General features: G+C 58.0%; 2 protein-coding genes across 5 annotated transcripts; both read right to left on the bottom strand.

The window, feature by feature from the left end:
• Positions 1–22,108: 22,108 nt before the first annotated feature.
• Positions 22,109–64,232, bottom strand: EXOG (exo/endonuclease G). The gene is given in 8 exon segments (XM_070073054.1): positions 22,109–23,834; positions 23,837–23,999; positions 24,001–24,036; positions 52,341–52,455; positions 56,295–56,371; positions 57,721–57,860; positions 63,068–63,217; positions 64,016–64,232. Coding segments are annotated over 8 exon segments (1,104 nt in total). The 5' UTR covers positions 64,179–64,232; the 3' UTR covers positions 22,109–23,574.
• Positions 64,233–74,106: 9,874 nt separating this feature from the next.
• On the bottom strand, positions 74,107–118,904 carry ACVR2B (activin A receptor type 2B). Of its 4 annotated transcripts, none has more exons than XM_051839742.2 (11): positions 118,718–118,904; positions 85,907–86,114; positions 85,642–85,751; positions 85,351–85,502; positions 85,125–85,268; positions 84,283–84,426; positions 83,951–84,099; positions 76,942–77,056; positions 75,007–75,145; positions 74,792–74,922; positions 74,107–74,450 (listed from the first exon to the last, which is right to left on the bottom strand). In XM_051839742.2, exons 1-11 carry the CDS (start codon positions 118,767–118,769, stop codon positions 74,256–74,258), a joined length of 1,539 nt encoding a protein of 512 aa, XP_051695702.2. In that variant the 5' UTR covers positions 118,770–118,904; the 3' UTR covers positions 74,107–74,255. The 4 variants fall into 4 exon arrangements, with proteins under 4 accessions (XP_051695702.2, XP_069929328.1, XP_069929329.1 ...); XM_070073227.1 differs by lacking the exon at positions 118,718–118,904 and adding an exon at positions 104,497–104,926; XM_070073228.1 differs by lacking the exon at positions 118,718–118,904 and adding an exon at positions 104,497–104,746 and having other exon boundaries at positions 85,351–85,478.
• Between the last annotated feature and the right edge of the window lie 6,183 nt (positions 118,905–125,087).

Raw genomic sequence — 125,087 nt, 5'->3', positions numbered from 1 at the left:
GACCTCAGCAGGCTTTCACTTCTCCCTGCTTTGCCTTCCTCCCCCGCCCCCACACAGTTTTTATTTGTCGTAAAATAGAGGTAGCATACAACTTACCATTTTAGCCATTTCTTAACTTTTCATTTTCTTATGTGGAAGGTAGAGACAGACGGACCTCTTACCCACTGGTTCACTCCCCCAGAGTCCACAGAGGCCAGGCCAAAGTCAAGAGCCAGGGGTTAGGCCGGCGCCGCGGCTCACTAGGCTAATCCTCCGCCTAGCGGCGCCGGCACACCAGGTTCTAGTCCCGGTCGGGGCGCCGGATTCTGTCCCGGTAGCCCCTCTTCCAGGCCAGCTCTCTGCTGTGGCCAGGGAGTGCAGTGGAGGATGGCCCAGGTGCTTGGGCCCTGCACCCCATGGGAGACCAGGAAAAGCACCTGGCTCCTGGCTCCTGCCATCGGATCAGCGCAGTGCGCCGGCCGCAGCGTGCCGGCCGCGGCGGCCATTGGAGGGTGAACCAACGGCAAAAGGAAGACCTTTCTCTCTCTCTCTCTCACTGTCCACTCTGCCTGTCAAAAAAAAAAAAAAAAAGCCAGGGGTTCAACCCAGGTCTCCCACGCGGGCGCAGGGCCCAGCACCTGGGCCATCGTCCACTGCCCTCCCAGGTGCAGTAGCAGGGAGCTGGATCGGAAGCGGAGCAGCCGGGACCCGAACTGGCGCAGAACCGTCATGGCGGTGTCCCAGGCCGCGGTTTTACCCGCTACACCACAACACCAGCCCCAAGTAAACATTTTGAAAAGGAAGGAAAGTCAGCTACAACTCGAACTATGAACACGTTATGCTACATGAAATAAAGCAGTCACAAAAGATGATCGCTGTAGGGATGGTGAATGCCAGAGAGACCTCCAATCCTGGCTCACCCCCAGATGACCGCAGGGCTGGACGCCAGCAGCCAGCAACTGCACCAGGTCTGCCACGTGGGCGACAGCGGCCCAAGCACCTGGGCCACCTGCTGCCTCCCAGGCTGACCGCTGACAGGAAGCTGGCTGGAACTGGGTGATCAGGTCTGGGCGCCCGTGCCCCAAGTGGTAACCGAAGGCCTGAGAAGTGCCCATCTCGCGTAGCTGGACCAGCGCCTCCCTGATGCCCGGTGCTGCTGAGCGCCTGTCCACCTGCTTACTGGACACTGACTCGTCCTCTCTGCCACCCCTGGGGCACCTCCCCCAGGAAGCAGGAGGACACGGCACCCCTCCTGCGCTCTGAAGGCGGGTCCTGTGTCTTCACAGGCCTCAGCACACCCACCCAGCTGCCTGCTTCCCAGTCCACGCCATGCCCACCAGGAAGGCCCACTCGTGCCCTCATCACCACCCTGCTGCCTCGCCTCTCAGCATCTTCACCTCCCACTCAGTTCCACCAGGAGACCCCCAGGACCATCCCTCTCTACCTTTACCCACACCAAGCTCTTAACTCATGGACTGATTTTTTAATTCAAAATTATTTATTTGAAAGGCAGAGTTATACACACACACACACAGAGAAGAGAAGAGAGAGATTGTCCATCCACTGGTTCACTCCTCAAACAGCTGGCCAGGCCAAAACCAGGAGCCAGGAGCCAGGGCTCCATCTGGGTCTCCCACGTGGGTGCAGGAGCCCAAGGACTCAGGCCGTCCTCTGCTGCTTTCCCAGGCACATTAGCAGGGAGCTGGATCAGAGTGGAGCAGCTGAGACACGCACGGGTGCCCATGCGGACGGCCACACCCAGCAGCAGCCCCTAGACTGAAACCACAGTCCAAGATCGTCACCCCAGACCAGCCTCTCAGTACTTCTGGTGCCTTGGCCTCCAGCCCTGCCAGCCACAGTCACTGCATCTCCCAGCCCTCAAGGGCCGCAGCTCTTCCCGCCCCTCGGCCAGCAGGCCTGCCCGGGCACGCCCTCCCCACTGCGCCCCAGCCGGGCAGGGGCCGCGCCACAGCCCGAAGCACCGCTCCTGGACGTGCCCGTGGAGCCGGCATCTGGGCAGACAGGGTGTGGCCACCACAGCATCAGCAGTGCTGGGCCCCGCCGGTCCCCTGCAGCCTTCCTGGGTGGGGACCACCTTCCCTGGCCCCAGACGAAATCAAGCAGATGCTGGTAGACGGTCTCGGGGGCTTGCGGCACTGGTCCATGGCCAGTCGGTCAGCGGACACCCTCACGTGGCCTTCCCAGGGCTCTCCAGAGAGCCCTGCTGGGGCTGCCTGCACTTGTGCAGCCCAGGAAACACACACTCCCCTCTGGGCGCCCCTCGTGCACTCTCCCCGAGCCCATGAGCACCCAGAGGTGCAGCCCGGCCTCTTCCCACCAAAGCCCCTTGCCCCTCCAGGTGGCCCAGCCCCTCCACCTGCCAACCTCTGGCCCATAGAAAATGCTCAGAGCACTGGCCGCTGGCAGGGGGCACAGCCCCGCCCTCCGCCCCAGATTTCCAGCCCCGGCTCTCCAGGCCCTCTGAGAAGCCCTGTCAGCCGCCTCGCAGGCCTGGGTTCAGAAGGGGGCAATCGGCCCCCACAGGGAAGGCCGTCGGGTCCTGGAAGCAGCACAGCCGTCTCCACTCTCAGCCCCCTCTTCAGATCCCTGACCCAGGGGCACCATTTCCCGCCTGTGTGAAAGCTAAGACCCATGCTGGCCACAAGAGGTTGGGAAGCGTGGGGGAGGGGACAGGGTGCAGGGCTGGAGGAGGGGCACCCAAACACAGGGTGGGTTGATGGGTACACCTGCACCCAGGTGCGCAGTTACGCACACACACGCACACTTCTGTGTCTATTTATTTAAAATGAAAAAAGCGTAGGAGAGCCGTGTGGCTTAGTTCCCTGGCGCCCTCAGTGTCGGTCCCTGGATCAGCCCAGGGTAACCGGCCACAGCCGGCCATTTCAGACATACATGTAACCCTCGGCTCCGTGCCTGTGCCTGATCCAGAGTGAGGACAGGTGCGAAGACAAGGGGCAAGCCACACGAGGCGGGGCCAGGCACCCGGGGCAGTGGCATGCATGACCTGCGCGGGGGGTCAAGGCTCTGAACCCACTACTGCCCATGAGGGTGAAGGGTCAGGCCTCCTTGTTCAGAGCCCTGGGGACAGAAATGACTGCTTGGGACTGGACCGGCGAGGCGGCTCCCCCAACGGCTCCCCAGCCTGCAGACAGGTCACAGAGGCGGCCTGTGCCTACTGCAATGCTGCAGCTGTCACCCGGCCACGCCAGGGTGAGGCTGGGGTCCCGCAGCCGATGACGGAGTGACGGATGCCGGCTCCTGTGTCAGAGGGAAGGCACGCGGCCCAGAGGGCTCGGCCCTTGGCAGAGAATGAAACGCTGCTGGACAGACGTCAGCACTCACCCTGTGGCCGCGGTGTTGGCAGCCCTGGCAGCCGCAAGACTCCGTGCCCAGGTCAGGAGGGGTCAGGCAGATGAGGTTCCGGCGCCCCCTCGAGCAGAGGCAGCCCCGGGGGCAACAGCCCAGAGCAAGGCCAGGTGTGGCCTGGAGGACCTTCCCCCGCCCGATGGCGTCTCAGGCTGCGTGTGGGGCACAGCGCCCCAACCCGGCCCGCCACCCTGCGCACACCTTCCCCAGGAAGCTGAACACGTTCCCGACCGGGTCCCGCGTTCCACGCTCAGACACGGGCCTCCGGAGATGCCACACAGGACACACAGGCACAGAGCTGGCCACCAGGAGGGCGAGGGGCCGCAGGCGATGCCTACGGTCCAGGAGCAAATCCCAGGCTCCCCGCAGCAGCCTCAGGCCATTCCCCGGGCCAGGGGCAGGGGACTCGGGAACTCGGTTCAGAAATGACCCCAAGACTGGCGGCTGCCAGGCTCTGGGGGGCTCCCTCCAGAAGGAACCTGGGCACCCCGCGGGAGGTGCCAGCCTCTTGGCCAGGCTGGCGGGGTGGGAGCCAGGCCAGCCTGAGCCCAGCACGTGGAATCACCACCCCGCCAAGCACTTCCTCCCATGCCAGCTCATGGGGCTGGCATCCCGGCAGCTGCCAGGCACCTGCTGCCGGAGAAAAGCCCTGTCATCCCAGCCTTCACAGAGACGGCAGCTCAGGTTCCAGAAGGCGTGCACGGCCCGGATGCAGGTCGCCCGGCCAGCCGCACGTCCTGTCCGCCTGGCTCCCTGCTCTGGGAGTGTGTGGCCGCTGGGGCTGAGCTTGTGCCCAGTGTATGTCCCCGCAGCCATCTTGCCGGGAAGGCCAGGGCCAGGCTGCCTCCGCAGCACAGGGCAGGCAGGGCTGCCCGGGGGAGAGGCCGGTTGCACAGAGATAATGGCCTCCTGCATTCGGCATCAATTTGTCACATTTATAGCCTTCGCTCCAAAAGCCAATTAGGCCGATTCGTAGTGGAACAGAGTAACCATGTAGACAGCCCACGCCCAGAGCCCCGGAGCCCCTCCTCTGACTCCACCCTGCCTTCACCCACAGACCCCAGAGAGTTACAAGAACAGAGCCCCGCGGGGCAACCGCATGTGGCTGCTCAGGCCCCAGTGCCTGACATCCGGCCTGCCTCCTCTCTCTCTCACACCCCCCCACATCCATTCAGGAAACAGGTCCGAATCCAACCAGTCCTCAGCGGCTCCATGGCCACCCTACTGTTCCCAGCCCAGCAGCCAAAGGGGCCCCCCTGAGTCAGACAGCGCCCCCCAGCAGACCCCTCTGGTCTCGCAGGCAAAGCCTCCCACCCCCGCCACTCACCTAAGCCCTGCTAACCCCAACGTATCCAGCTGCCCACCTCCCCACTGGCCCTGCCCACGGCCTGGGCCCCGCTCCCCTCCCTCCTCTTCCAAGGCTTGTTCACAGGTCACTTTGCGGTGAAGCCGACCATGACACCCACCTCTGCCCGCTCCCAGTCACTGCTATTTTTTAGAGGATTTTTTTAAAAAAAGATTTACTTACTTGAAAGGCAGAGTTAGAGAAAGATACTCAGGTATCTCCCATCCACTGGTTCACCCTCCATATGGCTGCCAACAGCCAGGGCCGGGCAGGCTGAAGCCATCTGGTCTCCTGTGGGTGGCAGGGGCCGTCCTCCACTGCTTTCCCAGGTGCATCAGCAGGGAGCAGCGGGACTTGAACCACTGCCCATGTGGGATGCTGGCGCTGCAGGTGGTGGCTTAGCCCGCTGTGCCAGAGTGCCGCACACCTTAGATTTGCTTGAAAGGCAGAGTCACAGAGAGGGAGCGACAGAGACCGAAAGGTCTTCCGTCGTCTGCCTTCCCGCATGGCAATGGCCGGGGCTCTGCCAGGCTGAAGCCAGGATCCTATACGCCATGCTGGTCTCCCACGTGTATGCCTGGGGCCCAAGTACTCAAGCCATCGTCCACATCAGCAGGGAGCTGGATCAGAAGGGAAGCAGCCAGAATGCGAACTGGAGTTTGTATGGGATGCTCACGGCACAGGCAGCAGCCTAACCAGCTGTGCCACAACTGAGTCAGTTGTATCATTACTAAGTTTCATTTATTTGAGAAGCAGAAAAGAGGAGAGAGCTCCCATCTGACGGGGCACGCCCCGAACAGCTGGAACCAGGCCAGTCCGGAGCCTGGCGCTGGGAGTCAAACCGAGGTACTCAGAGACGGGCTGCGGCTGTCGCAAATGCTAGGGTAAACGCGCGGCCGCCTTCATGTTTAACTCAGGCTTTGTGAGGTGTGATTTATGTACGAAATGCACCCTTCTTAAAAAGTCTGGTGAGTTTTGACAACTGTGTAAGCAGCACAGCCAACAGCATAACCAAACGGCTGCACACCTCCGTCACACCGAGCTGCTCCACGGCTGCACACCTCCGTCACGCCGAGCTGCTCTCGGTCCCCGCGCCCACAGACCTGCCTTTTCTGGAGTTCACACGGGAGCAGCTCCGCACACAGCCCCTCGTGCCTGCTGCTCCCCCGGGCGCGTGCCTGCGGTGCAGCCATGCTGTCGCCCTAGGCTGCTGCCCGCTCGGCAGCCGCTGGGCACGGGGGTCCTCGCCCACGGCCCACACGTTTGCCGTCCGTCACGTGTGCACAGCGCTCTGCGGCCACGTCTTTCTCCTGGGAGAATACCTAGCCTAGCCACCGAATTTCAGGGTTTTACAGAGGCCCACGTTGACCCTCGTAGGAACTTGTCAAGGTGGCGCCCAGGGCTTGCCAGCTCCCACCTGGCACGAGACGCCGGCTGCCCCGCGTCCACGCCAACACTCACCCCTCTTGGTCTTTCTGCCGAGAGTGTGTCTCGCGATTTTGACCCATGCTCCATGACGACCACGATGCCGAGCCTCCCGTGCCCCCCGTCTCTGAAAGGAGCCTGACCAATGCTCCCTGCCATGGCCACACCCCCTGCTCGGCCTGGCCTGCCGTGGGTCCCGGGAAGCGGACCTCACGCTTCCTCGACTGTGTGACACAGGTGCCCTAAGCGAGTCACGTCAAGCACCCAACAGCATCTCCGCTACGGCGCTCAGTAAGTGCCCAGCAGGAAGTGCCCCATGTGACCGGTCCGCGTCCCCCCCTTCCCACCTTGCAGCCCTGTGTTTCTCCTGCAATGGCCGACCACTGTGCCCCGTCCACACCTGCAGCCGCCAAGCTCGGAGCTCCTGCTGGCTGACACCTTCGTGGCCTCCCCCACTGCTGCCCCCAGGCCAGACACACCCACCAGGCAGCTCCTCCCCCACTGCTGCCCACAGGCACCAGACACACCCACCAGGCAGCTCCTCCCCCACTGCTGCCCCCAGCACCTGGAAAGATGCAAAGACAAAGGGAGAGCTGGGGAGGGCAGTGACCCCAGGCAAGACCCGGAGAGGCCGGGAGCCCACCTCCTGCCCCCCCCCTCCCCCTCCACCCCTGCAACCTCACCCTGCCCTAAGGGCAGCACCGCTGGTCCCTGAGCCCCTCCCTGGGGGCAGTGGGGTGGGCAGGAGGCCAGCAGTGTTAGGAAGAAATCAGTGCACATGATCTGGGGCTGGTGCCACAGGAGGTGAGGAGGAGGTGGTGAGAGCAGGCACAGCGGCTCAGCAGGGCGCAGGCCACTGGGAGAGCAGGAGGAACTGAGAAGTGACAGGGCTGCAGGCCAGGGAGTGCCGCAGGCGAGCACCAGGGGGCTGGAGCTCTGCAGGGGGAGGAAGACCCAGGCAAGGGGCGGGGGACCACTGGCCTCCCCACCCTCCCAGTAAGCACGGTCTTCACACTCATTGTCGCCTCCCGACTGCGGGCAGCCCTGCCCGGGCACCACCTCAGTGCCACCTCACCACCCACGTGCCACCAGGTGACGGCGCTCCTGGCGGGAGACCACCACGAAGCCGTGTGTCTGCCCTGGGCCAGCGCTGCCACCTGACCCAGCGCCCCGTCTCCCCTGTGGGGACACAGACATGTGAAGCAAACTGAGCACTAGTAGGCTGACCCCAGGCCCCCCCGGGAATGAGGCACAGGGCGCCCCACAGGCAAGGGGTCCCCCTCCTCCTTCACTGACTCCAAGAGCAGCACCCACATGGGCCAGCCAGGAGACGGAGGCGTCTGTCCACTCTTCACTTAGCAAACACACACGGAGCCCCTTGCAGATCCTGGAGCTGTAACAATGGGAACAGCCAGACGAAGTCCCCGTCCTCATGTCAAGACAGACGGGAATGTGAAATCCACCCAAAACGGGGCTACTGGCAGTGACAAACCGCGGGGGGCAGGGGGTACAGGGTGCAAAGTGCAGCGAGTAAGGACTTCCGGGGCAGAGCTCGGCTGAAGGCTCACATGGAGCCGACCTGCGTGGCCATTCCCAGGCAGCGGGGAGAGAGGTAGAAATCCTGGTGTGGAAGGGCCGTGGCCCACGGCCACGTGGCCGGCACAGTGAGAGGTGGAGATCCCGGTGTGGAAGGGCCGTGCCCACGGCCATGTGGCCGGCACAGTGAGAGGTGGAGATCCCGGTGTGGAAGGGCCGTGGCCCACGGCCACGTGGCCGGCACAGTGAGAGGTGGAGATCCCGGTGTGGAAGGGCTGTGGCCCACAGCCACGTGGCCGGCCCAGTGAGAGGTGGAGATCCCGGTGTGGAAGGGCTGTGGCACGGCCACGTGGCCGGCACAGTGAGAGGTGGAGATCCCGGTGTGGAAGGGCCGTGCCCACGGCCACGTGGCTGGCCCAGTGAGAGGTGGAGATCCCGGTGTGGAAGGGCCGTGCCCACGGCCACGTGGCCGGCACAGTGAGAGGTGGAGATCCCGGTGTGGAAGGGCCGTGCCCACGGCCACGTGGCCGGCCCAGTGAGAGGTGGAGATCCCGGTGTGGAAGGGCCGTGCCCACGGCCACGTGGCCGGCCCAGTGAGGCCCCGGGAAGCAGTCAGGAAGGAGCTACTGCAGAGGCTCCTTTCCGTCGCCTGGGTTGGCTCGGGAGCTGCGCGGGATGCTCGCGGGGAGCTGCTCTGCCTCTGACCGCCCTGGGCAGGCTCTCAGGCCTCCGACGTCACACGGAGCTCCTGGCCGGCAGAACAGCTGACCCACGGGAGGCCTCTGCACCGGAGGCTTCACTCAAGACCCGTCCACCCCGACCACGGGCAGCTCGGCTCCACAAGCACTCGCCCGGGGCGGCACATGCCTGTCACTGCGGGGCCACGTGACCTGTCCCCCGGCACAGGGCCGAGATGGCCTCAGTCCACGCTTCAACCTTCTCTGTGCACCAGGGATGCACACGACATGCCCAGTGCCCTCCCGGGGACTTGCTCCTTCTGCTTGAATTGCTGAAGAAAAACAAGAAAGCCGGGCTGCGGCACCCAGCGGCGAGCGCTCCCAGCCGCCAGGAGGAGGTGGGCGCCTCTGGCTCCAAGGAGCTCTGGCACGGGTGACACGGGAGGGCTAGGCCAGGCCACGGAGCTGGAGGCCACGGGCCCCACCCCGCCCCACGTGTGGTACCAGCTGCCTGCTCTTCAGAACTGCTCCCCTCCTCGTAGGCTCCTTTGCCCGCGACCTGGAAGGAGGAGACCGGCCCGCTGGAGAGAGCCAGACGGCGACTTCAGCAAACCCCGACAGCACCGGGCCACCTCCACCAGGGCAGGACCGGAGCGCCGCCAGGCCACCCTGCAGACGCTGCGCTCCCAGCTAACATGCGGGACGGCAACCGTGTCCTGCCTTCTCTAGTGTAAACCGCACTCGCGCTAGCAGTGAACAAGCCCTGAGAATTATAAGTCACTAAGTGACAAGTAGCTGACTGATGCTAACTTTAAAACGAGGAGCCAGGAGCCGGGGTCACTGCTGTCGCTCACAGGGTCAGGCCCCGGCTACCCGGGCAGTCTCATTCGTCCAGGCCGAAGGGCGCACTGCCCTGGGCAGCCAGGGTCCCCAGCCACAAGCACACCCACAAGCTCAGCGCGCAGGGGCTCCCCGGCTCCCGACTCCAGGTCGGCCTCACCTCCGACCAGGAAACAGGCCCTGACGCAGACGGTCATCACCCGAGACCACTTCATTCCAGCAGGGCCTGAGACCTTCACTGTGGCCACCCCACCTCATCCCAACTTCCCTCCCAGGGCTTCTGGGCTCCTCATAGGAATGGCTGTCACTGGCTCTGCATCCCGCCACCTCCAAGGCAGGGGGGCCCAGTCCCCAGTGCACCGGGAAAGGGGCCGGTCCTGGCACTCAGGCCTCGTGGCTGGTCCTCCCGGGAGGGCAGCCTCCATACACGCTCGGGCCTGCATGCTTTCGACGGGCAGAGCCGGAGCCCCTCCAGGTGGAAGGCTTCCAAATGTGTCTTCCCCACTCAGCCTGTCACCAGGCCTGCTCGACCTTATCTGTGCACTGGCTGTTCACACACAAAGGTCACACGGAGCTGGGAGAACGGCTTCAGGGCACCCTGGCTGGGGTCTCCAGAGGAATTCTGACCACGAGCGCAGAGGTGAGGGCAGGCGAAGAGAGGAGGGGGCACAGGGAGGCCATGCAGGAGAGCAAGCCCTCCCCGGCTCCCCCAGAAGGCACACCCCAGCAGTGCCGCTGAGCACACCCAGGACCCAGGTGCTGCTTTCCTGGTGTCCAACAAAAGCGACCAGGGCTCGCAGGTGAAGCGGCCGATTCAGGGCTGGGGCAGGGAGCAGAGCCGTGAACCGGGATTGCCCTGCTGTGTCAGGAAACAGGGACGCATCAAAGACTGCTGGAGGAGCGTCCTAGGGCACAGGGACGAGAGCAGACATCAGCACTAGGGGGCACCAGTGAGTCCGAGCTCCATGAGCAGCAGCCTCCAACAGCCCCCACAACCACAGACTAGTGGCAAAGGGAAAGCAGACGCCACTGTAAGCCGAGGGAACAAATGGGAACAGCGACACCGTGCGCCTGCCGACGTGGCCTCACCACGAACACACAACAGGAACCACGGGGGGAGTCAACCAGCATCATCCTAGAGTAACCAGCCTGGCCGCTTCGAGGCCAAGCTGGACAAACACAAGGAGAGGCCGAGAAGCGATCCAGGTTAGAGAAGGCGGACGGGACCCAACAACCCCGTGCAGCGGTGACTCTGGAGTGAGACAGAACCAGACATGCACGGGTGACAGACGTGACAGAGACACCCGGGAGGTCGCGGCGCAGACGGGGCACCCGGTAACCTCAGGGGACACCACGCTGCAGCTGCTGACGTGGACAACTGTGCTGTGGCTTAGGAATGGAAGGTCCCTCTCCAGACCACACACACTGAAGTACTGAGATAAGAAGGCACAGTGGTTTAGGGCCGGCGCTGTGGCGTAGCGGGCAAAGCCACTGCCTGCGGTGCCAGCATCCCATATGGGCGCCAGTTTGAGTCCCGGCTGCTCCACTTCAGATCCAGCTCTCTGCTGTGGCCTGGGAAAGCAGTAGAAGATGGCCAAGTCCTTGGGCCCCTGCACCCACATGGGAGACCAAGAAGCAGCTCCTGGCGCCTGGCTTTGGATCAGCGCAGCTCTGGCCGTTGCAGCCAGTTGGGGAGTGAACCAGTGAATGGAAGACCTCTCTCTGCCTCTCCTTCTCTCTCTGTGTAACTCTTTCAAATAAATTTACATCTTAAAAAAAAAGAAGCACAATGGCTTCAACTTACTCTCAAATGATTCATACAACAAGTGTGGCCATGGCTGTGTGTCTACTATATACGTGCACATAATACAAAGCACATTACACACCTACATCGAAGAGCAAACATATATAGAACATGACCAAGTAAACAATTGGGGAATCCAACAAGTGTGGATTACATACGCATATCTGAAATAACATTGAAAATTTAACAAAAACAGTCCTAACTGCAGCAGTTGCTGGGAGCACATGCAGTGCCAGGCGCCATTGAAACGCTGCGCACATCTGGGCTCGGAGTCCTGCCCAATGCCACAGGCACGGTGCTGCTGGGAAGGTGGCCACCGGCTCTGCGGCGGAGACTGAGGCAGAGGAGCTGGAGCTACTGGCCCAGTTCCCACGGCAGGAGACGCACAGCGCAGGTGAACCTGCCAGCGCCTGCATCTGTGCTGAACACAGGCTGAGCCCAGGCCAGGGAGGGGGCTCAAGTGCAGCCCACAGGACACGCCCTCCTCACACACACAGTGAGACAGAGGACACACTCCTTACACACACAGTGTGATAGAGGACACGCACTCCTCACACACACAGTGAGGACACACTCCTTACACACACAGTGTGATAGAGGACACGCCCTCCTCACACACACAGAGGACTCACTCCTTACACACACAGTGTGATAGAGGACACGCCCTCCTCACACAGTGAGACACAGAGGACACACTCCTTACACACACAGTGTGATAGAGGACACGCCCTCCTCACACACACAGTGAGACAGAGGACACACTCCTTACACACACAGTGTGATAGAGGACACGCACTCCTCACACACACAGTGAGGACACACTCCTCACACACACAGTGTGATAGAGGACACGCCCTCCTCACACACACAGAGGACACACTCCTTATACACACAGTGTGATAGAGGACACGCACTCCTCACACACACAGTGAGGACACACTCCTTACACACACAGTGTGATAGAGGACACGCACTCCTCACACACACAGAGGACACACTCCTTACACACACAGTGAGATAGAGGACACGCCCTCCTCACACACACAGTGAGACACAGAGGACACACTCCTTACACACACAGTGTGATAGAGGACACGCCCTCCTCACACACACAGTGAGACAGAGGACACACTCCTTACACACACAGTGTGATAGAGGACACGCCCTCCTCACACACACAGTGAGACAGAGGACACACTCCTTACACACACAGTGTGATAGAGGACACGCACTCCTCACACACACAGTGAGACAGAGGACACACTCCTTACACACACAGTGTGATAGAGGACACGCACTCCTCACACACACAGTGAGACAGAGGACACACTCCTTACACATACAGTGTGATAGAGGACACGCACTCCTCACACACACAGTGAGATAGAGGACACGCACTCCTCACACACACAGTGACACACAGAGGACACGCACTCCTCACACACAGTGACACAGAGGACACACTCCTTACACACACAGTGTGATAGAGGACACGCACTCCTCACACACACAGTGAGACAGAGGACACACTCCTTACACACACAGTGTGATAGAGGACACGCACTCCTCACACACACAGTGAGACAGAGGACACACTGCTTACACACACAGTGTGATAGAGGACACGCACTCCTCACACACACAGTGAGACAGAGGACACACTCCTTACACACACAGTGAGATAGAGGACACGCACTCCTCACACACACAGTGAGACAGAGGACACACTCCTTACACACACAGTGTGATAGAGGACACACCCTCCTCACACACACAGTGAGACAGAGGACACACTCCTTACACACACAGTGTGATAGAGGACACGCACTCCTCACACACACAGAGGACACACTCCTTACACACACAGTGAGACACAGAGGACACGCCCTCCTTACACACACAGTGAGACAGAGGACACACACTCCTTACACACACAGTGAGACACAGAGGACACGCACTCCTCACACACAGTGAGACACAGAGGACACACTCCTTACACACACAGTGAGGACACACTCCTTACACACACAGTGTGATAGAGGACACACACTCCTCACACACACAGTGAGACAGAGGACACGCACTCCTCACACAGTGTGACAGAGGACACGCCCTCCTCACACAGAGGACACACTCCTTACACACACAGTGAGACACAGAGGACACACTCCTTACACACACAGTGTGATAGAGGACACGCACTCCTCACACACACAGTGAGACACAGAGGACACGCACTCCTGACACACAGTGACACACAGAGGACACACTCCTTACACACACAGTGTGATAGAGGACACGCACTCCTCACACACACAGTGACACACAGAGGACACGCACTCCTGACACACAGTGACACACAGAGGACACGCACTCCTCACACACAGTGACACAGAGGACACACTCCTTACACACACAGTGTGATAGAGGACACGCACTCCTGACACACAGTGAGACACAGAGGACACGCCCTCCTTACACAGTGTGATAGAGGACACACACTCCTTACACACACAGTGAGACACAGAGGACACACCCTCCTCACACACAGTGAGACACAGAGGACACGCCCTCCTTATACACACAGTGACAGAGGACACACACTCCTTACAGTGTGACAGAGGACACGCCCTCCTCACACACAGAGGACACACTCCTTACACACACAGTGAGACACAGAGGACACGCCCTCCTTACACACACAGTGAGACACAGAGAACACACTCCTTATACACACAGTGAGATAGAGGACACACACTCCTCACACACACAGAAACACAGAGGACATGCACTCCTCACACACAGTGACACACAGAGGACAGGCACTCCTTACAGTGTGACAGAGGACACACACTCCTTACACACACACAGTGGGGCCTTCCTGTGCACAACTCTCAGGGCCCCCACCCAGTATCACCTCAGATCTGGACACAGAAGGCAGCTTTCAGGGATGGAGAAGGTCAGGGGTCAGTGCCTTAGGGTTAAGGATCTTGCGAGGACCCCCTCCCCTCTCAGCTCCATGCTGTGTTTCTACAAAACTCTCTTCTCTGCCCACAAACCCAGAATAAGGGGTTTGTGGTCCTGGCCTGATGAGAGGGGCAGGTGTCTTAGTGGAGTGTGGGCCCAAGGACAGACCTGGGGAGGCGGGCTGGAAGCCGGTGGCCCCAGGGCCAGAGGAAGGGGGAGGAGGGCCACCGGTGCACCTGGTGATCAGGAGCGTGGGAGCCAGGCCCAGCCACAGCAGTCCCTGCAGGAGCAGGCCTGGGGGAGGGGCTGAGGGGCCCGTTCCCCACCTCATGCAGCAGGATCAGAGCCAGGGGCTGAGCACCAGGGAGGAGTCCGGGGGCTGGGCCTGTCTAGTTTGGCAAGGAAAGGGGCGTGAGGAGAGGAGACGCTGACGTCAGGATTCAGAACAGAGTGGACCCGGCCATCAGTCCCTGCCAAGGCCTGTCACAAGGCAGCTGTGGCTCACACCTGCTTATCAGCAGCGGGGTGTGGAGAGGGTGTCTCGGATGGGAGATAGGGCCGAGACAGGGCTGTCCACACGGCCCTGCTCTGCCTCCCTCATTCACACCTCCTCAGAGGCCCTCGGCCACCCTGCCCCTGCAGCCTCCGGCCCACCCCACCGTGCCTCTCCCCAAGGATCACTTGGCCTGGACAGTCAGAAGACACCAGCCAGGGAGGGCCTGAGACTGCCCGGGAGTAAGGAGATGCCACTACCCAGAGTTGCATAAGGACACAGGAGCCAGGGCCAGAACACTCGGGGTCCAAGTCGCAGTCTGGGCAGGAGAGCAGGGTCCCAGAGGCCAGAGCACGCAGGGGGCGGGGTGGGGGGCAGGGTCCCAGAGGCCAGAGCACGCAGGGGGCGGGGTGGGGGGCAGGGTCCCGGAGACCAGAGCACGCAGGGGGCGGGGTGGGGGGCAGGGTCCCGGAGACCAGAGCACGAGGGGGCAGGGTGGGGGGCAGTGCCAGTCAACTCGCGTTTGAGCCTTGTGCAGGAGAGGGTGCAGCCGCCTCACTGTGCCAGGCTCCACACCCCCTGGACAAGCCCCCAGGCCAAGCCTCTCCATTTCTGCCCCCACAGGGGTCTCCCCACTTGTGTCTGAATGGCAGTGGCAGTAGGCTGTGGACAGGGAGGGGACACAATGGGGGGTCAGGGCCTCCCTGTCTGTAAAGCAGATAGGCCTCAGCTTGTCTCCGAAGTGCTGGGGAGCCTGAGCGCAATCCAGGTCACTGACAGCCAGTGTCCCCGCCCACAGGGGACACCTGGGCAGTCCTCACAGGCAGGACATGTCATGTCGTGCCTACAGAGTAACAGGCTGGAGGGGAAGAGAGATGACCCCGATGACCTGGCAGGGGAGGGGGGCGAGGCCGGGCCTTCACCCCGCATCCACAGGAGGCCCTCACCTTAGCTCTGGCGCCTCGGGGCCAAACACGCGAAGGCCCCCGCCCCACACTCCACCAGGACGGGCTGCCCGCCCTCCCAGCACAGGCCAGGCGCACGGACACCAGCGCTTGACACTGGGTGTCATGGGAGACGTTGGCTGCCGTCAGAGCCAGGCCCTGTCCCACAGGTGCCGCTGACTCGCGGGCTAACTCCAGCACCCCGTGGGCCCCTCAAGAGGAGACGGCTCTGCGTGTCTGCCTCTAGGAAGCCGGCAGGCCACTGCAGCGACGCGTAAGGCAGTAATAGTCACCATAAGACGAGTCGTAAGGCAAGTGAGCCTGCCCACAGCCACCCGCGACGCGGCAGGCTGCCGCAGTCAGGTCTCCTCCGCGAGCGGAACCTACCGGAGTGACGGGCTCCAGGAGCTGGGCTGAGAGTGCCCTGCACTCCACGAAACAAGACGAGGTCGAAGGGCTGGCACACACAGCTTGCAGAGCCTGAGGGCGGGGGAAGAGGCCGAACTGCTGCTCACCAGCTCCAGGGCTCAGCACCGCACTGAGCCCAGGCCCAGGCCGTGACCTTCATTAATCACCAACAAGCATTCTCAGGAGTTCACGGGACCTGGCCTCCATGTCCCAGGAGCTTACCAAACCACACACATTTTTTTAATAGACATATGACTTTAAAAAAAAAAAAAAAAGATTTGTTTTCTTGAGAGGCAGTTACAGAGAGGGAGAGAGACAGAGACAGAGACAGAGACAGAGAGGTCTCCCAACTGCTGGTTCATCCCCAGATGGCCACAGTGTCCAGAGCGGGGCTGGCTTTCCAGATGGCCACAGTGTCCAGAGCGGGGCTGACTCAAAGCCAGGAGGCAGGAGCTCCTTTCGGGTCTCCCATGTGGGCAACCCTCGCTGCTTTCCCAGGCCACAGCAGAGAGCTGGATAGGAGACGCAGCAGCCGGGACTTGAGCCGACGCCCATAAGCTTCGCAGGAGGAGGCTTAACCTCCTGCCACAGAGCCGGGCCAGCCCTGCACACATTCTTAATCAGCCCTCAGCCAAGTCCTTCCGGTCCTCCTCCGAAGGAGAAACCTGACTCAGAAGGCTGCACTGGGAGCCGGCGCTGTGGCACCGCCTGCAGTGCCAGCATCCCATGTGGGTGCTGGTTTGAGTCCAGGCTGCTCCACTTCTGATCTGGCTCCCTGCTAATACTCCTGGGAAGTCAGCTGAAGATGGTCCAGGTCCTTGGGCCCCTGCACCCACATGGGAGACAGGGGAGAAGCTCCTGGCTTCAGCCTGGCCCAGCCCCAGCCATGTGGCCGTTTGGGGAGTGAACCAGAGGATGGAAGATTTTGATCCCTCTCTGCCACTCCCCAAGTCTGACTTTCAAATAAGTGAATAAATCTTTAAAAATCAAAGGCTGCAGCCAGCTGACGAAGGCTGCCCTGCTGGCAGGTGGCAGACAAGACAGGGACCACGCACACCTCCCACCCTGCCAGAGTCTGCAGCGTCACCCAGCCATGCCAAGGGGACCCCAGGTGGCAGACAAGACGGGGACCACGCACGCCTCCCACCCTGCCAGTGTCTGCAGCGTCACCCAGCCATGCCAAGGGGACCCCAGGTGGCAGAGCACTCACAGGCACTGTGATGGAGACCCATTTCTGCACTGTGCAACCGATTAAGTGCCTTCTCTCCCAAGAACCAGATGAACTTCTTAGGAAACACCAGAACACAGCAGCCATGGAACTTACAGGCGAAGCGGGCTGCCACATAACTCGCTGTGTCCCCAGAGGGATCTTCACCAGCTCTGTCTCCGTAAGCAGTCTTCACACACACTCTGAAAAGCTTGCTTACCCAATCTGTAACCTCACAGCTGGGAGGCATGGCCATCGTGCCAGCTGGCCAAATCAGGATCACCAAGAGTGTGAACACACCTGAAGACGGGGACACTACACTGATGGTATCCTTGCAGTTGGGCACACGTAAAAGCCCAAATTCGTGTGCCCAAAATTGACCATGTAAGTACACCACAGGGAACTGGCCTGTGAAACACCTGGAGCCGTTAGCCGGAGTTGAGCTGCACATGGATCAATGGTGTGGTGAGAAGAGTGGAGGGTCCCTAAGAAACGTGGCCCGGCCCCCGCCTCAGTTCAGCACCACATCCACATGCTGCACCCCGAGAGCACGCGGAACCACAACAGCGGAGGGCCTAGGACCCAAGGCTCCCCGTGTGACGGGACAGCCCCGACGCTGCTACGAGCTTCCTATCCAAGCAGGGAAGCTCTGCACGGCCTGGGCCGGCTCTTGGGGCCTCCAGTGATGGGCAGCTTTCAGCTCATCTGCCTGAGGCTCCGCTCCCCAGGAAGCTAGGGCCCCAGGGCCCCAGAGGGATGGGAGAAAGCTCTCCTTCACAGGTGCTCAGCTCAGACCACCTACCTGACACTGTCTAGGGAAAGTGCGGCACGAGACGGCAGAGGCACCGAGGGACAGCCCGCTCCAAATCTCGGCTAACACAATCACCAGTTACCTGCCTAAAAAACAGGTCCAGGCCAGCGCCACAGCTCACTAGGCTAATCCTCCACCTTGCGGCGCCGGCACACCGGGTTCTAGTCCCGGTCGGGGCGCCGGATTCTGTCCCGGTTGCCCCTCTTCCAGGCCAGCCCTCTGCTGTGGCCAGGGAGTGCAGTGGAGGATGGCCCAGGTGCTTGGGCCCTGCACCCCATGGGAGACCAGGAAAAGCACCTGGCTCCTGGCTCCTGCCATCGGATCAGCGCGGTGCGCCGGCCGCAGCGCGCCGGCCGCGGCAGCCATTGGAGGGTGAACCAATGGCAAAGGAAGACCTTTCTCTCTGTCTCTCTCACTGTCCACTCTGCCTGTCAAAAAAATAAATAAATAAAAAATAAATAAATAAATAAAAATAAAAAATAAAAATAAAAATTAAAAAAACAGGTCCAAGGGTGTGGCTGGAGAACCTGCGTTTAGTGGTTCCCGACTAGATACGACGTGATCTCGACTGAAAGCTACATTAAGAGAGATTTCGGTGTACCGTGGCAAATTTTAACAGGGACTGTCAACTAGATGATAGTGAATTCTTGGCAATATTCTTAGATTTAAGATTTTAGAAATATAGGGGATGTCCTTCTTTTAGGAAGCACAAGCCCAAGTATTAAAAAGTGAAGTGCCAGCCAGCGCCGCGGCTCACTAGGCTAATCCTCCACCTTGCGGTGCCGGCACACCGGGTTCTAGTCCCGGTCGGGGCGCCGGATTCTGTCCCGGTTGCCCCTCTTCCAGGCCAGCTCTCTGCTGTGGCTAGGGAGTGCAGTGGAGGATGGCCCAAGTACTTGGGCCCTGCACCCCATGGGAGACCAGGAGAAGCACCTGGCTCCTGGCTTCAGATCAGTGCGGTGCACCGGCCACAGCGCGCCGGCCGCAGCGGCCATTGGAGGGTGAACCAACAGCAAAGGAAGACTTTTCTCTCTTTCTCTCACTGTCCACTCTGCCTGTCCAAAAAAAAAAAAAAAAAGTGAAGTGCCATCCCTGGAACTTTATTAACAAAAATCATTTTTAAGAATAAAAATAAAACAACAAATGAGACGGTCAGTATACTGGGTGAGGGGCACTCACTCTCCTCCTCAGCTTCCGGTAGGCCGGAAATCACTCTCCTCAACAAGGCTGGAGGGAGCCTGGCTGCCAGCCTGTTCTGAGCTGAGCCCAGCGCCAGGCCCCTGCAGGAGCTCACTTCTGTGCTCCCCCCAGCCCGGGGGGGGGGGGGGGGGGGGGGTTGGCAGGCTGGCTGAAGGCCACCCTGGGCGGGGGACGTGAGGACACAGCGCCCCCTAGAGGCACTATGTGCACACACACACCCTGGCAAGCTGCCTGGAAAGGAACCAGTGCCCCACAACTCCACTGCCCCAAATTACCGGGGGCCCCTGTCAGATCCTGCCCGGCCCACTCTGAGGACTGGTCTCTGAAGGCAGAGTGGACTAGGAAATGGAACACCGGATTTCAGATGGCCAGTCTCCAAGATGGCTGACATCAGAGGCTGGGCAACGAGGCAGACAGGGGCAGACCCCACGTCCAAGGAGAGGCAGCCCTCCGCAGGACCGTGCAGGTGGCACCCAGCATGAAGGTGTGAGGGTGTGCAGGGAGCAGAGCAGACCCCGGGCACAGACAGGTTCAAGGATGGGCCCCTAACCAGAGTCTGTGACCCAAGACGCCAGTGTCCCAAGAATGAGTGACGTGACAAGCGCAGGGCCGCAGGACAGACACACTGGGCGCTAATCAAATTCCTGGGGGACGCAGGTTTTCAGTCCTCTGAAGGCCCAGATGGAGGTCACACCCCACCCTCTGACCTTCGAACACACGGCACTGGCCCACATCCTCAATGCGGGAACTGCAGGGCTAGTCTCACAACAAAGACGTCCCCGGGGTGACGTCCTCCCCCATGGCCCAGCCCACCCACACCGGCAGCTCCCCCAGTGCTGCCCGTCCCTGGACCAGGACTCTGAGAACCTGCCTGGGCCCAGGGAAGGGCGTGGCCTGGTCGGGTCTGGGTGGTGATGAGGCGCTTCTCTGAGGCTCCGGGCTCTGCTGCAAAGGGGCCCACCGCCTAATGCCCGGGAACTGCACGCAGAGGCCATCACTGCGGTCCTCCCGCCCTGCACTGCAGCCACCCCCATACCACCACCACCACCACCGGAGCTCGCCCTCGGCTCCCCACGACCACTGCCAGTGCCACAGGGGGAGGTGCTGGGGCCTGGGGGAAGCCACCCTCGCCCCTGGGGTGTCCCCCAACCCAACTGGGGCCACTGGTCGGCCAGCTTCTGAAAAGTCCACTCGCCCGTCCCCAGAGCTCCAGAAGGCACAGGAAGCCGCCTGGCAGGGCTGGGGCTGGGCCCACCCTGACCGAGCACACAGTGCCAGCCAGGCTCCCGGGGCTGCCAGGCCAGCAGAGCCCGCCTTCCGCCAGCCCCCTGGGCTACACTGTGCAGCTCAGAGGCTGGGCTCTTCTGCACCACGCAGCAGACACCAGCAACGAAGCACACAGCACCTCGCTCTTTCCGAGCCGAGTGGGGCAGCAGGTGAAACTGCCACTGGCATCCCGTATCAGAGTGCAGGGCCAAGTCCCGGGGCTCCGCTTCCCACCCAGCTCCCTGCTAACGCACCTGGGAAAGCAGCAGAGGGCGGCCCACGTGCTCGGGCCCCTGCCCCCATGTGGGGGACCTGGAAGAAGCTCCTGGCTCCTGGCTTTGGCCTGGCCCAGCCCTGGCTGTTGCAGCCGTCTGGGGAGTGAACGAGCTGATGGAAGATCCCTCCCTCCAACCCCCCATCCCGGGGCTCTGCCTTTCAAATGAAGAAATATGGTCCAGGCCGCATGTGAACATTCCTGATGCCCGTAAGTGTCTGCCCTGCACCACGCAGAAAATAAAACTCCCAATGGCAAGCAAAGTAACAGCAACAGTAAACGATGGCCCTGTTCTGCCTCTCTGAACAAACAGCAGTTGGGGGTGGTCAGAACAGTCAGTAGCCACCCTCTGGGGGTGGCTCTAATGCAGAGGGAAATCCAAGCTCCACGGAACGATTACACTGATCTGGGGGCCCCTAAAGGGCTGCGGCATCACCACTGAGCAGCCCCCTCTCCGTATCACCAGCTCTTAACTCCGTTTCCCCACGACCAAGCAGCTTTCACTGGAGATAAAAACCCAAGGCACTTAACTGACTCGAAACCAAGACTGCCCAGCCCCCAGGGGAGAAGCACGGGAACCCCCCCAGGCTGCGGGGACAGGGAAGAGACCCGGGCTCACCTCACAGCTGGTGCCCACGACCTGCCAGTCCTCTACGCTCCTACAGAAGCACCTCTCCGCTGAGCAGAGAGTATCAGATTTTTTTGGTCACAGTGACATTTTGGCTCCACACCCTGGGAAGAGAAGGACTGGTACCAGCAAACGGGGAACAGTGCTACAGCAGCCACGGTGTGCTGCCCCACCCCCAACTGTTCTTCACCCAAGAACAGAACAGGGCCATCATTATCCTCTGTATCCCAAAGGCTTGGACTTTGTTAGAAAGGAACGTGCAAACATTGCAAACACTGTCCCTATAACACTGTGAAGACATCAGTGGTACAAGCGATTTAGACAGGCTCTCATGCCCCAAAGCCATCTTACTGCCCAGACTGCTACAGAACAAGAAAGAACTCTGGTAAACCCAAATTCAGAGACCGGGCTCAGAAGAACGGCCACCCCTCCCCACAGGCAGGTTAACTGGCCCTGGCCCTCTGCCCAAAGCCCACCTGTCCTATGCTACAGGTAGAAGCAGGCACAGCAGGAAGCAAGGCACGAGCTGGGCGTCTGGGCACAGACCCTTTGCAGGTGTCCTGATCTTGAGAACAACAAGCTCACCTGGAAAGCAAAGAACACAGATGTGCCACCACGTGGCGACCAGAGGAACCGCATCCCCGAGGCAAGCAGGGCCCTCAAAGCCCTCAAAGCACTCCCCCAGTTTCAAAGGCCTGCTCTGCTTCCAGAGAGCTAGGGAGAGTTCACGTCGGACACCCGAGAGGAGACACAGCCCCTTCTCGCCACGGGGACCCAGAGGCATCGGTGAGGGGCTGTGCCGCTGAGTCCGCCCCAGTGGGCCCTCCCCTGGCCCCGTGCGCCTCACACTTCGCGGGCGACTTCTCTGGAAAGGAAACCTCGGACCCCACACAAAACTCAGTCTCGGTTTACTCAGCTCAAGTGAGGACAGGGATTTATCTCTGTGCGATAATGTGAGATAATTATGTGAGATAATGTGAGATAACACATGGAAGCACCGACAGGGTGCCGAGAACGCACTAAGTAGAAACTGCCGCCGCCGCCTGCTTCCGTAGAGAGAGGAGGAACAGCAGGTTCATGAGAGGAAAAGCAAGAGACCCAGACACAGTACGCGTGGGCAGGATACCGCACGGGGCACCGCGCAAGCCGTCCAGACACAGTACGCGTGGGCAGGATACCGCACGGGGCACCGCGAGGGGCAAGCCGTCCATAGTACGTGTGGGCAGGATACCGCACGGGGCACCGCGCAAGCCGTCCAGACACAGTACGCGCGGGCAGGATACCGCACGGGGCACCCGCGCAAGCCGTCCAGAGACAGTACGCGCGGGCAGGATACCGCACGGGGCACCGCGCAAGCCATCCAGACACAGTACGTGCGGGCAGGATACCGCACGGGGCACCGCGCAAGCCGTCCAGACACAGTACGTGTGGGCAGGATACCGCACGGGGCACCGCGCAAGCCGTCCAGACACAGTATGTGTGGGCAGGATACCGCACGGGGCACCGCGCAAGCCGTCCAGACACAGTACGCGCGGGCAGGATACCGCACAGGGCACCCGCGCAAGCCGTCCAGAGACAGTATGCGCGGGCAGGATACCGCACGGGGCACCGCGCAAGCCATCCAGACAGAGTACGCGTGGGCAGGATACCGCACGAGGCACCCGCGCAAGCCGTCCAGACACAGTATGTGTGGGCAGGATACCGCACGGGGCACCGCGCAAGCCGTCCAGACAGAGTACGCGTGGGCAGGATACCGCACGGGGCACCGCGCAAGCCGTCCAGACAGAGTACGCGTGGGCAGGATACCGCACGAGGCACCCGCGCAAGCCGTCCAGACACAGTATGTGTGGGCAGGATACCGCACGGGGCACCGCGCAAGCCGTCCAGACAGAGTACGCGTGGGCAGGATACCGCACGGGGCACCGCGCAAGCCGTCCAGACAGAGTACGCGTGGGCAGGATACCGCACGGGGCACCCGCGCAAGCCGTCCCTAAGGCCCACTCAGGTCCCAGGACAAGAACAGCAGCACATGCTGACTTCCAAGGCTGAGCAGACACACCAAAGACGACGTCTGATTCGGAGGCAGAAACACTGTAGACAGCGCCTTCACACCCGAGGTGCCCGGGAGACACAGCCACAGGCGTCAGGGGACACAGCTCTCGGGTTACCACGGCGTGAAATCAGCCTCCATCCTGCAGGCCTAAGGGCTTTCCTCGATACTTAGCTGCCAGGTCAAACAGAACGCAGAGAGCGAGCTGTCCATCTCTCGTCTCGTGGGAGGTCTGAGGCCTGCAACCCGGGAGTCGTCATTTCTCACATCAAAGCCGCCGGAATGCATCAGCCTGCTCCCTTCCGGCTGACCCCACACATCTTGAGATCAGAACTAGGAAGGCTTTCTTGTCTGGCTTCCCGCCTGCTCCTCAGCTTTGAGTTCTTCCAGCTTCTTCTCGTAACGACTCAGGAAGTAATCATCGGGTTCAATCCCGGCGCGCTTCAAATTTTCCATGACCTTCTCCAGTCTGAGCACCGAGCGGGCTCCCTCCACCTTCCTCGTGCTCAGGTACAGAGTGAACGCCTGCAAGTCCAGGAGCTTACAAGTATCCACCGAGCAGATGTTCCTGATACCACCGGTCCTATCCAAACGGGGAAGAACACCAGGCCCGACAGCCTCTCCAGCTCCTGGAGAGGCACCTGGAAGTCAGGTAACTGCGGCTGGAAGCCAACAGCCTCATTGGGCACCACGAAGGCCCCCAGGGCCAGAGGCTCTGTGGATCCTGGACTTCTGCGAGCCAGGATCACCTTGTACAGGGTGTGAAGGGACTGCCACGTTGTCTTCACCAATCACCTAAGAAGAAAGCAGCCATGAGTCAGGAACTTTCTTAGCAGCTTCCAAATCTTTCCCAGAAAGACTTACTAGATGCATTTCTCAAAATGCATTTCAAAGCTACCCCACCCTTCCCAATGAACTTCAGTTCAGGTCTAAAGACAATAAACTGCAATGGAGAGCCCCGGAGAAGGGGAGTGTCCACAGGTCGACTCTGATCACCCTGAAACGGTGCCCTAGCAGTTAAGCTTTCCTGAGACGCCCGCCCCCTCATCAGAGTGCCCGGGTTCAAGTCCCGGCCCCGCTGCTTCCCGCTAGCGTGCACCCTGGAAGGCAGCAGGGGCTGGCTCAAGAGCTGGAGCCCCCGCCCCCGGGGAAACCCGGATGGAGCTCCTGGCCCCAGCGGGTGTGGGCCTGTGAGGAGGAGCCAGTGGATGCACAATCTCCGTCTCTGCCTTTCAAGTCCATTAGTAAATAAAAACTTTAAAAAGTAACAATGCCACCCCGAAGGGCAAGGTGGCCACCTGTGTTCTGCTGCAGGACGGAACACCATGAGCAGGCCCTGGTGTCCTTTCCTGGTCAGCTCATGGTCGGAGCGGCTGGAACTCCACACAAGGGCCAAAGCTGCCAGCGTGGGCTCTCCCAGCTCTAGAAACAAAAATACGGCCTGAGTTCAATAGGTTAACTAGGGAACTCAACAGCCTCTAGATAGCAGACGACACACCAACATGGTGAACTGCAGCACCGTGCCCACTGGGGCCCATCTCTCAAGTGAGGGAAATATTCGTGCTGCTCGCTCAGAGTTCCCACATGCTTGGGCCTGCTCTCAAACACACACTTGGTGAATGATGCCAAATCAGACACTGGAGGGGCAGCCACACGGAAGTGGGCGGAGCCAGCGTCAGCCTAAAGACACCATGTAGCAGCCCGTGAAGGCTGCCTGCATTGATGAACTCAAACTACCCGACCTAAGGTCTCCTTCCAGCTGGCCTAAAAGCCTCATCTGTCTTCTAAGTGAAGAAAAACTCAACATCCACTTGCTCAGTGGTTCCCCAGCAGTGACATCACCTAACTGAGACGCTCCATGGCGTCGCTGCTGCTTCCAGGCCCCTCGGCGAGAGCAGGCTGCCCTTCCTGACCACACAGCTCTGCCCCCTGCAGGGCTCCCAGTGCGAGACCAACAAGGCAGACGGATGAGCGCGGCCGGCAAAGGAACTCCTCTGCTTTTCCCAAACTCCCACCTAGATGGCACACAGCCTGGGAACTCCCCAGCCATCTGCCGTCTGTCGTGCATGGAGGTCCCACTGCCAAGACCAAGGACGAGGCTGCAGAGGCCTGTCGCAGGCATGGTTTCTACAGCCGGCTGTCTCCACAGCTACTCAGAGATGGAGCGGGTGCTGCGGCACAGCGGGTTACGCCGCCCCGTGGGCTACCTGCATCCCATACAGGAGGAGTGCGATTCAAGTCCTAGCTACTCTGCTTCAATCCAGTTTCCTACTAACGTGCCTGGATACGCGATGGCCCAAGCACATCACACACAAGAGCCGGATGGAGCCTGCAGCCCTGGCTTTGGCCGGGCCCAGTCCTGGCACTGAAGACACCTGGGGAGTGAACCCGCAGATTACAGATCTCCCTTTTTTCTGTCCCTCCTTCTCAGTCACTCTGCCTTTCAAATGACTAAACTTTAAAATCAATAAAGCTGCTGAAAGTGGTGGTCCGGGTGCAGTGTACAGTCAAGTCTATGACACATAATCCACAGATGCAAAATCCCCTTTGCCACCCCCAAGTCATTTATGCAGCTAGGAAAATAAGCATGCTCTTTAAGGTAAACCCTTGGAAGCCCACCATTCACCCACAGCTCACTGACAGATGCTAATTCACCAACGTGACCCCGGGCTCACGCCTGGTGCTAATGGGAATACAGAGCAGCACTGGCTGCAGTCCACATGCAGGGGCCTCTGCTGGGGCTCACCACCGGGGGGGGGGGGGGGGGGCTCACTGCAGTCCGCGTGCAGGGGCCTCTGCTGGGGCTCACCACCAGGGGTGGGGGTGGGGGGCTCACTGCAGTCAGCGTGCAGGGGCCTCTGCTGGGGCTCACCACCAGGGGTGGGGGTGGGGGGCTCACTGCAGTCAGCGTGCAGGGGCCTCTGCTGGGGCTCACCACCGGGGGTGGGGGTGGGGGGCTCACTGCAGTCCGCGTGCAGGGGCCTCTGCTGGGGCTCACCACCAGGGGTGGGGGTGGGGGGCTCACTGCAGTCAGCGTGCAGGGGCCTCTGCTGGGGCTCACCACCGGGGGAGGGGGGGGGCTCACTGCAGTCCGCGTGCAGGGGCCTCTGCTGGGGCTCACCACCAGGGGTGGGGGTGGGGGGCTCACTGCAGTCAGCGTGCAGGGGCCTCTGCTGGGGCTCACTACCAGGGGTGGGGGTGGGGGGCTCACTGCAGTCAGCGTGCAGGGGCCTCTGCTGGGGCTCACCACCAGGGGTGGGGGTGGGGGGCTCACTGCAGTCCACGTGCAGGGGCCTCTGCTGGGGCTCTCCACCGGGGGTGGGGGTGGGTGGCTCACTGCAGGCACAAACAACAGCACTGGGCGGGTGGGGGCTGGGGATCCCACTAGGGAGACAGCTGCACACAGAAGTGGAGCCAGGCACTGGCTGGGGAGCCGTCAGTTGGGAACATCCTCGGCGCCACCTGGTGGACATTTCCCACCACTGCGGCACAGACTCAGACACCAACTTTAAGGAGCCTTGGGCACCGTTCACTTGCGGCTTCTCCCTCTTCCTGGACTCCCTGTCTACAAACAAAAGGCAATTTTTAAAAAGACTGGGCATGCCCATTTGCTACCAATGAACGCTTCTAAAAAGGTGTGCTAAATTCCAGGCAACATTAAATTTGACATTTGAGGCTCCACAGCCTTACCTCATGGAAATGTACCATTCCCACAGGTCCTTGAAAAACAGAGGACTTCCGGGACTGGCACTGTGCCGCACTAGGATAATCCTCCGCCTGCGGCAGCGGCATCCCAAATGGACGCCAGTTCTAGTCCTGGCTGCTCCTCTTCCAGTCCAGCTCTCTGCTATGGCCTGGGAAGGCAGTAGAAGATGGCCCAAGTCCTTGGGCCATGCACCCATGTGGGAGACCTGGAAGAAGCCCCTGGCTCCTGGCTTTGGATTGGCACAGCTCAGGCCGTTGCGGCCGTTTGGGGAGTGACCCAGCAGAAGGACGACCTTTCTCTCTGTCTCTCTCTCTATCTGTAACTTTACCTCTCAAATAAATAAATAAAATCTTAAAAAAAAAAAAGAGGAATTCCATCACCACTTTGGAGAAACCAAATAGATACAGAAACTCCCCCTAGGAACCACGACCTGTGACTCTTCCACCCATGATCTCCTCACAGTAGCTCAAACGGGCAAAGCACTAGCTCCAGAAATCAAACGGAAGCCCGGCGCTCACCACCTCACTCCCAAGAAGCAAACGTCTTGTCTGTCTAAAAGCCAGTGACAGTTCTATCTGGACATTCAAAAGACCAGCTGCTTCTTCCTGGAGTTTAAGATCAACTTTACAAGATGCAACCTTACAGTATTTTAGGGCTGTCTGCTTTGTAGATACTCATTTTCTAGACTATTTGAGAGGCAGAGTTACACAGAGAGACGGAGAGACAGAGAGGAGTGGGAGAGACAGAAAGGTCTTCCACCCACTGGTTCTCTCCCCAGATGGCCTCAACCACTGGAGATGGGCCGATCTGAAGCCGGGGCAGGGGCCAGGCACTTGGGCCATCTTCTACTGCTTTTCCAGGCCACAGCAGAGAGCTAGATCACCACAGGAGTGGCCAGGACACGAACTGGCGCCCACGTGGGATGCCGGTGCCGCAGGCAGAGCCTCAGCCCACTACACCACCGCGCCGGCCCCTGGTTTATAGGTCTCCAAGCTGCACAATAAGTTTCTCTCATTTTTGAGAAAATCGGAGGACTTCCAGAAAATGTCCGTAGACGCTACCCAGGAACTGAAGCCGAGTGACTGGTTCAGGGGACCGCAGCCCAGAGACGTGGCCACGTGCTGGCTCCGTGTCTGAGCTGTAACCTCCTCTCACCCGCTGCTCGCATGTCCCCTCACGTACGAGGAGGTAAGAACAACACCTCGCTGCCCAACCACAGACGTCTTATGAAGGTGCAGTGACATGTCAGTTACAGGCAGAAAGGATTTCAAAACCGGCAAGACTACGTAAAAGGTATTTTTATGGTGAGTGTCATTTAGAGACAGGGATTCGGCTGCACGTGGTGTAAGGAACTGGAAACTCACCAAGTTAAAGGTCACCAATAAGGTTCAGTAGAAGGCACATGGCACAAATAAGGCCCCCAAACCAACGACTCGACCAGGGCTCACCAGCAGTGCCTCAGCAAACACCTTTCCACCTAAGATTTAGGTATAAAAACACAGGGAAACCCTTGCCGCTGACAAGTTATCCCAAAGCACTGAAATGCAGTCAGGACCGAGACAGACACTGGGGACGAGCCAGGAGGACGGGACGCACACAGCGGCAGTCAGCCGGCATGCAGCCACGACGGCGAGGCCAGGCCAGGCCAGGCAGTATTCTCACAGGACGCCCGGGGCCACCTGCCTTCAGTCCAGGAGATGAGCAACCTACCGCCGCCACCCCAGCCCCAGCCTCATCCCCACTCCCACCCCCACCCCCACCCCCAGCCCCACCCCCACCCTCATCCACATCCCCACTCCCACCCCCACCCCCACCCTCATCCACATCCCCACCCCCACCCCCACCCTCATCCGCTTCCCCACTCCCACCCCCACCCCCACCCTCATCCGCATCCCCACTCCCACCCCCACCCCCACCCTCATCCCCACTCCCACCCCCACCCTCATCCGCATCCCCACTCCCACTCCCACCCCACCCTCATCCGCATCCCCACTCCCACCCCCACCCCCACCCTCATCCGCATCCCCACTCCCACTCCCACCCTCATCCTCACTCCCACCCCCACCCCCATCCGCATCCCCACTCCCACCCCCACCCCCACCCTCATCCGCATCCCCACTCCCACTCCCACCCCCACCCTCATCCGCATCCCCACTCCCACCCCCACCCCCACCCTCATCCGCATCCCCACTCCCACCCCCACCCCCACCCTCATCCGCATCCCCACTCCCACTCCCACCCTCATCCTCACTCCCACCCCCACCCCCATCCGCATCCCCACTCCCACCCCCACCCCCACCCACATCCCCACTCCCACCCCCACCCCCACCCTCATCCGCATCCCCACTCCCACTCCCACCCCCACCCTCATCCGCATCCCCACTCCCACCCCCACCCTCATCCTCACTCCCACCCCCACCCTCATCCGCATCCCCACTCCCACCCCCACCCCCACCCTCATCCGCATCCCCACTCCCACTCCCACCCCCACCCTCATCCGCATCCCCACTCCCACTCCCACCCCCACCCTCATCCTCACTCCCACCCCCACCCCCATCCGCATCCCCACTCCCACCCCCACCCCCACCCTCATCCACATCCCCACTCCCACCCCCACCCCACCCCCACCCCCACCCTCATCCCCACTCCCACTCCCACCCCCACCCCCAGCCCCAGCCCCACCCCCAGCCACGCTGGGACTAGAAACAGCACCCAGCGAGCCCAGCCCTCTGCAGTGCCACTCACAGTCACGGCGCCACAAAGGAGCCACTAAGCAGCACCGTGAGGAGTACGAACCTTCTAGAATCAGGCAGCTTTGGTTACATTCCCTCAGTACAAGAAAAGAAACTCCAAAAATAAAACGGCTGGGACACATCAGGAGACCCAGCCCTCGAAAAGTTCATGGCAATCAAGTGAACGCAGGGGCTGGAACCTGCTAGACCAGTGAGGCAGCACCACTTCCCAGACCCGGAGGTTCAGGGTGCAGCAAGTAGATCCAAAGTAAAGTAACTGGGGCCGGCGCTGTGGCACAGCGGGTAAAGCTGCCGCCTGCAGTGCCGCCATCCCATACGGGCACCGGTTTGTGTCCTGGCTGCTCCACTTCCGATCCAGCTCTCTGCTGTGGATGGGAAAGCAGAAGAAGATGGCCCAAGCTCTTGGGCCCCTGCATCTGCATGGGAGACCCGGAAGAAGCTCCTGGCTCCTGGTCGGCGCAGCTCCAGTCATTGTGGCCAATTGGGGAGTGAAGCAGTGGATGGAAGACACCTACCTCTCACTCTCTCTCACTCTCTCTCTCTCTCTCTCTCTGTGTAACTCTTTCAAGTAAGTGAATAAATCTTTTAAAAAAAAAAGTAAAATAATTTCTTTTTCAATTAAAACAAATAGATATCGAAATGAACAAAAGCTTTCTCCCAATACAACAGGGTGCTTTTTTTAAAAAAAGAATGGATCCCTAGGGTTGGCACACGGCACAGGTTAAGCTGCTGCCTGCAACACAGACATTCCGTGTGGGTGCTGCTCAGCCTCCAACCCAGCTCCCTGTCAATGCGCCTGGGAAAACAGTGGAAGACGGCCCAGGTATTAGGCCCTGCCACTCATGGGGGAGATCCAGAGGAACTTCCAGGCTCTGGCTTTGGCCTGGCCTAGCTGGTGAACTATGGCCATCTGGGGAGTGAACTAGTGGATGGAAGATCTCGCTGTAGCTCTGCCTTTCAAATAAATAAATAAGCCTTTAAGAATAAATAAAAACGAACTAAAAATTGACCCATTATCACTTCATGCCTCAAGATCGCCGGGCCCATATCTTCAATTTCCTCCCCCTTTGGGGCTGCGCGGCAGAAAGCTGGAGGCGCACGGCACGCGGGGACACAGGTGCTAGGCAGGACCCTCAGGTCCGTCTCCCTCGTCTAGAATCAGCCTCTCCTTGAAACCGTGCACCGAGAAAGCACAGGGAGCCCTCAGCTGTGCTAGAGGGGACCTGATGGGAGCTGTCAGACAACTCGCTTCTGATAAAGTCACTGCCACCCTCTTCCCCCAGGCTCACGTCCACTCAGCCCCACAGCACTGATTCCCTCCCGCATATTCCAACAGACATCTCTGCCTGGCTGCAGGAACCCTCCCTTGGCCCACTTTCTGTTCTTATTTTTGCATGCTGGCAGATATCACCTAACTGCTCTCTATCCGCATCGTCTGCATATCTACGTAGGGCCTGCAGCCTTGTATACCAGGAGCCCATCAATCCCTTTACTGCACACTTTTGAGGGCCTCAAAGCACAAGCCGGGAATGACTGGCAGCTGCCACAAAAGTCAGTCAAACCCCGATCTGGCTCTCCTCCTGGAGAAATCACCGGTTGTTCCGACTTGGACTGGGCCCCTCTGCGCCTCCTTTTCTTATCTGGAAAGGGACAGCACGGCAGTGAGGACTGAGAGGGCGCGGTTACTCCCAGAGGGACAGAGGGACAGGACCCACGTGGTAACTCCCAGAGGGACAGAGGGACAGGACCCACGTGGTAACTCCCAGAGGGACAGAGGGACAGGACCCACGTGGTAACTCCCAGATGGACAGAGGGACAGGACCCACGTGGTAACTCCCAGATGGACAGAGGGACAGGACCCACGTGGTAACTCCCAGATGGACAGAGGGACAGGACCCACGTGGTAACTCCCGGAGGGACAGAGGGACAGGACCCACGTGGTAACTCCCGGAGGGACAGAGGGACAGGACCCACGTGGTAACTCCCGGAGGGACAGAGGGACAGGACCCACGTGGTAACTCCCGGAGGGACAGAGGGACAGGACCCACGTGGTAACTCCCGGAGGGACAGAGGGACAGGACCCACGTGGTAACTCCCGGAGGGACAGAGGGACAGGACCCACGTGGTAACTCCCGGAGGGACAGAGGGACAGGACCCACGTGGTAACTCCCGGAGGGACAGAGGGACAGGACCCACGTGGTAACTCCCGGAGGGACAGAGGGACAGGACCCACGTGGTAACTCCCAGATGGACAGAGGGACAGGACCCACGTGGTAACTCCCGGAGGGACAGAGGGACAGGACCCACGTGGTAACTCCCGGAGGGACAGAGGGACAGGACCCACGTGGTAACTCCCAGAGGGACAGGACCCACGTGGTAACTCCCGGAGGGACAGAGGGACAGGACCCACGTGGTAACTCCCAGAGGGACAGAGGGACAGGACCCACGTGGTAACTCCCAGAGGGACAGAGGGACAGGACCCACGTGGTAACTCCCAGAGGGACAGGACCCACGTGGTAACTCCCAGAGGGACAGAGGGACAGGACCCACGTGGTAACTCCCAGAGGGACAGAGGGACAGGACCCACGTGGTAACTCCCAGAGGGACAGGACCCGCGTGGTAACTCCCAGAGGGACAGAGGGACAGGACCCACGTGGTAACTCCCAGAGGGACAGAGGGACAGGACCCACGTGGTAACTCCCAGAGGGACAGAGGGACAGGACCCACGTGGTAACTCCCAGAGGGACAGAGGGACAGGACCCACGTGGTAACTCCCAGAGGGACAGGACCCGCGTGGTAACTCCCGGAGGGACAGAGGGACAGGACCCACGTGGTAACTCCCAGAGGGACAGAGGGACAGGACCCACGTGGTAACTCCCGGAGGGACAGAGGGACAGGACCCACGTGGTAACTCCCGGAGGGACAGGACCCGCGTGGTAACTCCCAGAGGGACAGAGGGACAGGACCCACGTGGTAACTCCCAGAGGGACAGAGGGACAGGACCCACGTGGTAACTCCCAGAGGGACAGAGGGACAGGACCCACGTGGTAACTCCCAGAGGGACAGGACCCGCGTGGTAACTCCCAGAGGGACAGAGGGACAGGACCCACGTGGTAACTCCCGGAGGGACAGAGGGACAGGACCCACAGCCACCAACAAAGGCAAGCGCATCTGCTCACTATCAGAATGCACAACAGTGGAACTGCAAGATGCTGATTTCAGTGAAAAAAAAAAAATTCCACAATCTACGTACAGAAAGGATCTTTAAGATAGTCCTGGGAATGTCTGATGAAAAATCTATGTGTGGACTTCAAATCTTTTTTAACCAAAATAAACCTATCTCTTAACTCCATTTCTCCATGAACCCTTTAAGTACCCTCATATATGCTTTACTGTCTGAAAAAAACAAATACCCCATTTTCACTGGGTACATTCCCCTAAAACACGGTTAAAGCAGTACATACGGAATGGCTAATCCAGGGAAACAGCACTGCCAAGTCTCTGACCTGCCACACACAACTGCAAGGCTTTCCCTTGGGAACAGGAATGCACCATGCAAACTGGTCCCTGAGAAGAACAGGCTGATCTCCGGGGCTGGGCACGCCGCGTCCCCTCTCCAGCCCCATCCACAGCCGCCGTGCCGGGTAACAGCCTCCCGTCTGCGGCTGGGCGTGCAGGTAACAGCCTCCCGTCTGCAGCTGGGCGTGCAGGTAACAGCCTGGCGTCTGTGGCTGGGCGTGCAGGTAACAGCCTGGCGTCTGCGGCTGGGCGTGCAGGTAACAGCCTCGCGTCTGCAGCTGGGCGTGCAGGTAACAGCCTTGCGTCTGCGGCTGGGTGTGCGGGGTTGCACCAGCAGGGCCCCACGTCCCTTCTGCTTCTTCCCTGGACGAACACCAACCCGAGCTCCGGTGCAAACACTCGGCTCGTACTTCCCACCCAGCCCAGCTCAGCCTGCCACCACCGCTTCCTGTACCAAACTCCCACAAGTCTATGTGTGTGCACACATAAAAAATTGGGGCCCCGTTCCTAAAATGATGAGAATTTCAATTTTTCCAATTCAACTGTTAACAAATCACATTTGGCTTTCATACACTTTAAGATTTTTAGGCTGGAACGAGGGTTGGAGGTTAAGTTGCCAGCTATGACCCAGGCATCCCATGAGCGCTGGTTCAAGTCCCAGCTGCTCCACGTCCATTCCGGCTCCCTGCTGATGCACCTGGGAAAGCAGTGGAGATGGTCCGAGTGCTAGGGCCTCTGCACCCAGGTGGGAGTTCTGGACTCCTGGTTTGGGCTGGCCCAGCCTAGATCATTGCTGCCATTTAGGGAGCCGACCAGCAGATGGAGGATCCCTGGCTCTCCTTCTCTCTCTAACTCTGCCTTTAATACTCAACTTGAAATCATTTAATTTTAGAAAAATGAAAAATTTAACAAAAGCTCTATTACCACAGAGACATTTTAGTGACAAACACAGGGACTGGCGCTGTGGTGTAATGGGCTAAGCCACTCCCTGTGATGCCAGCATCCCACATCAGAGCACTGACTCCAGTCCCAGCTGCTCCACATCCAACCCAGCTCCCTGCGAAGGGCCTGGGAAAAGCAGCAGAAGTGGCCCAGGTATGTGCCACGTGCCAGACCCAGATGAAGCTCCTAGCTCCTAACCCAGCCCCGACAGCTGAGGCCATCTGGAGAGTACACCAGCAGGTGGAAGATCTCTCCCTCCTCTCTCCCTGTAACTCTGCCTTTCAAATAAATGAAATCTTTAAAAAATAAACAGGCAGATAAAAGTAGATGTCACTTTGAAATGCTCCTAAGAAAGAAAAAAAACTCTGTGGCCTCTCCGTGAGTATGGACTCCGCTTACAACCCGACCTCAGCTGTCTGTTCTCCCAGTCACGCCGGCTACACGTCCCTTCTCACGACACGCAGGAACACTGAACATGGAGCACACACGCCTGACAGTGGCCCCCGAAGGCCACAGGATTCAGCACTAGGGGCTCTCTCCACCCGCTAGGAAAGGCTAAAAGTAAATGTGGTGAACTCACGCAAGCTAAAGAGCAGAACAGGCGCTCGAGACAAAAACCTGTCACCCAGATCTTGGGTCCTAAATATCAGGCCCCACTAGAAGGAGGGAGAAGGCTGGCGCGAGTCTGGCCAAGATGAGCCCGGAACACAGCCTTCGACAGGAAACTGTAAATACTTAACGAAAAGAAAGCCGAGACGCACCAGAAGGCCACAGGAGACAACCGGAAGCGGTTCCCACCGGCCAAATCTGAGGCAATCCGAGCGTCAGAATGAACCACCACAGTAATCTGATTCAGACTCCGCGAGTTCACAGCGAGAGCAAAGCGGAAGGGGAAGGTCTAACAGTGGAATCCCAACCAGCGGATTCAGGACTGAGGATCAGGAAACGGCCGGCACTGCGGTGCTGCGGGAGAAGCCGCCACCTGACAGCGTCCCATACAGGAGCCCTTGGTCAAGTCCCAGCTGCTGCACCTCCAGTCTGGCTCCTTGCTAATGCACCTGGGATGGCAGTGGAAGACGGCTCAGGTACTTGGGTCCCTGCAGCCATGTGGGAGACCTCATGGAGCTCTTTTGGCCATCTGGGGAGTGAACGAGCAGATGGAAGATCGATCTCTCTCTCCCCATCAATCTGCCTTTTAAATAAAATCTTAAAAAAAAAGAAAAGGAAGCATTCTTCAGTAACTACCATAGTAATACCTAATTCAGGCAAGAATCAGCAGTGGATGCTAAAACTGCTGGGAGAAAGTACCAAGAGGAAAGAGTGCGTCCGTGGTCTTAAAGGATTTCTACAGATCATCGATTAATTTCAAGGAGGAAATGGTGAAGGAACCGGCAGACACAGCTTACCAAAGTAATCAAAATGAGTATCAGTAAGAGAGCTGACGTGTTTCTCCTGACACACACTTCCCCCAAAACACAGCGGAGCACAGGGAAACAACCAACCCCAGAGCGGAGGGCGCACTGCAGAGCAACCGCATCAGCCTGTTCAGACATCAGCGGCGGGGCGGCGTGGGGCACAGCGGGTTAGGATGCCGTTGTTACGTCAGCATTCCATACGAGCACCAGTCTGAGTCCTGCCCCACGTCCCATCCAGCTCCCTGCTAGTATTGTCTGGGAGAGCAGCAGAAGATGGTGCAAGGGTTTGGGCCCCTGCACCTGTGTGGGAGACCCAGAGCGGGTACCGGGCTCCTGGCCTCGGCCTGGCCCAGCCTTGGCTGTTGCAACCATTTGGGGAATGAACAGGCAGACGGAAGACTGAGCTCTCTCTTTCTGTCTCTTTATCTCTGTAACTCTGCCTTTCAAATTAAAAAACAAACAAACAAACAAAAAGTCTTTAAAAAAAAAAGTCAATGTTGGCCGGCGCCGCGGCTCACTAGGCTAATCCTCCGCCTTGCGGCGCCGGCACACCGGGTTCTAGTCCCGGTCGGGGCGCCGGATTCTGTCCCGGCTGCCCCTCTTCCAGGCCAGCTCTCTGCTGTGGCCCCGGAGGGCAGTGGAGGATGGCCCAAGTGCTTGGGCCCTGCACCCCATGGGAGACCAGGAGGCTTCGGATCAGCACAGAGCACCAGCCGTAGTGGCCATTTGGGGGATGAGCCAACGGAAAAAGGAAGACCATTCTCTCTCTCTCTCTAACTCTGCCTGTCCAAAAAGAAAAAAGTCAATGTCACTAAAGACAAAGGGCTAGTAAACTACTCCAGACTGAAGGAGACTATAATGCCTGTGCAAAGGGTACTATGGTGCAAAGGATAGAATTTTAATGTGGACCACATGAAACATTCTTATGCTGAATTTCACAAATTTGAAGGGCCGGTTCCCAAGCGTGCAGCGCGCCCGAGAGCAGGTCGCACATGCCCCATCCCCAGCAAGGATTCAGACAGCTCGCCACCCAGTGACTCTTCCAGAGAGAACTGACAGTGTACTCCAACACCACGAGAACAGGCGGGGAGAAGGGCGAGAAACAGACTACAAGTCCAGCCAACTGAGAACCAGCAGGCCGGAGTTGGCCAGGGGGCAGTGCCCGGCTGACCATCTCTACCCTGAAATGCTTTCTTCTCTTCACTGCTGGGATACCACTGCCCCGGCCCTTCTCTGCCTCAAAGCTGCTCCTGACTCTCGCTGATCCCTCTCGTCCTGACTTCCAAATGTCGGGGTGCTCCAGGGTTCGACCTATCGGTACTCACTTAATGACCTCTTAGATTCAAGCACAAAGACAACTCCAGGGTTCGACCTATTGGTACTCACTTAATGACCTCTTAGATTCAAGCACAAAGACAACTCCAGGGTTCGACCTACCGGTACTCACTTAATGACCTCTTAGATTTAAGCACAAGGACAACCCCATTAGCCTTTCAACCGGTCCCCTATTTCACCTGTGCTACTCTTCTCAAGCAGCCTGAGAGGGTTTTCAAAAACACAACGTGGGGCTGGTGTGCGGCACACAGGTTAAGCCATCGCCTGTGACGCCAGCATCCCATCCAGGCTCCGACTATGAGCAGCAGTTCGAAGCGCAGCTGGCCCACTTCTGATCCAGCACCCTGCTAACATGCCTAGGAAAGCAGTAGAAGACAGCCCAAGGACTTGGGCCCTTGGCCCACACACGGGAGACCAGATGGAGCTCTTGGTTCCTGGCTTCAGCCTGGCCCAGTCCCACCCTGGCCATTGTAGCCATCAGACTGAACCACTAGACAGATTTTCTCTCTCTCCTTTTCAAATAAAACTCCAGTTCTCACGGTCAGCAATTTAAGCCTCTGCCTGCAACACCAGCATCCCACACGGGCCCTGGCTCGTGTCCTGGCTGCTCCACTTCCAAACCAGCTCCCTGCTAATGCGCCCCGGGAAGACGCAGAGGATGGGCTCCGCCACCACCTGGGAGATCCAGGCTCTCCTGGCTCCTGGCTTCAGCCGGGACTGCCCTGGCCAATGCAGGCATCTGGGGAGTGAACCGGTGGATAAAGCTATCTCCCTCTCCCCGACTCTCCCTCTCTGTAACTCTTTTAAAAAACTAAATCAACCTTACAAAAAAAAAAAAAAAAATCCCTGTTTTCCTCCTAGGTGGTTGCTCCCCTCCTCCGTGCTCACCCTGCTCTGGCCACACCAACGGAGCGCTTTCCCCGACTCTGGCAGGCTGGCACTCACCCTCACCCGCCTGAGGCTCCCTCCAGCTGGGAAACTCTGCCTGCGACTCGGCTCCTCACTCGGCTCTGGCTCCCCCCCTCCCGTCCAGAGTGGCCCCTCCTGTCTCTTTCCCACTCCCACTACACTCGGCTCTGGCTCCCCCCCTCCCGTCCAGAGTGGCCCCTCCTGTCTCTTTCCCACTCCCACTATACTCGGCTCTGGCTCCCGCCCCCTCCTGTCCAGAGTGGCCCCTCCTGTCTCTTTCCCACTCCCACTACACTCGGCTCTGGCTCCCTCCCCCTCCCGTCCAGAGTGGCCCCTCCTGTCTCTTTCCCACTCCCACTGCACTCGGCTCGGGCTCCCGCCCCCTCCCGTCCAGAGTGGCCCCTCCCGTCTGTCTTTCCCACGCCCAGGACACCCCTCTGCCGCACTTGACCTTCCCACCTGGCATTGTACTGTGGCTCTTCTCCACTGCAATGCAAGCTCCAGGCAGGCAGACACTGTCTGCTGTGTTTGTTATCAGAAGCACCCGAAACAGTACCAGGTACATAGTGAAGATTAACAGACATTTGTGCAATAAGAGGGAGGGACGGAATGAGGAAACAAGCAACCCAAAAGAGAAAGACAGTAGCTCTAAGAGTGTCTTCAAGAAGACATTGATTCACCTTTTCATATATATATATATTTAGTTAGTTATTTGAAAGGCAGAGTTGCTGAGAGAAGTCTTCCATCTGCTGGTTCACTCCCTAAATGGACACTTCTGATCCAGCCCTCTGCTATGGCCTGGAACAGCAGAAGATGGTCCAAGTCCCTGGGCCCCTGCACCCACATGAGAGACCCGTAAGAAGCTCCTGTCTCCTGGCTTCGGATCAGCACAGCTCCGGCCATTGCAGCCAACTGAGGAGTAAACCAGCAGGTGGAAGACTTCTCTCTCTCTCTGCCTCTCCTTCTCTATGTAACTCTTTCAAATAAATAAATCTTTAAAAAAAAAAAAAGTAAGAAGATGGGGCTGGTGCTTTGGCTTAGCACGTTAAGCTGCTGCCTGCAACACTGGCACCCATGTGGGCGCCAATTCAAGTCCCGGCTGCTCCACTTTCGGTCCAGCTCCCTGCTAATGCACCCGGGAAAGCAGCAGCAGACGGCCCAAGGGCTCGCAGACCTGAGCGCACAGAGGAGTCCCAGAAGCAGTCCTGGCCCCAGCCTGACCCAGCCCCAGCTTTGCTGTCTCTGGAGTGTGAACCCGAGGATGGAAGATCTTTCTCTGTCTCTAACACTAACTCTGACTTCCAAGTAAATGAATCCTAAAACAGAAAACGAGGGGGTGGGGGGATTACAATGTTGAGTGATCTGACTTACTTGAATCATAAAGCACATCACTACATTTTTAAGGTATCAATTACAATGCACTGCCCCCTCCACCTCTGCTCCTGTTTCTGTTGTTGGCGCTAACACCTCTCAAGGGCACAGACTGCACAGATTAAGTTGTATCTACTTCCTTACAAGTCCAAACACACTACTCACGCACTCATAACACGACAAATGCTGGCTTTGTGTTTCGGTAGACTCAGGCCAGACAGGAAATGGGAAGGGGGGCAGCAGGCCACTGAGGACTGCGGTGAACGGAGGGCCCTGTGCCCAGTGTCAGGAGGCGCTGCCCTTGCTGAGGAACTGGTGCCTGCGGGAACATGGGGGCTTTCTCAACCCGCAGCTTTCCCACACGCACGTTCCGTGAACATTCAGAAGACCCCTCCGTGTGCAGCTTTCAAAATCCGTGTACCAAAACTCACTGTTTAATTTCATTTTCATCAACTTCTTGAAGTATCTTCGTACACACCAAGTGTTATCAATCCACCTGACTTTTTAAAAAGCTACAACCTATGCACATCTGCCAATTATCACACATTACCAACTAATTCAAAGCAACATTCTGTGTAAGCCGAACAAAATACCTTTACAGGCGGGACACAGCACGAGGCTTCACTTTTCAACCTCTACTACAAGAAGAGCTATACTGGGGCCGGCACTGTGGCACAGGAGGCTAAGCCCCCACCTTCAACGCCAGCTTTCCTATGGGTGCCGGTTCGATTTCCGGCTGCTCCACTTGCAATACAGTTCCCTGCTAATGAGCCTGGGAAAGCAGCTGAAGACGGCCCAAGTCCTGGGGCGCCCACATGGGAGACCCGGAAGCTCCTGGCTCCTGGCTTCGGATCAGCGCAGCTCCAGCCATTGCGGGCAGTTGGGGAGTGAAGCAGCAGATGGAAGACTTCCCTCTCTCTCCCTCTCTCTCTCTGCCTGCCTCTCCTTCTCTAATTCTGACTTTCAAATAAAGTAGATAAAAATTAAAAAAAAAAAAAAAAAGACTTACCAGTGTGAGCATGACAGGTCCTATAAACTAACAGCAGCTGTGACGGGAACCCTGGTGAGATGAGTCCCAGTGCGTGGCCTGGTGTCAATGACCATTTACAAGACCGGACACGATGGTGAGGGTGGAAGAAGTGAAGTTTTATTTAAGGAAGAAGCAGCTGCAAACAGCACCATCGGAGGGCTGACAGAAAAAGACCAGGCTGCCGAGGTGCCCAGTCTAGAGGTGTCTGTCTGTCTCTACCACGTTATCCCCAGGGAGCAAAGGCAGTGGTTACGCACTGCTGTAGATATACACACACTGCTATAGTATACACACACTGCTGTAGTATACACACTGCTCTACTATAAACACTGCTGTAGATACACACTGCTCTAGTACACACACCGCTCTAGTACACACACCGCTCTAGTATACACACCGCTCTAGTATACACACCGCTCTAGTACACACACCGCTCTAGTATACACACTGCTCTAGTATACACACTGCTCTAGTACACACACCGCTCTAGTATACACACACTGCTCTAGTACACACACTGCTCTAGTATACACACACTGCTCTAGTACACACACTGCTCTAGTATACACACACTGCTCTAGTACACACACTGCTCTAGTACACACACCGCTCTAGTATACACACACTGCTCTAGTACACACACTGCTCTAGTATACACACTGCTCTAGTATACACACACTGCTCTAGTACACACACTGCTCTAGTATACACACTGCTCTAGCATACACACTGCTCTAGCACACACACTGCTCTAGTACACACACTGCTCTAGTACACACACTGCTCTAGTATACACACACTGCTCTAGTACACACACTGCTCTAGTACACACACCGCTCTAGTATACACACTGCTCTAGTATACACACACTGCTCTAGTATACACACCGCTCTAGTATACACACCGCTCTAGTACACACACTGCTCTAGTGTACACACACTGCTCTAGTACACACACTGCTCTAGTACACACACCGCTCTAGTATACACACTGCTCTAGTACACACACACTGCTCTAGTACACACACCGCTCTAGTACACACACCGCTCTAGTACACACACTGCTCTAGTATACACACACTGCTCTAGTATACACACACTGCTCTAGTACACACACTGCTCTAGTATACACACTGCTCTAGTATACACACACTGCTCTAGTATACACACTGCTCTAGTATACACACCGCTCTAGTACACACACTGCTCTAGTGTACACACACTGCTCTAGTACACACACTGCTCTAGTACACACACCGCTCTAGTATACACACTGCTCTAGTACACACACACTGCTCTAGTACACACACCGCTCTAGTACACACACCGCTCTAGTACACACACTGCTCTAGTATACACACACTGCTCTAGTATACACACACTGCTCTAGTATACACACCGCTCTAGTACACACACCGCTCTAGTACACACACCGCTCTAGTGTACACACACCGCTCGTGTACACACCCCGCTCTAGTACACACACCGCTCTAGTACACACACTGCTCTAGTACACACACTGCTCTAGTACACACACACCGTTCTAGTACACACACTGCTCTAGTACACACACCGCTCTAGTATACACACACCGCTCTAGTATACACACCGCTCTAGTACACACACTGCTCTAGTATACAAACCGCTCTAGTATACACACCGCTCTAGTACACACACTGCTCTAGTACACACACACCGCTCTAGTATACACACCGCTCTAGTACACACACCGCTCTAGTACACACACTGCTCTAGTACACACACTGCTCTAGTATACACACACTGCTCTAGTATACACACTGCTCTAGTACACACACTGCTCTAGTATACACACACTGCTCTAGTACACACACTGCTCTAGTACACACACTGCTCTAGTATACACACTGCTCTAGTACACACACCGCTCTACTATACACACTGCTCTAGTACACACACTGCTCTAGTACACACACCGCTCTAGTGTACACACACCGCTCTAGTATACACACCGCTCTAGTATACACACTGCTCTAGTACACACACACTGCTCTAGTATACACACTGCTCTAGTACACACACTGCTCTAGTACACACACACTGCTCTAGTACACACACCGCTCTAGTATACACACACCGCTCTAGTACACACACCGCTCTAGTATACACACTGCTCTAGTGTACACACACCGCTCTAGTACACACACACCGCTCTAGTACACACACCGCTCTAGTACACACACCGCTCTAGTACACACACTGCTCTAGTACACACACCGCTCTAGTATACACACACCGCTCTAGTACACACACTGCTCTAGTACACACACACCGCTCTAGTACACACACCGCTCTAGTACACACACCGCTCTAGTATACACACACTGCTCTAGTACACACACACTGCTCTAGTACACACACCGCTCTAGTATACACACCGCTCTAGTACACACACCGCTCTAGTACACACACTGCTCTAGTACACACACTGCTCTAGTATACACACACTGCTCTAGTATACACACTGCTCTAGTACACACACTGCTCTAGTATACACACACTGCTCTAGTACACACACTGCTCTAGTACACACACACTGCTCTAGTACACACACTGCTCTAGTATACACACCGCTCTACTATACACACTGCTCTAGTACACACACCGCTCTAGTACACACACCGCTCTAGTGTACACACACCGCTCTAGTATACACACCGCTCTAGTATACACACTGCTCTAGTACACACACACTGCTCTAGTATACACACTGCTCTAGTACACACACTGCTCTAGTATACACACACTGCTCTAGTATACACACTGCTCTAGTACACACACTGCTCTAGTATACACACACTGCTCTAGTACACACACTGCTCTAGTACACACACACTGCTCTAGTACACACACTGCTCTAGTATACACACACTGCTCTAGTACACACACCGCTCTACTATACACACTGCTCTAGTACACACACTGCTCTAGTACACACACCGCTCTAGTGTACACACACCGCTCTAGTATACACACCGCTCTAGTATACACACTGCTCTAGTACACACACACTGCTCTAGTATACACACTGCTCTAGTACACACACTGCTCTAGTACACACACACTGCTCTAGTACACACACCGCTCTAGTATACACACACCGCTCTAGTACACACACCGCTCTAGTATACACACCGCTCTAGTGTACACACACCGCTCTAGTACACACACACCGCTCTAGTACACACACCGCTCTAGTACACACACCGCTCTAGTACACACACTGCTCTAGTACACACACCGCTCTAGTATACACACACCGCTCTAGTACACACACTGCTCTAGTACACACACACCGCTCTAGTACACACACCGCTCTAGTACACACACCGCTCTAGTATACACACACTGCTCTAGTACACACACACTGCTCTAGTACACACACCGCTCTAGTATACACACCGCTCTAGTACACACACCGCTCTAGTACACACACTGCTCTAGTACACACACTGCTCTAGTATACACACACTGCTCTAGTATACACACTGCTCTAGTACACACACTGCTCTAGTATACACACACTGCTCTAGTACACACACTGCTCTAGTACACACACACTGCTCTAGTACACACACTGCTCTAGTATACACACCGCTCTAGTACACACACCGCTCTACTATACACACTGCTCTAGTACACACACCGCTCTAGTACACACACCGCTCTAGTGTACACACACCGCTCTAGTATACACACCGCTCTAGTATACACACTGCTCTAGTACACACACACTGCTCTAGTATACACACTGCTCTAGTACACACACTGCTCTAGTATACACACACTGCTCTAGTACACACACCGCTCTAGTATACACACCGCTCTAGTATACACACTGCTCTAGTATACACACTGCTCTAGTATACACACACTGCTCTAGTACACACACTGCTCTAGTATACACACACTGCTCTAGTACACACACCGCTCTAGTATACACACACCGCTCTAGTACACACACTGCTCTAGTACACACACACCGCTCTAGTACACACACCGCTCCTGTACACACACCGCTCTAGTACACACACACTGCTCTAGTACACACACACTGCTCTAGTACACACACCGCTCTAGTATACACACCGCTCTAGTACACACACTGCTCTAGTACACACACTGCTCTAGTACACACACTGCTCTAGTATACACACACTGCTCTAGTATACACACTGCTCTAGTACACACACTGCTCTAGTATACACACACTGCTCTAGTACACACACTGCTCTAGTACACACACACTGCTCTAGTACACACACTGCTCTAGTATACACACCGCTCTAGTACACACACCGCTCTACTATACACACTGCTCTAGTATACACACTGCTCTAGTACACACACCGCTCTACTATACACACTGCTCTAGTACACACACTGCTCTAGTACACACACCGCTCTAGTGTACACACACCGCTCTAGTATACACACCGCTCTAGTATACACACTGCTCTAGTACACACACACTGCTCTAGTATACACACTGCTCTAGTACACACACTGCTCTAGTATACACACACTGCTCTAGTACACACACACTGCTCTAGTACACACACCGCTCTAGTATACACACACCGCTCTAGTACACACACCGCTCTAGTATACACACCGCTCTAGTGTACACACACCGCTCTAGTACACACACACCGCTCTAGTACACACACCGCTCTAGTACACACACCGCTCTAGTATACACACACTGCTCTAGTACATACACACTGCTCTAGTACACACACTGCTCTAGTATACACACTGCTCTAGTACACACACCGCTCTAGTATACACACACTGCTCTAGTACATACACACTGCTCTAGTACACACACTGCTCTAGTACACACACTGCTCTAGTATACACACACTGCTCTAGTACACACACTGCTCTAGTACACACACTGCTCTAGTATACACACACTGCTCTAGTACACACACTGCTCTAGTACACACACTGCTCTAGTATACACACACTGCTCTAGTACACACACCGCTCTAGTACACACACTGCTCTAGTATACACACTGCTCTAGTACACACACTGCTCTAGTACACACACCGCTCTAGTACACACACTGCTCTAGTACACACACTGCTCTAGTACACACACTGCTCTAGTACACACACTGCTCTAGTATACACACACTGCTCTAGTACACACACTGCTCTAGTACACACACTGCTCTAGTATACACACACTGCTCTAGTACACACACTGCTCTAGTATACACACTGCTCTAGTACACACACTGCTCTAGTATACACACTGCTCTAGTACACACACTGCTCTAGTATACACACCGCTCTAGTACACACACTGCTCTACTGCATACACACTGCTGTAGTACACACACTGCTCTAGTACACACACCACTCTAGTACACACACTGCTCTACTACATACACACTGCTGTAGTATACACACACGGCACGAGGACAATCCATCACACGTGGTCTGGGAGCAGTATCACAGAAGTGATGCTTTATCCTTCTCTGGGCGTAACAACGAAGTAGAGCAGACCGAGCCACAGTACTGGCCGTCTTAGCTTGCAGCACGTGGCTGAGGGGACCTTCTCTACTTGAAAGCTATCATTCCTCACTCCGCAATGAATAAGTGATACATAAGGACACACCTTTGAATTACATAAACGATACATTCCTTGCAACACTGTCATTCCTTTTTTTTTTTTTTTTTTGACAGGCAGAGTTAGTGAGAGAAAGAGACAGAGAGAAAGGTCTTCCTTCTGTTGGTTCACCCCTCAAATGTCCGCCATGGCTGGCGTGCTGCGCCGATCCGAAGCCAGGAGCCAGGTGCTTCCTCCTGGTCTCCCATGCGGGTGCAGAGCCCAAGCACTTGGGCCATCCTCCACTGCCCTCCTGGGCCACAGCAGAGAGCTGGCCTGGAAGAGGGGCAACCGGGACAGAATCCGGCGCCCCAACAGGGACTAGAACCCGGGGTGCTGGCACCATAGGCGGAGGATTAGCCAAGTGAGCGGCGGCGCCAGCCTCCCTTTTTTTTTTTTTAAGATTTATTTATTTTGTTATTTGAAAGGCAGAGTTAGAGAGAGAGAGAGAGAGAGAGATAGAGGTCTTCCACCCACTGGTTCATTCCCCAGATAGCTGCAACAGCTGGAGCTATTCCGATCCGAAGCCAGGAGCCAGGAGCTTCTTCCGGGTCTCCCAGGCAGGTGCAGCGGCTCAAGGACTTGGGCCATCTTCTTCTGCTTTCCCGGGCCATACCAGAGAGCTGGATCAGAAGTGGAGCAGCCAGGACTCCAACGGGCACCCATATGGGATGCGGGCACTGCAGGCGGCACCTTTACCCGCTACGCCACGGCGCCGACCTCTGTCATTCACTCTTTCCAGCACCCACTGACAGTCTTGCCGGAATCACTTATGACCGTGATGGCTGCAAAACCATTTTTAGAGCTCTTCCACTCTTGCAAAGGTGTTAGTATACATTCTACGGTACGGAGTTTCTATACACCTCACGTATTTATCTGTTAAGAATGTGGATTCGTATTTAAGTCAGCTGGTTCATAACCCACTTCATTTTGGCACTCAGATAGTCCTGGGGACCGGGAGCTCCCTGTCTGAAGGTCATCACCACGTGTCTGTCTAAGCACTCCCTCGCTTTCTGGCACAAGATGTTCTCGTTTGTACTTTCCCTGTACCAGCCTTGGAATCCGCCAATTCTCTAAGCGCTGGGCCTTTCAACACGCGTTTTTTTTTAGAAATCAGGAGCTGCTAGGGGTGCGGTAGGGGTGCTGGTTCAACAGTAAAGATGCTGTCTGGAACGCCCACACCGCGCAGTGGAGCGCCTGGACACAGCTCCGGCCCCTGCATTTCCAACCAGCTCCCTGCTGACGTGCAGCGCGGAGGCGGCGGGCATCTCTGCACACTCACGGGAGACCGCAACGCGTTCCAGGTTCCTGGCTTTGGCCTGGCCTAGCTCTGCTTGTTCCATGTATTTGGGGAGTGAGCCAGCAGACAGATGGAAGATCTCTATCTATATATTTCAAATAAAATGAAAATTAAAGACAAAAAGATCCGAGCTCAAGACATACCTATTACTAAGGGCATATCAATGCTTTTATGCCCTTTTTGCAGGAACAATTGGGAGACATAATACTTTTGTAAGTTACAATTTAAAAATTACATCAGAGCGGGCACTGTGGTGGAGCAGGCCAGGCCATCACTCAGAATGACCACATCCAATATCAGGATGCCAGTTCAAGTCCTGACAATTTCACTTCCAATTCAACTTCTTGCTAATGCACCTGGCAAGGCAAAGGTAACGGTCCAAATGCTTTGGTCCCTGCCATCCACACAGGAGACCTGGATGGAGTTCCTGGCTTCAGTCTGGCCCAGTCCTGGCTGTGTGGGCTCTTAGGGGATGGACCAGTGGATGGAAGATCTCTCTCTCTTTTTCACTCACTTACTCACTTTGCCTCTCACATCCAATGTAAAATAATACATATCTCACCATAGCGTGTGGGTAACATATACCTAATAGAAACACCCACACACACAAGGTACAGTGAGTGGCGGGCATCCGGCACAGCAGGTGAGACACTGCTTGAGATGACCCTGCCATCCCAGTGCCTGGCGTCAAGTGCTGGCTCCACTCCTGACCCCAGAATCCTGCTAATTCACACTCTGGGAGGCAGCAGGTGATGGCTCACGTGGTTGGGTCCCTGGGGGGCCAGCAGTGTGGCGTAGTGGGTAAAGTCATTGCCAGCGGTGCTGGCATCCCATATGGGTGCTGGTTTGTGTCGCAGCTGCTCCACTTCCAATCCAGCTCTCTGCTATGGCCTGGGAAAGCAGCAGCAGATGGCCCGCGTGCTTAGGAGCCTGCCACTCACGTGGGAAACCAGATGAAGCTCCGGCTCCTGGCTTCGGCCTGGCCCAGGCTTCACCATTGAGACCATCTGGGGAGTGAACCAGTGGGTGAAAGATCTCTCTCTGCCTTTCAAATAAATGAGAAAATAAATTTTTTTAAATGCTTAGTGATTTAATTATTGGTTAAGTTTTCCTTTTCAAGAACTTTGTATAAATTTTTCTTCTATACAGCTAGTTGTACAAATCCTTCAATTTTAGGGAAAGAAAGAATATCAAACCAAGATTGATCACTTCAGGTTCATAAGGCAAAAAGGTACAAGTACCCCTTTTCCAGTAATGAGAATAGGGAGGATTTCACAAACTCAAGAATAATTAATAAATGAAAAACAAGAGAACACAGACAGCATTAAGCCATTGTTTTCTATAATATTGGGAATATTATAAACACCAAAATTAAATGAGCAGGTTAACTATTGCAAAGAAATTTACCTGAGGACAGAAATAAAAGGAATTAACTTTAAACTGCTAGTTACTTTGCCTCCTCACCCCGTATCCTCCAAAGGCGTGAGACTCTGGAAACAATGTCGCTCAGTGATCTCGTGTGAGGCAAAGGCGGGTGCGCCTGCACAGGGCCCTGCACCGCTGCACCCCGAGCCCAGACACACTGACCAGCAGCAGCCAGTGAGGGCCCAGCAGACCCTGACGTTCCTGTTTGTTTCCTGCGTCTGTCCCACAGGTCACTCAATCCCATCACAGGCTCCCGTAAGTAACCATCTAACCTAAGCCAGAGAATTAAACACCAAGTTTACTCCCAGAGGGAGCTAAGTGATCCCTCCAAGGACATCCCCCCGACTACCAGCAAGACCTTCACCCCACCCCCTTACTTGCTCTTCCTCCTCACTGCCTCTAACTGCCTACTGGACGGAGACCTCCCGGTCAGCACCCCGGGCCCCCTCTGCCTGGTGAGACCTCCACCACACTCTGACACAGCACTTGTCCTTCAGATAAACCAGTCGACTGCGGTCAGCTGGCCCAGGAGTTCCAGCAACATGAGCCGTTAGAAGCTCTCACTCCGGTAATTACACTGTGCTATGGTTAATCTCTCTCTCCTTCTGTCCACAAAGGAGCTAAAGTACCTCATATGCAAAACACAACTTCATCTCTTTAGAGGTCCAAGCATCCTGGGTAGAGTTCAGCCGCACAGTTACTACGAAAGTTGATGTGGGGCCGGTGCCAGCACACCGGGTTCTAGTCCCGGTCGGGGCACCGGATTCTGTCCTGGTTGCTCCTCTTCCAGGCCAGCTCTCTGCCGTGGCCCGGGAGTGCAGTGGAGGATGGCCCAAGTATTTGGGCCCTGCACCTGCATGGGAGACCAGGAGGAAGCACCTGGCTCCTGGCTTCAGATCGGCACACCGCCGGCTGTAGCAGCCATTTGGGGAGTGACCGAACAGAAAGAAGACCTCTCTCTCACTGTCTAACCCTATATGTCAAATAAATTTAAAAATAAATAAATAAAAATAACGAAAAAAAAGGAAGTTCGGACGCTGTGTGCAGAGGAGCTGCGCTCAGCCTTCATGCAGCCCCCTGCTGGCGCAGCTCCTGGGAGGCAGCCGGGAAGCCACCTCCCTGCTCTCCTGCCACCAATGCGTGAGGCCTGGCTGGAACCCCCCCAGCGTCAGCCCAACGCAGCCCTCCCTGCCTGTCGGGGGTGTCTGAGGAGCGAAGCAGCAGACAGGAAGTCTATCTGCCTCCCAAAGAAATTTAAAGTAATTTTTTCTTAAATTTTCTTTAAATCCAAGCTCCCAGAAGAAGAGCTTTTCCTCCCATCACTGAACTCGCTGCGAGCTGGCTGTCATCCTAGACTCTCCCTCTTCCTCCCAAAGCTGCTCAGTTTCCTACATCCCTCTGTTCCTCACTCCCAGCCGCTCGGGGTCAGCTGCAAACGGACTCCGGGCCTCTGCTCTCTCCTCAAACAAACTTCTTCTCAACCACATCTCTGTGCACTGCCGTAAACCGCTCTATCGAGACAAGTCGATGGTGCTACGTCACTGTTGGGATGCCTGCACCCCACGCGGAGTGCCAGTTAAATTCCCAGCTCCTCTGCTTTCCATCCCGCCTCCTACTCATGCACCTGCGAGCAGTACACGACGGCTTAGGTGCTGGGGAGCCAGCTGGAACGCTTGGCTCTGGGCTCCTGCCCGCCCAGCCCCAGTGCTGTGTACATGTGGCGGTAACGAGCAGATGGTGTATCTGCCTCTCTCTCCCTCCCCTTTCTCTGCGTCACTCTTTCAAACACTAAATAAATGCTAAGACAGAGCCAAGGCAAGCTGGCACTGTGGTGCAGTGGGTAAGCCGCCACCGTGACACTGGCATTCCACACGGCAGCCAGCTCAAGCCGAACCAGCTTCCTTCTAATGCACCCCTTTGGGGGTGAACCAGGGGATGAAGACCTCTCTCTCTGTCTCTCCCTGTCTCTTCAACTCTGCATTTCAAAGAGTAATCTTGAGAGAGAGAGAGAGAGAGAGAGAGAGAGAGAGAGAGAGAGTCTATGACTTCCCAATGCCTAAAGCTTAAACCCAATTTGTCATCACAGAAAATAAATCTGTCTCTTATCTGGCTCCTGCCCCACCTGCTGCTACAGAAATCTTCATCCCTGGGGCCACGCTGGGCTGCACATCAGAGCACTGGTTCATCCCGGCTGCTCCGCTCCCCATCCAGCTCCCTGCTGTGGCCTGGGACAGCAGCAGCAGAGGCCCAACGGAGACAACAGGACGGAGTCCCTGGCTCCTGGCCTCAGCCCAGCCCTGCCCCAGCTGCTGCCACCATTTTAAGAAGTGAACCAGCAGCTGGAAAAACCCATCTCTCCCTCTCTTTGTTGCTCTTCCAAATAAATAAATCTTTTTATAAAAAGTGTAGTAAAAAACAAAAGATCCCACCCCCCTTGAGCTACTCATGTCTTTGTATCATGAGCTCCAGTCTCCATGAATGAGACATCAATCCCAGAGCCACGCTGCCAACCACAAGGCCCTGTGCTACCCGCTGCATCTCTGAACTCCCTTGCTCCCCTAACAGCTGCCTCACCTGTCCTCCCTAGCTCACCTCCTGCTGTTATCCTACCAGTCCTCCCTAGTTCACCTCCTGCTGTTATCCTACCTGTCCTCCCTAGCTCACCTCCTGCTGTTATCCTACCAGTCCTCCCTAGTTCACCTCCTGCTGTTATCCTACCTGTCCTCCCTAGCTCACCTCCTGCTGTTATCCTACCTGTCCTCCCTACTCACACCTCCTGCTGTTATCCTACCTGTCCTCCCTAGCTCACCTCCTGCTGTTACCCTACCTGTCCTCCCTAGCTCACCTCCTGCTGTTATCCTACCTGTCCTCCCTACTCACACCTCCTGCTGTTATCCTACCTGTCCTCCCTAGCTCACCTCCTGCTGTTATCCTACCAGTCCTCCCTAGTTCACCTCCTGCTGTTATCCTACCTGTCCTCCCTAGCTCACCTCCTGCTGTTATCCTACCTGTCCTCCCTAGTTCACACCTCCTGCTGTTATCCTACCTGTCCTCCCTACTCACACCTCCTGCTGTTATCCTCCCTGTCCTCCCTACTCACACCTCCTGCTGTTATCCTACCTGTCCTCCCTACTCACACCTCCTGCTGTTATCCTACCTGTCCTCCCTAGTTCACACCTCCTGCTGTTATCCTCCCTGTCCTCCCTACTCACACCTCCTGCTGTTATCCTACCTGTCCTCCCTACTCACACCTCCTGCTGTTATCCTACCTGTCCTCCCTAGTTCACACCTCCTGCTGTTATCCTACCTGTCCTCCCTACTCACACCTCCTGCTGTTATCCTACCTGTCCTCCCTAGTTCACACCTCCTGCTGCTATCCTACCTGTCCTCCCTACTCACACCTCCTGCTGTTATCCTACCTGTCCTCCCTACTCACACCTCCTGCTGTTATCCTCACCTGTCCGTCCTAGCTCGCCTCCCGCTGTTATGCACTAGTAGCACACCAGCACAGGGTGGCGGTCCCTGGGGACTCACCTCTACTGCAGCATGGCACACTAACGCGCTGTAAACATGTCTGTCTCCCTCTCTAGAACATGAGCTCCTTGCAGTACCCATCCCTACATCCTCTGACACCCCACGAAGTGTTCGATAGACACTGCAGAAAAAGGCATCAGACAGACAGAATGAGTCATGATCCCAGACAAAGCAGCCAGGCGGCTAAGACACGTCCGTACCTGGTAGCTAACTGTTTTCTTGCCATCACTTCCGGTCTGAGGTAAGGTCAGAGGTCCAGACACTATCCAAACATCGTCAAACCTCTCTGTAAGTTCCCGACAGTACATTTCTATTCTGAAAAACAAACCAAGAAAGACTATTTCCACACACATGTAGAAAGAAGAAAATCCTAACAGTTCCTACGAAAGACCCCAAGAACATTACATTTGAGCAAATTTATTGCAAAAAAATTTTAAAAGCATATTCACTCATTAGCACAACTATCCTCTATTTACACTCTGCATATTTTAGAAGTTAAATATTGGTAACTCATTTTTTATAATATAGTTCTCAATGAATGCTTTTCCAGAATTATATATCATTCCAACAAGCAGACTGACCTTAATATTTCTTATATATGATGTAACACTGTATCTTAGGATAAATTTCAAAGGCCAGAATTACTGAATATTTTAATGATTCTTGATTATATGCAAAACTAACGTTTTAATAAGGTTGTACCAATTTACTCTAAGTTCCAGAATACAAGATAGCACTTTCACAACAATCTTTATAGCACTGAGATTTGTCACTGAAAAACTGCTTTTGCAAATTTACCAAATAAAAACGCCAGTAGCTCTGACACGCACTTTCTCACACTGAAGCTGGAAGACACCTCTAAGCGAGTCTGCACGTCGTCATTCCAGCTCATCTAACACGTAAAATGAAAACATGCAGCATCCAACCCAATGACTCGGACGTTTTCTCCCAATTTACCCCTTAGGGAGCTAAATGCTTCCACAGGCATGCAATCACCAAGTCCAGTAACTGGAGAGGGAGCTTTATGGGCCAAACACCCCACGTCGTCAACAGATACTCCACAGGGAAACTTCTGGCGGGCACTGTGGCACAGGTGGAGTCGCCCCGTGGGACGGCTGCATCCTCTATCAGTGCCTGGAACTGTCCTGCCTCCACCTCTAATCCAGCCTCCTGCTGACGCACCGGAGGCAGCAAGTGATGGCTCGAGTATTCAAGTCCCGGCCACTCACATCAGACCCGATGGAGCTGCTGGCCAATGACGTCAACTTAGCCCAGCCTCAAACGTTGTGGGCACTTGGGGAGTGAACCACCAGATGCAATCTCTCTCTTGACACTCTTCCTTTTTTTTTAATGATTTATTTCTTTATGTATAAGCCAGAATTACACACAGAGAGAAGGAGAGGCAGAGACACAGAGAAGTCTTCCATCCACTGGTTCACTCCCCAATTGTCTGCAATGGACGGAGCTGCGCCAATCCGAAGCCAGGAGCCAGGAGCCAGGAGCCTCTTCCAGGTCTCCCACGCGGGTACAGGGGCCCAAGGACCTGGGCCATCTTCTACCACTTTCCCAGGCCACAGCAGAGAGCTGGATTGGAAGTGGAGCAGCCAGGACTCGAATCGGAGCCCATACAGGATGCTGGCACTGCAGGCGGTGGCTTTACCCGCTATGCCACAGAGCCAGCCCCACTCTTCCTTTCAAACAGAAAAATAAATGTTTAAATAAAGAGAAACCTACAGGTTAAAAGGAACTGGAAGGGTGGGCATTTGGCACAGCAGCTAAGACACTGCTTGAGACACCTGCACCCCAGACTGAGCTCCTGGGTTCAAGCCACGCTCCCACTCCTGGCCCAGCACCCTTGCTGGCACACACTCCAGGAGGCTGCAGACGGTGGCTCAAGCCCACCCATGTGGGAGACCAGACTGAGTTCCAGAGGCCTGGCTTTGGTTGCAGACACCTGGGGGGTGAACCAGCAGACAGATTTTCCACTGTCTCTCCCTGTCTCTTCGCCTTTCAAGTAAAATGATATTTTTATAAGTGTTTTTAAAAGGAACTGAAGAGATATATCACCTGTGGGGAGCAACTCGGACTAGACTGTTACTGGAATTAAGACTTATTCTATGCATCTGCTCTCCCACAATATGGCGCTGGGAGAGGAGGAAACAGCTTCTACACAGCTGCCTCCAGTTCAACCAATAAACTGTGGGACCTGCTCCTGATTGGAGGAGAGCAGCGTGCTCGGCATGTGGGTAGCAGAGTTGGGATTGGCGGAAGAGGACTATAAAGGAGGAGAGAGACAACATGCACCAGGAACATCTGAAGGAACACCTGAGCAGCCCCCGAGAGAGCCGGCCGGCGGTGTGCCGCTCCCCCGCGGAAGTGGGGAAAGTGGCAGGGGGAACCGCCCTTCCATGGAGGTGGAAGGACGGCAGCCAACCCGGGAAGAACCAGCAGCAAACCCGGGAAGGGCCGAGCAGACAAAAGAACAGCGCAGGGTCCTGTGTCGTTCCTCCACGAAGACAGGGAGCGACATAATGGTGCCGTGACTCGGATATGAAGCCTAGGCAGGGTCCTGTGTCGTTCCTCCGTGAAGAGGGGGAGCGACAATCACCCAAATCTATATTTGGATCTTGCTTGAACTCTGGTTGAAACCAATCAATAACAAAAAAATGAAAGCAGGAAAATCTGAACACTGTAAAACCGGTACTAAGGAATCACTGTCTAGTTTCTAGGGGCAATAACAGCACTGTGCTAGTCTCAGAATCCTTATCTTCTAAAAATATTTACGGATAAAATATCTGTGTCTGCTTAAAACAATCCGGAGGGAGAGGAGGACCGGGCATGCAGCTGACCCCAGCGTGGCTGGGACTGACAGCTGCTGAGGCCTCGTCTCAGTGGAGATGTTTGCTTAATTATTTTCAGGCTCTGACACAGCGGCCTGAGGCCACCCATCAGTGCTGAGTTTCAGATGCTCAATGAGCTATCTGTCAGAGCTCAACAGCCTCAGAAAATGCAGGATTGATTTTTTGGCTTTTTTTTTTTTTTTTTTTTTTTTTTGACAGAGTTAGCGAGAGAGAGAGAGAGAGACAGAGAGAGAAAGGTCTTCCTTCCATTGGTTCACCCCCCAAGTGGCCGCTGCAGCCAGCGCACCGCACTGATCTGAAGGCAGGAGCCAGGTGCTTCTCCTGGTCTCCCATGGGGTGCAGGGCCCAAGCACTTGGGCCATCCTCCACTGCCCTCCCGGGCCACAGCAGAGAGCTGGCCTGGAAGAGGGGCAACCAGGACAGAATCTGGTGCCCCGACCGGGACTAGAACTGGAGTGCTGGCGCCACAGGCGGAGGATTAGCCTAGTGAGCTGCAGCACCGGCCTTGGCTAACTTTCTATCAGAGATTGGTTAACGGTTATGTTAAACGACACCAAAACAAAGCTCAGGAACTCCTCAGATTCCAAACGTTTTTTAAAGCTTCAGGTACACTAGAATATAAGAAAAAAAAGTTCTCTGGACAGACTCAGTGTTAACGGGAGCACCGTTCTGGACAGACTCAGTGTTGATGGGAGCACCATTCTGGACAGACTCAGTGTTAACGGGAGCACTGTTCTGGACAGACTCAGTGTCAGTGTTGACGGGAGCATCGTTCTGGACAGACCCAGTGTTAACAGGAGCACTGTTCTGGACAGACTCAGTGTTAACGGGAGCACTGTTCCGGACAGACTCAGTGTTAACGGGAGCACTGTTCCGGACAGACTCAGTGTTAACGGGAGCACTGTTCCGGGCAGACTCAGTGTTAATGGGAGCACTGGTCTGGACAGACTCAGTGTTAACGGGAGCACTGTTCCGGGCAGACTCAGTGTTCACGGGAGCACTGTTCCGGGCAGACTCAGTGTTAATGGGAGCACTGGTCTGGACAGACTCAGTGTTAACGGGAGCACTGTTTTTAGTGGTTTCTTTCAAGACTTGCCTTCTGAACAGCAGCAAACAAGACTAGCAGGAAGGCTGTCCCGCAGTCTCTTTTCCCAGACGCCTACGCTCCCAAACACAGGAAGGAAACCAGGGGGAACCGGCCCTCGGCGGGCACGCTTCTGAACGCAGCGGCAGACCCGGGGCACAGACCCACCGACAGCCATCCCTCCAGCCACCTTCAGAACTCAGCCTCACCTGTTCCAAATTCCAGAATTGTTATCAAAATCCTGGGGCACAATATTAGAGAGGTAAAAGGTTTCAGCCATGGCTTTCTGTGGAAAGAAAGAAAAGCCGTTACCGACGCTGCGCTGCCATGCCTACTCCTGTGCCACAGCCCCACAGACCAGGCCCAGGCCTGCTCCCTGCTCTCCTGGGCTCTGGGCGCTCACGCGGCTGATGAGACCAGCCACTCCAGGACAGCGCTCCCTGGCTACTCAGGCCTGTACAGTCCGCAGCTGGCCGTCCCAGCCTCCTCCCTCACAGGATCCCAAACTGTAACAGACACTCTGAGAACTAAGTTTTCAGCTCTGGTTTTAAGTCTGGGATACACAGTTGCTAACCAAAAGTCCGCTTTCAGGAATTTTACGTAACTGGTATGACACGCTCTTAGCTCAAAAGCGGCGAAGAACAATGCCCGCCATTCCGTATTCCAGTTCACTCACTTCACACCAGCCGCACGAGGCTCCACCTCGTCGTGCTCCTGTGGCCAGAGCCAGCGCAGCAGCCTCCTCAAGCCACGGTGCTCCCTCTGGAACACTGAGGAGCTCTACAATGCCGACGCCCACGTCTGCTTCCCAGGGTTTCCGACTCAGTCGAGGCAGACTGACATCAAGACACCACCCCAGGTTCTGACCATGAGTGCCCGGGGCTGAGACCACGCAGTGATGACAGCAATCCACTGTAACCACTCTAGCCTAAGTGGCACTAAAGAGATCAGACAACCAGCAGGATTCATAGCAGGATGCTGCCTCCCCCAAAGTCGTAAAGGACGTACCTGAGGGGATCTGGCTATCTGAATGTCGATTACACTTCAGATATTATCACACACATACATAAAACACGCCTGCACGCACTTCTTGGTATGACGTCCTCATCATATATGCAAACATCCCCATTTGTAGATTCATGCTCCAGTGCAATCTATTTGGGTCAAGCATTTTATGTCTGCAACTTTCACTGACGGTCTGCAGCATACTCAAGAGGCCACTTCCAAGGGCGTGAGGTGGAATCAGAAGCCAGGCTTATCTGGGCACAGAACAGACTGAAATCCAGGCACAGCCTTTCTCACGCTCACTGCCTCCATGAGCCTGTGGAGGCTCCTGCGAATGTGTGTGCACGCCCACCGGATCACACACGTGGACGGGGCTGTCTTTCCGCTGTGCGACCACTGAGTAAGCAGCTCAGCTTCCGCGCCCGTGGGCTTCTAATCCAATTCCCCTTTGCACAGCACTTAGCTTTCCTCTTTCAGCCTATTTAAAAATGTCTCCGCACCTTCAGAAAGAAGGTCAGGAAGAGAAAGAAGGAATGGAGTACGGACATTCTCGAGTGTTTGAGTTCTAGTCCCAACCCCGTAGAACACAGCGTCAGCCCCACGCCCCCGCCCTCCCTAGAATATCCCTACACTGGAGAACTTGTTGTTTCCTGCTGGAGCCATGTGTCCTCGTGACCACCCACTTCCAACATAGTCCTGGTTGAAGGCACTGAAGGCTGGCGGGATGTCGGGGTCGGGCTTGAATTTACAGTGCTTTCTGTCCGCATCACCTGGAAGAAGCACACAAAAGCGACTGAGTTGTAGTGGACACACAGCCCTCACGCTGCTCAGGCAAGGCCTCGCCAAGCGGTGGCTGCCGGCGGGCACCCTCCCCACAGCCAGCGCGAGGTCCGGGAGGGGAGCAGCTCGGCCGCGGCCCCTGAACTCAGAAAGGCCCAGTCTGGAGAAGGCTCTGCACAGCAAAGCTCTCCCAGGCATTCTGGGTCTGGGCCTCCCGGTCAGAGCCCGGCCGATGAACTCTGGTTTTTCAAGGACCCCCATGTACTGCGTTCTGTACAGCTGTGTTTAGACAAGTTAACGTGTACGAGAACCATGGGCACATATACACACAGACACAGGCTGACAGGAGGGGTGCCTCTGTTACCTGCGTACTACCTCTGGCCCTAAGGAAACATTTGTCAGGAGCTCCACCCAGAGCTCTGAGTACCACATGGGGGAAGAAAGCCCAATTTTTACTTATTCTCTGACACCTGCAGAATGGCCTGCCACAGAACACATCGACAGAGTCTGCCACCACATTCTATCACTAGCTCAAACCTGGCTAAACTACAAAAATTAGGAGGACAGAACACACTCAGACTGCTGTTCAGAAAGTGGAAGATGGAGATCGCAAGGGACTGGTCCCAGTGTCATTTCACCCAGCCAAGAGAGACTTAAGTCTTCAGCTCCCAGGGTCAGAGGAGTTTCCTAACACCCAGCTGGTCACAATCACCTGGCAGCACCAGACTCTGCAGTAAACCTGCAGGTGCCACCACCATCGGAACCACTTCCTCCTCCGCCTGACACTGCGGCCCTCGACTTCCAGAGACTGAGAACACGGCCCCCAGTGGAGGCCCGCTGTAAACCACGCCCCAGGACCAGGGCCCCCCAACCCCCACACAGACCTCAAGGATCTGGGCTACGTGTCTGCCTATGTGACAGTCATTCACGGCGTCTCTGCAACCAGCTTCGACCTGCCCTTTCACCCCTCAGCTCACCCAGCCAGCTTCCGTGCACCCCAGGGCAGGCAGGCAGCAGCAGGCCAGTTCTGGCTCGCTCTCAGAACACAGCAGCCCTCTGGGTACAGGCTAAGGCAGGAAGGGGCTCCCCAGGACAGACGACCACGAGAAGCCCTGGTCTCTCCTTCAACCCTCCTCGCCCCGTAAGGCTGTGCAATCAATGGCAAACGCGGTGCTGCTTTGCACGGAGCAGCCTACCGCTCTGGATTCTGGCTTCCCCCAGGCACTGGCCGGGCAATTTTCCACTATCCTGTCGGACTCTGTTTTTCTACAGCGATTTTTAAAAATACACTTTTTATGTACTTTAGTAACAGTTGGTGTCGTCCCCAGCGGGACAGTGTGTCATCAGTAACCACAGAAACTCTACTCTAAAATCAAGTAAAACCAGTGTCCTGCTTCCTGTGGAGGACACTAACTGCTCTAGCTTGCCGCCTCAGGGTTACACAGCTCACAGGACTCGCGATACGGGAGCCGCTGCCAGGCTTACACGCTTCTGAGAATGATGCTCCAACAGCAGGATGAAACTAGCACAGGCTGAACCGTCCTCTATCTCGGAACACTTTCATGTTAAAATAAACAATAAGGCTTAAGACTAAGTCGAATTATTTCTCTTGATGTAAGTTTAAAATCAAGCTTTAATGGCTATGATAAAACCATCACTAGGGGCCGGCGCTGTGGCGCAGCAGGTCAATGCCCTGGCCTGAAGCGCCGGCTTCCCATATGGGCGCCAGTTCGAGTCCCGGCTGCTCCTCTTCTGATCCAGCTCTCTGCTATGGCCTAGGATAGCAAAAGAGGATGGCCCAGGTCCTTGGGCGCCTACAGGGGCCAGGAGGAAGCTCCTGGCTCCAGATAGGCGCAGCTCCAGCCATTGTGGCCATCTGGGGAGTGAACCAGTGGATGGAAGACCTCTCTGTCTCTCTCTGTCTCTCTCTGTTTCTACCTCTCTCTGTAACTCTGTCTTTCAAATAAATAAAAATAAACCAGTTTCCCTCTAACAGCAAATACATTCCAATCCTCTTGCCACTCTGCTGGTTCTCGCTCACTTTAGAAAGGCACACGCTCACTTCAATACTAGTATCTTAATACTCACAGATGGAGCACACATTTTAAACCAAAGGAGAACTACTATGTAGACCACGCGTCAAATTAAACACAAACAACAAAATAGGAATAAAGTAGCTATGACTAAAGCTGATCTCCTTGCTACATCAAAGAGCTCCTACAATCAACAAGGAAAGCACACCCTCACCGACAATGGATACAGAATGACTTACAAAGCATAAGCCACTGATAACGAATAACAAGTAACATCAGCTCTTAAATTGGGAAGTTCAGCACCACACACCACGGTAAGGCTGGGAGACAGGACAAACGGTGATGGTGGAGTGTGGACTGGAGGACTCTCCCCACGGTGAGGGCTGGAGACAGGACAAACGGTGATGGTGGAGTGTGGACTGGAGGACTCTCCCCACGGTGAGGGCTGGAGACAGGACGAACAGTGATGGTGGAGTGTGGACTGGAGGACTCTCACCACAGTAAAGTTAGGAGACAGGACAAACGGTGACGGTGGGAGTGTGGACTGGAGGACTCTCCGCATGGTGAGGGCTGCAGACAGGACAAACGGTGACGGTGGAGTGTGGACTGGAGGACTCTCACCACAGTAAAGTTAGGAGACAGGACAAACGGTGATGGTGGAGTGTGGACTGGAGGACTCTCCCCATGGTGAGGGCTGGAGACAGGACAAACGGTGACGGTGGGAGTGTGGACTGGAGGACTCTCCCGACGGTGAGGGCTGGAGACAGGACAAACGGTGACGGTGGGAGTGTGGACTGGAGGACTCTCCTGACGGTGAGGGCTGGAGACAGGACAAACGGTGACGGTGGGAGTGTGGACTGGAGGACTCTCCCTGGAAACCACTCTGCCCTTCACCACCAAGACCTAGTCATCTAATCACAGAGACACGAGGGCGCGTGGGCCGATCTGTGCACCGGCCCACTCTCCAGCCTCACCTTTCCTTCCTGACACCCAGGCCTTCCTCTGGCTCCTAAAGAACAAGTCTCCACACTGCGGCTCTGCAAAACAAAGCTGCGCTTCTTTCTACCTAGAATTCTCTTCTCCATATTCCATGGCCCATTCAACCCCTCTGCCTGGGAACCTACTCCCTACCCCACTTTCCCAGGAAAGCCTCACCAGTCAAAATCAAGCATTCTTCAGTGTTGCAGCCCAGAAGAGGTTAAGCCACCGCCTGTGACACCAGTGTACCACACTGGAGGGCTGGTTCCAGTCCAGTCCTGCTAATGCTCCTGGGAAGGCAGCACATGACCCGAACGCTTGGGCCCCTGCCGCCCATGCTGAAGACCCCGAGGGAGTCCCTGGCTCCTGGCTTCAGCTGGCTCAGCCCCAGCTGCTGAAGCCATCTGGAGAGTGAACCAGCAGGTGGAAGATCTTCCTTTGTCTCTCCTCTTTCTCTGTCAATCTGCCTTTCAAATAAATAAAATTTTAGAAAGTATATAAGATTTATTTGAATGTCAGAAATTGCAGACAGAGGGAGACACAGAGACACAGAGAGAGGTCTTCCATCCACTGGTTCACTCCCCAAATGGCTGCAATGGCCAGGGCTGGGCCAGGCCAAAGCCAGGAGCCAGGAGCTTCATCTGGGTCTCCCACACGGGTGCAGGGGCCCAAGCACTTGGCTTGGCCATCTTCTGCTGCTTTGCCAGGCATGCTAGCAGGGAGCTGGATCAGAAGTGCAGCAGCCAGGACATGAACCGACATCCATGTGCAGACGGTGGCTTACCCACTATGCCGCAGTGCCGGCCCCCAAACAAAGCATTACCAGAAAAGAAAACCCAGCGTTCCTGTAATGTCATCACTTTTCACTGCTCCTTAGTCACTCTACCCGAACCGCAGCTACTTCCTTCACAAAGTAGTATCAACCACAACTGTACACTCTTCACTACTGGACAGTCAAACCACTCCCCACTCCCCAAGCTGAAAGTGCCTGAGGCACGACCGTCCGTTCTGGACGCTGACCCACCCCAGGGCTTCGTCAGCACACGGAAGACACGCAGTCGAGGGCAGCCATCCGGCCTGGCCCGACGCGCTGACGGAGGCTGGCTGTGCTCAGCCCGTGCCGCAGCGCCAGCTCATCTCGCAGCGCCTCTGCCTCCACCTGGCTTCCTGCGAACGCACCGGCAGGCAGCAGGTGACAGCTCGAGTGGCTGGGTCCCGGTCACCCACCCGAGAGACCCGGACGGAGCTCTGGGCTGGCCCAGCTTCGGCTGCTGCAGTCACTGGGGAGGGAACCAGAGGATGGAAGAGCTCTCTCTCTCGCTCTCTCTCTCTGACTCTGCCTTTCAAGTAGATGAAACTAAAAAGGAGGCCGAGACACAGCTGAGATGCAGGCATGGCGCATCACAGTGCCTGAGTCAGTTCCCAGCTCTGGCCCCCTGGTCCAGCTTCCTGGAAGGCGGCATCTCAAGAGGTCGGTTCTCGGCACCCGGTGGAGAGCCTGCACGGCGTTCCCAACCCCCAGCCTCAGCCAGGCCCGGCACTTGGAGCTCCCTAGCTTCTCTGGCTCTGAAATAAAAACCCGAACAGATTTTAAACCATCTGCTAGGGTGAGAAAATGAACAGCACTCAGCTGCAGCCTCCCAACTCAACGGAAGACATGGACGCCCGCGGCCCGAGACCACTGGGCAGGGTCTGGGCCTCCCAGCTGCCAGGCAGGGTCCCTTTCACAGTGAGCCTGGGGCTGGTGGTGTGGCGCAGCCACTGCCCACAACGCCAACATCCCCTGTGGGCACCAGTTCGAGTCCTGGCTGTCCCACTTCTGATCCAGCTCCCTGCTAATGCTCCGGAAAAGCAGCAGAAGATGGCCCAAGTCCTTGGGCCCCTGCACCCACGTGGGAGACCTGGAAGAAGCTCCTGGCGCCTGGCTTCTGCCCAGCTCAGCCCTGGCTGATACGGCCATTTGGGGAGTAAAAGAGCAGACGAAGATTCTTCTCTGTCTCCCCCTAACTCTGCCTTCCAAATAAATAAATAATTAATAAATAAATATTTTTTTAAAAAGTGAGGCACACAAATATTTCCTACATGTGCTATGACACAGAAACCGTGAATACGGTCCGTGATCCTCCGTGTTCTGAACACGGAAACACCCTGCATCCCGCCTTTAGGTCATCTTGCCAGCCACCTACCCACGATCTTGCTCTTGGATATATGTTCAAGAACCCATCGAGGCACCCGCTTCGCCTGGTCATAGGACAAGGCGTGATTGGTGTACCGCCGCGTCTCCGTTCCAGCCGCGGGGAATCCGAACTGCTCCAGGACGGCCGGCTCCGCAGATGCTGCCCACGCAAGGGAGAAAGGAGGCGGAAAGACATCAGCGGCTCCGAGAACAGAGTGTTCAAAACTAAGGGGCGAGGGCGCGGGTCACGGGCCTGGAGATGCCGCAACAGCACGAAGCCGGCGGCCAAGGGCTGCCGCGGCCGCACACTCCTGTCCAACGTGGACTGATGGGGCCAGCGCCCGCCCCTGCGGCCCACCGACCCGATGGGGCCAGCGCCCGCCCCTGCGGCCCACGGACCCGATGGAGCCGGCGCCCGCCCCTGCGGCCCACCGACCCGATGGGGCCAGCGCCCGACCCTGCGGCCGCACCGACCCGATGGGGCCGGCGCCCGCCCCTGCGGCCCACCGACCCGATGGGGCCAGCGCCCGACCCTGCGGCCGCACCGACCCGATGGGGCCGGCGCCCGCCCCTGCGGCCCACGGACCCGATGGGGCCGGCGCCCGACCCTGCGAACCCACCGACCCGATGGAGCCGGCGCCCGACCCTGCGAACCCACGGACCCGATGGGGCCGGCGCCCGCCCCTGCGGCCCACCGACCCGATGGAGCCGGCGCCCGCCCCTGCGGCCCACGGACGCGGCACGCAGGGGTGACCTCCGTGCGGCGACGAGGCAGGGAGCGAGGGCCGGGGCCCCGACACGGGCGCGCGGACACTGCCCGCGGAACGAGCAGCCCGGCCCCGGCCCCGGAGCCCCGGCGGGCGGCCGAGGAAGCGGCGGCCACCGCCCGGCTGACGCCCGTGGGCGCCCGCGTCCAGGGCGGGACCCCCGCCAGGCGGCACGGCGGGCACCCACTTACCGCCCGGCTCCCCCGCCGCCAGCGCGGCCTTGGCGCCCCGACTCCGGAACAACTGCAGGGCCGTGAGCCCGGCTCCCGCGGCGCCCACGGCGGCCCCGGCCACGAAGCCCCGCAGAAACGCGCGGGAGCCTCTGAGGCGGGAAGCGAAGCTCCTCGCTGCCATCTTGCCGGGGCGCCCGCCCGTCACCGGGGCGCAGGCGCACTGCGGGCTCACGCCTGGAAGCCTGTCGCGCGGCGAGAACGCGCGCCTGCGCAGCGGGGACGCGGCGGGCCTCGCGCGCCCCCTGGTGTCGAGCCTGGCGGCGCGGACGCACCGGCTCCACGCGCGGGGCGCTGGGCTGCGGGATCGGCGGGGCGCGGGGCTGCGGGATCGGCGGGGCGCAGGGCTGCGGGGCGCCGGGCTGCGGGATCGGCGGGGCGCGGGGCGCGAGGCCGGCGGGGCCGGCGGGGCGCGGGGCGCCGGGCTGCGGGATCGGCGGGGCGCGGGGCGCTGGGCTGCGGGGCGCGGGGCTGCGGGGCCGGCGCGGAGCGGGGCGGCCCGGTGTGCGCACACAGCCCTGAGGTCCGTGCACAGCACGCAGTGCCACCTGACGGGCCGAGTGCCCAGCTCAAGCCTGACTCCAGAGCCTGCAGGGCTGGAACCCGCAGCCAGAGCTCTGGGTGCTGCCCCCAGCGGGTTGCCTCCCCTTCCTGGGCGTCAGCGGCGACACTCGGGCCGTTCTGAGGGTTCCTGGGGCGGGTCAGCCATTGCCACCGAGGGACGCCAGGCAGCCCGGCTCCTGATGCACGCCCACCCCCGAGTGGGTCTGCACGCTGCCGCACTGTCCACGCGCCGCCTCTTCGCAGAGCCTGGGGTCTCCCGGCTCTTGGGGTACGTTTCAGCCGGCCCGAGGGGCGACTCAGCGGGCCATTCCCAACAACCGCCGGACTGCGGCATTGCTTAGCCAGCCTCAAGCCGGAGGGCCTCCCCGGCGGGCGCGTGGCGGGACACGAGCGTCCCCTGGGGCTCTGGCTGAGCCAGGTCAGCCGGGAGTCCTCTCTCAGGATTTTGGGTCCGGGTACCCTCTCCAGGTTGCAAAGCTGTGGTAGGGCTCTCGCATGGTCTACAGCCTTCTCCCCACGAGGGCGAGTGAGCAGGGCGTCCGGTCTCGCGCCGAGCACCAGTGGGGGAAATCCGATCAACAGGTTGCAAGGGCCCGCGACGCCCTCCAGGCCCGCGTGCCTGGCCGAGGATCCGCCCAGTGAGTGCCCCCTTGCCGATGGGGGAGTCTGGGAGGAACCAGCAGACCTCAGCAGCTGTGGAACTCCTAGAACTTACGACGTGTTTCCCAAAGCCCCGCGTCCGGCCACTTTGCTAGGTGTTAGAGCAGAGGTAGGTGGCGGCTCCTCACCCAGACGCAAGCTTCAGAAGGGCTGCCGACTCCCTCCCAGCCTCTCACCTGCCTGTAAGGCGGAAGCAGCTTCAAAACTGTCATGGGGAACCTGTCCCACAGGGCGCTCGACACTTGAGGGGTGGGGGCAACTTGAAACTTTATAAACCCCTCTGGGGCCAGCGCTGTGGCGCAGCGGGTTAATCCTTCACCTGCGGTGCCAGCATCCCATGTGGGCACTGGTTCTAGTCCCAGCTGCTCCTCTTCCCACCCAGCTCTCTGCTGTGGCCTGGGAAAGCAGAAGACGGCCCAAATCCTTGGGCCCCTGCACCCACATGGGAGACCCGGAAGAAGCTCCTGGCTCCCAGCTTCAGATCGGCACAGCTCCGGCTGTTGCAGCCAACTGGGGATAGAACCAGCAGATGGAAGACCTCTTTCTGTGTCTCCCTCTGTCTGTAACTCTACCTCTCAAATACATAAATAAACTACCTTTCTGTCTCTCTCCTTGTAGCCCAAGAATTCATTTGCTGAAGGGGAAGTGTGACCAGATGACCCCTAAGGCCCAACCCCGCGGCTCTCCCAGTTCTACTTTAAAAAAAAAAAAAAAGAAAGACAAGAAAATAAGCCTCTTGCCTTCTCGTCCCTGTGCTCAGGGGGGCACACACCAGTAAGAACTTCCTAAACCCAGAAGAGCTGGAGAGGCCTCAGGTCGCACAGTGGCCCCCCACAAAGGCCCCGTCCCACGAAGCGCTCTCCAGTTCTGAGGTCACTCTCACTCATAACCGAGGTGGATTAAAGACCCTCGGAAAATGGCTGCATAGAAGGCATTCGCCTCCCCCGAGGGAGGAAGCGACGCTGGTCACCGGCCAGAGACACCCTCTCCTGCAGGCGGCAGCAGCGAGTGCCGGTGCGTCCCTGTTTTCGGGTGGCTGTTAGAGAAGGCCGTTGTTCCATTTAGCCAGGAACACGCTTTCTCCAGTGAGAGCAAACTGGGCACCCAGACACCGGCTGGCTGAGCCAGGGCCGGGGTGGGTCAGCCAGGGAGGCCGGTCCTGGAGCCCCTTTCGCAAACGGGCCTGCGCACAACCTACCTTCCCGCTCCTCCGCTGCGCTTACAGTAACGCCGGGCAGGGCTGTGTGCAAGCCCAGCATGGCTGGCCCCGGGGAGGAGATGCAGGAAGCAGCCCCGGCCTGCAGGAAGCCCCTGGTCCCAGGACGGTCCCTGCCAAGAAGCCCACGGTGTCTCCAAGGCTGGCCAGCGGCAGGGCGGGGACGCAGCCCCACGGGAAGGTGCGAGCCCGGCACCCGGCCACCCACAACTGCACGTGCCCGGGCCGGGAGAACACGACTCTGATGACCATGAAGAGAGACCCACCCCCTGCCTTGTGATGAAGGAAGACAACAGCTTCTTTTATTATCATCATCATTTTATTTTCATATACAAAAAAGATAAAACTTGAAATAGTTCTAGACTTTCCCTCCTATTCCATAGGGGTGTGGCTGCTTCTTCACGGGGGGGGGGGGGGGCTACATTCACATCGGTTTATTGGAGGACCCAGTGCAGAGTTCAAGCAGCAAAACCCCAACTCAGCCCATCTAATTTCAAACGGGACACTCGTTTCTAAAGTCACCACAGTGAGAACAAAGAGCCAGGCCAGAATGAACTATGATACAATGTTCTTTCCGCAGCTGTGGCACACAGAGGTCTGCGTAGGCCATGTGGATGTCTGTGGTGTGTGTTTTATATGTGTGTGTTTATGTGTGTGTATGACACACAGACACACACACAAATCAGTACACTTTTCAAATCCAGACTGATAACGGCAACAAGCTTAAGTCTGTATGTTTTTTTTTTAAAAAATGATACTTTAGTGTAACTTTTGTTAATTCAGTAGTACAAGCTATTTCTGCTCTACAAAATTTTTATTTTATAGCTACAAGGGTGAAAAGTGACCCACTACATTTACATCTCACATCTCCTGGTATACAAACAGTACTTATCTGAATTTGAGCCAAAAACTACAAGTCTTCAGTTTTAGCACTTGCAAGAGTTTCCTCGCTTCCACAGCCTGAACTCACCACCAGTCACATTTCCGAGTTTGCAGTTACCCACTGTTTTCAACAGAACAGTTTTTATATACAAGTTAGATAACACAGTTCAAGAAGACCTAGCTATCCGTCCTAAGCCCGATGCACACACACGCGCCACTAAGCGAGACAGTCTTAGGGTTTTCCTTCTTCCCTTCCCTACGAGTAATGTACAAACTCAGAAGGAGCTGGTAGAAGCTGACGCAGAAGATGGCAAACAAAAGGTAGCCTCTGGTGGCTGCCGACGCGCGCGCCCTCTGCCCCCTGCTGCGCTTTCCCGGATGTGCGGCTCGCGCAGAGCTCTGCGCAGGACTGCAGCAAACTCGGGGTGACATTACAGCACTGTACCACGGTACCCAGAGTCAAGGACGAATGTGGAACAAACTCCCAGGTGAAGAACATGGCCTGTCACGCTACCATTACTAAGATCACATCAAATTCGTAAGCAGATTTCCTGCACAGTTGAAGAACGGCGTGTGGACGTGTGGTGCGGACCCGGGCCCTGCAAACATGGTTCTGGTCTGCGGTAACCCTCTTCCTCCCGCCACTCGGTTTTCTCTGCATGTGCACAGAACTCCAGAAACCCGAGGAAGGGCAGCCGGCGGGACACGCCACGGGCGCACCCATCGCTCCACGCCCGCCGGCACTGCTGGCACAGCGTGCGTGACTGCGTCCTTCCCTTATGGAGACAGATACGTAACTCGTGGCAGTGCTCAGGGAAACCCCCACTCGGGCTAAAGCACTTGCAGCCCGCAGGCCGGGGCTGTGCCGGGGCCCACCGGGAACACGCGACGGCAGGCCAGCCCAGGCAGGGAGCCTCACCTGCAGCTGAGCTACCGTGGCTAACGCTTGGCCGGCCACTACGCCCCAGAGACAGAAAATTCAGATGTGGTGACTGCTGGTTAATGAAGCTTTTCAAACTGGTAAAAAAAAAAAGAAAAAAAAAAGAAAAAAAAAGGCTCTTTAAAAATATAGACTGATTTATTTATTTAAAATACATCAAAGTGACAAACAGCCACTTCCCGCAAGGCCTACTTTCACAGCAACGTGCGCTCAGACGTCCTCCCAAAGCGCACCGGGGTGGGCGGCGGGCGGGCGTCCTGCCATTGAAGGGAATGTTCTCCCGCGGTCTCTGAGCGCTGCCTGCTGCGGCCGAACACTGAGCAGAGCCCCCGGCACGGCGCCTCCCTGGGAAGAGCCCACGCCCCACGCCCCACGCCCGGCAGGGCTCCGCACCACGGTCAGTCTGCAGGGCCGCGAGGCCCCGCCGGCGGCACTGTGCGACGCGAGGGCTGAGGTAACTGGTTCTAGAGTACCTGGGCCGCAGCCGGGCCAGCAGGAGGGAGGGGGCTCAGAAGACCGGAACGCTTACAGCAGCTGCTTGCGGGGCAAGGAGGGGATGCGGACCAAGGCACAACGGAACTCTCCTCCAAGACGGGCGCCTGGGAGACACCGAGCCCGCCCACGGAGGCTTGTCCTCGAGCGCTACTAGGTCTGCAGGAACGAAACTGACTCTCAGTACCAAAGGGGAGAGGTGCAAGAACTGGTTCAAACGGCACGCCAGGATTCTCTCGGCAAAGCCCCGGCCGGCACGCCTCCGGAAGCAGCAGGCGGGGTCTGGGGCCAGGCCTGCCGGGGGCCTCGGCGCTGCTGCTGCTTCGCTTAAGTGTCCCTCCCTTCCAGCCCGCCCAGAGCCCCCGGCCAGGGCACTAAGCACCGGGCTCAACCACAGGGAGGCGAAGGTGAAGCTGGCCCTGCAGGCTGCGGCAGTGGGGCTGGGCTCTGCGGGCACGGCGGAGCCCCATCAGACACGCCAAGGCTGCGCCGCTGCCCCCGGGGCTCCCGGCCAGCTGCAGGGCGGAGAGCCCTGGCCAGGGAAGACAGAAAGCTCCAGCGGCGGCCGGTCAAGTGGGTCGCTACGCCACACGACCCCCACTCCTTTCCAGGCAGCTGCTCAGCAGCACCTGCTGGCTCTAGGCGAGTCGACCTGGCAGATCACTAAGCCGCCCACCCCACCTCCAGCTCCTGGGGCCTCCCCTAGCCCCCCACCCCCGCCCCCAGTGTCTGCTCCCGGGCCCGGCCCACGTCAGTGGCAGAAGCTCAGTTCTTTGCCTCAGAATCCTCTTCCACAGACCTCTCAGGAGAGCCCCTGGGGCCCCTCCCCGTCCGGCCAGAGGACCGCTGCCCGGGGACTCGGCTCTGCAGGGCACCACGTGCGTCCACAGCACACGCGCTCCAGTGTGCACTGATCTCAAAGGTAAAGCTCACTAGCTCTGCTCACAACGTCACTCAAACTCGCTAGACTTTATAAAAATAATCTGTGGTATAAAACAATCTGCACACGGCGTAGAAGAAATCTGTCAGGTGATATAACTAAATATATATGTAGAGCTATAGATTCTCTTAAAGTAAAACTCCAAGTGTCATATCTCTATTATATAACCTATTCTTTTATTTACAATGCTACCTAACGACATTCCAATGCAGCGGGGTTAGGAGTCGGAGAGGGCCTGTCCCCAGCCAGCAGACTTTCCCAGGACCCAAGACGGAACTCGCCCACTCGCAGAGCACCCCAGCCCCACCCGCCTGAGGAACGAACTAATGGGCCCCTTTCCCTGTGAGCTTCACAACGTAGACTTTGCCAATCCATGTTCACACTCTCCTGCGGGGTCCAGATCAGCCCAGGCCTGCGTGACCCACTGCACACACGCGGCCACGGGCAGCTGCTTCAGTGTCCTCTCCGCACGCCCGGGGCCCCAGAGCGGAGCAGGTGAGACCCTGACACGCGAGCACACGGAAAATGCGGCGTTCTGTTCTCACGCCTCCACGGCTTCCATGGCGCAAACCAAGCGTACAGTTTGGCACAACAGGGGTAATACTCGCAGGAGCACAGTTAGGTCTCGCTGCATTCACACCTGGAAGATACAGTCGTGACTGGAAATCTAGTAAGCTTACAGTGGCAAATTCTTCAAATGGAAATTCTTCCCTGGACCAAAGCTTACAATGGAGCCCAAATGGCGTCCAGCTGGAACATGCAGAACATCCACCAGCTAATTTGGACTTCTGTGGGCCTTCTGGACCCCGGAACTACTACAACCGAACTGATTTCCAAAGGCGGTATTTGAAACTTCAATTTCCTTCTCCTAAAAACTACATTATCTAAAAAGCCATTTCAAGCCTGCTAAGGTTTGGGATACATTCACAGGTAGACTGCTGGTTACGAACCCATCACCGGGAGCCGGAAAGAGCTATGGTTAACCCTGAATGAATCAAGCACTGGCAGGTGCACAGTTCCCCCTCCCCATCACGGGGCCTGCTCATCTAACCACAGTGTGGACTGAGCTGGAAAGCCCGCCACCACCAGGCTGAGTGTGCCGGCTGTGGACCGTCACTGCTTAGCTCTCGCCAGGGCAAGGACAAGAGCCGCGGGCGAGCTGGTGCAGCGCGCTCAGAGGCGCGGGCCTGATGCCTCTGACGTCTGAGCCCGGGCCTGGCCATAGGGAACCCAGCAGGCCCGAAGAGCACCCTCCCTTCACTCCGGAACTCCTCTTCAGTTTAGGTATTTTTCCAGTGAGCCAAATGCCCCAGCGTACTGATGGGCTCTTCCACTTCAGTACCAACTCTGAACCTTCCACACTCACATTATGAAAAACCACACAGAGGCAGACCCTCGTGTCACCTGTGTGTGCTGGGAACTTCACAGCACACTCTGAAGAGGACAAAATTCTGCCCCCCCCCCCCGAATGGGACGGCCACCCCCTCCCTTCAAGGCTTTCCGGACCACACACAGTGCACGAGGACATTCGACAGGACACTGCCCTGCCCCAGGGAAAGCCTCCCAGCCCGGCACCCAGAACACAGCAGCACGCAGACAGAACGAGAACCGGCCGGCCAGGGAGAAAGGCAAAGGCAGAGCCCCGGGTCCGGCTTGGCTTTTTCTGCCGAAGCCAGGTGAAGACGGCTGGCTCACCCCCAGCGACAGAAGGGCCCCCTTCACAGCCTACACACAAGCACCTTTCTCTGCTGAGCACAGGTGGGAAGAGGCGCGAGCAGGCCTAAGATGTTCACGGCCGATGGCGTCCTTGCTCCGCACAGGCGGCAGAAGCAGCGGCGGTGGGCGCTCAGGGGCCAGGCCTCTCCCAGCACAGCCACAGGATGAGGCCGCCACGCCGGGCCACGCAGGGTGGTGACGCCCAGCGCCTGCCCTCACAGCCAGGTGCCCTTTGTCCCCCTGAGCCAGGAGAAAGCCAGCTCCTGCCAGCCCAGGGTGCTCTGATGACGGCCGTGGGCCGCGTCCTCCCTCGCTTCCTCCCCGCTCACTCCTGGACTTCCCCTGCTGGGCATCAAGGATGTTTTCAGCAAAACCTCTGCCCCCGAGGCCCACCTCAGACCACCGCACCCTGAAAAGGAAGCAGCAAGCAAGCGCCCCTGGTGCCTCCACCCGGCCCAGCGCACACGGCCGCGGGCGGCAGTGCTCCAGGCTGCTGGCAGGGGTGGCAGGGAGGCCCAGGGCACTGGCAGAGGCTGCAAGCCCAGGTCTAGACGGCCCCCTCTTCAAAGAGCACAAGGCAGCAGACAGACAAACCCCTTACCTGGGGCAGTGCCCCGCCCTGGAAGGAGAGCCCCCAGGGGCTCCACCTGAGGGGAGTACAGGGCAAGGCGGCCAAGGAAGGGGCAGGTCCCAGCCTCTCCCTCCTCCCCAGGCCCTCCGTGCCCACAAGGACCGAGGGAGCACGCAAGAGAAGCCACCCAGAGAAGAGCCGGCGTGGGGGGGGGGGGGGGGGTCCGCCATCTGCCGACGCGACGCTCGCAGCAATGAGCTACGTGTGTCGGGGTCTGCTGGCTGCTTCCAGAGTGCGGAGAGAGAAGCCCCACACTGCCGGAGGAGAAAGCTAAAGAAATCAGATATGGCACTTCTCAATAAATATCTTAAAGCTTCTTAAAGAAACGGGCGGGGAGGAAAAGCAACTGCCGTAAGGCCGGTTCTGCCGTCAGAAAGAAGTCTCGGGGCACAAACTCAGGCTGCACAGGAAGGGAGGCAAGGCTTACCAAGACCAAACACAGCACCCGCCCCGCAGCCGGCACTGGAGAGGGAGGGCGGGGCCTCGCCCGGCACCCTGTGCCCAAGCCCCCCAGGGGAGAGGGCCCGGCGCCGGGGCCCAGAGCCAGGCGACAGAGGTGCCACGCAGCCTTCCCTCACAAGCCGGAGGGCAGGCCCCAGGGGGCGACTTGGCTCCCCGGTGGCCTGTGCGGCTGTAGCCCACGTCAGCTTCTCCCAGCAGCTCGCCTGCCGCCACGAGGAGATGCGCTGTTGTCAAGAAAACCGTCTAAACGCAGTGGAAGGAAGCTTCGCGGAGGACGCGGCGCCGCCCGCCGCGGGACGTGCGCACAGGGCCGCGGCGCCCCTACAACACACAAACTGCTTTTTTTTTCTTTTTCTCTATTTCTTTTAAACTTCCTTATCGTACAACCCAACTTACATTAAAATATACTCACTACAGAACAACACAACTAACAAAATAGATAATAAAACTTACACAAGTAGAAAATTCTGAGGTATTTCTGGTTTGAGGTGGTCTGTGGTCGTGAAGTTCTAATTCTTTTACTTTTCAAAATGTAACCCTCGGAAGCCACACAGCGAAGCATGTGTGTACATGTGGATGCATGTGCCTTGTTGGGAAAAAATCAGCGTGTTTCATAAATTAGGAAAGTCCACTGTTGGAGCAGCAGCATTAGGGACGCTCACTGACTACAGCAAGGTTATGGCGAACAGGAAACAGTTCTCAGTGTATGCACCACTTGCAGGGGTCTGGAGAAAGCTGTGTCCACGAGCCAGCAAGGGGCACAGGCAGAGCGGCGGGACAGCGCCCGCCCCAGCTCCCAGGACGCCCCGGGCGTCTCCCTGACCGGTCCGCCGGGGGAAGAACGCATCACCTGTCGGATCATTCCTACCCTCGCCCACTTCAGTCAGGGCAGGAACACTGTCCCGCGCTCCGGCCCAGCCCCAGCGAGTGGGAGGACACTGGGCGGCCGCCAGCAGGGAGGAGCTGGCCCTGCCCCCAGAGCCGCCCCGAGCCCGCCTGGCCGTCCTCGCCCTCGGTCCCTGGTTACCTGAGAAGTAGCCTCCGCAGCAGGGTCGCTGCTGTGTGCCCGAGTCCAGTGTAGCTCTGTTCCAACCCCACCCCCACACGGGCCTCCCGCCAGCCCCGTCCTCGTGCCAGTGTTCCCACGGTCAGCACCCCCCACCGTGAGATCCAGGGCAGACACGGCTGCTTTCTGAAGCTCACGTCTCAGGAGGGAGAAAACCGAACCGAACCGGGCAGGGCAGGGCAGGGCAGGGCAGGCCGGGGCACGGGCCCTCCGCCCCGGAGGAGGGGTGCGCTTATGTAACAGTCTTCAAGGTCCTCTAGGTAGAGTTTGCAGCATTAGATTTCCTAAGACAGGAGCTGGGTGTCTGTGTCACAGATTCTGAGACCCAGACGGGAGCGGGACAGGCGGCGGCCGAGGCTCCTCAGCAGGGCGCTGGCTCTGCATCCACAGCTCAGCACCTCCATGCGCCTGCTGACGTGTGACGTGTCCGCTGCGTGCGTACAGTAGAGCAAGATGCTGGTAAAAACTGATCCAATCCAAAAATAACATTAATAATAATAATTATAATAATATAACAATAATAAAAAGTCAAGGGAAATAGCAGCTGCATCTCGTGTGTGTTGGTTTTATGGGATTTCCAAAACAAAACACAATGTCTCTTCCTTTCCTCTTCGCGCCACCCGCGCCCGGGCTCAGATGCTCGACTCTTTCGGAGGCAGGTCCACGTTGGTGACGGAGGTCACCAGGGAGACGAGGCAGTCCGAGGTAGTGCCGTTGACGGACCTGCGCATCAGGGACACCCGCTCCTCCACGCAGCCCGCAGACAGGCGCGCCTCCGCGTCGTGGTCCCAGCACTCCTCGATGGTCACACAGAGCTGGGCCAGGCCCTGCACGCGGCGGGGGAGAGGGGAAGGCCCCGTCAGGTCCCGTGCGGGGGGATGACCCCGAGCACCAGCAGAGCCCGCAGCCACCGGCGCAAGTCACTGGTCAGCGGCTGCAGAAACGGCAGGCCCCACCCTGAGCCCCCTGGCCTCCCTGCACAGCCCAGGGCAGGCTGGACCTCAACACAGGGAGGAGAAGGGGAGACCAGGCCTCTCCTGGGTGGACACGGCGGCCTGCCCTGACAGTGGCAGCCCAAATCCCACCAGGGTCCACAACAGGAACAGGAGGGAGACACCTTCCTGCCTCTCCCTCTGCCCCACGTGGAGGGCCCCTCCCGGGCCCTCACCGGGTGCTTCAGCCAGTGATCCTTAATGGCGGGCCTCATCTTCTTGTGCACAACCACCTCCTGCAGCTCCTCCAGGGAGGGGTGCTGGCCGATCTCCTCCTCGAAGGGCAGCATGTACTCGTCCACAGGTCCTGGCGGGAGAGCACGCTGGTGGGATCCCCGGAGGCCCCGCGCCCCGGCCCGGCCGGCAGCCCCGGGCTCCCCCGCCCACTCACCGTCGGCAGCCTTGCAGCGGGACACCAGCTCCCACAGCACCAGCCCCATGGCGTACATGTCGATGCGCAGGAAGGCGTCTCTCTGGAAGTTGATGGCTCCCTCCAGCACCTCAGGGGCCATGTACCGTCTCGTGCCCACCTTCACATGAGGACAGGGGGCAGGGTCCACAGTGACGGACATGCGCTTCGGGCGGGGGCAAGACCCTGGCACTCAGAGCAGATACCAACGGCTGCCTCAACACACCACACCCGCCCACAGCACAGCGGCCCAACGCCCCAGTAGGAACTGCACTTAAGAATGTCTCACACTCAGCCGTGGCGCCGTGGCTCACTAAGCTAATCCTCCGCCTGTGGCGCCGGCACACGGGGTTCTAGTCCTGGTCGAGGCGCCGGATTCTGTCCTGGTTGCCCCTCATCCAGGCCAGCTCTCTGCTGTGGCCCGGGAATGCAGTGGAGGATGGCCCAGGTGCTTGGGCCCTGCACCCCATGGGAGACCAGGATAAGTACCTGGCTCCTGCCATCAGATCAGCGCAGGGCGCCGGCCGCAACGCGCTGGCCGCAGCGGCCATTGGAGGGTGAACCAACGGCAAAGGAAGACCTTTCTCTCTGTCTCTGTCTCTCACTGTCCACTCTGCCTGTCAAAAAATAAAGAAAAAAAAAAAAAGAATGTCTCACATTCAAAACAACAGGCATTCGTCATGGTTACGAGGCAGCTGGCGAAGCCCGTGTCCCGTTTCCGGTGCTGGGGTACAGATCCAGCTCTGCTCCCAAGTCCAGCTCCCTGTGCACACCCTGGGAGGCAGCAAGTAATGCCTCCAGAACTTGGGCCCCTGCCACCCAGATGGGAGACCTGGATCAAGTTCCCAGCTCCTGGCTCAGGCCTGGTCCAGCCCTAGCTGTGGTACACATCTCAGCAGTGGATGGGAGATCTCTCTTTATCTGTCTCTGTGTTTTTCTTTTTTTCTTTTTTTTTTAATTTATTTATTTACTTGAAAGTCAGAGTTACACAGAGAGAGAAGGCAAGGCAGAGAGAGAGAGGGAGAGAGACGGTCTTCCATCCGCTGGTTCACTCCCCAACTGGCTACAACAGCCAGAGCTGCACCAATCCGAAGCCAGGAGCCAGGAGCTTCTTCCAGGTCTTGCACGCGGGTACAGGGGCCCAAGGAATTGGAACATCTTCCACTACTTTCCCAGGCCACAGCAGGGAGCTAGATCGGAAGTGGAATAGCTGGGTCTTGATCCGGCACCCATATGGGATGCCAGCACTGCAGGCAGTGGCTTTACCTGCTATCCCACAGTGCCAGCCCCAGTCTCTGTTCTTCAGATTGACAAAATAAAGAAAAAGAAATCCAGCTGATTTTTTAAAGAAATAAGAAGGAGCAGGGATTCAGTGTGGTAATGAAACCACTGTAGGATGCCCGCAGCCCACACGGGAGGGCCTGCGTTCAAGTCGGCTCCACTCCTGACCCCAGCTTCCTGCTGTGCACTCTGGAAGGCAGCCAGAGACGGCTCAAGTGCCTGGGTGCCTGCTCCCATGTAGGAGACGGCACTGTGGTCAGACCGAATCAGGAACGAACACACTGGAACCGCCACAACCCGCTACAGCACTGCCACATTGCTGCACAGAGCCGTGCATTTCACGGAGATGAGACCACCGAGAAGTGGGAACAATGACCGTCAGGGCAATTTGCTAGCTTTTCTGCTTCATCTTATTTAGTGACGGCAACTGAGGGGCAAAGGGTGGGATGCCGTGGCCGAGGCGAATCTCCACCTTTCTCGGCCCGCAGGAGCCGCGCCAGCAGCCAGGCCTTGTTCCCCACTGGCAGAAGCACTGTTGCCGAGTCTCCACACAGCTGATGCACACGGTGGCCCTCGCTCCCACACCTCATCAGGTGGACCCCTGCCTGTTCCCTCCCCCAGCCCGCGGCCTCTTACCTGCCCATGTGTATCCCCTGGGGGTTTTCCCGGCTCAAACCGAACGGCCAGGCCGAAGTCGGCCAGCACGGCCGTGAGGTCACTCTTCAGCAGTACATTCTTGCTCTTGAAGTCCCTGAGGAGACAGTGGACGGAGACGCAGCTAAGCACCCGCACCCCGCCTCCCTGCAGCTCAGCACCCGCACCCCGCCTCCCTGCAACTCAGCACCCGCACCCAGCCTCCCTGCAGCTCAGCACCCCGCCACCCCGCCTCCCTGCAGCTCAGCACCCGCACCCAGCCTCCCTGCAGCTCAGCACCCGCACCCCGCCTCCCTACAGCTCAGCACCCGCACCCCGCCTCCCTGCAGCTCAGCACCCGCGCACCCCGCCTCCCTGCAGCTCAGAACCCGCACCCCGCCTCCCTACAGCTCAGCACCCGCACCCCGCCTCCCTGCAGCTCAGCACCCCGCACCCAGCCTCCCTGCAGCTCAGCACCCGCACCCAGCCTCCCTGCATGTCCCAGTGGACGGAGACGCAGCTCAGCACCCCGCACCCAGCCTCCCTGCAGCTCAGCACCCCGCACCCAGCCTCCCTGCAGCTCAGCACCCGCACACCCCGCCTCCCTGCAGCTCAGCACCCCGCACCCTGCCTCCCTGCAGCTCAGCACCCCGCACCCAGCCTCCCTGCAGCTCAGCACCCGCACCCCGCCTCCCTGCACGTCCCAGTGGACAGAGACGCAGCTCAGCACCCCGCACCCAGCCTCCCTGCAGCTCAGCACCCGCACCCCGCCTCCCTGCACGTTCCAGTGGACGGAGACGCAGCTCAGCACCCGCACACCCCGCCTCCCTGCAGCTCAGAACCCGCACCCCGCCTCCCTACAGCTCAGCACCCGCACCCCGCCTCCCTGCAGCTCAGCACCCCGCACCCAGCCTCCCTGCAGCTCAGCACCCCGCACCCAGCCTCCCTGCAGCTCAGCACCCGCACCCAGCCTCCCTGCACGTCCCAGTGGACAGAGACGCAGCTCAGCACCCCGCACCCAGCCTCCCTGCAGCTCAGCACCCGCACCCGCCTCCCTGCAGCTCAGCACCCGCACCCAGCCTCCCTGCAGCTCAGCACCCGCACCCCGCCTCCCTGCAGCTCAGCACCCGCACCCCGCCTCCCTGCAGCTCAGCATCCCGCACCCTGCACGTCCCAGTGGACGGAGACGCAGCTCAGCACCCCGCACCCAGCCTCCCTGCAGCTCAGCACCCCGCACCCAGCCTCCCTGCAGCTCAGCACCTGCACCCAGCCTCCCTGCAGCTCAGCACCCGCACCCAGCCTCCCTGCACGTCCCAGTGGACAGAGACGCAGCTCAGCACCCGCACCCAGCCTCCCTGCACGTCCCAGTGGACAGAGACGCAGCTCAGCACCCCGCACCCAGCCTCCCTGCAGCTCAGCACCCGCACCCGCCTCCCTGCAGCTCAGCACCCGCACCCAGCCTCCCTGCAGCTCAGCACCCGCACCCCGCCTCCCTGCAGCTCAGCACCCGCACCCCGCCTCCCTGCAGCTCAGCATCCCGCACCCTGCACGTCCCAGTGGACGGAGACGCAGCTCAGCACCCCGCACCCAGCCTCCCTGCAGCTCAGCACCCCGCACCCAACCTCCCTGCAGCTCAGCACCCACACCCAGCCTCCCTGCAGCTCAGCACCCCGCACCCAGCCTCCCTGCAGCTCAGCACCCCGCACCCTGCACGTCCCAGTGGACGGAGACGCAGCTCAGCACCTGCCCCCAGCCTCCCTGCAGCTCAGCACCCGCCACCCAGCCTCCCTGCACGTCCCAGTGGACAGAGATGCAGCTCAGCACCCGCACCCAGCCTCCCTGCACGTCCCAGTGGACAGAGACGCAGCTCAGCACCCGCACCCCGCCTCCCTGCAGCTCAGCACCCGCACCCAGCCTCCCTGCAGCTCAGCACCCCGCCACCCTGCCTCCCTGCAGCTCAGCACCCGCACCCAGCCTCCCTGCAGCTCAGCACCCGCACCCCGCCTCCCTACAGCTCAGCACCGGCACCCCGCCTCCCTGCAGCTCAGCACCCGCACACAGCCTCCCTGCAGCTCAGCACCCGCACCCAGCCTCCCTGCAGCTCAGCACCCGCACCCCGCCTCCCTGCAGCTCAGCATCCGCACCCCGCCTCCCTGCAGCTCAGCACCCCGCACCCAACCTCCCTGCAGCTCAGAACCCGCACCCAGCCTCCCTGCAGCTCAGCACCCGCACCCAGCCTCCCTGCAGCTCAGCACCCGCACCCCGCCTCCCTGCAGCTCAGCACCCGCACCCCGCCTCCCTGCAGCTCAGCATCCCGCCACCCTGCCTCCCTGCAGCTCAGCACCCGTACCCCGCCTCCCTGCAGCTCAGCACCCCGCACCCAGCCTCCCTGCAGCTCAGCACCCGCACACCCCGCCTCCCTGCAGCTCAGCACCCGCGCACCCGCCTCCCTGCAGCTCAGCACCCCGCCACCCTGCCTCCCTGCAGCTCAGCACCCGCACCCCGCCTCCCTGCAGCTCAGCACCCGCACCCCGCCTCCCTGCAGCTCAGCACCCGCACCCCGCCTCCCTGCAGCTCAGCACCCGCACCCAGCCTCCCTGCAGCTCAGCACCCACACACAGCCTCCCTGCAGCTCAGCACCCGCGCACCCCGCCTCCCTGCAGCTCAGCATCCGCACCCCGCCTCCCTGCAGCTCAGCACCCGCACCCCGCCTCCCTGCAGCTCAGCACCCGCACCCCGCCTCCCTGCAGCTCAGCACCCGCACCCAGCCTCCCTGCAGCTCAGCACCCCGCCACCCTGCCTCCCTGCAGCTTAGCACCCCGCACCCAGCCTCCCTGCAGCTCAGCACCCCGCACCCAACCTCCCTGCAGCTCAGCACCCGCACCCAGCCTCCCTGCAGCTCAGCACCCCGCACCCAGCCTCCCTGCAGCTCAGCACCCCGCACCCAGCCTCCCTGCAGCTCAGCACCCGCCACCCTGCACGTCCCAGTGGACGGAGACGCAGCTCAGCACCTGCCCCCAGCCTCCCTGCAGCTCAGCACCCGCCACCCAGCCTCAGTGCACGTCCCAGTGGACGGAGACGCAGCTCAGCACCCCGCACCCAGCCTCCCTGCACGTCCCAGTGGACAGAGATGCAGCTCAGCACCCGCACCCAGCCTCCCTGCACGTCCCAGTGGACAGAGACGCAGCTCAGCACCCGCACCCAGCCTCCCTGCAGCTCAGCACCCCGCCACCCTGCCTCCCTGCAGCTCAGCACCCCGCACCCTGCCTCCCTGCAGCTCAGCACCCCGCCACCCCGCCTCCCTGCAGCTCAGCACCCCGCCACCCTGCCTCCCTGCAGCTCAGCACCCCGCCACCCTGCCTCCCTGCAGCTCAGCACCCGCACCCAGCCTCCCTGCAGCTCAGCACCCGCACCCCGCCTCCCTGCAGCTCAGCACCCACACCCAGCCTCCCTGCAGCTCAGCACCCCGCACCCAGCCTCCCTGCAGCTCAGCACCCCGCACCCTGCACGTCCCAGTGGACAGAGAGGCAGCTCAGCACCTGCACCCAGCCTCCCTGCAGCTCAGCACCCGCACCCCGCCTCCCTGCACGTCCCAGTGGACGGAGACGCAGCTCAGCACCTGCACCCAGCCTCCCTGCAGCTCAGCACCCCGCACCCAGCCTCCCTGCAGCTCAGCACCCCGCACCCAACCTCCCTGCAGCTCAGCACCCGCACCCAGCCTCCCTACAGCTCAGCACCCGGCACCCAGCCTCCCTGCAGCTCAGCACCCCGCACCCAGCCTCCCTGCAGCTCAGCACCCGCCACCCTGCACATCCCAGTGGACGGAGACGCAGCTCAGCACCTGCCCCCAGCCTCCCTGCAGCTCAGCACCCGCCACCCAGCCTCCCTGCACGTCCCAGTGGACGGAGACGCAGCTCAGCACCCCGCACCCAGCCTCCCTGCAGCTCAGCACCCCGCACCCTGCACGTCCCAGTGGACGGAGACGCAGCTCAGCAGCTGCACCCAGCCTCCCTGCAGCTCAGCACCCGCCACCCAGCCTCCCTGCATGTCCCAGTGGACGGAGACGCAGCTCAGCACCCGGCCCACCCAACCTCCCTGCGCCTGCACGTCCCAGTCCGTCCAGGGTGTGTGCCAGAGTGCAGTGTGGACGCGGCACAGGCGGGCAGCTCCCGGAGCCCACATTGCACACGGTCACCCCTGCTCAACTGCAGATGGACGGCCGCTGCCAGGGCTGGCAGACGCTGTCCTGGTCCCTGCACCCTCCGGGGGCTGCACACAGGCAAGATGGCCTGAGACACAGGTTTTCCGGGAAAATTCACACCTTGAAGGTGAGCAGCAGCAAGACGGTCCTGCACAGGCCTGAGGCGGCACCGAAGCGCACGCCAGCACCAGGCGCTCGGTGGCAGAGCAGAGCTGTCCTGTGCCAGCCTGGCTGCACTGGAGTGACACACGTAGTGCCAGGGTCACGCCTGGCACGCCCACCCGTGCATGACCGCATGACCGTGTGAAGAGTCAGCGTGCCGGGGTCACACCTGGCATGCCCACCCGCGCACGACTGTGTGAAGAGTCAGTGTACCAGGGTCACGCCTGGCACGCCTACCCGCGCATGACCATGTGAAGAGTCAGTGTACCAGGGTCACGCCTGGCACGCCCACCCGCGCATGACCGCATGACCATGTGAAGAGTCTGTGTATTGGGGTCACGCCTGGCACGCCCACCCGCACATGACCGTGTGAAGAGTCAGTGTGCCGGGGTCACGCCTGGCACGCCCACCCACCCACACACGACTGTGTGAAGAGTCTGTGTATCGGGGTCACGCCTGGCACGCCCACCCGCGCATGACCGCGTGACCGTGTGAAGAGTCTGTGTATCGGGGTCACGCCTGGCACGCCCACCCGCGCATGACCGCGTGACCGTGTGAAGAGTCTGTGTACCGGGGTCACGCCTGGCACGCCCACCCGCGCAGGACCGCGTGACCGTGTGAAGAGTCTGTGTATCGGGGTCACGCCTGGCACGCCCACCCGCGCAGGACCGCGTGACCGTGTGAAGACTCAGCGTGCCGCCTGCTGACCCACTGAACCAGCAGCTTCACAGGGCCAACTTCAGGGCGCTGCTGTGACTGCGGCAGGGTCGCTGCAGCTGTGAACCCCGGATTCCAGGCTCACTCCCTGACCCCACATCATGACCCCGCTTAACTGACGCTCTCTGAGTGGCCCAGTTTACTGCACAACTACCCTGCATCTGTGAGAGGGCTGAGAAAAACAGCGCCCGCCTCACAGCAGGGACGAGGGAAACGAGGCCGCGCTCCGCAGTGTCAGAACCGCCCCTGCACTAGGTGGGCGCAGAAGTGAACTCCACACGGGGCCTGGGACTGGCACTGTGGCACAGCAGGCTGGGCCACCGCCGTGACACACACATCCAACGTCGGAGTGCCGGCTAAGTCAGCTGCCTGCTTCTGATCCAGCTCCCTGCTAAGGCACCTGGGAAGGCAGCAGCAGAAGGCCCAAGCACTGGGCCCACCGCCCCTGGGGGAGACCAGGATGAAGTTCTTGGCTCCTGGCTTTGGCTTGGACCAGCCCTGGCAGATGTGGTTATTTGGGGAGTGAACCAGCAGATGGAAGACGGCTCTCTGGTCTGTCAGTCTGCCTTTCAAATAAGTTTAAGGGGGGGGGTGCAGATTGGGGCCAGTGTTGTGGTGCAGCAGGTAAAGCCACAGCCTGCAATGTCGGCATCCCAAATAGGCACCGGTTCAAGACCCGATTGCTCCACTTCCAATCCAGCTCCCTGCTGATGGCCTACGAAAGCAGCAGGGGATGGCCCAAGTGCCTGGGCCCCTGCCCCTGCATGGGAGACCTGGGCCAGCCCCAGCAGTTCAGCCATTTGGGGAGTGAACCAGCAGATGGAAGATCTCTCTTCTCTTTGTAATTCTCCCTTTCAAATTAGTAAGTCAATCTTTAAAGTAAAAAAAAAAAAAAAAGGTTTTGAAGTGTAAATCAAGGACTCTGAAAGGTCCCTGAGGCTCTTCCAGAGGCTCTGCAAGGTCAAAGTCATCCCCATCGACCCATTATCACCACTCCCCATGGATCCATTATCACCACTCCCCATGGATCCATTATCACCACTCCCCACCGACCCATTATCACCACTCCCCATCGATCCATTATCACCACTCCCCATCGATCCATTATCACCACTCCCCAATCGATCCATTATCACCATTCCCCATAGATCCATTATCACCATTCCCCATCGATCCATTATCACCACTCCCCACCGACCCATTATCACCATTCCCCACTGACCCATTATCACCATTCCCCATCGATCCATTATCACCATTCCCCATCAATCCATTATCACCATTCCCCATCGATCCATTATCACCATTCCCCATCGATCCATTATCACCATTCTCCATCGATCCATTATCACCATTCTCCATCGATCCATTATCACCATTCCCCAATCGATCCATTATCACCATTCCCCACCGACCCATTATCACCATTCCCCATCGATCCATTATCACCATTCCCCATCAATCCATTAGCTGCCTTCTTTAAGCTCCTTCTCTCAGGAGTAGGGAGGAGCTGCCCAGAGGCGACAGGGTATGTGTGTGCTCTGCCGAGAATGAACCCCACCCACAGGAGTTCTTTCTAGTGCACAGAGGGAAGCTACCCCGAGGGACGCTACCCCGAGGGACACTACTCCGAGGGACGCTACCCCGAGGGACGCTACCCCGAGGGACGCTACCCCAAGGGACACTACCCCGAGGGACGCTACACAGAGTATTCGAGAGCTGCTGAGCTTACTCTCCAACAAGTGAGGGCGTCAGCACTTTCTCCTGTGGCCACCAGGTGGCCACGCCACCCCAGGACGCCTGAGAAAAGCCAGGTCCCGTGCCCAGTTGCCTCTGCCACGACACAAGCAGACCAAGCGTGTCCAGCAGGCTGCAGCTGCCCTCCCTCCCACCAACCTCCACTGCAGGGAAGGCGCCTGCTAACCCAGGTACCTGTGGGCAATAGACGGCTTGTGGCCCTCACCACGGCACCAGGGCACGTCCTCGTGCAGGTACGAGAGGCCTCGTGACATCGTCTCTGCCACGTGACACAGTTCATTCCACGTGATGATGTTCCCCTTGAGGTAATCCGTGAGGGAGCCCTAAGAGAAGGCAGCACAGAACTTGGGCACAGGCCCTGGGACGGGACAGGCCCAGCTCGGGCCTGGGGAGGACGGCCCAGGTCAGCAGGTGCCAAGCAGGAGGTCACCACTCTGATCCCCGTCGGGCCTCGGGCCTGCTCCAGCGCAGCCCAGGGCCCCTACGGCGTGGCTCACGTGGCTCACCTTGTCGTGGAAGGCCGTGATGAGCCACAGCTCCACCTCCAGGCTGGAGCCTCGCTTCTCCGCAGCGATGAACTGCAGCAGGTTCTCGTGCCTCATGCCGGGCGTGCTGAAGATCTCCCGCTCACTCTGCCACGACTGCTTGTCCTGGGAGGAGAGGCTGCTCAGCCCCGCCCCACCCCGCCTCCCAGCCTCAGCGTCCGCTAAGCGTCCCGGAGAAGCCCAGGACTGGGCCGAGCTCTGGAGCGCCAGGCCAACAGTGACGCCAGGGACAGACCTGACAGGCGAGAGGCAGAGCTAGGCCCAGCTCTGCTAAGCTCACGGGCAATGGCTTGGGCTGCCTGGTGTCCAGGGCCTCTGAACAGATGCTGACGTCACAAATAAAAGCCGAGGGCCAGCGCTGTGCCATAACGGGTAAAGCTGCTGCCTGCAGGGCTGGCATCCCACATGGGCGCCGGTTCTAGTCCCGGCTGCTCCTCTTCCGATCCAGCTCTCTGCTGTGGCCTGAGAAAGCAGTAGAAAGTGGCCCAAGTCCCTGGGCCCCTGCACCCACATGGGAGACCCGGATGAAGCTCCTGGCTCCTGGCTTCAGCCTGGCCCAGCTCTGGTCATTGCAGCCATTTGAGGGGTGAACCAACAGATGCAAGAACTTTCTCTAACTGTGCCTTTCAAGTGAATAAATATTTCAAAAAATAAATAAATACTACTTTTGAAAAGCCTGGGAAGCAGAGCCGGGCCTGTCCCTGCAGGCCGGGCTGAGCACAGCCTCCCAGCGAGGCCCCGGGCCTGGGGCTCCGCGGAAGCCTCTGTGGCCGTGGACGCCCTGGAGCCCCTGGAACACTCACCTGGAGCGGGAAGATCTTGACGGCCACGAAGTCGTTCATGAGCTGGGCCTTCCAGACACAGCCAAAGCGCCCCCGGGCCTTGACCTCCAGCAGCTGCAGCGGCTTCAGCCCCACCAGAGGGGACGGCGGGGGAGGCGCGGGGTCCTGGGGACGAGCACAGCTTGGTGGGCCTGCGCAGCTGCGCGCCTCTCCCCTGCCCCGGCCCGGCCCCGCCCCGCCGTCTCACCTCATGGACGTCCACGTGGCCGTAGGGAGGCTTGCGATGCCGGTATATCCAGAAGGCCAGCAGGACAAGGAGGGACAGGCCCCCGATGGGCAGCAGCGAGTAGGCCAGCACCGTGAGCAGGGTGGGGGCTGTCGGGGGTGGCTCGTACGTGACTGGGGGACACATGGAGCCCTGCGTCACACAGCCCGCCCGCCCTGACACCTGGGGGGGGGCTGCTGCCACGCCCACCCAGCTCAGCAGCCAATCGCCCCAGGCCGAGGACAGCCCCGCGCGGCTGGGTCAGCCCCTCACCTTCCGGGCCGCCGGCCTCTGGCAGGTGGGTGAAGCGCTCGTTGCAGAAGTTGCCTTCGCAGCAGCAGAAGTACACCTGGGGGTTCTCCTCGGTGGCCACGCACTCCTGCCTGGGGCAGAGGTTTCCAGACCTCCTCAGCCAGGCACGCAGGACTCCCAGCCCGCCTGGCCACGCCCCTCCCCAGGCAGGGCCTTCCCAGCAGCTCATGGGGACGATGGCAGCCAGGGGCGGGCAGCGTGGGGCAGCGTGGGGCAGCGGGCGCACCTGTCGTAGCAGTTGAAGTCGTCCAGCCAGCAGCCCTTCTTGACGAGCTCAATGGTGCCGGAGCTGTTGCGCCAGGAGGCGTAGCAGTGCAGCCGCTTGTCCCGCTCGCCCTCGCAGCGCTCCAGGCCGCTCTGGTTGGTGCGCTCCAGCTCCCAGTTGGCGTTGTAGTAGATGCACTCCCGCGTCTCGGCCTCGCCGTGCCCAGAGCCTGCAGCCCAGGGGGCAGAGACCTGAGCACACCCAGCACTGCGGCCCCACCGTCTGCTCCCAGAGGGAGGCGCCAGAGTGGGCTCACGGACCCCTGCGCACCCCACCTCCCAGCTTCCTGAGAGCCCACCAGCCACTGCAGCTGCCCCAGGCCCAAGCAAGGGGGAGGAGGCAGGAAGCCGACGCCACAGAAGGGTGCCAAGCAGCGGGCCAGACCGACGCCACTGCAGCCGCAGAAATGGGGAGACCCCAGGGCAAGACAGAAGCGCCCTGGTCCTCCGCGGGTGGGCTGGGCTCAGGCAGCGGTGTTTATTGAAGACGCCTATTCCCAGGCCAGCCCTGTCCCAGGGGCATGGGGGCAGAATCCGCATTAGTAACCACCCTCTCTGTCTCTGGTCATTCTGGAACACACCTGGGGACCACACCTGAACTGCCCCCCCGCCCCCCGTCCCTTCTAAGTGCAGCCTCCCCCCGCCACCCCCGTCCCTTCTACGTGCAGCCTACCCCCGCCCCCCGTCCCTTCTTTGTGCAGCCATCACACCCAGGCCAGAGAACATCGCACAGAGCCAAGTCAGCAGCCAGGATCACAGGGGCTATGCGCCTCGTGCGACTCGGCGGGAAGGAGCTGGCTGAGCCACAGTCACAGGTCATCCTCCTGGGCACCGTCCATCCAAGTGGCCAAGCACTAAACCGCCATCTGCCCCTTCTGACGCTTCCCTCCCAGCGTGGCCTCACTCACCAGACCCACCCTACAACTACTCCAGGCCCCAGCCCCAAAGCTGCCCTTGGCCCCAACGGGTCCACCACCTGCAACGGGAAGAAGCCAGTGGGAGAAGCCTGCCACAGCCCCTCAGCGGGTGCCCGTGACCTGGGAGGCAGGGGCAGGTGTGGCCTCACGCTGGCACCCCTGTGGGCACCAAGAGGAAGCCTGCACCAGCCACCCAGCCAACCTCCCCACGTCTCAGGCCTGCTGTGGCCAGTGGCCTGGCACCGGCTGGGCGGGTCTCCCCCTGCAACCACCCCACCCCAGGAAGGAGGAGGGATGGGTGGCAGTCAGGCCCCCGGGGGAGCCAGAGCACAGCCAGGACGGGGTCCCCGAGTACCCTGACCTCGCACCACCCAGGGCCTTCGCCACCTCCTCTCCGTGCCCACGTGGCCTCCGTGAGCAGAGGGCTTGAGCCCCAGGGCTCGTCCCGGGGAGGACCTGACCCCCACAGTGACCGTTCAACAACAGGAGCTCCTTCCAGGGGCACCGGCCAGGGGCAGGCAGCAAACCTCAGGCTCCAGGCTGGATCCCAGGGCTCAAGATGCTACCCAGCCAGAATGGCGGTTCCCAGCCACAACTGCGCCCTTGGCGCCTGGGGCCTAGATCCGACCTGGGAAGCAGACGCAGGGCCTCCTGGGCGGCCAGGTAGCTGGATGTCAGTCTCAGCCCGGGAGGACTTCAGGTCCACAGAGAGGCTCACGCTGGAGAGCACTCTGGCTCCCCCAGGAGGCCCCAGGGCGGCCCTTCCTCAAGCCTAAGGTTTAGGGGGACCCCAGAGGGGAGCAGGTGGGGCGGGAGACCAAAGGCCGGGCAAACACCAGGGGCAGCACCCAGGCGAGCACCTAGGAGGCCCACAGGCCCCGCCCCCCAGCAGCAGCACCAAAGTCAGGGGTGCAGGGCCTCTCTGCTTCCATCGGCCCTTGGGCTGCCCTTGCCACCTGACTTACCATCGTCTTTGGCTAACTAACTGCCCTGCTTGACTAAAGGAGCATTTCAGATATCCACAATGGGTACAAATAACAGGACCAAAAATAACCCCAAGAGAAAATGATGTGAACATACGGATGGCAGCATTACATATGAACACAGGTTCGAGTCCTGGCTGCTCCACTCAGATCCAGTTCCCTGCTCACGTGCCTGGGAAAGCAGCAGAGGATGGCCGAACGCCTGGGAGCCTGCCACCCATGCAGGAGACCCAGATGGAGCGCCCGGCTTTGACCCAGTCCAGCCCGGCCACTGCGGCCATCTGGGAAGTGTGAAACAGCAGACGAAGTGTGTATGTGTGTGTGTGTGTGTGTCTCCCTCTCTGTAACTCTGCCTTTCAAACAAATTTTTTTTTTTTTTTAAGAATGAACATTTGTGGAGTTGAAAACAAAAACGCGCAGACCTCTTGATCCTGTCTTTCTCCTTTTATGGAGAATCCCCACCTGCTGGTTCACTGCCCAAACACCCGTGACAGCCAGGGCGGGGCCAGGCCAACCCCAGGATGCAACCCGGGCCTCCCACGTGGGTGGCAAGAGCCCCATCACCGAGCCCTCACTGCTGCCTGCAGGGCCTGCGTTTGCAGGGAGCTGGAGTCAGCAGCCGGAGCTGGGAATCACCCCAGGCCCTCCAGCGTGGACACAGGTATCCTAACTACCAGGCTACACGCCTGCCGCTGAACACGTGCCTGACGTAACACACTGGGAATGGGCCCGACAACTGCTTTCTAAACGCCCCCCCCCACCCCACCCCACCCCCACCGGACAGGTGACGGCAGACTCCGGAGCACCTCTGCCAGAGTCGCAAGCGTAGAATGATGGTCACACGGAGACAGACAAGCGGGTCAGAGCGAGGAAGCAGGGCGCAGGAGCCGGCCCCGGCATCCTCGGCGGTCTCCAGCCCCACTCAGACTCCGGCAGCAAGCAGGATCAGGAGCCAAGCCAAGGAGGCCAACGGACAGAGTGACCAGGGACGCGCCCAGTCACGACCGTGGACAGGACCCTGTGGAGAGGGCTGAGGCTCCAGGTCACGGGCAAGGCTCAGGATTTCCTCAGATCCTCGTCTGAACAGATCTCCCCACAGGCAACCCACAAACGGTGGCCGTGAGCAGACCACATTTCCACTCCTGCGGACACTGCCCAGCCGCGTGACCCTTGGCACGCCCCTAACCATTCTGTGAACGGGATTGTGATGGCACATGCCTCCCAGGGCTGTGGCAAGAAATGAGCGAGTTAGCTGAGAACAATGCCTGGCCCGCCAGCCATTCTGCTAGCACCAGGCGGCTTGCTGCTGCCTGTGGCAATCGCTCACAATGCAAACCCCTGTGTGGCCCCCAGCCCTGCCAGAGCTTTGTATTCAGAGCCCCACGTGACGCTCCGGCCCCTGCCGCACCGCAGGCTGGCTCTGCTGCCAGCTGGGGACCCAAGGGCCTCCCTGCCCCTCCCGCCCTGGCGCTCTGCTTCTGGACACACACAGCTATTTATAGCTCTGGCACTGCTCCAGCTGCAAGGCCACCTCGGCCTTCTAGCAGCAGGACTCCCGCCTACACCCGTGGAGCCGGGGTGGAGCCAGGTCCCACGCAGGCAGGCTTCCCCTGGCCCCCGCCCACTCACTCGCCCCAGCCGCAGAGCGAGCTGCACCCCTGAGCCACAGCCAGCCCAGGCATCGCCTCCACGGCGCACGTCCAGGGACACGGTGAGAGCGTCCCTAAACCACGAGAGGCCTACACCTCAGTGGAAAGAAGCCTCCCGTGCACCCCACAGCCTCTGTCCATGCAGAACACAGCAAATCCCACCCGTGTACCCCCCCCCCCCCCAGAGCAGAGATCCCACACTGCAGCCACGGCCTGCCAGCATCCCACAGACGCTGGTTTGAGTCCCACCTGCTCTTCTTCTGACCCAGCTCTCTGCTATGGCCTGGGAAAGCATGGAAGATGGCCTGCTGGGGCCCTGTACCTTCATGGGAAACCAAAACTCCAGGGAGCAAAACCTCAAGGTTTGGGGCAAGCACTAGCAGGGGAAAGAACTGAAGCAGCTCAACAGAGTGCGGAAACCCACCCGCCTGTGAGGGGCTCGGGGTACAGTGGCACATGGAGAGTGACGGCGGGAGAAGGGAGAGTTCAGAGCTGGAGAGGAAGCTCCACAGGGAGCAGGGGCCCAGCTCCCCCAAAGTGGGCACGTAGCACGCCCACAGCAAGATCCAAGCCAGGGGCCAGCACTGTGGCATAGCGGTGAAGCCACCGTCTGCAGTGCTGGCGTCCCATATGGGCGCTGGTTCGAGTCACGGCTGTTCCACTTCCAATGCAGCTCTCTGCTGTGGCCTGGGAAAGCAGCAGAAGATGGCCCAAGTCCTTGGGCCCCTGCACCCTCATGGGAGACCCGGAGGAGGCTCCTGGATCCTGGCTTCGGATTGGCACAGCTCCAGCCATTACAGCCAATTGGGGAGTGAACCAGTGGATGGAAGACCTCCCTCTCTCTCTCTGCCTCTCCTCTCTCTCTGTGTAACTCTGACTTTTCAAATAAATAAAATCTTTAAAAAGAAAAAAAAGAATCCAAGACAGACTGACATTTTCTCCCTGAACCGCACTCACCCAAGAGGATCACTCCTGAGTGTGTCCCTGCAGTGCAACAGAACCTCTGATACAGACTGGCACACGTCGGTTCCACCTGGGACACAGCTCCCATGCACGGCAGGCACCACACTGACCCTTCACAAGCACCTGCACGTCCAGCGTTCCTGACCACTCTGCGCGGTCCTCCCGTCACGTAACACAGGGCTGAGTAATTCACCCGACGCAGCAGCAGCTAAGGGTGCTTTCGCCCCGGCAGGCACATCCTCACTGTGCGACTGTCTCTCCCACAGCCCTGAATGCACTCACGTCCAGCCCCGTTCACAGTCCAGCATGTGGCCCTGCTGTAGTGTCCACCGTCGCTGGACCCCTAAGCAATGCCACTCTGACTGTTCCCTGTGCCCACCCAAGGCTGGAAAGGCTGCGCCAAGGGTCTGAGAGCCTTCAACTCACGAACCACTCCCAGATGTCTCAGCCCAGCGCTGCAGCACAGCAGGTTAAAGCCCCGGCCCTCAGTGCTGACAACCCATACGAAGCCGGTTCTAGTCCCGGCTGCTCCACTTCCGATCCAGCTCTCTGCTATGGCCTGAGAAAGCAGTGGAAGATGGCCCGCCGGTGCAGCCATTTGGGGAGTGAACCAGCGGATGGAAGATTTCTCTCTCTCTCTCTCTCTCTCTCTCTCTCTGTAACTCTGCTTTTCAAATAAAAAAATAATTCTTAGAAAAAAATAAAAATAAAAAACTAAACTAAAAAAAAAAAAAGGAACTGTTCTCCACCCACGGTGACAAAGCTTTCCGTAGTGACCCTTCTCATCTGTGACGCCGTCGGCAACCCCGTTTTGAGGCTGTCACAGCCCTAGGGCAGTTCTGCCGCTGTCTTCCCAACTTATTCCTTCCAGCTTCCACCTTGAATCTTCCTGCCTGCATTTGCACCCATCGACGCTGAGGCTGTGTCTGCCCTGGAGCTGGGTCCCGCAGCGTTTATGACTGCTGTGCACGTCTGAACGGTTCTTGCCCGTCGCTGCCTCTGTCTGGGTTACTGCCGAAACGTCCTACTCTACGCACTTCAAGTCTATCGGCTCTACATTTCATTTCTACTCCATTATTCTATCGTAAACCAGTCTTCACATAATAACACATACATTTTTCTGAAAGCCTAAAACTGGGGCAGCCTCTGGCCTCGTGGTTAGGTTGCTGGTCAGAGACGCCCACCCCCACAGCAGAGCAGCCGGGCAGCTGGGCTGCAGACCAGACTCCGGCTTCCTGGGAGGCAGTGCGGTCAGTGTCAGCTGAGCTCCTGCCACTCACGTGGGGAATCTGAACTGCACTCCCAGCTCCCAGTCTCAGCCCAGTCCGGCTCTGGCCGTTGCACCGTCTGGAGAGTGAACCCGTGATGGGACGGCACATTCTTGCTCCATCTCAATGAAACAGCTCATACATACAGGACTGGCGCATACCACTGCAGCTTAAAGCCACGGCCTGCAGTGCCGGCACGCCATGTGGGCACCAGTTCAAGACCTGGCTGCTCCACCTGCTAATGGCCTAGGAAAACAGCAGAAGATGGTACCTTGGACGCCCTGTACCCATGTGGGAGACCCAGAAGAAGCTCCTGGCTCCTGGCTTCAGATCAGCCCGGCTCCAGCCATAGCGGCCATTTAGGGAGTGAACTAGAAGATGGATGATCGATCACTCTTTCTCTCTCTGCTTCTGTGTAACTCTGCCTTTCAAGCTAATAAATATTTTTTTAAAAACTGTATAAAAGGGACTGGCATTGTGACAGAGCGAGATACACTATCACCTACAATGCCGGCCATCCCTACGGGCGTCGGTTTGTGTCCTGGCCGCTCTAGTTCCCACCAGCTCCCTGCTAACGCATCTGGGAGGGCAGTTGGAAGATGGCCCAGTGCGTGGGCCCCCTGGCTTCCACCTGGTCCAGCCCTGGCTGTAGTGGCCATTTGAGGAGTAAACCCAGCAGATGGAAGATTCTCTCTCTCCCTCTCTGAGGCTGCCTTTCAAATAAATAAATAAAACTTTAAGGAAAAAGTAGAAACCCTCATGTTGATCCATACCTCCGCCATCACCCACGGAGCATCCCCTTAACTAATCTGTCACTCGCGCTCAGTGTGCCGCGTGCTCCCACACCCCCGGCCCTGCCCTGGAGCCGGCGTCTTGGACCTGCGCGTGCGCTCAGCGTCTTGCCCGCTGTGCTGTCCGTGGGACCGTGGTCCACCAGGACAGACCTGTGGGTGAGCGGCCTTTCTGACTCTCTGAAAATGCCACTTTGCCCTTCTCGGGGAATGACAGCTTATATTGCCTTCTCAGCTTCTGGAGAGTGCTACGGCACAGCTCCCGGGCCCACCCCCGAGCTGTGAGTGAGTGCGGCTCCCCCGGCTGCGGTCTTAGGTCTTCTTTTGCAGTTTCACAAGGGATGTGGCTGAGTACATATTTAATCATTTATTTTTAAACAATATTTATTTATGCGGCCGGCACTGTGGCTTAGCGGGTAAGGCCACCGCCTGCAGTGCCGGCATCCCATATGGGCACCAGTTCGAGTCCTGGCTGCTCCATTTCCGATCCAGCTCTCTGCTATGGCCTGGGAAAGCAGTGGAAGATGACCCACGTCCTTGGGCCCCTGCACCCATGCGGGAGACCTCGAGGAAGCTCCTGGCTCCTGGCTTCGGACTGGCATAGCTCCAGTTGTTGCGGCCAATTGGGGAGTGAACCAGCGGGTGGAAGATCTTTCTCTCTCTGCCTCTCCTTTTCTGTGTAACTGACTTTCAAATAAATAAGTACAGGCAGAATTACAGAGAAGCAGAGGCAGAGAGAGAGAGAGAGAGAGAGAACCAGGCTGTTCTGAAGCCAGGAGCCAGGAGCTCGTTTGGGGTCTCCCACCCGGGTGCAGGGGCCCAAGGACTTGGGCCATCTTCTACTGCTTTCCCAGGCCACAGCAGAGAGCTGGATTGGAAGTGGAGCAGCCAGGACTCGAACCGGCGCCCATATGGGATGTCAGCACTGCAGGCGGTGGCCTTACCTGCTAAGCCACAGCGCCGGCACCCTGAGTAGATATTACTAAGCTTATTTATACAGCTTGGTTCACTATGCACTGAGAGTCTAAAGATGAGTGTGTCCGATCAGTCAGAAGTCCTGGTCTGTTAGCCTGAGCACTGCACCCCTGCCCTGGGACTCTGAAACTCCTGTTACAAGCCGGTTGGCCTTTCTCGTTCTGCGCAGCCTTTCAGCCCCTTGCTAGGTGGAATGTAGTGGAAACTCAGTTCCCACACAACAGTGTTGAGACGCACGGCCCCTGAGAGGTGCTCGGGCGAGGGAGCGCTGCCCCCAGCTTTTCCCTCCCGCCACCTCACGGTGAAGCACACGCTGATGCCGTCTGCTTGCAGAACCAGGAGCCAGGGGACTGCCCAGTCTCCTATCACACAGGCAGAGAGAAAACAGCCCCCTTTTGTAGTCTTCAAGCCTGCATCTATGCAGGTAATTCCTTACAGTCTAACTCCAACTCACTGACTCTCCCCTTAACTGTATCTGCTCCACTTGGCATCTCCAGTCAGTTTATAAATATGATTATTCTATTTTTTCAATTCTAGAAGTCTACTTTAGAAAGCCTTCCTGGTCCGTTCTGATCCTGCTGTAATTCTGTAACTTAACTTCCTGGAAACCCATTCCTGACGTCTGTTATTTCTGAAGACTTTTTCCATGGCGCCTGGTCCTCCTGTGTCTGTTGGATACTCAGCCCCAACTCGGCAGGCCACGTCTGGGGCAGCCTTCCAGGGATGATTCATACCTGTGCTCTGCCAAACTGCCCAAGATGTCACCAGCCTAGGACCACTTCAATTTCTCAGCCAGAGCTTCCCAGAGAACTCCACCTCGCAGCTCCTGTGAGCTCAGGGAAACCACCTCGTCCAAGCGGGGCCCGGACAACGTCATGGTCTAGGCCCTCCGGCAGCAAAAGCAGCGATCTTCCAGCCCACCTTCTCGGGGAAGGACACCTGCAGCTCCCAGCAACCCCACGCCTTCTCTCCTGCCCGCGCATGGCTACTACCCCCTCAGTCCCCGGCGCAGCAGCCGTGTCGCAGGGGAGGCACAGAGCGCCCGTTCCCAGCCCCTTTCCGGGTCCCCTTACTTCTGTACACATGGAGCTGTGTTTTGTATAGGGCCCCTCAGCTACTGTGTTCACTACAAACGCCAGAAACTAAGTCCAGGAGCACTTTCCAGGGCCACACAAAGAGCTCCGTCCACCTTCAGAGGCCAAGCACAGACGCGGGAGCCCAGCCAGGTCACCTGCAGTCACTGTAAACACGTCCCTTGGCCACTGCCTGGGACATCCCCATTTCTCCAGGCCCCATCCTGCCTGAGGCCAGGGACAGGGCCTCCGATGAAGGTCCAGGACTACACAAACGTTTCCTTCCACTGCCTTCTGGGAGCCCATGAAAACCACAGCCAGGGGGCTGGCGCTGTGGCATAGCGGGTAAAGCCACCACCTGTAGTGCCAGCATCCCATATGAGCACCAGTTCTAGTCCTGGCTGCTCCACTTCCTGTCCAGTTCTCTGCTATGGCCTGGGAAGGCAGTAGAGGATGGCCCACGTCCTTGGGCCCCTGCACCCACGTGGGAGACCCGGAAGAAGCTCCTGGCTCCTGGCTTCAGATCAGCGCAGCTCCAGCTGTTGCAGCCAGTTGGGGAGTGAACCAGCAAACGGAAGCTCGCTCTCGCTCTCTCTCTCTCTTTGCCTCCCAAATAATTAAAAAAAAAAAAAAAAAAAAAAAAAACAGCCAAGCTTTCTAAGGCATAAACACATAAGGACAGAACTACAGACACAAACTTTCCCAGCAAGAAAGTAGCAACTGGCCACACCGAATCTGTACACAGGACTGAGGGGCTCACAGAGTATCTGCAGGAGTGTGGGAGGAGCCCCCATCAGCACACGGGTGTCTGCAGGAGTGTGGGAGGAGCCCCCATCAGCACACGGGTCCTCTGTGAGCTGTGCACAGGACTGAGGGGCTCACAGAGTCTCAGACCCACACCGGCGACAGCTGGGGGCCGCAGAGCACTGCACAGGGAGGGCTCGGCATCACGCCCAGATGCTCAGCACAGAAACCCCCCACCCCGGCTCTCCGCCCGTGAGGCCTGCTGGGTGACAGCAGCCAGGTACACTAGAGGCCGTCAAAAAGCTCATGGGAAATGAAACGAGAGGATACGTTCACACTGACGCACAAAACCTCCAAGTCCGTGCACAGCTCAGCTCTTGCATAAAACACATTTCCATGAAGTCCCCTCTTACACCTTTCAGACAAAAAAAACAAAGATACTTCCCAGGGGAACCTGACTAGTTCCAAACATAGACCAATACAAACCTTACAGCTAGCCAGCTCCGCCCACGGGCTCAGAGCTGTCAATCATTATTCAGGTCCACCCTGAAACATCAACAGCTCAAGAAAAACTACTTACTGAAAGATAAAAACAGGAAGCAAAAACTAAAGAAACAAAACTATTCAGGGAGACTAAAACTTCTAAGATTTCCTAGGGTGCCAGTGGCGTGGCGCGGTAAGGTAAGCCACCACATGCAACGCCAGCCATCCCAGTTCAGGTCCCGGGTACTCCGCTTCCTTTCCAGCTTCCTACTAACGCACTGGGCAGGCAGAAGACGGCCCAAGAACAGGCGACCCTGCGGCCCACGTGGGGGTGAGGAAGGAGCTCCTGGCCCCTCGCTTCCCTGGTCCAGTGCTGGCTGTTGCCGCCATATAAGCAATGAACCAGCAGATGGAAGATCTCTCTCTCTGCTTTCGCAAAAATCAGGAAGTACATATTTTTTTTTTCCAAAATTGCATTATTACCCTCAGAGATAAAGGCAATGCACCCCGAGAAAGGAATGGGACGAGACAGGCATCTGGGCTCAGCAGTGAAGGGACCACCTGGGACGCCGGCACCCCATCCTGCAGTGCTGGGTTCAAGTCTCAGCGCAGCTCCATCTCCTCAAGTTTCCTGCTACCCACAGCAGGAGGCAGCGGCTGATGGCTCAGCTGCCTGAGTCCCTGCCCCCACGTGGAAAGCCCAAGCTGACTCCAAGCTCCTGGCTTCAGCCTGATGCGGTCCCAGCTGTTGCACACATCTGGGGAGTGAGCCAGTAGATGGGATCTCAGACTCTCCTCCCGCCTTTCAAATAAAGAAAGGTTTAAAAAAGAAGCAGTGCACCAACACTTCAGGGTCCGACACAGGAGAGAAGTGGCTACCTTTCGGGTGACGAGCGAGGGTGCGACAGGAAGGGCGGGAGCCACATTCTGCATGGGCGCTTGCTCAGGCCCCTGGCTGACCCCTGGACTGCACAGGCACACACAACCTCCCAGATGAGGCTCCCAGGACCCGACCAGCCACTCCAGCAGCTGCCTTCCACGGAGGAAGGGTTTACGAATCCAGCCTACATAGTTACCTGCTGAAACAAAAATATGTGTACCACCACAACAGGAAAAAAAAAAAAAAAACAGTGCTTTTACGTTTATAACAGAATCCAGTTGCTATGACTATCATTTACAATATTCATTTACAAGCCATGGTTACATGGGAAACAGCAAAATGTGTCCTGCATCCAAGACAATAAAATTACTAGATAGCAACCCTAAGACACATGGGTGCTGGAATCGGCAAAGATGTTGAAGCAACTCTCCAGGGTACACACACGCACGTCCAGGAAAATTCATTCTAATATGAATGCGCCACACCAGTCAGTCATGTCTATCAACAATGTGCATCTGAAACAAAACATTCAGAGACAGCCTGAAGGGAGGCGGGGGCCGACACAGGTGGAGAGGTTAGCAGGGCACTTCAGAGCACTGGGACACCTACGCGAGAGCCCCAGAGGGGCCCCCAACAGGACGGCTTCCCAACACCCGGAAACCAGCCCCCCCCGTCAGGACGGCTTCCCAACACCCGGAAACCAGCCCCCCCCCGTCAGGACGGCTTCCCAACACCCGGAAACCAGCCCCCCCCATCAGGACGGCTTCCCAACACCTGGAAACCAGCCCCCCCCATCAGGACGGCTTCCCAACACCCGGAAACCAGCCCCCCCCATCAGGACGGCTTCCCAACACCCGGAAACCAGCCCCCAGGAAGCCCCCCACCCCCCACCCCCCCACCCCCATCAGGACGGCTTCCCAACACCCGGAAACCAGCCCCCCCCATCAGGACGGCTTCCCAACACCCGGAAACCAGCCCCCCCCATCAGGACGGCTTCCCAACACCAGGAAACCAGCCCCCAGGAAGCCCCCCTCCCCCCATCAGGACGAGGGGGAGGGGGAGGGGGAGGGGGAGGGAGAGATCTTCCAGTTTTCCATCCTTTGGTTCATCCCCAAATGACCGCAAGGGCCAGAGCTGAGCCAATCCAAAGCCAGGAGTGTCTTCCGGGTCTCCCAGGCAGGTGCAGGGCCCAAGCCCTCGGGCCATCTTCTACTGCTTTCCCAGGAGAGCTGGATCGGAAGTGGAGCAGCCGGGATATAAATTGGTGCCCATGTGGGATGCCGACAACCGCAGGTGGCGGCTATACCCGCTATGCCACAGCGCTGGCCCCAAGAGTTGTTTCTCTTTGTCCTAAATTAAGGACCTGCACACACATAGATCTCTTTCTGGACTTTCTATTCTGTTGTGTATTTTACCTATGCTCCCAAAACGTATTACTTTAATTGCTGTTACATTCCAATGAGTCCTGAATTCCAGTAGGAGCAAATTAACACTTTTTCTTGAAAAAAGCCTTGGCTCTTATTGGCCAACTGCATTTTTAAAATTATTTTACTCTGAGGATTAGCTGGAGATTAAATATTAATAGCTTTTTCTGCTTCTACCAAGATAACACTGTTTGTCTTCCTTCACTCTATTAACAAGGTGACTTCGATTGATTTTTAAACTATTACATCAATTATGAATCCCTAGGATAAAAGTAGTACCTGGAATTAGCATAATTGCTTAGCCATGATATAGTTATGATACATTATTCTTTACGTTTTGCTGCAGAGAGACAGGATATAAGGAGATAGCCTTTTTGTCTACCTGCTGGTTCCCTTCCCAAATGCCCACAACAGCCAGGCATCTGGCCAGGTCAAAGCCAGGAGCTGAGAACTCAATCCAGGGTTCCTATGGGGGGTGACGGGCACCCAGCTGCTTCCCTGTCTCCTGCTGCCTCCCCGTGTGCACATTAGCAGGAAGCGAAGCCGAGATTCAAACCCAGGGCATGTGTGGACACCCCAAGCAGTATCTTCAGTGCTACACCCAATGCCCACTTGGTGGATGCTACTCCCGAATGTTTTATTAAAGATTTCTGCATCACAGAAATTCACTTGAGATACTGTATTTATCGTACCTGCTCTCTGTTCTCTGTTCCTCTCTTTCATTAGCAACTTTTTTTTTCTAGTTTTATTTCTTGCTTTCTTAAAAGGAAGAGAGACCTTCTATCCACTGGTTCAGGGCCCAGACGCCCGTTACAGCCAGGGCTGCACCAGGCTGAAGTCAGGGGCCACTGAGGAACTACCTGGATCTCTCACACGCATGGCAGGGACCAAGCGCCTGAACCGTCTCTGCTGCTTCCCAGGGTGCAGAAATACAGAAACAAGGAGAGAGACTGATGTCCCATCCACTGTTTCCCTCTCCAAGTGGCCACAACAGCCAGCATTGGGCCCGGCCGAAGCCAGGAGCCAGGAGCTTCTTCAGAGGCCCCCACGAAGGTGGCAGGGGCCCAAGGACTTGGGCCATCTTCCACTGCTTTCCTAGGCACATTAGCAGGGAGCTGGATCAGAAGTGGAGCAGCCAAGACTCGAACCAGTGCCCACTCGGGATGCCGGAGCTGTAGGTGGCTTGTTTACCCACTAAGCTACAGCACCGGCCTTCCTTGTTCTTTCAAGAATCTCTTTGGGGGCTGCCGCCATGACACAGTAGGTTAATCCTCCACATGTAGCGCCAGCATCCCATGTGGGTGCCAGTTCTGGGCCCAGCTGCTCCTCTTCCAGTCCAGCTCTCTGCTGTGACCTGGGAAAGCAGTAGAAGGTGGCCCAAGTCCTTGGCCCTCTCCCTTTCTTCTGCAGTGCCCGTCTTTTGTCTGTCTCTCCAGGCGCAGCCTGTGTCCTCTCTGTCACCCAGTCCGCTATTCCCTCCGCCTGCACCAAAGCTCCCGGTGAGATCACTCACTGAGCCCTTGTTTTCTGCTGTGACACAGGTCTCCCCTTCGGTCACTTACAGCTAGCTGGCATGAGCTGCCCAGGCCAGCACACACACACAGCATGGAGCCCTCCGACCTGAAGTACACCCGGGTCTGCCCAGCTGCGATGCTTCTGCGGGCTTTCATCCGAGCCGTCAGTCCGTCTCTATCTGCAAAGCTGTCTGCAGAAGTGATCTGAGGCCCGAGATGATGTTAAGTCCTCCAGAGAGAAGTCACACATGCCTCTGGCAGCGGCTTGGGGACATTCCATCACAGAGTAGCCTAATCCAACTTCAGCATGTGTCTGCGTCACCACTAGGTGTTTGGGGACCTGACCCAAAAGGAGGGGAGACTACACGCACCTTCTGCCCGCCACTCAAACTCCCGCCTCCCCACCCCGCAGGCCATCAAACGCAGCGCCCGCCTCTGAGCAGGGCCCGGCCCCTGTTCCCACACGGACCCTGGGCTGGCACCGAAAGCCTTCAGCCACACAGGCCCTCTTTACTTGGCCCACTTCTCCCAGGCGCCCTCGGAGAGTCAGGCCTGTCGATCGGAAGAGGAGGTCTCCACACCTACGGCGCACCCAGCTTTCAGACGGATCTCCAGGGCCGCAGAATGACCAAAGGCAGCGGCACACCTCCACGCACCGAGACACGGAGCCCAGAGAGCACTGGGCGAGGACACAGACCCAGGGCAAAGCCCTGAAAAACTTCCACTCCAAACCGCCAGAACTTCCTCTCAGCCAGCTCCACAGGTTCAGGCCACAGTGCACTGAGCAGCGTCCCAGAAATGCAGGAGTGGAAGCCCTAACCACTGTGACGCGCACAGCAGTCACCAGGCCACGGGAGCCCGCTCCCCGCCCGTGGGGCCTCAGACGGCCCGAGGCCCGCACCTGCTCCCGACAACACAGCCTTTTCCAGCCTCGGCTAACACGCAGTCTACGCGCGGCACGACCGAGAGGCTATCCTTGCCATCTACTCCTGAGGAACAATCTGCATACTTGGTACAAGATCACAAAACCCACCAGCAGCAGCAGCAAGGTGATAGAATGCAGCCTAAGCCTAAATTTTGAAATTTTACACAGTTATTGGAAAGATCAAAGCGGGGGAAGCAAGAGGGAGGACAGGAATACCACTGTGGTCTTTTTTTTAAAACTTGTATTTATTTATTTGAAAAACAGAGTTATGCAGAAAGAGGAGAGGTGTGGGGTTTTCCCTCCGCTGGTTCACTCCCCAAATGGCCGCAGCGGCCAGAGCTGAGCCAATCCAAAGCCAGGAGCCAGGAGCTTCCTCCAGGTCTCCCACGTGGGTGCAGGGGCCCAAGGACTTGGGCCACCTTCTACTGCCTTCCCAGGCCACAGCAGAGAGCTGGACTGCAAGTGGAGCAGCCGGGACTCTAACGGCAGCAGCATTAACTGCTACACCACGGCGCCGGCCCCAAAAATCCTACGCTTTTAAGGCAAAGACAGACAAGACAGAGACCTTCCACCCGCTAGTTCACTCCCAAACGCCGCAGCAGCCGAGGCTGGGTCAGGCCAAAGCCACGAGCGGGCAGCTCAGTTCCCAGCCTCCCGAGGCTGTGGCAGAAACCCAGCCACCGCGCCATCGCCTGCCGCGTCCCGTCCCGGGCTGCATGAGCAGAGAGCTGGAATCAGGAGTGGAGCCAGCACCGAACCCAGGCACTCCAACCTGGGATGCAGGCGCTTCGAGAGGCCGCTGCACGAGTGACCACGAGTTTCCGGTTCTTGACTTGGATGCTGACTACACGGTGTATTCATATGTGAAAACGCACCTCGCCGTCACTCACGGTAACCGCACCACTCTCTCCGCTAGTTCCAAGTGTGGAAGAGAGAAACACCACCGTAGGTGATGAAAAACTACTTCCTTAAGTACTTCTACACTTGCAGAGGTAAAAACGTCTCCAGGGCTAGATGATTCTAGCTGCTAAGAGCCCAGGGAGGGGCCGGCACTGTGGTGCAGCGGGTAGAGCCGTTGCCTGCAACCTTGGCATCCCATATGGGTGCCGGTTTGAGTCCCGGCTGTTCAAGTTCCCATCCGGCTCCCTATAAATGCGCCTGGGAAAGCAGAGGAAAATGACCCAAGTGCTTGGGCCTCTCCACCTACGTGGAAGACCCACAAGAAGCTCCCAGATCCTGGCTTCAGCCTGGCTCAGCCCTGACCACTGCAGCCATTTGGGGAATAAACCAGCGGATGGAAGATCGATCGATCGATCGATCTCTGTGTGTGTATGTGTATGTGTGTGTGTGTGTGTCTCCTTCTCTCTCTGCAACTCCGCCTTTCAAATAAATAAAATATTTTTAAAAAATAGTAAGATGCCAGTTAGGATGCCAGCATTCCCTACTAGAGTGCGTATGCTCAATCCCCCCTCTGGGTCCTGATTCCAGCTTCCTGGGCTAATGCATACCCTAGGAGGCAGCGCGAGTACTTGGGTTCCTGTCACTCACATGGGAGAGACCTGGACTGAGTTCTGAAATCCTAGGTTCAGCACAGTCCAGCCACCAACAGACACGTGGAGAAATAACTAGCAGGGGATCTCTCTCTCTCCCTGTCTGTCTGTCTCTCTCTCTCCCTGTCTGTCTGTCTCTCTCTCTCTCTCCCTGTCTGTCTGTCTGTCTCTCTCTCTCCCTGTCTGTCTGTCTCTCTCTCTCTCTCCCTGTCTGTCTGTCTCTCTCTCTCTCTCCCTGTCTGTCTGTCTCTCTCTCCTGAGCCATCACTTGGGAAGCCTACATTTCATATCAAGATTTGAGCTCCTGCTGCTCTAGTTCCAATCCGGCTCCCTGCTAATGCACTTGGAAAGGCAGCAGAAGACGACCCAAGGGCTTGGGTCCCTGCAATTCTTGTGGCAGACCCAGATGGAGATCCAGGCTCCAGGCTTTGACCTGGCCCAGCCCTGGCTGTCGCAGCCATTTGGGGAGTGACCTACAAGATCGAAAATCTTATCTGTCTGTCTCTGCCTTTCAAATAAAATAAATCTTGAAAGAAGGAAAGAAGGAAAGAAGGAAAGAAGGAAAGGAGGAGAGGAGAGGAGAGGAGAGGAGAGGAGAGGAGAGGAGAGGAGAGGAAGAAGGGAGGGAGGAGGGAAGGAGGGAGGGAGAAGGGAAGGAGGGAGGGAGGAGGGAAGGAGGGAAGGAGGGAGGAGGGAGGGAAGGAGGGAGAGAAGGAGGAATACACACCAACTCTAAGAGGATTGACCTTTACAGGACAACACAGATGGGACAGGACACAGGCAGCAAGGGAGGCCCTGGCTTTGCCTGGTATCTAAGTGTCTGCAATGAACGATGAACTTGTAGAACTAAAACTTCTGAATTTAAAATGGAAGAGAAGTCAGGGCCCAGATAGCCTCTACTCCCCAGGGAGGAGACCCAGGAGACCCTCCGGTGAGGGAAGCTTTGGGTGCGGTTTCTCAGGACAGGGCAGACAGGACGGCACTCCCTGGCCCTCCCTGGACAAGGCCCTGCAGGACCCAGCCTCAGACCGAGGGTTCACACAGCGCACCTGGGGGGAGCGGAACCAGAATTCAGCTCTCCAAGCCCTCTGCCCTGCAGTAACTGCTCCCAGGCAGACAAGGTAGACCGCTCAGGGCCTCGCCCCTCTAAAGCAGTGCCAAATTTAGGTGAGAAGGCACGTGAGGTCCACGGCTGCCAGCCCGGGGCTCCGAGAAGCCACGCCTGCCTTCCAATTCCAGAGACACACTGTGTTGGAGGAGGAGGTGGGCCAGTGTCACGGGGCATGAGGCATCGTCCCTGTACCTGACAACACTGCACACCCCTGCGGAAGCCAGGAGGAAAAACACACTGGCACCGACACCCAGACTCAGCTTCCAAGTTGGCCTCCGGTTTCCACCGGCTCCGGTCTGGGAGGCCAGCAGGGCCCCTCCCTCTCCTCAGATGGACAGACAACAGCTGCTCTGGTCACATCCTCCGAGCCTCGGCCATAAACCCGGGGAGGTGAGCAGCCTCCTCCATCCTCCAGCCAAGGGCTTGGGTTTCCAACCAGCCTCCCTCTTCCTTCCCCAGAACTAATTTTAGCCTCCTTGGTTGTCAGAGTGGAACTGAAATAGTCGGCAGAGGGACATTCGCAAACCAGAGCATGAGCCTGCCTCCCAAAACACCCCAGCCCCAGCCCCTGCAGAGAACGGTCCCCGGGGAGGAGGGTCACGCACGCGCCCAGTGGAGCAGGCTTCCTTCCCAACACCGGCTTCCAGCGATCACGTGCCAGGGAATGAGAGCACGCAGCCGGAGCTGCCAGGCCCAGGGGCTCTGAAAGAGGCACACGTATGGGCACAGCCTGATGGGACCAGGCAGGGCAAGCCAGCTGCCTGACCACACACCTCCAGCACCGACCGCTGGCCCGGACGTGCGTATCACTGACAGTCCCAGCACCAAGACTCGCGGGCCAGCGGCAGCGTCTCCTCCACCAAGCAGCCTGGGCTTGCGGGGACGGCGCCGCCAGCACACGATGGACGGGGAGCGCTGGGGCCGGCACGGGCTTGCGAGTCCGGTGCACAGCGAGACCAAAGAGGAAGCCCAAAACAAGGCGGTGAGTGGCTGCAACAGAGACCTGGAGACGGAATGGGAGGGACGGGAAGGAAGACAAACCCCAGAGGAGACAGGAAAATCTCACCCCCAGCGAGCCCGTCACCCACCAGCGAGGTGGGCACTTCCTCCCAGCGCAGAGAGGCGGAGTTCCCGAGAGGGCTCTCCCCAGCACAGCTCCGTAGCAGGCGGCAGCAGCTGCTCCTCTCTGGCCTCCACGGCAGTGCTGCCCCCACACCTCCCTCCCCAGGCCCAGAGGCGGTGGCCTGGGCCTGCCCTGGACTGCCGTGCACCCCGAGGGGAGGGGAAAGACTTGTGCTGTACCTGTGGAGTGAGGCTGCCCCTCTGCCCTGGAGTCCCCGGCCTGGGCGCTCCAGGGCCACAGCCGCCTCGGCTCCCGGGAGCGCCGGGGGCCTGGCCCGCTGCGGGGGAAGGGCATGCCTGGTCCCGCGGCGACCCCCGCACTCCTCCTGGCAGGCAGGGGCAGCCTCAGCTCGCGCGGCTCCCAGGTGAGCAGAAAGGGGGTACCGGGCAGGCAGAGAGGCCCCTGCGACAGGCACTTCCTGACATGCTGTGCGTGCGGGAGGGAGAGGCCAGAGCACCAGCCTCAAGGCGACGGGCAGGGGGTGGGCGGGTGCGGGCAGGCAGGCTGCCCGGCCACCCACAACTGCCACCTCCCTGAAACCCGAACCACTTCTGGGAAAACTCAAGGACGCCAGGATTCTCCGGCAGCAAGCGGTGAGCCACGCATTCTGAACCAAACTCACACCCGAGCAGGACAGGGCGAGAGGCCCCGCCTTGGCATGGAGATGCGACCTCTGATCCTCTGATCCCAAGGGGGGTGGGGCGCACTAGCCAGTCACCTTCTCCATCTCCCACCCGTCTGCCTTGCCAAAACCCAGAGCATTCTAGGCCACAGCGCCCCACCTCCGCCAGGGAGGTCCTGATTAGAGCTCCTGGGATGAGGGTGGAGGCCAGGAGGCTGCAGACCGTCGTCCTGCAGGGCCGGAGCAGCAGGGCACACAGCCAAGTCCCAAGTGACGAGACCAAGAAGCCCTGCTCTCCATGAAGCCAGTGCCTCAGGGCTGTCCACCCAGGCACCCACAAAACAATACTCAACCTGCCACCGGCCTCCGGCCCCCAGATCCCAGGCCCGGTGACAGGGCAGGACCTGCATCCTGGGCTGATCCCCCTTGGTGTCTGCTGGCTCCCAAGCAGGGCATAAACGCACGGTGCCAGGGCAACTTCCCGGGAGAGGAGGAAGCGGAACCCTGGAAGAACCACAAAAGGCAGGAGAGGACAACAGCAGTGGCCAGGACAGGCTAGGCAGAGCAGAGACACGCCGCACTCGGCGACAAGCCGCCCTCAGACAGGCTAGGCAGAGCAGAGACACGCCGCAGTCGGCGACAAGCCGCCCTCAGACAGGCTAAGCAGAGCAGCGACACCCCGCACTCAGGAACAAGCCGCCCTCAGACAGGCTAGGCAGAGCAGAGACACGCCGCACTCGGGGACAAGCCGCCCTCAGACAGGCTAGGCAGAGACACACCGCAATCGGTGACAAGCCGCCCTCAGACAGGCTAGGCAGAGACACACCGCAGTCGGTGACAAGCCGCCCTCAGACAGGCTAGGCAGAGACACACCGCAGTCGGTGACAAGCCGCCCTCAGACAGGCTAGGCAGAGACACACCGCAATCGGTGACAAGCCGCCCTCAGACAGGCTAGGCAGAGCAGAGACACGCCGCACTCGGCGACAAGCCGCCCTCAGACAGGCTAGGCAGAGCAGAGACACGCCGCAGTCGGCGACAAGCCGCCCTCAGACAGGCTAGGCAGAGCAGAGACACGCCGCACTCGGCGACAAGTCGCCCTCAGACAGGCTAGGCAGAGACACGCCGCACTCGGCGACAAGCCGCCCTCAGACAGGCTAGGCAGAGACACGCCGCACTCGGCGACAAGCCGCCCTCAGACAGGCTAGGCAGAGCAGAGACACGCCGCACTCGGCGACAAGCCGCCCTCAGACAGGCTAGGCAGAGACACACCGCCCTCGGCGACAAGCCGCCCTCAGACAGGCTAGGCAGAGACACACCGCAGTCGGCGACAAGCCGCCCTCAGACAGGCTAGGCAGAGACACACTGCACTCGGCGACAAGCCGCCCTCAGATAGGCTAGGCAGAGACACACCGCAGTCGGTGACAAGCCGCCCTCAGACAGGCTAGGCAGAGACACACCGCAATCGGCGACAAGCCGCCCTCAGACAGGCTAAGCAGAGCAGCGACACCCCGCACTCAGGAACAAGCCGCCCTCAGACAGGCTAGGCAGAGACACACCCCACTAGGCGACAAGCCGCCCTCAGACAGGCTAGGCAGAGACACCGCACTCGGGAACAAGCCACCCTCAGACAGGCTAGGCAGAGACACACCCCACTCGGCGACAAGCCGCCCTCAGACAGGCTAGGCAGAGACACCGCACTCGGGGACAAGCCACCCTCAGACAGGCTAGGCAGAGACACACCCCACTCGGGGACAAGCCGCCCTCAGAAGGGCGGCCAGGACTTCCAGGAGCTGACACGAGGGCAGCAGGATGCCAGTATCAATGCAAAGCAGTGTACACAGGTACACACAGAGCACACACACACAGTGCACTTACAGTGCACTCGCACTCAGAGCATGTACACACACAATACAGTGCACACTCACACCGTGCACACTCACACTCACAGTGCACACACACACAGTGCACTTACAGTGCACTCACACTCAGAGCATGTACACACACAATACAGTGCACACTCACACCGTGCACACTCACACTCACACAGTGCATACTGCACACTCACAGTGCACACACACACAGTGCACTTACAGTGCACTCGCACTCAGAGCATGTACACACACAATACAGTGCACACTCACACCGTGCACACTCACACAGTGCATACTGCACACTCACACAGTGCAATTACAGTGCACTCGCACTCAGAGCATGCACACACATGGTACACACACAATACACAGTGCACACTCACACTCAGTGTACACTCTGCACATTCAGTGCATTTACACAATGCACAGTGCACTCACACCCACAGTGCATATACACACATGATACACACTCACACAATGCACAGTGCATTTGCACTCACAGTGCATTCACACACAATACACACACGGTACACACTGCACACTCAGTGTATTTGCACAGTGCACTCACACCCACAGTGCAGATACACACATGCTACACACACGGTACATTTACACAGCACACACAGTGCACTCACTCACAGTGCATACACACGTCACACAGCACACACAGTGCACTCACTCACAGTGCATACACACGTACACAGCACACACAGTGCACTCACTCACAGTGCATACACACGTCACACAGCACACACAGTGCACTCACTCACAGTGCATACACACGTCACACAGCACACACAGTGCACTCACTCACAGTGCATACACACGTACACAGCACACACAGTGCACTCACTCACAGTGCATACACACGTACACAGCACACACAGTGCACTCTCACAGTGCATACACACGTACACAGCACACACAGTGCACTCACTCACAGTGCATACACACGTACACAGCACACACAGTGCACTCACTCACAGTGCATACACACGTCACACAGCACACACAGTGCACTCACTCACAGTGCATACACACGTCACACAGCACACACAGTGCACTCACTCACAGTGCATACACACGTACACAGTACACACAGTGCACTCACTCACAGTGCATACACACGTCACACAGCACACACAGTGCACTCACTCACAGTGCATACACACGTACACAGTACACACAGTGCACTCACTCACAGTGCATACACACGTCACACAGTACACACAGTGCACTCACTCACAGTGCATACACACGTCACACAGTACACACAGTGCACTCACTCACAGTGCATACACGCGTCACACAGTACACACAGTGCACTCACTCACAGTGCATACACACGTACACAGCACACACAGTGCACTCACTCACAGTGCATACACACGTCACACAGCACACACAGTGCACTCACTCACAGTGCATACACACGTCACACAGCACACACAGTGCACTCACTCACAGTGCATACAGCATCACACAGTACACACAGTGCACTCACTCACAGTGCATACAGCATCACACAGTACACACAGTGCACTCACTCACAGTGCATACACACGTACACAGCACACACAGTGCACTCACTCACAGTGCATACACACGTACACAGCACACACAGTGCACTCACTCACAGTGCATACACACGACACACAGCACACACAGTGCACTCACTCACAGTGCATACACACGTACACAGTACACACAGTGCACTCACTCACAGTGCATACACACGTACACAGCACACACAGTGCACTCACTCACAGTGCATACACACGTACACAGTACACACAGTGCACTCACTCACAGTGCATACACACGTACACAGTACACACAGTGCACTCACTCACAGTGCATACACACGTACACAGTACACACAGTGCACTCACTCACAGTGCATACACACGTCACACAGCACACACAGTGCACTCACTCACAGTGCATACACACGTACACAGCACACACAGTGCACTCACTCACAGTGCATACACACGTCACACAGTACACACAGTGCACTCACTCACAGTGCATACACACGTACACAGCACACACAGTGCACTCACTCACAGTGCATACACACGACACACAGCACACACAGTGCACTCACTCACAGTGCATACACACGTCACACAGTACACACAGTGCACTCACTCACAGTGCATACACGCGTCACACAGTACACACAGTGCACTCACTCACAGTGCATACACACGTACACAGCACACACAGTGCACTCACAGTGCATACACACGTACACAGTACACACAGTGCACTCACAGTGCATACACACGTCACACAGTACACACAGTGCACTCACTCACAGTGCATACACACGTCACACAGTACACACAGTGCACTCACTCACAGTGCATACACACGTCACACAGCACACACAGTGCACTCACTCACAGTGCATACACACGTCACACAGCACACACAGTGCACTCACTCACAGTGCATACAGCATCACACAGTACACACAGTGCACTCACTCACAGTGCATACAGCATCACACAGTACACACAGTGCACTCACTCACAGTGCATACACACGTACACAGCACACACAGTGCACTCACTCACAGTGCATACACACGTACACAGCACACACAGTGCACTCACTCACAGTGCATACACACGTCACACAGCACACACAGTGCACTCACTCACAGTGCATACACACGTACACAGTACACACAGTGCACTCACTCACAGTGCATACACACGTACACAGCACACACAGTGCACTCACTCACAGTGCATACACACGTACACAGTACACACAGTGCACTCACTCACAGTGCATACACACGTACACAGTACACACAGTGCACTCACTCACAGTGCATACACACGTACACAGCACACACAGTGCACTCACTCACAGTGCATACACACGTACACAGCACACACAGTGCACTCACTCACAGTGCATACACACGTCACACAGTACACACAGTGCACTCACTCACAGTGCATACACGCGTCACACAGTACACACAGTGCACTCACTCACAGTGCATACACACGTACACAGCACACACAGTGCACTCACAGTGCATACACACGTCACACAGTACACACAGTGCACTCACTCACAGTGCATACACACGTCACACAGCACACACAGTGCACTCACAGTGCATACACACGTACACAGTACACACAGTGCACTCACAGTGCATACACACGTACACAGCACACACAGTGCACTCACTCACAGTGCATACACGCGACACACAGTACACACAGTGCACTCACACCCACAGTGCAGATACACACATGCTACACACACGGTACATTTACACAGCACACACAGTGCACTCACTCACAGTGCATACACACGTCACACAGCACACACAGTGCACTCACTCACAGTGCATACACACGTCACACAGTACACACAGTGCACTCACTCACAGTGCATACACACGTACACAGCACACACAGTGCACTCACTCACAGTGCATACACACGTACACAGCACACACAGTGCACTCACTCACAGTGCATACACACGTACACAGCACACACAGTGCACTCACTCACAGTGCATACACACGACACACAGCACACACAGTGCACTCACTCACAGTGCATACACACGTACACAGTACACACAGTGCACTCACTCACAGTGCATACACACGACACACAGCACACACAGTGCACTCACTCACAGTGCATACACACGACACACAGCACACACAGTGCACTCACTCACAGTGCATACACACGTACACAGTACACACAGTGCACTCACTCACAGTGCATACACACGACACACAGCACACACAGTGCACTCACTCACAGTGCATACACACGTACACAGTACACACAGTGCACTCACTCACAGTGCATACACACGACACACAGCACACACAGTGCACTCACTCACAGTGCATACACACGTACACAGTACACACAGTGCACTCACTCACAGTGCATACACACGTACACAGCACACACAGTGCACTCACTCACAGTGCATACACACGTACACAGTACACACAGTGCACTCACTCACAGTGCATACACACGTACACAGTACACACAGTGCACTCTCACAGTGCATACACGCGTCACACAGCACACACAGTGCACTCACTCACAGTGCATACACACGTACACAGCACACACAGTGCACTCACAGTGCATACACACGACACACAGCACACACAGTGCACTCACTCACAGTGCATACACACGACACACAGCACACACAGTGCACTCACTCACAGTGCATACACACGTACACAGTACACACAGTGCACTCACTCACAGTGCATACACACGTACACAGCACACACAGTGCACTCACTCACAGTGCATACACACGTCACACAGCACACACAGTGCACTCACTCACAGTGCATACACACGTCACACAGTACGCACAGTGCACTCACTCACAGTGCATACACACGTACACAGTACACACAGTGCACTCACTCACAGTGCATACACACGTACACAGCACACACAGTGCACTCTCACAGTGCATACACACGTCACACAGTACACACAGTGCACTCACTCACAGTGCATACACACGTACACAGCACACACAGTGCACTCACTCACAGTGCATACACGCGACACACAGTACACACAGTGCACTCACACCCACAGTGCAGATACACACATGCTACACACACGGTACATTTACACAGCACACACAGTGCACTCACTCACAGTGCATACACACGTACACAGCACACACAGTGCACTCTCACAGTGCATACACACGTCACACAGTACACAAGGTGCACTCACTCACAGTGCATACACACGTCACACAGTACACACAGTGCACTCACTCACAGTGCATACACACGTACACAGTACACACAGTGCACTCACTCACAGTGCATACACACGTCACACAGCACACACAGTGCACTCACTCACAGTGCATACACACGTACACAGTACACACAGTGCACTCACTCACAGTGCATACACACGTCACACAGTACACACAGTGCACTCACTCACAGTGCATACACACGTCACACAGTACACACAGTGCACTCACTCACAGTGCATACACACGTCACACAGCACACACAGTGCACTCACTCACAGTGCATACACACGTACACAGCACACACAGTGCACTCACTCACAGTGCATACACACGTCACACAGCACACACAGTGCACTCACTCACAGTGCATACAGCATCACACAGTACACACAGTGCACTCACTCACAGTGCATACAGCATCACACAGTACACACAGTGCACTCACTCACAGTGCATACACACGTACACAGCACACACAGTGCACTCACTCACAGTGCATACACACGTACACAGCACACACAGTGCACTCACTCACAGTGCATACACACGTCACACAGCACACACAGTGCACTCACTCACAGTGCATACACACGTACACAGTACACACAGTGCACTCACTCACAGTGCATACACACGTACACAGCACACACAGTGCACTCACTCACAGTGCATACACACGTACACAGTACACACAGTGCACTCACTCACAGTGCATACACACGTACACAGTACACACAGTGCACTCACTCACAGTGCATACACACGTACACAGCACACACAGTGCACTCACTCACAGTGCATACACACGTACACAGTACACACAGTGCACTCACTCACAGTGCATACACACGTACACAGCACACACAGTGCACTCACTCACAGTGCATACACACGACACACAGCACACACAGTGCACTCACTCACAGTGCATACACACGTACACAGCACACACAGTGCACTCACTCACAGTGCATACACACGTCACACAGCACACACAGTGCACTCACAGTGCATACACACGTACACAGTACACACAGTGCACTCACTCACAGTGCATACACACGTACACAGCACACACAGTGCACTCACTCACAGTGCATACACACGTCACACAGCACACACAGTGCACTCACTCACAGTGCATACACACGTACACAGCACACACAGTGCACTCACTCACAGTGCATACACACGACACACAGCACACACAGTGCACTCACTCACAGTGCATACACACGTACACAGTACACACAGTGCACTCACTCACAGTGCATACACACGACACACAGCACACACAGTGCACTCACTCACAGTGCATACACACGTCACACAGTACACACAGTGCACTCACTCACAGTGCATACACACGACACACAGCACACACAGTGCACTCACTCACAGTGCATACACACGACACACAGCACACACAGTGCACTCACTCACAGTGCATACACACGTACACAGTACACACAGTGCACTCACTCACAGTGCATACACACGACACACAGCACACACAGTGCACTCACTCACAGTGCATACACACGTACACAGTACACACAGTGCACTCACTCACAGTGCATACACACGACACACAGCACACACAGTGCACTCACTCACAGTGCATACACACGTACACAGTACACACAGTGCACTCACTCACAGTGCATACACACGTACACAGCACACACAGTGCACTCACTCACAGTGCATACACACGTACACAGTACACACAGTGCACTCACTCACAGTGCATACACACGTACACAGTACACACAGTGCACTCTCACAGTGCATACACGCGTCACACAGCACACACAGTGCACTCACTCACAGTGCATACACACGTACACAGCACACACAGTGCACTCACTCACAGTGCATACACACGACACACAGCACACACAGTGCACTCACTCACAGTGCATACACACGACACACAGCACACACAGTGCACTCACTCACAGTGCATACACACGTACACAGTACACACAGTGCACTCACTCACAGTGCATACACACGTACACAGCACACACAGTGCACTCACTCACAGTGCATACACACGTCACACAGCACACACAGTGCACTCACTCACAGTGCATACACACGTCACACAGTACGCACAGTGCACTCACTCACAGTGCATACACACGTACACAGTACACACAGTGCACTCACTCACAGTGCATACACACGTACACAGCACACACAGTGCACTCACTCACAGTGCATACACACGTACACAGCACACACAGTGCACTCACTCACAGTGCATACACACGTCACACAGCACACACAGTGCACTCACTCACAGTGCATACACACGTCACACAGTACACACAGTGCACTCACTCACAGTGCATACACACGTCACACAGTACACACAGTGCACTCACTCACAGTGCATACACACGTCACACAGCACACACAGTGCACTCACTCACAGTGCATACAGCATCACACAGTACACACAGTGCACTCACTCACAGTGCATACACACGACACACAGCACACACAGTGCACTCACTCACAGTGCATACACACGTACACAGTACACACAGTGCACTCACTCACAGTGCATACACACGTCACACAGCACACACAGTGCACTCACTCACAGTGCATACAGCATCACACAGTACACACAGTGCACTCACTCACAGTGCATACACACGTACACAGCACACACAGTGCACTCACTCACAGTGCATACACACGACACACAGCACACACAGTGCACTCACTCACAGTGCATACACACGTACACAGCACACACAGTGCACTCACTCACAGTGCATACACACGTCACACAGCACACACAGTGCACTCACTCACAGTGCATACACACGTCACACAGTACACACAGTGCACTCACTCACAGTGCATACACACGTCACACAGCACACACAGTGCACTCACTCACAGTGCATACACGCGTCACACAGTACACACAGTGCACTCACTCACAGTGCATACACACGTACACAGCACACACAGTGCACTCACTCACAGTGCATACACGCGTCACACAGCACACACAGTGCACTCACTCACAGTGCATACACACGTCACACAGCACACACAGTGCACTCACTCACAGTGCATACACACGTACACAGCACACACAGTGCACTCACTCACAGTGCATACACACGTCACACAGCACACACAGTGCACTCACTCACAGTGCATACACACGTACACAGCACACACAGTGCACTCACTCACAGTGCATACACACGTACACAGTACACACAGTGCACTCACTCACAGTGCATACACACGTACACAGCACACACAGTGCACTCACTCACAGTGCATACACACGTCACACAGCACACACAGTGCACTCACTCACAGTGCATACACACGTCACACAGTACACACAGTGCACTCACTCACAGTGCATACACACGTCACACAGCACACACAGTGCACTCACTCACAGTGCATACACACGTACACAGTACACACAGTGCACTCACTCACAGTGCATACACACGTCACACAGTACACACAGTGCACTCACTCACAGTGCATACACACGTACACAGCACACACAGTGCACTCACTCACAGTGCATACACACGTCACACAGCACACACAGTGCACTCACTCACAGTGCATACACACGTACACAGCACACACAGTGCACTCTCACAGTGCATACACACGTACACAGCACACACAGTGCACTCACTCACAGTGCATACACACGACACACAGCACACACAGTGCACTCACTCACAGTGCATACACACGTACACAGTACACACAGTGCACTCACTCACAGTGCATACACGCGTCACACAGCACACACAGTGCACTCACTCACAGTGCATACACGCGACACACAGCACACACAGTGCACCTGCAGTGCATATACTCGCACGGTACACATTCACTCAGTGCACACTCATGCACAGTGCATGCTCACACAGCACATTTACACAGTGCACACCCAGTGCATTTGCACTCACAGTGCACATACACACACAGTACACACTCATGGCACACTCACACCATATATTTACGCTGTGCACACACAGTGCATTTGCACTCAAGGTGCATATACACACACAGTACACACTCATGTACACACTCACAGTGCACATTCACACTTTGCATTTCCACAGTGCACACACAGTGCATTCCCATGCACAGTACATATACACACGGTACACTCACACAGTACACACACTGTGCACAGTGCCCTCACACAGTGCACACTCACAGTGCATTCATACACAGTACACAGTGCACATGCACAGTACTCACAGTACACACACTGCACATGCACACACAGTGCACTCACAGTGCACACTTACAGTGTACGTGCACAGTGCATTCACAGTACACACACTGCACATGCACACACATTGCACAGTGTTCTCACAGTGCACTCACACACAGTACACACAGTACACACACACAGTGCACTCACACACACTGCACATGCACACTCACTGCACAGTGTACTCACACAGTGCACACTCACACAGTACTCACACAGTACACACACACAACACACATGCACACTCACTGCACAGTGTACTCACACAGTACACACACAACACACATGCACACACACTGTGCAGTGTGCTCACAGTGCACACTCACACAGTGCACACTCACACACCGCACATGCACACTCACTGCACAGTGTACACACACACCGCACATGCACACACATGTGGGTATTTCTACTTCTCTGGAGTCCAGTCTGGGGCACGGGGGCCATGGTGTAGAACGGGGGCTCTGCACTGGGCCCCTGCAAAGGGAGTGCCTACAGTAAAGTGCCCAGGGCTTTGGGGGGATTCCCCGTGTCACAGAGACCCACTCAAGCAGTGGGAAGCCACATGGTCGAGTCTCAAGCTCTTACCAAGGGCAGGGTCTGGAGGCATGGGCGAGTTTTCACATCATCTGCCTCGGAAGAGCCTCGAAGAGCTGAGGAGGGAGCCCACCTCCCCAAGGCAGCCCAGCAGGCCATGGGGCAGCATGCAGTGAGCAGCAATGTCAGGACAGGCAGAAGACGCCCTGCCGTGGCTCCGCAGCCCACGTCCTTGGTCAAAGCCACTTCACTCACTGCCTCCTACAAACCCATGGAGGGCACGGGCAAGAAACACCTCTGGGTCTGAGAGCAGCCAACCCACAAGGACCTGCACTTCCGATGGGACAGACAGGAGACCCCTCCCCTCCCCAGTCAGGCCCACCCAGAGCTCGGCTCCACCTCTCCCTGCAGGCCTTCTAATTGAGCCCATGCAGAGCCCCATGGCAGGAGCTCTACAGGACACACGCGATTGTCTGGGACGTCCACTGCAATGCAAGGGCCAGACCGGTCCCTCCCAAGGACACTGGGCCAGGCACAGAGGGCTTGCAGAGCTGACACTGACAAGTACCAAGTGCCATTACTACAGCCTAAGTCCTGCCTCTTCTTCCAGGGCTGTGCTGTCCCGGTGTGATGATGCAGAAATCAGACACCTGCACTCAGAACGAAGACGCTCCATGAGCGCTGATGGAGTTTAGACAGCACAAACGCCCAAGTGCTCGGGCCCCTGCACCCACGTGGGAGACCTGGAAGAAGCTCCTGGCTCCTGGCTTCAGATCAGCCCAGCTCAGGAGTTTGTGGCCATTTGGAGAGTGAACCAGTGATGGAAGACCTTTCTCTCTGCCTCTCAAATAAATAAATAAAAATCTTTTTTAAAAAGGTAATTTTATTTTAGTGCAAAAAAAAATTGCGATCCAAGCATCTTCCCCATAATATGCATGTATGTATAAGCATTTTCGGTTTCGTTCGGTACCGAAACAAACTTGGCCTGTAACTGCACTCTCCAAGAGCTTCCCGAAGTCCGCGCGCACGAGGTTCACGCTGGCCCGCTGGGCGCCCAGCGCTGCTCTAGATCTTGGTCCCAGCGGGGCGGGACCGGGGCTTGAAGGAAAGGCACGGCTGCGGGTGGGGGGCAGGAGGGCCCGGGCGCCCCACCGGCCCCGGCGCGGTGCCCGTTCTCGTCGTCTGGGACCCGGACCGCCCGCGTGCAGACGCCCTGCTCAGCACTGCCCAAGCCTGGAGCGGGACCAGCTCCTCCAGGGCCCAGTCCCACCCTATCCTGCCGGCCCAGGCACCCCGGGGCCCGCAAGCCTGCCCTGGGAGAACGCAGGGTCGCCTTCCCTTCCGCTTCAAAGCGACACCTCAGTAACCGCGCTGCAGCGCGAAGGGGGTAGGAAGACCCGCGGGGAGTCCAACGCGACCGCCCAGCCATCCGCGCACCGGCGGCCGATCTCCGCCTGCGGTCCCGCACTCGGTCCCGCAGCAGCCGGCGCCCCCATATCGGCTCCGCTCCCGGCAGACGCTCGGCCGCCGCCGCACCGCCGAGGAGCCGCGGGGAGCCGGGGTGGGCGGGGACCCCTCCCCAGCCCCGCCCCGCCGCCCGGCGCCGCCCCTCGCGGGTTTCCCAGGCTCCGCGCGGCGGCCACCGCGGGCGGCCGGGGACCCGCGCTGCATGTGTAATGGGGGCCGGGAACAAAGACGCGCGGCACCCGGCGCCCCGGACCCTCCGCCGCGGCGTCGAGGTCCGCCAGCCCGCGGGGGAGCGCCTCCCGCAACGCCCGCCCGGGTCCGCTCGCCCGGCACCCCCGGGGGCGGGAAACCAGTGCGGCGGCCTTGCGGGGAAGGCGCGTTCCGGCGGGACCCCGCGTGTGTACACCCACCTGCACCCACACACCCCCGCCGCCGCCGCCACGTGCCTCCCGCAGGCCCGAGCCACAGGGACCTGTTAGCGCGCCGTCCCCAGCTCCCCAGACCCCGGCGCCCAGAACAAAGCGGTGCGCGGCGCGCGCAGGTAGGAGGCAGCGCCAGGGCTCGCCGCGCAGCAAGCCGAGGCAGAGCGGGAGGCGTGCAGGGGGCTCCCGCCCCGGGCGGCCGCCCCGACCCGACGGGCCCGCACGGCCGCACGCACAGCAGCAGCGCGCGGGCGCCCGGTCCCCGCCCGGGAGGTGCGAGCGAGCGGCGCACAGGTGGCGCGGGCCGAGGCCGCGGCCCGCCCTTTGTTGGTAAACAGCGCGCCCCCCGCGCCCCGCGCCCCCGCGCCCCGCGCTTACCCGCGCACAGCGATCCCCAGAGGAGGGCGAGGGCCGCCCAGGGCGCCGTCATGTTCCGCGGCGCCGCCCCGCGGACACCCGGAGCCCGCGGGCAGGGGCGCGCGGGGCCGGGCAACAGCTGCGCTCGCCTTCCCGCGCCTGCCGGCGGCTTCGTCCCCGGGCGGCGTGCGGGCTCCAAGCGCCGGGCTCAGGGCCGCTGCGGGCGGCGGAGGCTGCGGCCCGGGCTCCGGAGCGACGCGGGGGCCGGGGGGCGGCGGCGGGGCGCGGGCCGGGGCGCGCCCGACGCGGGCATAGCGCAGCGGGGCTGGGCCCGGGCCCCCGGCGCAGGGGCCGAGTCCGGAGGGGCCATGAACGGGGGGAGGGGCGGGGGGAGGGGAGCTGAACCGAGTCCAAAATGGCTCCTGAGCGGCGGCCACGGAGCCGAGCCAGCGGGGAAACCCGGATGTTGGATACAAAGAGGCGGGCGCGCGGGGAGGGGGCGGGGAGGCGGGCCCGAGGGCCGCGTGGGCCGCGCCCCCTCGGGGGCGGGGCCCGGGGCGCCACCGAGCGCAGGCCACGCCCCCGCCCGGGCGGACCCGCGCGGCGGGGAGTGAGCCGGGGCCCGCGTGGGTCACTGCGCCTGGGCTTCCCGGCTCGGCGAGCCCGGGCGCGCGGTCGCCGGACACCTGTCGTCTTCCGCACCTGCTCCCGCCACCCCAGGACGGCCGTGTGGTTACCGACAGGCCAGTGCGTCGGAGTGGAGCGCGCCGGGTGTCTGCACACGGGCACAGCGGGAGGTCCTGAGGAGCTGTCACTTGGACGCGTCCAAGCAGTGCGACAGGGAGTGGCACCTTGCGGTCTGAGTTCACCCGAGCTTCAGTCTCCCCGCGTGGGAAAGGCTAGACCCCTCGAAGGGCTCAGGTAGAGACCTGTGCTCGCGCTGGGAGGTATCAGCAGAAGCTGCATCGGCCGCCTCCTCTCTGCTCGTGCCCGCCAGGCCGGCCATCACAGTAAGCGCCAGGGCCGTCCCAGGTGCCTGCACACCTGTGTCGTCCACCCTGGGCTTTCTGGGAGCCCCAAGTTTGGCAGCCCCTGGAAGCTGGTCTTCCCAACACAGAATTCCCCGTAGCTCTCCTCCCTCTCTCGCCCCTGTCTGATGTGTGCTGTAAGCCGCGTCTCCGATGGCTCAAATCAAAACTTTCTATGAGTCATTCTTGATTTATCCCACGTCCAGTCCCTCAGCAAAGAGAACCAGCCACCAAAGCAGAAGGAGCTGAGAGACCACGTTCAAAAACAAAAGCAAAGAGGAAGACAAATCCAGAAGTAAACGGCGTGATGTGTCAGGGACTTAGACAAGAGCGTGCCGGGCAGCTGCAAGATAGGGCTCTCTAGATGAGGTGGGAAACTGGAACGTGCCTGGGCTCCCTCAGAAACCTGGAGAATCGTGGAGGTGCTGAGAGACACGGTGGCGGGTTAGGGACAACATAGCTTATCTCCCAGGGTTGGCGATTACGGCAGGGTTGCCCAGAGGGCAAGATGGTGGTCATCACCCAGACACAGCAAGCTGGATTCCCACACCACCGTCTGGCCACTTCTCCCCAAATGCTGCCCACGCCCACCACCATGGCAGCAACCCGGAGAGGACCCTCGCTGGTCACCTCAACCCAGCAACTGAAAGGAATCTCGTCTAGGCAGAACTCACACCCCCTTAGGTGGGGGTGCACCTGCTGTGGTTTCGGTTACTGTGGAACAATGGTCCAAAAATATTAACCAGAAATAACTCACAGGTGTCAACGTGGGTGTCATCCGAGTTGTGTGATGAACTCAGGCAGTGCCGCTCCATCCATCCTGGACCCGAGTCATCCATGTGAGGCACAGGCACGCGGTGCGGGCTCCCTGCCCGGCGGTCACACAGACCTTAGCACACCCAGTGCTTGTGTTCGGGTCACCCTTGCCAGAGTTCACAACAGCCCCAAAGCACAGGCACAGGGACGGCGGTGATTCAGATAAACCGGAGAGAAGCCATGAGCTGCTTCCTTTAAGGGAGGTGAGCGTTCTAGACTTAAGAAGAAAGTCATGGGCCGGCGCCGCGGCTCACTAGGCTAATCCTCCGCCTGCAGCGCTGGCACACCGGGTTCTAGTCCCGGTTGGGGCGCCGGGTTCTGTCCCAGTTGCCCCTCTTCCAGGCCAGCTCTCTGCTGTGGCCCGGGAGTGCAGTGGAGGATGGCCCAAGTGCTTGGGCCCTGCACCCCATGGGAGACCAGGAGAAGCACCTGGCTCCTGCCATCGGATCAGCGCGGTGCGCCGGCCGTAGTGGCCATTTGGGGGGTGAACCAACGGAAAAGGAAGCCCTTTCTCTCTGTCTCTCTCTCACTGTCTAACTCTGCCTGTCAAAAGAAGAAGAAGAAGAAAGTCACATGTGGAGAGTGCTAGAATCCGCAGGAGAACGAATCCTTCATCTGTGAATTTGAGGAGGAAAAAGCAAGCTGCACTCCCTCTGCAACACCGCGGACATGACGCACGGCTGCTGTGTGATGAGTGGATACGTGGAAGCTGCCATCCGCGGGGTCCCCTCAGCGTTCCTCCTTGCCTGGACCGCCGCCCCAGCAGGGTGGGGGGCTTCTTGTTAGGTCAGCTCCATCCGCGCCCACTGGCCTCGAGGCTCCCATCCCCAGCTGCTCGCCCTGGCCTGCTTCTCCCTCCTGCTGCTGCAGTACCCCTCCCCCACTTCTGGAGAGCCAAGTCTGTTGGAGTGAACTCGGGGGGGGGGGGGGGGCTCTGCCCCGGCCGCCGTGTTGTTCATGAGCCCCTCGCACACACGAGACCGATACAAACATCCAAGCTGCCCCCACGAGGAAGCTGAGGGCGGTGAGTTCCACCACTAAGGCACTCCCACCCCAGTCTCCCGTCCTCAACAACCAAGCTGAGAAACAGGGACTGGGAGAGTGAGATGAACGCCACGGCCGTCCTATCAAGCTGTTGGAGGGAGATGGGAGACCTCAGCGTCGTAAGGCTCGGCGTCCGTAAAACCGTAGTGCACTTCCACGTGGGGTCGGACGCACTAACCTGGCAAGGCACACTCTACCTGGACTTCCTCGCGTCGGCCCCAGCCTCTCACCTTCTGAGAGGCTGTACAGATGCGGGGGGGGGGGGGGTTGGCTATAGCAGACTCATACTGAACTCATCTCCAGGGTGGGGGGCGGGAGTGGAGCATGGCTCCTTCAGCAATGCAGTTCCCCAGAATGTCCTGAGTGTGGAAGGCGGCCCGGGCCTGGGAGGCAAAGGGAGCCCTCAGCACCCCAGCTCTGCCTGGAGATGCGCGTCACCCGGAAAACGCGCCCCAAGAGGGGAACCCTGCAGTCGCAGTGTGCTGCTTGGATCGCAGTCTGCATGCGCCCTTGCAGCCCAGGGCAGCCGGCCCCTGAGAAGGGGCTGCTGCTGCAGGACCCCCGCAGGTTCCGGTCCGTGTGGCAGCCGCCGCCCCTGCCTGCTCCCCTGGGTGTGTTCCCCAAGTCTGCACTGCCGAGCTCTTTTCTGGTCGCCAGTGCCGGCCTGTGGCCGGGAGCCATCTGTTTGTTCTGAGACATAGTTCTCAACTGCTTTTCCTTCTCTTCCTGGGCCCTGTGCTTTTCCCCCACCCCCTCTGACCTTGAGATCACCCAGACGAATCACCTGCGGTAGACAGGGAACACGAGGGGCCAGTGCTCAGAGCCAGCATCCCATGTGGACACTGGTTCGAGTCCCGGCTGCTCCTCTTCCAATCCAGCTCTCTGCTGTGGCCTGGGAAAGCAGTGGAGGATGGCCCGAGTGCTTGGGCCTTGCACCCACGTGGGAGACCTGGAAGAAACTCCTGGCTCCTGGCTTCAGATCAGCTCAGCTCCAGCCATTGTGGCCATCTGGGGAGTGAACCAGCAGATGGAAGATTCTCTCTCTCTCTCTCTCTCTCCCTCCCTCCCTCCCTCTGCCTCTCTGTTGTTCTACCTTTCAAATAAATAAAGAAATCGTAAAAGAAAAGAGAACACTGGCTCTCCAGGGAGGGTAGGTCAGGCTGTGAGAACGGGAAATCACAAAACCTGAAGGGCTTGAAACAACAGAATGCATTTTTCACTCAGGTTCCCTGCCCACCAGGGGACCCAAAGCAAGTTCTGCTCATGGTATACCCAACTAATAGAGGATGCATTTAAAAATATGTTTATTTGGGCCGGTGCTGCGGCTCACTAGACTAATCCTCCGCCTTGCGGCGCCGGCACACCGGGTTCTAGTCCCGGTCGGGGCGCCGGATTCTGTCCCGGTTGCCCCTCTTCCAGGCCAGCTCTCTGCTGTGGCCAGGGAGTGCAGTGGAGGATGGCCCAAGTGCTTGGGCCCTGCACCCCATGGGAGACCAGGAGAAGCACCTGGCTCCTGCCTTCAGATCAGCGCAGCGGCCATTGGAGAGTGAACCAATGGCAAAGGAAGACCTTTCTCTCTGTCTCTCTCTCTCTCTCACTGTCCACTCTGCCTGTCAAAAATTAAATAAAATAAATTAATTTTAAAAATATGTTTACTTATTTGAAACAGCAACAGGGAGAGGGTAGGAGAGAGAGATCTTCCCCCATCAGTTCACACCCTAAATAACTGCAACAGCCAGATTTGGGCCAGGCCGAAGCCAGGAGCCAAGACCTCCATCCAGGTCTCCCATGCGGGTGCAGAGCCCAAGCACTTGGGCCATCCCCCACTGCTTTCCCAGATGCATCAGCAGGGAGCTGGATCAGAAGAGGAGCAGCCCAGATAACACGAGTGTTGCAAGCTTCGGCTTAACGCCTTGTGCCAAGATGCCTGCCCAGGAAGCTACATTCTGAAACACACTTCTGCTGCGGAGACACTGGGAATGTGGTAAAGTGCATGCTGGCTCCTAAGCCTTCTTCCAGATTCTGGAAAGGTGGTGGCGAGGTTGTGGCTGCCTCGTTTTTGAAGCTCTTAGAAGCCCTACATCAAAGCAGGGAATAATTAACTACAAGTAAAAGTAAAAGAGAAAATCCGTGACCAAGTCCCCCCCAAGTCACCAAAATATGAGCAAATGGAAACACTGGGGACCACCGTAAAGTGCTTCAGGGGGGCTGGTGCTGTGGCGTAGTGGGTAAAGCCGCCACCTGCAGTGCCAGCATCCCAGAGGGGCGCTGGTTCGAGTCCCGGCTGCTCCACTTCCGATCCAGCTCTCTGCTGTGGCCTGGGAAGGCAGTGGAAGATGGCCAAGTCCTTGAGCTCCTGCACCCGCGTGGGAGACCCGGAAGAAGCTCCTGGCTCCTGGCTTCAGATCAGCACAGCTCCAGCCATTGCGGCCTTGGGGAGTGAACCAGCGGATGGAAGACCTCTCTCTCTCTCTCTCTCTCTGTGCCGCTCCTTTTCTCTCTGTGTAACTCTGACTTTCAAATAAATGAATAAATCTTAAAAAAAAAAAAAGGAAAAAGCTTCAGGGGCCCACACTGTGCAAGAAAAAGCGGAGGGGGGAGTGGGGGGGGGCAGTGAGGTGTGCTGTCCAGCTGCCTCTTGCTACCCCGCATCCTGTAGCAGTGTCGGCTGCTCCGTTTCTTCTCGTTTGCAGTTAATTTTTAATTTGAGATTTTAACAGATTTAATAGAGCTCACAGATACAATTCTAGGAATATACTGATAGTCCCTTCCTCCTGCTCTCCTCGCTCTCTCCCTCTGTTTCTTTTGTTTTTGAGATAACATTTTTAATTTGCATTATAGCCAAGGGCTTAATATTCCACTTAATACAGAGATCAACAAGTGAAAGGCTAGAAGACCCTGGCTTAGTTAATAGAGGAAAGAGCTATAAGCAGCTATCAAATGGAAATGTGACCATTTCACCATGCACACAAACTTCAAATAATCACACACTGTAAATACTCTGGTAGTGGAACATCCTTTTATTCATTTATTCTTTGAAAGGCAGCGTTACAGAGAAAGAGACCGAGTGAGAGAGGTCTTCCATCCATAGATTCACTCCCCAGATGGCGAGACTGCCAGGGCTGGGCTGATCTGAAGCCAGGAGCTTCCTCCTGGTCTCCCACGTGGGTGCAGGGGCCCAGGGATTTGGGCCTCTTCTGCTGCTTTCCCAGGCCACAGCAGGGAGCTAGAAAGGAAGTGGAGCAGCCGGGAGTCGAACACGCACCTGTGTGGGGGATGCTGGTGCTGCAGGCAGCAGCATAACCTGCTGTGACAGCGCCGGCCCCGCGTAACGTGCTTCACCACTGGTCTGACCAAGTCTGACCAGCTGCCCCACTTCTGATCCAGCGGCCTACTAGTGTTCCTGGGAAAGCAGCGGAAGATGGCCCAAGTGCTTGGGCCTCTGCCATCCGTGTAGGAGACCAGGATGGGGCTCCTGGTCCTGGCACAACCGTTTGAGGAAT

The sequence above is a fragment of the Oryctolagus cuniculus genome, chromosome 4, assembly GCF_964237555.1.
Source record: "Oryctolagus cuniculus chromosome 4, mOryCun1.1, whole genome shotgun sequence".
NCBI lineage: Eukaryota > Metazoa > Chordata > Mammalia > Lagomorpha > Leporidae > Oryctolagus > Oryctolagus cuniculus.
This window is presented reverse-complemented; position numbering and strand designations above follow the sequence as displayed.

Bases quoted from the DNA above. Each gene is read 5' to 3' on its own strand.
- ACVR2B (XM_070073227.1), bottom strand. From the start codon at position 104,611: ATGCCCTTCCCCCGCAGCGGGCCAGGCCCCCGGCGCTCCCGGGAGCCG. The intron at 85,503-85,641 runs GTGAGGGGCTGA...TGTGTCCCCCAG, and splicing joins AGAGGCCGGCGGCCCGGAAG to TCACGTACGAGCCACCCCCG. The intron at 75,146-76,941 runs GTAAGAGGCCGC...CCTCATGTGAAG, and splicing joins CAGGGGATACACATGGGCAG to GTGGGCACGAGACGGTACAT.